At 42.9% G+C, this 109927-nt stretch overlaps 1 protein-coding gene and 1 long non-coding RNA gene across 2 annotated transcripts; both read left to right on the plus strand.

Moving 5' to 3' along the window:
• Positions 1 to 2340: 2340 nt before the first annotated feature.
• Positions 2341 to 13725, plus strand: LOC122733335. Its single transcript, XR_006353816.1, has 4 exons — positions 2341 to 2398; positions 3129 to 3209; positions 5504 to 5567; positions 9829 to 13725. It is a non-coding gene; the product is annotated as an uncharacterized LOC122733335 (long non-coding RNA).
• Positions 13726 to 39782: 26057 nt separating this feature from the next.
• Positions 39783 to 90038, plus strand: LOC122733978 (zinc finger protein 420-like). Its single transcript, XM_043974672.1, is given in 8 exon segments — positions 39783 to 39931; positions 41398 to 41524; positions 47263 to 47364; positions 48453 to 49818; positions 66608 to 66684; positions 73040 to 73052; positions 78382 to 78419; positions 89209 to 90038. Coding segments are annotated over 8 exon segments (2583 nt in total). The 5' UTR covers positions 39783 to 39901.
• The last annotated feature ends 19889 nt before the right edge of the window (positions 90039 to 109927 follow it).

The following is a 109927-nucleotide window of genomic DNA, read 5'->3' on the forward strand; positions in this document are numbered from 1 at the left end:
AAGGTTCATAGGGCCAGCATAACCTGGCCATCTCCTAACTCAATGTCAGTGCCCTTTCACAAGTTGTATCCCTTGTTTGGAATGCTCTCCCTCACCTCAACCTCTTGGAATATGTAGAATCTACATATATATGTAATTTGCATTGGGAGATAGATCCAATGAGAATTAAAGGGGACTTCTGGGCCACTGTACCCATAGTGAGTTTAGCCTGTGTTTCTCTATGTCCCATGCTTCTGGGATCCAGATGTTTATGACTAGTTATTGATTTCCTTTGGTCAACCACAAACTGACTTCCTATGGTCTTAGGATCCAGACTTCACAGAGAGAGACAGAGAGACAGACACTTTTTTCACTATCCCCTTTTTTCCTCTGACTTAAACTCCTTCAACCCATGTTCCCCCAAGCTTTGCACTTGTGTGGCTGAATAGGACTATAATTCATCCCTGGGAACAGATAACCTTGGGCCTGATGGGAATAAAGGGTCAAGTGACTTCCATCTCTTTTGGATCTTGTTTCCCCATTGATAGAAGTTGCTTTCCATCTGTTTCTCTCACTTGGACACTTCATTTTCTGCCTCTGAGCATTTTCTTTTTTCTTTCTTTCTTTTTTTTTTTTTTTTTTGGTGAGGCAATTGCGGTTAAGTGACTTGCCTAGGGTCACACAGCTAGTAAGTATTAAGTGTCAGAGGCTGCATTTGAACTCAGGTCCTCCTGACTTCAGGGCCGGTGCTCTATCCACTGAGCCACCTAGCTGCCCCTTTGAGCATTTTCACTGTGGTATAATCTGACTAAAGGAATTCATAGTAATTTTTGAGTGAAAGTCCCTTTATCCCTTAACCCTCTCTGGGGAATTTATAGCTTTGTGGAATTACAGGCATAGTGACTAAATGGAAAATTTCAAGCAGTCAGGAGTTGTTGATTTGTTTTTTTTCCTCCAGGAAGACCTACGATTTGAGACTCTTAGTTACTTGGCTCCCTGAATAATGGGAATTTTAGCATCTTCACAGGGGCCTCGGCAACTTTCTTCCTTATCCTCTCCCCACCTCTAGTTTCATAAATGGATTACAGTTCATATTTCCTTCAGCACAACTGCTTTCCTCCCTTCACCCCAACTTACTATCTGTTCTTCTAGCATCATCGTAAGGGAGCTGAAAGAGCTTGTTAGGCAGGTGAAGTTGGCCCCAGTTCCCTTAGAATGAGGCCTGGACCTTTATTTGGGATCCAGACTTAGCACAGTGTTTTCTGGCCCCAGCATCACCAGACCAGGGCAATTGTTTCTTGAGAGCTGTGGTGGGATTTGGGATTTGGGATTTGGAGAAGCTGGGCTGTTGGGAACGCTACAGGTGGGATTCTAGCATTTAGGAGGAGATTGGGACTAGATCTCTAGGTTCCCCTCTTAAGATGCTAGGATTTTGTGACATCTTTTACCTGAAGTTTTAAGGATTGAGTCTGGCTGGGGCTATGGTGGGTTGACTTAACACTCTTCCAAAGATCTCATGTTTATTTTTTATTTATTTTTTTTGAGATCTCATGTTTATTAGGAAAGGTGCTAGGTGATAAAGAGAGATACCTCTCAGGCTGGTCCCCCAGTAAGTCAGACCTGAGGCATCCAAAGACATAATTTTTCTTCAAGGAGAGATGCCTTCCTTTTTGGAGAAGATGGAGGCCATCCACTGTGAACTTATCTATGTGACCTTGGGTGGGTCCCTTCTTCTCCTTAGGCCTCAGTTTCCTTCTCTATAAAATAAGAGGGTTAGACTGTGATCTGCTGAAGTCTCTTCCAGCTCTAAATCTATGATCATATGATCTGGTGATCCCGTCATAGTTTTTTTTCCCTCCGCCTCAAAACAGTCTTCCCAGTCTGGTATCCTTGGTTACAGTTCCTTGGAAACTAGAGATGTTGAGGTTGCAAACCATAGAGTGGTACAATGGAAAGAGCCTTGGATCTGGAATCAAAGAATCTGGGTTTGCTGCTCACTAACAGGTATGACCTAAGGCAAGTCACTTAACCTTCCTTGTCCTCAGTTTCCCCATCTGATAATCTCCGAGGTCCCATCCAGCTCTAGATCTTTGAGACTCTACGACTCCTCAGTCGACCTCCCCTCATTTCCAGCGGCTCTGTCCGCTCGCCCCCTTCTTCCTCACCCCATTCCCCTTCCCCCTTCATTTTTGGAGCGCGGTATCCCTCCCCCCTCCCAACAGGTTCCTTTCTCTTCCAGGGCCCCTCCTCCTCCTCGCCCGCAGCTGGTGGGCTCGACCAACGAGAAAGGGAGTCCTCCGGAGCGTCCTAGAGCGGAGCCGGAAGTGTCCTCGGAGAGAAAGAGGGGCGCGACGGAGGACTCAGTAGTCCGCGCCTCGCCCAGCCTCAGCTCAGGTGCCATTGTCCTTTCGCGCCTCAGGTGAGTGGGTTTTGGGGTGCGAGAGCTCCTTCTCCCCTTCCCCCCGGACACGTTCTCCCTTCTTCCCGGGGTGGCCCCCCACCCCCGGAGCCCATGGGGACTCTCGGTCTCTTCCTTTGGCTCTCCGCGCCCCACCTCCCCGCCCCCTCCCTTCCCCTCCCCCACTTTGGCCGCCCTTAGCCCGAGCCATGCGGCTACCCCCGACCCCCCCCACCCGCTTTGCGCTGTTCGATCTCGCCCTCGCCCGCCCTCCTCCTCGGCTTCCCCGGCCTCCGTCTCACACTCCAATTCAAGACCCCGCCCTAACGGCCATGAGAGCCCCAGTTTGGCGGGAGCGGTGTTTCCTGGCATGGCGGTAAGGCTGCAAAAGTAGATCGAGGCCCGGTCTGGGGAGGCCCGGGAATGCCAAGATTCCGGAGGTTAGAGGCTATCTAGCGTACTCATTTTCGCTGCGTGCTTTTGGGTGAGTCACTTCATAGCTCTTAGCCTCATTTTCCCAACTGTAAAATGGCGAGAATAATAATTTGCAATTTTGAAAAATTAGATTGTAAACTAGACGGCCGCATTAAGAGGAGCTCTAATTATTATGTGCCCTTCATCATTTTCCCGTTTAGGTCTATGGCCTACGTGATAGTGCTCCTTACCCAAAGGGGACCTTTCTTCTTCTGTCGTTGCTCAGTAAAGTAATTTTTGAGCGATCAATCTCAGCCTTTGTATTTCCACTATTTAGGGGAGTTTGGGGTCCCGTTCAATTGGTTTGTCCTCTGGGTCCAGTCTTGTATGGCAAAGATTCATCTAATATATCTCTTTGGTAAGTTTGAATTTTGATGTCTTTATAAGTAGTAAAGTCCTATATAAATGTGATTTTTAAAATTATTAACAAATACGGTTTTACCAAGTACTATATAGGGCTACAGAAGAAGTAGCAGAAATTGGTCAATATTTATGATATGGTTTGGTACAGTAGTAATTATATGTGCACCCATATAAAAATATTCAGAGAACTTTAGACTTGGAAGGGAGCCTAAAGTTCGTCATGACCAAACCCCTTATTTTTATCAGTAAATAAAAAGATTTAGAGAAATTATAGTTTTGTCTAAGATCACACAGCAAATATTTCGTAGAAGCTGGGAACAAGGTACCTGTTGTTATAATAATAATAATAAATAATAGTAGTAATAATAATATATCTCTAAATGAAATTTAGTTGCCGTGTATCTTTGTGGAAGTAATGCTATTGAAAGGCATTTATTTGCCTTTGCCTTAAATAGTTGAACAAAGCTTTTTTATGAAAAGATTAGTCTTTGTCCCCACATTGTAAAGCCCGGTGGAATTGGATAATTGCACTGAAGCCCCTTATTAAGATCTTAACTTTGAAAAAAAAATTAAATTTAATTAAAAATATCTTAACTTTGCCTCTTAGTTGGTGTACAAAGGGCTGAGTTCCAGGGACTGTACTGGAGAATCCTTAAATAAAACAATGGTTTTATTTATATATTATTATATAACCTACATTACATTAATATTTTTATATTACATTAGATTAGTTATGTTGGACAAAGCTGGATTCTGTAATTATAACATGTAGCTATAATTTCCTTGTACATGTTTCATATAGTGAGTTTGTTGTCTTCTCAAAAGCTGACTGATATCTATCAGTGGCAAACCATTACTGAGAGCTTATGGGATGCATAAAAGGTAAATTTTGTGGTCCTAAGGTACAGGCAGTCAACATTTATGAAGAATCTACCATGTGCCTAGCAATAGGAGCTGGAAGTATAAATACAAAGGGCATTTGGTCCCTATCCTCAAGCACTTCACTTAGTGTTAATGAGTGTTAATAGTCTCAAAAGAAAATTGGTCCTCTCCCCGTAATGCCCCATTCCTGTGTTGGAAAGGCAAGTGACCTGAGATGAAAGACACAGAGGTCCATTATAGTCCTTGCCGGTTTTTATTTTTTTATTTTGATAGTCGTAGCTGTTAAAGGGCCTTCAGACTGGGACCTCATGTTTATCCAGTTCACTTCATCAGACACTTAGTAAGCTCCTACTACATACAAGGTATTGTGCTAGAGATAAAAAGGACCAGCATTTGTCCAAAGAGTAATTGAGTAAGCTTGAATTGATTTACTTTTCTGAAGGCCTTTTTTTTCCCTATTGCCAATCTTGCCCTGCTAATCCTCAGTCTCAGATTACTTCCCTCATCCTTTGGCTTTGCTCCCATTTTTGGGTGGCTGAAAAAAGACAACTGTGCTGACTGGATCTACTAAAGATTTATATTACATAATTTCAACTGAACCCTCACTGTGACAGTAATCCTTTTACACCTCCCTAATGGAGTCACTATTCTACTCACCACAGCAGCTTTTCCAAAGCTTTTTATTCTTCCTCAATCCTCTCACTGCTCCCTCTCCTTTAACTCTTTCAGCTGAGGATCTTGCCTCATTTCATTGAAAAACTTGAGGCCCTTCACTGAGAGATCCTCCCCTCCCCTCCAGATAGCATTACCCAGATGCCTTCCTCCACTATTTACTCTTCACCCTGTCTCACCTGCCAGTAAAGGACCCCTTTTACATACACCCTTATCCTATCCTGTCCTATCTTTTCCAGCAAAGTTCCCCCTCAGTTATCCCTCCCTCACTAATATTCAATCTCTCCTTGTTTACTGGCTGCTTCCTTGATGCCTACAAACAAACCTGTGTCACCCCCATCCTTAAAAACCCTTCACTTGATCCCTCCATCCCTGCTAGCTATCACCCTATATCTCTCATGTGGCTGAACTCCTTCATTTCCTTTCTAGTCAATCTTTTTATTTATTTGTTTAAAAAAAAATTTTTTTAACCAAATTAGCACTCAACACAAACAGAATATGGAATTATATCCCTTGATAAATCAAAAAAATTAGGAACTAGTTGCGTTTTTATTGAAAAATAATTAATAGTAATTTTTATGTATTGCCTTCCAGCTTGTTTTCTGGCTGTATATTTTTGTCATTCTTTTGTCATTGTGCACATTGTTCTCTTAATTCTGCTATCCTTGCTTTTTATTCATTTATAGGAGTCTGTCCACATTTGTTTGTATTCTTCATAACTGTTATTTTTTACAGTGCAGTCATAGTCCATTACGTTGCTATACCACAGTTTATTCATCCATTCCTGGTCGTTGGACATGTAAGTAGTTTCGAGTTTTTCACTATTACAAATGGGAATTATTAATATATTTGTATAGTTTATTTTCCCTTTAAATAGCATCTTTTAGGTCTATTTTCAGCACTAGGATCACTTGATTGAAGAGTATGACTGATTTTGTAATTCTTACTGTATCAGTCACCTCAGATAAAGCTTGGGTCAGTTTATAAATTCACTAAATAGGGTGCCTATTTTCCCACAACCCCACCAACATGGATTTTGATGGTTGGGGGCCATTTTTGTCAGTTAAATTGGGTATTAAAAGGGAATATCCTAAGCTATTTCATTTATCATTTCTGTGACTTTTGGAGAGTTTGAACAATGTTTCAAGTGGTTATTAATGGAGAAATTGTTTCCCCTTTTAAAAATTCTTTTTCCTCTCCTTTGACCACATCTCCATTGGGATAAGTAGTTCTTTTATTTTTGTATAGTTGGATGTGTCAGTTTTCTCTTTCTTACTTTCTACCATTTGATAGTAGACAAAAAATTTTTTGTCTTATACAATTGAGGTAAATTTGTTACTCCTTTATTTCTGTATCATTTAAAAATCAATAGATCATTGATCCAGATGACGAGTTTACTTTAGTATATGGTGTGAGATTTGCCTCCAAATTAATTTTTTTTTTGCTGTTATCCAATTTTCTGAAAAGTTTTTCATTGAATGATTCCTTTTTTTCTTTTGGGTTTATTAAGCATTTATTACTAGATTCTCTTTCTGAATTTTCTATTTTTTTTCATTCATCTATTTTTTTAATCAAATATCAGTTTTGATTATTTGAAATCTAATAGGGAAAATCCCATTTCAGCCCCTGTACTTTCATGATATTCTTGCTTGAGTTTCTATAGTGAATTTTTAATGGGTTTATTTAATTTTATAAATTAGCTCATTAGTATTTTGATTGGTATTGAATTAAATCTGTGAATTAGTTTGGGAAATAGTGATGCTTCTATTAGCTTTAGCTCTCACCATTTGCAGGTAATACCAGATTTAAGTTAAAATAGTTTCAGGTTTGTCTCTGTAAAGAGTCTTGTGTCTTGGTAAGTCTGTGATCAAATATTTGATATATTTTGTCATTATGAACGATGTTTATTTTCCTGTCACCTTTTCCTAATTTTTATTGGTGATATAAAAATGCAGATCATTTTTTTAGGTTTATCCTATATCCTACTAACTCGTTACAATAATTACCTCAAATTTTTTTGTCTACTCTTGGATTTTTTAGATATATGATTCTGACACTAGCAGATAGAGATATTGTAACTTCTTTTTGGGGAGCCACTTATCCCTTTTATTTTTTCTTATTATTCCTTTCTTTGATCATTACATTTTTAAATGTTTTTTTAAATTGTTACATTTTATCTTTCTGCATCTGTTATAGGGTGTGGGTTTTTTAATATGATTTATTATATTGATTGCTTTTCTTACAATCAACCAATCTTGTATTCCAGGTTTCCTACTTGGTCATAGTATATAATTTTAGCTGGGTGGGGGAGAAATATATTGTTACATTCTGTTTGCCAGTATTTTATTTAATCTTTATGCGTCATTAATGATATTAGACATTAATTTTCTTTTTCAGCCTAATTTTTGCCAGATTTGAGGATCAAAACCATATAAGCCTCATAAAAAGAACTAGGTTGCATGTAGTCCTTTTAATTAGGAGTAGGCTATGTAATATGGGGATGGTTTGGTTTTTGAAGGATTGGGAGGATTCACTGTCACTTGGTTTGGGACTGGTATCTTTTGTGAGGGGATGGAGAAATATAGCTCTTTAATGGTCTGACTAATTTCTCTTTCCAAAATCAATTTATTTAGATTATTTTTTGTTTTGTCAGCTTGGACATTTCATATTTTTGTAGATGCTCATCCATTTCTTCATGGCTCATGAAAGGATTTCTAGTATAATATGTCTATGATAATTTTCTTGATTTCTTTTGCATTTATTGTGATCTTCCCTTTCCCACATCTAATTTTGATAATTTGAGGTTCTTGTCTATTTTTTAAAATTTCTCACTAATTGTTTTTATCAGTTTTGATAATTTTTAAAAGAAAAACAGCCCTTTTTTAATTGATCATTTTATTCATATCACTTTCCATTTTATTTATCTCTGTCCTGATTTTGATTTCTCTTTTCCTTTGGTATGTTCCTTTTGTTCCTTTTCTAAATGCTTTCATCTTCTCTCTATACATACATATTTTTTTCTGTTATAAATTTATATCTGAACACTGACTTGACAACATCCCTTGGATTATGGAATGTTGTCCATAGCTTTTGAGGTTTCTGTTTTATAACTTCCTCCTTCATCCCAGATTTATTTAATAAAGAGGTTGATTCAATGCATTATGGTCAGTAAATGTAATATAGATACAATTTTTGCCTTCTAAAATTTACTTTTATGATTCCTCTTACTAGTAATTTTTAACTTTTCCCACTAAATTTTCTTTGTATAACTATTAAATCCATTGTTCAATTCTATCTTATTTATCTTCTGGTTTCATTGATCAAATTCTAATATCCTAATGTTTTTTGTTTCTTATTACTGCAAGACTGCAAGCTTATCTCTCTAAAAGTCTGTTATATTTAATGCATACATATTTAAAATTGGTATGCTCTGATTTTGAGTAACTACTTTACACAAAATATAATTTCCTTATTTGTTTCTCTTAATGCTTTGTGGTTTGAACTCAACTTTGATGGATGGGAGTCATCAATCTTCTTTTTCTTGATTGAGATGTAGCATGACAAAATTTGGTTTAACTTTTAAAGTTTTGCAAATTTATACTTAATGTCCTTCTTGAAGATCAGACATTGTTGAATTCTCCTTTTTGATCCATTCTGTAGCCCATTTTCTTTTAGCAGAGAGTTCTGTATATGTTAAATATGGCAGTTAAATTTGACTTCTATCATTCTTTGATAGTTATGTTACTTGTTTGTCAGAAAGGAATATTAACTTCTCTTATTTCTGTTATTAGACCAAACAACAAAACAATACCTAATAAGATTCTTCTATTATGCTATTCTTATTCTTCAAGGATTTTAGCTTCACTTTGGGGAGTGCTCTGCTCTTCCCCTTTCCCCCCTTGCCCCTCCTCTTTTTCTATCTGGGTCATAGGGCTCCTTTTTGTAACGTTCAGTAATTTAGGAAACACTAGTTTTATGACTGGTTGAGTAGTTAATCTTGGTTTCAAAATCAATATTCTTAGTACTTGCCACTTTTAGCTTTGAAGGCTTCTGCTCTGGTCAAGGGTCTATTGAAATTCACAAAAAGCCACAATTCTTTAGCATTGCTTTCCTTCTTAAATGGCCATCTCTTGTCTTTAGACTGTTTACTTAGAATTTCTGGGAAATTTAATCTGGGCTGTAGCCCATGATTTTCAGTTTTATATGTGTTGTATACTTTTCTATTCATTCCTGGTTCTTTTAGAAAAATCTAGTGCTTAATTGATGGGTTCTGATAGCTGGTATCTTTTCCTTCTGGTGACTCAAAGTAAAGTTTGGAGGTTAATAAGCCTAGGAGAGTTGAGTTTTCTGCTTTTACTTGATTATATAGATTCTTCCTGTTTCCAGAGTTGCTTGTTTTTCTTGAGCAGAATAGTTACTTGTAAATACATAGGTAAGACTCCTTAATGTTTTATGGGAGCCCAGTAATTCTGAGGTTACTCATTCCTGAATTGTCTTGCTATACAGTTTCCTAATATGTTCCCGGTTCAGTTATTTTCTGGGCTTGTTTTTTCTGCTTTCACCGCTATACATTGTCTGCCATTTGGTCTTCAACTGCATTAATTTTGCTTTAAATTTAAAAAATTGGTGTTTTCAGACCATAATCAGTCTTTATGGGTAGAATTTGAGGGTTTTTTCCTCAATTTTTCAGTTTTTCTAAGTGTTTTTAGTTTTGTTGACATCTTTAATGCCTCTAATTTTCTTAGCAATTCCTTTGAATGTGTCCATTTCAAAGATCTTGGGATTCTTTGCGCTTTTTATATACATTTTTGGTCCATTTATCCTGGCTTCCCTTTTTCTATAATATTTTTTGTGTTATGTTGGAGCTCTTTGGTTCGCTTACTGTCTTTTTGGTATGCTTTAATTTTGTGTGAATTTTTAGTGGTATGCTTTCTTTGGGACATTTCTATTGTTAGTTTTTCAGGGGAATCATGAGGAGCCTGGCTCCCTTGCACTCTTTCACTGCACTGCGCCATCTTCTCAGAAGTCCCCCCATTGGTGTTTTCTATTTATCATTTCAGATGACAGGACTGAAACTGAGAGCATGGAGTCTGTTCCGAAGTGGGAAATTTCTGAAGAAGTCCAATCACAGGGCATATTATCATCAGGATTCCCAAGGAACATTCTCCTGGGTCCCAACTGTGGACAAGCCTCTGGCAGTGATTGTAGGTTAGAGACAAAGCCTAAGATGCCACTGCAACACAGTCTCTCGTTATGTTGCTCAGGAAAAAGGTTTCAGAACTATAACATTTAGCAGAAGAATGTCCTCACTGGGATGAGAGGCTGTGTGTGTGTGTTTTCAAATGTGAGACAATTTAACAAAAGAGAGATCCCGTAGGAGGGAGAGCCCAGGAATATGGTTTAGATGACCACAGCTTCAAGCAGAATGTACAGTTTTTAAGATGACAGAGAGAAGCTCTATGAAACGAATCTGGGGAGAAAACCCCAAACAACCTCCTACAAAAGTTAAATCAGAACTTAACTCATCATCAGAAAAGACATAGGACAGTGTAATGAATGTGAGAAAGGACCAACTCAAACCATATCTGACCCCCAGAAAATGCCTACTAAAAAGAGACCTTATGAATATAAAGACTAGAGAAGAGTCTCCAGCAGGAGCTCATCTGACCTTAAACATCAGAGAATCTACAGTGAAATTAAATCCTAGAAATGTAATGAGTGTGGAGAAACCTTTAGCAGTAGCTTTTTGAATTCCAGAGAATTGACAGTGGAGAGAAGCTCTGTGAAGATAATGGATGTGGGAAAGCCTTCTATTGATTCAAACCTCATTAGATATCAGAATTTACAGTGGAGCCCCGAGAATGTAATTAATGTGGGAAGCTCTTCAAGAGTAGAGTTCAGCATGCCTTGATCAGAGAATTCAAGCTAGATTGACTTTCTGTGTAATGAATATGGGAAAGCCTTCATGGAGCACATCTTGATTGCACTTGAGCTAAGTCATATTTGAGAAATATCCTATGAATGGAAAGAATGTTGGAAAATCTTCAGGTAGATCTTTGATGCTATTAAATGTCAGAGTGGAAAGAAACCCTTGTGAATGTAAACAGTGTGTTTAAGGCCTCAACTAGAGCTTGGACCTCATTCCGCATCAGAAAATTCAAACCTGATATTGGAACCTTTGAATGCAATTAATTTAGGAATGGGACCTACAGATTTGTTGCATCTCAAAGTATCCAGACTAGCACTAGATTTTCTAAAACTTTGACACTAAGGACCCTGATATTCCCAGGGTAAAAGACTAGAACCTGCGAGTTTCTTTCTTGAATCAACTGCTCTCCCTAAGCACTCTTACTACAGTGAGCCCTGTAGAAGCTGCCTTCCCTGAATATTATCAAGTTGATGACCTCGAACATATGAAACAACCCTTTCAAGCCTCTTGAAGAAGTCATACCCCCGTCAGCTTAGCTTTTACCTGTTGACCACCTCTCTTTTTAGTGTGACCTGCCTTGTTCTTTTTCCCAACAACATCAACAGAAACAAAGCACCAGGTTGGGACCTGTGTTCCACCCACATCCACAGAGGCTCCTCCTAGCTCAAGCCAAGGAATTTTGCCTCAACTACTTGACAGGATGGGGAGGGTGTCTCAATGTTGGGAAAACTTTTGATTATCTTTGCTTATCAACTTTGTGCTATTGCTGTCTTGGGTTTGGGGTAGTGCCTATCTATGTGTGCTTTCTGGGATGTTTGGGAAACGGGCAAGTTTTATAAGATTGTTTAGACACCTGTTACTGCAGTTTTATGTTCCATCCTGTGTTTTGGCAAAGGTTTGTGTAGACCTTCCTTATGGTAGAACGAAGCCCTCACCTTTTACTAAGGAAAGAGACTTTATTTTCTTGGGATGTTTTCTTAATGATTAGAAACTAGAGGGCAGGGATCAAGGAAGGGAGGGGAGCTTTGGATTTGGAAAGTTTACTGGCACTGGAATGACAACGTGGATGTATTTAATGCTGGAAGTTCAGGACAATCAGGGCTGAACCCTTGTGCCCTGTACAGGTGGGGCATACCCTAGTTTGACAACCCTAGATTGAGTTAGTAGCTATTTGAGAGATCTGTATCCATATATATGTGTGTATATGGACAGATAGATAGATATCTGTATATGTGTGTGCGTGTGCGTGTGTGTGTGTGTATACATATATATATATATATATATATATCCCCAATCTCTGAACTTTACATTTTTGACCTGTGGGACCAGATAAACTTTTACTACCTGTCTGTATAAAGTCATATATATCTATATGGACCCTGCAGGCTCAGCCTTGTTGGTTGGTGGAAAACGCACCTCTGCAGGACCAAGTCTGCTAACTATCTGGGCAGTGCACCTCGAAAGCACAACTCCAGGACGCATGGACCCTACACACTCACTTGTTTTCGAGGATCGAATGCTGGATCACTACTCTCAAAATTTGACTCTACCTTAAAATTGTTCCCTGGGCTTCTAGCCCCAACCTTACTGTTGATACAGCTATATCTATCCAGTGGTTTTTGAATAGATCCTCTCTGGGTGTGCTGTCATTACCGTGATGTAGGGCTTTTTAATTCTTCTGGGCTGCAGCCTGGTGTTGGACTCCTATGCAGCTGGGGAAGTAGAAGTCAGATAAACTTGCGAAGACCTACAGCACAAGGAAGCTGCTAACTGCTGAGTCCAGCACCCATGCTAAGGCCCTGAAACTGTTCTAGACTTTCAAGCCTCTTCAAGTTATGTGCCCAGGATCTCAATCATAAGAAGTTATGGTAGTCCACCAAGTAGGAGGTCTCAAAAGACCTGAATGGGAATAACCTTGTTCAGGTTTGGGTTTCAGAGACTCATAACCCAGTACCTCCAAATTGAAAGGCAAATACACTCCTTGGGGGAGTTCTCTCCCTAGATTGTATTGGCTCATCACTCTTAGCTTAGTGTTGCATCTAGACAGGGCCAGACTACTGTATCTGGGCTTGACCAACTCCCACCTTACCCAAGCCGAGAAGAAACCCCTGACTGGTCACTTTGTGTCTGTATTGTGACGGCATCTGCCATTATATTTATAGCTTTCTGTAAAAATACCCTATTCCATAAGCAGAGGAAACCCCTATCATGGCAGTCTAAGCTAGCTGAGTCCTCTGTAAGTAAAGCTTCCATATATCACTTGCAATTGTTAGTAAGATTCCATGTGCTAGGCCGGCAGTCCTCATGGCTTTGAGTACTGGTAGACTCAGTGTTACTCAAGGTTTAGGGATTGGCATTACATGGCCCTTGCCTTCAAATGGGGACAAGAAATGGTATGGTTGAATAAAAAAAAACCCTTTGTATCTAAGCACGGGGTCCAGGCTAGGTAGAGAGATAAATGACTTGGGAGGATTGAGTGGATGGGAAGTCAGAGTGAAGGTGAAACTCAGATTCAGAGTCAGCAAATGGGAATGTTAAAAGTTAGGAAGTTCTAAATGGGAATTTTTCAGAAAAGTAAATAACGGGATGGCAGGCAGAAGTATATGAATTGAAGAGATTAAGGAACTTGAAGGTCAGAGTATTAGAGGGCCATCAGTATGGATTCAGCAGTCACTGAGGATGAAGAGGAAGACAGCCATTTGTTGATAACATTAAGCAGGATTGGCAAATATCCTGTAACTCAATAGATCATATTTTCATAGTGCACACTTGAAAAGTTGCTGAGTGTAGTTTTCTTCGACTAATGTATTTGTGTTTGCTTTTTAATTGCTCTTTGGTATTCTTGAAACTTTATTTTAGGGGGGTATAAAATGGTTTTCTGAACATTTCTCTGAACTTAGATTTTTTCATTATATTAAATGTAGGCTTTGACATCTCAGATTTGTCACATGTCTTGTTTATTATTGTGATTTGCTTTCCTAATGTTAGAAAAAATATATAGTTCATTAAACCATGCATTTAAAGATGATACCGCTCTTTTCTTCATTGTGCTGCAAAAATAAATTTGCTGCCAATGTCATTCTTAATGTAATTTGTTTGAATTTTCTGTCTTGAATTTCTTTAGGTCCTGTCCTATGGAACAACTTGGGCCCAGCAGGGGATATGTCTTTTATCACTTTCATTATTTAGGTCTTTTTTTTCCCCCAAGAAAATTGCTAGTTTTACATGTCTACCAGTTAAAACTATTCAACAATATTTGATTCAACAAAATGTATTAATTGCCTAAGGCACTATGGTAGGGAGGTGGTGAAGATACAGAGGTGGGAAATAAATGAGACAGTGCTGTCAAGGAGCATACAATCTATATGGACACAACAAACGAGTGTGATATGAGGTATGATATAATAAAAGCCAAGAATGAGGTTGAGATGCTCTGTTAAATAGGAAGGGGAAAACACTTTACATGGCGGGGGAGTATGGGGAAGAGGTTGTGGCCTCAGGTAAGATCTTTTTATTTTTGTCCCCCTCTCTCTCCTCTGGTGGGGAATCAGGGAAGGCTTCCTATATGAGGTGGCAACTAAGCTGGGCCTTAAAGGAAGAGAAGCACTTCAACAGGCAGAGATATAATGAAAGTAGCCTCTAGGCATGGTGGGTTGCCTTTGAGAAGGCACAGAAACAGGAATGAGCAAGGAGAGACTGAGGAACATCTTGTAACCCAGTTTGGCTGTAAAGGTAAGTTGGTGGCAGATTGTAAAGAGCCTTAAGTGCCAGGCTGAGAAGTATATATTTTTTCCAATAAGCAGTATGGAGATACTGAAAGTGTTTGGGGAGAGGAGTGACATCAGACCTGTGCCTTAGGAAGATTTTGACAACTATATAAAGGATGAATTGAAGAGAAGACATTAAATACAGGAAAAAGAAGAATGAGATTACAATAATGTGGTAGGAGATAAGGTCTGAACTAAGGCAATAGCTTCATAGATACAAAGGGGTAGACTGAAGAGATTTATGGATATAGAATTGACAGGACCAAGCAACTGATGAGCTATACAGAGAAGGAAAACTCAAAACGTTTTGTGCCTTGATGACTTCAAAGGATGGCAGTACATTTCTAGAAATGGGAAAGTCGGGAGCAAGGGAGAGGGTTAAGTGAGATGATGAGTTCAGTTGTCAATTACTTGGATTTGGGTTTCTAGCAGGACACCCAAGTGGTACTGTCTTGCATGTAGGTTGGAATTGTTGCACTCCTATCAGCTTGTTTTGTAGATTTAAGACTATAGATTATTATTATTTTGTGTGTGTGGCAATGAGTGTTAAGTGACTTGCCCAGGGTCATGCAGCTAGTAAGTGTCAAGTGTCTGGGGCTGGATTTGAACTCAGGTCCTCTTGAATCCTGGGCCGGTACTTTATCCACTGCGCCACCTAGCTGCCCCCTAAGACTAGATTATTGAAGCTGGAGGAGCATGTGAGATTAGCAAAGGGAGAATAAAGAACCAACAAGGAGAGTAAAAACCAATGATCATTTGGAAGAACCCAGAAAGAGCATTATTGTGACAACTAGAAGAGAAAATTCCAAGGAGGAGGGAGGTAATTGACATTGGTTATAGAAAGGTTAAGAAGGATTGACTAAGAGAAAACCATTGGATTTAGAAATTGAAGTTTTTGGTGAGTGAGTGAGTGTAGCAGTTAGGGGAGGAGAGAAGTAGACTGGCTTGAGGAGATAGTGTCAAGAAACTTGTTTTAGGATAGAGGTGAAAGTTTGTAATCAGAAGGAAAGGAGTTGTAAAGGGAAAGATCAAACACGGGAGGAAGAAAAAAGTTCAAGCAAGGTCCTGGAAAATGGTGAGTGGGATGGCACGGGATCAAGTGAACCACTTCATCCTGTGACTGGAGGAAATGTGGAAAGGATAAAGGAGGCAGGCGAGGTTTTGAGGTGTGGAGGAATGATGAGAGCTCTGCATCAATAGAAAAAGTGGGCAACTGATAAGATGGAGTAGAGTGAGGCCCCAGAAGACAAATTTGGTCACTGATAGGGAGACAGGCATGAATAAAAGAATTGCCATGGACTGTTGAGTTATTTGAAAAAGTAGAGAAAGGTGGTGAGGTGATGAAATGGGGTTAAGGCTCAGAGGGTTCAAAAGTAGAACCAATGCATTTTTGAAATGGCTAGCTCTAGGGTCAAGACTGAAGGGAGCAGATGGAATTCAGAACAGAAATAAGAGCAAGAAGCTAGAAATCAAGAGAATAGAGAGGACCTCGAGGAGTGAGATAATGAAAGATGGGAATGTCAGAGTTCAGCATCATAGAAGTGAAGCAGTTTCAGTTAATGGGTAAGGGTTAAGCTGTGACCACTTTTATAAGTGACTGAGATGAGTGTGTGTGTGTGTGTGGGGGGGGTGTTAGGAATTGAATTAAGTTGCTTTTGATGAACCAAGAAGTCAGGCTGCTTGCAGTCAACAGAATACTGAAGCCACTGATTATGATGTCAGGTAGGAATGGAAAGAAGTAAGCCAGGAACTGAAGATTTCTAGGAAGGTGAACAAGTATCCTGGAGATCTGAAGATGGTAGCAACAAGGCTTAGGGAAAGGTTAGTAAAGTTAGATGCCTCACTCTAAAGGAGGAGCAGGTGTTGAGTGGAGTTTGAAAAGCAAGGGTGTGAAGGTAGCAGCGTTTTAAAATGCAGGTTAGCAAAGCTTATGCCAACACTTAAACATGCTGATTGATGATGGGTAGAGCCTGTAACAGATCATCATCAAGGAGGATGAAGCCAGGTTTCAGTAGTAGTAGGTGAGAAACGGAGGTGGAGGAGATAGGTTAACAGGAGAGGGTTTTCTAGAGATCACAGTGGAAGAGGGTAGAGAGGTGAGAATCATGACTAGAGGGATGCAAATTTTAGATAAGATAGTCCCTGTACCAGTCTAACCCAGAAATAATTTGAAAAGATTATCACATGAGAAGTGCAAAACAAAATGTTGAATGAAGTCCAAAGGCCACAGATGGATGAGGATGAGAGGGGAGAAAGTAGCATTGAAAGGGATATTTGCAGAGTTAGGTGGGGTTCTGAATGACTTCATAGGGGAGCAGGAGATTAAAATCTGCTAGCTATAGAATAGGGAAGGTTGAATAGCTTCTAGCTGATAATGGGGAGTGAAAATGGAAAGTGGAATTGGGTCTGAGAGTTAAAAGGCTCCAAATAGAATGTAGTCTAAAGAAATGCCCATCTCCTAGGTGACTGGGCCAGCTTAGCTGCAGTGGGAAGAATTGAGTAATCGATGCCAGTGGAGCTGGAGCTGCAGGTAGCAGGAAGCCTTCACAGATTCAGCCTCCCAGCTCGGTGCCCTCTGCTTTTTAAATTGGTTTCTAACCATTGCTATGACTTATAATTGTATGCTGGATTCTCTTTTTAGTAACTTACTTTGCTTCTGCAGATGAGGATTTACATCTAATTCATAATTTTGCTGGGGTTTTTTTTGTCTTGAGTTTTAATTTATTATGCCATTCATCTATACTTTGTATTAATTTTCTTTTAGTATAGACTTTTTTTTAGTGGTATAGACTTTTTAACTTTGCATTTTCTACAAAATTTTCATTACCCTATATCTTTTTTTATATGTCATAATATTATGTACATTTATTATTTGAATAGCTGGGTCAGAGTTGTTTTCTTAGTTTTAAGGCTTCCATCCTCATGATGTGGTAATACGATATCTAGTTTCATTCTAGCAATGTTTATTATATGTGCATTAGTAATATACCTTAGAATGCCTGTTCGTCATTTGGGGCAATTTAGTTTACTTATGTATTAGTAATGTTTTTAAAATGTTTATTTAGGTGATTTCTTTTTTAAATCAAAGATTTTTTTTTTTAAATAATGATTTAGTTCTTTCAGGTTTTTTTCCCCTTTCTTCTTGTATCTTACATTACTTTGTTAGTTGAAATTTTTAAGAGCTGAATTCTTACAGAGTTGTAAGGAACCTCACAGGTCATGTAGTCCACCTTCTTACCATCTGTTGAAGAGAAATCCAGTCTACCACTTCCCTGGCAGGTTGTTCAAAACAATCTTGTTTTGAACATTTCCAGTGACAGCGACCTCGCCATGTGACAGTACAATTTTAGATAACTACAGTTGTTAGTAAGTTCTTCCTATTATTGAGTCAAAATCAGTCTTCCTGAGGATTGCATTTGGTCACAGTTTTGCCCTGTGGAACAATATAGAAAACATTTTCTTTCTTTCATATGACAGCCTCTGGGGTATTTGAAGACTGACATCATGCCTGCCCCATGTCTTCTCTTTTCCAGCCTAAATACCCTTTGTTTCTTCAGCTGTTCTTCACTTGAGGTAGTTACCATGGATTCTTGTTGAATCTGTTTTCTAATAAACATTGCTTTCCCTTCCTACTACTTAGAAATAATATTTTAAAAAATCCATTCTAGACTTTCCCAGGGACTGGCATTAAGCCCACCAGTGGGATTTTAAACAATTCACCATTTTCCAAATTGGAATATGGCCTGTCTCTTCAGTGGCACTTCTATTCACATGACTTCTCTGAGGTTGCCAACAGCAGTTTCATAGTTTTCTCTACAAGTTCTTTCAGTGTCTTAGGATCTGACCCTGGAGACTTGAAATTATTTAAAGTAGTTAGATGATTATAGCTTATTGTTTCCTTACCTATCTCAGGTTTAGATCCCTTTTAACTAATTTTTTTTTCCCCATCCATTGTCTGTCAACCATTGTCTGAAATCCAGAAGACAGTGAAAGACTTGCTCTTTCTGTCCTTTGTTAATATTACTTCATTTGCATCAAACAGTGGGTCTGTCCCTTCCTCCTAATTCTTGATAGAGGTTTAACTCCTCAACTTTTTAGAGTTATTAAAGTACTATCTGCCATGGGGGGGGGGGGAGGGAGAGAGAGACGGGGCTTTCCTTTTTTCCTAATATAATTTGCAGTATTTTCCCCCTTTTGTGATCATATTGAGAAAGTATTATTTTCTTTTGGGACACATCTTTATTCTGATGCTAAGGTCTTCTGGATACTCATGAACTTTTCTAGATCCTAAATTGGTGTAAAAAAATCTTTCTGTTTATCATTAGATTGTTTTAGCTGAAAATAAGAGTTAGGGCTTCTTGTATTTCTGTGATTTTGTTGAAGCATGGGAATATATATGGCTTTTGCAAAATTTGGAGCTATTTTTATGTGATAGTTTTTTTCTATTTAGGTATTTTCTTCAAACTTGAAAATAAAAAATTTTGCCCCTGAATGGATATTGTTTTATTTGGGTTTTTCTTCTCATTTTTCTTTGAATTCATCCATTAAATTTTCAATCATCTGCTTGTTTTATAGAGTGGTTTGACTTTTTAATTTTGGATTTATCTTGCATATTCTTTTCCCCTGTCTTCTAGTATTCTTATAAATTAGAGGTTATTTCTAAGTGAGCTTCTTTTATAATCTTGTTACATTATTGGAAAAGGTACAGAAGTAGTTTTTCTTAATTTTATTGGCTCTCTCACTCCAATTACACGGATATGCTTACTATTTTTATCATTTGGTCACCATTATTTCCAAATTTCTAGCTTACTCTCTTTTAATGTTCTTATATAGTTTCTTTCCAGAGTAGTTGGAACATTGAGGTCTCTGAACCTCCTTATTAGCAAAAGGTCTGCCTTTGAATACTTTTGTAGTATCTATAGTATCTAAATTTTTGTTCTTTTTGTTCTCCCTATGTGCTTATTTTCTTCCTTCTCATAGTAAATGTTCACTTAAGTGAACATTATATTAATAATAATAATGCCCACTGAAGGCATCTTTTTTGATTTTTTTTTTCAGTAGTTCATTTAATTAGTTTACTCTTTCTACCAGTTTGCTAAGCTTGAATTCTTGTTCTGGGATCAGGAGATCTGAGTCTAGGATATTCCAGTATGTTAGGCCCTGGGGGCTTTTGGGCATTGAAGAGGTGATTCATCTGTCCTGTCTGCCAACTGTCAGAAAATGACTTCTAAATGGATGTTTTTTTGTGGTAAGTTTGCCTGTATGGCAGAAATATAAATGACAACTCCCTCCCCCCAAAGTCATATAACCTAATGAGACTAATTGGAAAGTATTTTCTTCCATCAGCTGGGGCCTCTGCTAAGAGGTCAGAGGTCAAAGATACAGGTACTGAGGATTTTTCTTCCAGGCGCTTCTAGAAGGAAGACTGTGTCCTGCTCCAGGTCTGTAGAACGAGTCTCACGACAACCATCTGTGCCACGTAAGCTCCATCGTCCTCAGATCAGTTCGTGAGATACAGCAGCATCAAAAGATGGCTTCCCAACTTTCCCTTGGTGTGCAGACAGGGAAGGTCCCATCTCTGACACGTGTCAGTGATGTTTCACCACTTTCCCTCACTTCTCAGGGATTCTAGGCCAGTGATTGATGGGGTGGGGAGACAAGATTTTACCTTTTGCCCCTGCTCCAGATCTCTGCTTTGGGAGCTTTCAGCAATATGTTGGCTTGGTTGAGAGGGTGAAGGAGGGAAAGAAGGAGGTGGGAGTGGAGTCTGGCTAATTCTAAGGCTGGCTTTGCAAATCTATTTATGATATAGAGTTGAGGGATATGGGGTGAGGGATTATGTGTTCTCATAACCTTGCCCTTTGGTCTATTAAATTTCCCAAAGTACAACAGCTCACTGCTCCAAACATGACATTCAGCTATACAGTTTTAGTTCATTGGGAGTTAAGACTAGAGGCCTTATGGCTCAGGGAAACAAAATTATCAGCAAGTGGCAAAACAACCCACCACTGCCCCCCCCCCCCAACCAAAGATACCATTAAATTAATTTCTGACCTGACCCTGAACCCTCTTCACCTAATCTCCAGACTCTAACGTATCCCAGGCTAATGTCCAGTACTATATAGATCAGGAAATCTTGCATTTGTGAAATGGATCAGCAGGAAACAAGGCTATTTGAAAACACTTCTGCTATATTCTACACATGGCTGTTGAGTCAAGTTACACTGGACTCTCCAGGAGCTCTTTCAGGATGGGAAGAGAGTTCTGCAGTCATCTAGGACCGTCTCGTGTCCTCTAGTATTTTGTGAGTTAAGGTTCACCTGTTTTTCTTCACTGGGTTCTGGACTCCACTCCAGCACCCTTGAGTTGGATCTTACTTTGGTATTTGCACATACTGTGTTGTGGAAGGGCGTTCTGATTTTTATAGGAGATTTTTGAGGGTACATTTCTTCCATATTCTACCCTGCTTCCATCTCTCTGGATCATGGTGTATGTATAGTTACACTGGGGTTTATCATAGAATAGCTGTGGATATGTCCTTTAAGACCAAAGGATGATACCTGGGAGGGGGAGAAAAACACTTATAGTGCTAATAATTACCCTGCTATGTCTGAATCTGAGGATTATGGTATGCCAAGCCTAATTTACTGGTTTTTATTTGCTCCTCTTTTCATGTTTGAATTTAGAATATCCATTTCATGCACTCCAGTGTCACTCTATCTAAAGAATGTAATAGCCAGGCCTGTGTTCAAATGAATGGATCTGTCCCTCTTTTGAGAGAGGGGAAAACAGTGTTGTGAAATAAATCAGAAAGGTTTCTGCTACCACCTTCCCATATCCTTCCTGATGATTCTATCCATCTACCTGCAGCTGATTTACTATTCAGATGTGCCTTCGAAGCATTTCAGTAAACAGCTTGATAGTCTCTCTTTGCATGATGGGTTGGTGATTGGTCAGTATGGTCACCTTTACCCAACAGTATCAAAAAAGATCACAGACAGCTTTAAAAAGCACCTATGGTCCTAATAGGATTTGTAGTAAGTGCTGCTGTTAACACTCATGAGGAGGGTTCTCAAATCACATATAAACATTTTGCAGCTGTTTATTTCCATGATAACATTGTAACACCAAAAGGACAACAATAGCAAATGCAGTTTGTGTGTGTGTGTGTGTTGTGTATAATTGCACTAATCCAGATTAGATAGGAAAACTTTTAAAAAATATGATCTGTCCCATGAGCTCACATTTGCACAATTTCCTATAGAGTTTGGATGATATCCAACCTATATGCAAGTTCTAAGAAGAAAATCCCAAGTTTCAGTGTAATTGATATCTCACCCCTTGTTACAGGCATTTTCTAGCAAGGCTTATTTCTAGATCTGGCTGGGAGAGAGATGTCTGTTGGAGGATATTGAGAATGGTGGGGCTGTGTTTCTTCAAGATAAGAGTGGGCCATATTGAAAATATGAAAAGATGAGGTCAAGCTGGCCAGCTAATTTCTCCTTGCTTCCAGTCCTTTCAGGCACAGAATATAGGCTCAGAACCCTCTGCTTTATGTATTCTTTTTTTGTTTTGTTTGGTTTTGGTTTTTTGTTTTTGGTTTTTTTTAGTGAGGCAATTGGGGTTAAGTGACTTGCCCAGGGTCACACAGCTAGTAAGCGGTAAGTGTCTGAGGCCGGATTTGAACTCAGGTACTCCTGACTCCAGGGCCAGTGCTCTATCCACTGTGCCACTTAGCTGCCCCTTTATGTATTCTTTGATCCATAAGGGAAAGTATTTCCCACACAAGCGTATTAAAACTACTACAGTATTATGGAAACCACAAAGTCCAGAATTGTTTTCCCTTCTAGTACATTCTCATATCAGGTTTTGGGAGGGGTTTCATAGGATTCATAACTGGAAGTGCATTGGCATCCAGGGCTTTGCAAGGTAGTTTGCAAGTATTTGATAGTTACATGACTTAAATGCTCTTATTAATATAGATGTAAATTATCCACTTCCTTAAGGCCTATGGGAATAAGCCTCTCATGAGCAATAGGTGTAGCTTCCCATTTGGGAGTTGGTGTGTCCCTGCTATGAAGGTCACATCCTGGTACTCATTCAATCCCTGTGATGTTAGACCTGGGGTGTAATGTAGGTATTGCCTATTGGGTCTTCATTTTCTTCTGCTTTTAATACTGGAATCTGGGCTCTCAGAGGTCTCCCAGGCAATCAAAAGTCTCCCTACATCAACCTAGTATCATAGGGCTGTCCTTCAGGGAACCCTCCACCAGGGACAGGAATGTCACATTCAAATCACTGTTCAGCAAAATGAGAATTTGCTCAGTTGAATTGCTACTTGACTTAAACAGCTACTGATTGTTGAAGACAGAACAGCAAAAATACCTTTCCCCTTCCACAAACTTGGTCATGGAGCCACAGGAAAATACTGGCTTTGAAGTCAGAAGGCTTGGGTTCAGTTTTTCCCTCTGATGCTATTTGCTTATGTGACCTTGGGCAATTCTGCTTAATCTCCTTGAGTCTCTGTTTTCCTGTTTGCAAAAAAAGAGGTAGTTAGACTTGATGGTCTTTAAATTCTTTTCCAGCCCTAGATCTGTGATCCTATGAGAATCCTAAAAAAGGGAAGCATAGTTCAAGGCACGTGGCAATGTGTGTCAAATGCCTAGATTATAAGCAGAGACAATATATACTTTAAGAGAATTTCTATTCCTTACAATCGCTGTGATAATGGGTATTTTTCCTGTCCAAAAGGGTGGGAGAGTGTTATCAAGAAGGCAGTTTGAGTGCAAATGCACAACCTGAAAATACTTTTTTGGGGGGCCCGGCAATGAGTAAGTGTCTGAGGCCAGATTTTAACTCAGGTCCTCCTGAATCCAGGGTTGGTGCTTTATCTACTGCACCATACTCCTTTTTTTAAAAGTTTTTATTTTTTGGAAAATACTCCGGGAGGGCAGCTAGGTGGCGCAGTGGATAAAGCACCAGCCTTGGATTCAGGAATACCTGAGTTCAAATATGGCCTCAGACATGTGACACTTACTAGCTGTGTGACCCTGGGCAAGTCACTTAACCCCCATTGCCCCGCCCCCCCCCAAATACTCCCAATGAAGTACATCCAGAGAAACGAAAGGAAATTTAGTATAGAAATTATACTACTAATATACCATTAATAATCATATACATTGGGGCAGCTAGATGGTGCAGTGGATAAAGCACTGGCCTTGGATTCAGGAGTTCCTGAGTTCAAATCCAGCCTCAGACACTTGACAGTTACTAGCTGTATGACCCTGGGCAGGTCACTTAACCCTCATTGCCCCTCAAAAAATAATTATATACATTTTCCATTATTATTGGCACCAAACTTATTTAAAATGATTGATTCCTTGATTGATTATGAAAGCTTGGGATTTTAGTGCCACAGATCTTGGGCAGGGATAGAAGTGAGTTCTCTTTTCACTTTCTCTCACTATCTCAGTGAGAGAGCCTTCATTCTCTTTTCACATTTGCTTTCTCTCTTCCTTTTTCCTATACTGATTTGCCAAACCAAGAGGGAAGAAATAGCTGAAATGTAACAAAATAACTGCTCAGATTAGGCCCTAATTCCAATCACATAGCTTAGAACTGCTTACAGAAAAAAAAAACAAAAAAGCTTTCATGTCTTTTTTATAAGTAGAGAACATATTTCCCATTCTCACTGAAGAGGGTTCAGGGTGGGGGCCATCCAAACAGGCATGCATGAATAGTTAATAAAAACGTGCTGCTTCACACTCACCACCCAACCAAAGACAATAGGCACTAGTTAAGTTAATGGTAATTGGATAGTATACCATGTCTTAGGACTTTCTCTACTTTGCCTATCCTTTTAGAGATAAGGAAAGTGAGAAGAGAACTCCCTTCTATCCCTGCATTCTTTTGTCTGATTTATAATCTTTGTTCTCAGCAATCAATTAAGAGTGGTTTGGGTATTGTCAGTGAAATGATTAAACTCTTATATAGCTGGAGGAATTTTTTTTTTCCTTAGCAAGCTCTTCTAGATTCATTAAGACAAGAAAGATGTTGCTAAGGTCCTCTCCTGGGAGAATTTTCTTCAAGGTTCTAAATGAATTTAAAGTTACTCAAGAGAGGAGGATAAGCATTGAACTCCTTGTTTATGGGGGTTTAGCATCCCTTCCAGGCATTTTCCTCTTGTCCTATACATTGTTATTGGGGGAAGGGGAAGGGGAAGGATAAAATTAGGGGGAGGGATTCTGGCATGAAATTAATAAGCATGTTTTTTAGTGTTTCCCTAACATTTGTTAAGTTCAAGAACATTAGAAAGCCTTCACTCTCTTGGTTATCTTTGACTTACAGAAAAATCTCCAGGGTGGGGAGGGCACGTGGCTTATTGAAGAGGTGGATACAGAGTTGGGTCTCTTTTGAAATGATTATAAGGTTCATGAAATTTTTCTCCTAAGGAAGGTTTTTTAATGGAATTTTTTATGGAAGAAAATTAGAAATGCCAACCCAGAGAAAAGAAAGATTTTTTCATTACTGAATACAGAGTTAATTGTCTTTCCCTTGGTTGCAAAAAACCCCCCCAAACAACCCACTCTGCTCCCAATGCTAGGTTCTTTAGGGCTTAGAAGCTTATTTTTAGACATTGGAAGGGGTTGATCAGTCTCTTCCAAATACCCTCTTAACGGATGGTTTATGTGGTAAGTTTTCCATCACACCAAAAATATGAATGGCAGGTGTCCCGCTTCCTCTGCCCTCTCCCCCCATATAACTTAATGAGACTAATTGGAAAGTATTTTCTTCCATCAGCTGGGGCCTCTGCTAAGAGGTCAGAGGTCAAAGATACAGGTACTGAGGATTTTTCTTCCAGGCGCTTCTAGAAGGAAGACTGTGTCCTGCTCCAGGTCTGTAGAACGAGTCTCACGACAACCATCTGTGCCACGTAAGCTCCATCGTCCTCAGATCAGTTCGTGAGATACAGCAGCATCAAAAGATGGCTTCCCAACTTTCCCTTGGTGTGCAGACAGGGAAGGTCCCATCTCTGACACGTGTCAGTGATGTTTCACCACTTTCCCTCACTTCTCAGGGATTCTAGGCCAGTGATTGATGGGGTGGGGAGACAAGATTTTACCTTTTGCCCCTGCTCCAGATCTCTGCTTTGGGAGCTTTCAGCAATATGTTGGCTTGGTTGAGAGGGTGAAGGAGGGAAAGAAGGAGGTGGGAGTGGAGTCTGGCTAAGTCCATGACTGAGTTTTCTTTTTACAAGTTTGCTCATTACTTTTGGTAAGTTTAGCAGCCACATTAGCAAAATGGAAGGAAACCCACACCCATGCCTCTTGTTTTCAAGGCATATTTATTTCTAGGGAGCAAAGGGTGCAGTAAGTTGATCTTCACTTTCTGATTAGCAGGAAGAATGACTCGAGACCCCAGAGCACTTCCAGCTCTTGCCCTGGTGTTGGGAATTGGGGAGGGTGGCCTGTGTAATTGCTAAATTGGGATGCAGACGTGAGTTAATCTTTTCTTACAAGAAAGGAAGGGTTTGGCGCCCCCTGTGGCCTTTTGAAGTTGTTATCATTTTTTTCCTGCTTTGGGGATCTATGCCACGTGAGGTCAGAGACCAAACCTGGCAGTCTTTTAGCCTGCATCTGTGAATTAGACTAGTTAGATGAGAAAGCAAAGAGTGATCTCTAAGAAGACAAGGCAAGAACAGAGACTTTAATATTTTTCTTGTTGGGGGTAGGAGGAGAAAGTATATGACTCCCTCCTGCACCACTCAGTAAAGGAAAAAGACACCTAATACCAACTAAATTACATAGATGTATTTTTATATGTGCATAGGCTTATCTGGGCATATATGGGTGTGTGTGTGTGTACATAGTACAGCTCTATATGCACCAACAAAATGATCATGCAGGTAGACCATTTAAGAAATACCCTTTTTTGGCTTTTAGCTGTTCCCCAAGTAAGAGCAGTTGCTTCCTATAAGGGATTTTCTGAAAGAGGGGGAGAGATCGTTCATAACCCCTTCCTGAGCTAGCTGATCATCTTGGCAGGAAGATTACTGTCAACCACTGCCCTGATGGTCATCAACTGAAATACAATATGCACCCCAGGTGGCATTCATGGTGGCTTGGAAAAGTTTGAGTGTCTCTGAAATGGGAGGGGAAGGCCTTATTTTGTGGACAGTGCAGCATTTGTGCCTTTGCACATAAAATCCAACCTCTCTAGGGTTTAGGACTCAAACCAAGGCCCGTTTGAGTGCTTCATATTGGGTGTCCTGCATTCAGGAGATGGCACAGTGAAAAGAGCACTGGTTATGGAATATGGACCTTAGTTTTGCTACTTCAGTACCTTTGGTTTTGTTTTTTGGGTTTTTGTGGGGCAATGAGGGTTAAGTGACTTGCCCAGGGTCAAGTGTCTGAGGCCACATTTGAACTCGGGTCCTCCTGAATCCAGGGCCGCTGTTTTATCTACTGTGCCACCTAGCTGCCCCTACTTCAGTACCTTTGTGACTGCAAGTCTGTTGTATGGAAAATGAAAGGGTACTACTATATGATTTCAAAGGACCCTTCCAGCTATAAAGTTTACTATATCGTTCTGTGATCTTGGGCGAGTAATGTCATCTCATTGGGCTTCAATATGATCTTTGGATTCAGAGGTGTGTCAGCAAACAAATTCAAAAACATCCCAACAACATTCTCACTGAATAGAAATGACTTCTTGGCTTTCAACTGGACTTGAATCATTTAACATTAACCATCTCCTATGTGTTGGGGACACAAATTGCCTACTATGTTCCAGACACTGCACTTAGTGCTCTACCAATAATGAAGATGCCTCAAGGAGCTTACATTCTAAGGAGAAAGACTATACTATATAGGTAGATGAAAAATACAAAGTCAATAACTGTTGGGGGGTGGAGATGGGAAGGGAAGGTGCTATTTGACTAGAGTTTAAGGAAATAAGGTATTCTGGGAAAGTGTGGAAGTGCATTCTAAGCATTCAGGAAAAGCAGTGCAAAGGCACTGGGATAGAGTGAAGTATGAAAATAATGGGAAAATTAGATAGGACCAAGTTTTGAAGGGTTTTAAATGCCAAATGGAGGAATGTGTATTTTATACAGATGGTAGGAAGCCATGGGAGTTTATTGAGCAAGGCAAGTGACAGACCTATACTTTGGGAAAATCACTTTAATAGCTCTGTCAGGATGGATTGGTATGGGGAATGATGAGCGGAAAACAACAGAGACCATTATTGCAAAGGTCGATGTAAAGAGGGATGAGAGCCTGAATTTGAGTGGTAGGTAGTAGAGAAAAGAGCACATATGTGAGAGATGTTCAGGTGCAAACAAGATTTGGCAACTGGTTACATTTCATTAACAGATTAAGAAACTGAAGACACCAAAGTTGTTAGCCTGAGTGCCTGGAAGGATGGTGGGGTCCTCAATAGAAATAGGGAAATTTGGGGGGCAGCTAGGTGGTACAATGGATAAAGCACCAGCCCTGGGTTCAGGAGGCCTCAGACACTTGACACTTACTAGCTGTGTGACCTTGGGCAAGTCACTTAACCCTCATTCCCCTGCGCAAAAAAAAAACAAAACCCAAAACAAAAAAACCTACAGCATCACACTTTAAGGGGCAGCTAGGTGGCGCAGTGGATAGAGCACCGGCCCTGGATTCAGTAGGACCTGAGTTCAAATCCGGCCTCAGACACTTAACACTTATTAGCTGTGTGACCCTGGGCAAGTCACTTAACCCCAATTTCCTCAACACCCCCCCAAAAAAAAATATTGGAAGAGGGAGGGTGTGTGTGTGTGTGTGGTCAATTTTAGATAAGTTGTGTTTGAGATGCCTACAGGGTGTCTTTTCAAATGTCCAGTACTTGATGTGGGACTAAAGGTCAGGAGGGATAATAGGGCTGGGTATTTATGTCAGTGCTTACTATATGCCAGTCACTACTAAATGTTGGTTATACAAGGAAAGGCAAAAAGAGCCCCCCCCCCCAAAAAAAAATTAATGGGGGAATCAACAGGCAAAGGAGTGTACAAATAAACATACAGAATAAAATGGAAATCAGCAACAGAGGGGGGCAATTGAAATAAGGCAGACCAGGAAAGGCTTTTTTAGAAGGTGGCATTTTAGCTGGAACTTGGGAAAGAAGCCAGGCAAGCCATAAGATGGAAGTGAGCAGGGAGACAACTCCAGGCATAGGAGGCTGGTAGTGAAAATGCCTAGAGGTGCCTTGTTCAGCAATAATCAGAGAGATTATTATTATTATTATTGGTCAGAGAGTGGAGGGGGTGGGGCTATCAAAACCAACATGATTTTGTGTTCCAGAGGTAATGGAGCCATTAGCACTGGATGAATAGAAGAAAAGGCTCAGACCTGCTTTTTAGGTAAATAAAGGAGGACTGAAGTGAGGAGAGACTTGAGGCAGCAAGAGCAATGAGCCAGTGAGAGGGCTGGCACCAACATGGTGGCAGTGTCAGGAGAGAAGGAGGCCTGTTGGGAGAGATGTTAAGAAGGTAGAATTGGCAGGATTTGGCAAACACTGAAGATGGGGAGTGAGAAAAGATTTAGGATGACACCTAAAGGGTGAGCCGGGGTGACAGGATAGCGTTGCCTTCAGTAGGGAAGTTAGGAAGAGGAGGGGTTTGCAAGAAAGATAATGAGTTCAGTTTTAGATCTGTGCAGTTTATCTTGAGGATACTGGGTTCAGGTTGTCTAATGGATAGTTGCTGATGTGAGACTTGAGGCCAGGAAAGGTTAGGACTGGATAAATCCATCTGAAATTCATCTGCATAGAGATAATTGAATCCATGTGACATGGTGAGATCACCCTCTGGTGGTGATTAGCATAGAAGACGACCCACGAAAGAGCCTTGGAAGACACTCATGCTTACTAGGTGTGACGTGGATGAAGATCTACCAGAGGGGTCTCAGGATGGGTCAGACAAGCAGGAGGACAAGCAAAAGAGAGCAATGTCCCACAAATCTAGGGAGAAGAGGTGATATGTAGTGGCAAAGGTTAAAAAGATGAGAAGGGCTAAGACAGGAGATGCCATTAGGTTTTACAGTTAAATCATTAGTAACTTTGTAGAGACATATGGGAGTCATTTGCATAGAGCAGCTGTTGAACCCAGGAGAGCTGTGTGAGGAGAAGAGAGTCAGGGGCAAAGTGGCGGGGTCAGCCGTGACATGGATAATAATGCAGCAAAGGAGACTCTGAAAGAACTGTGAGACAGGTCCCTCAATATTCCCGAATATGACCTGAACCAGATTAAAATGTAACTGGGGAATACTGAACTCTTAGACTTTAAAACTGTCAATATGTGGCCTGCAGGGAGTTTTGTATCTGCACTGGTGGCCCACATTTCTATTTGAATTTGCTAAGACTCCTCTAGAGCTTGATGCCTGCAGTTTACAGGTGCAACAAGCAGATTACTCACTTCACTCAGGACTTGAGGCAGGTAGATTAACCAGAAAGCTATTGCAGCACATTATGTGTATGGTGATGAGGACCTGTACTAGCATAGTGACAGTCAGATGAGAGAAGGCAAATGTGTGTATACACAGACACACATATATACATACGTGTATGTATATAATGTAAAGGTAGAAACAATTGAGCAAGTGTAAAGATTTTGAGTATGACATCAAGGTTGGAAGCAGAGATAACCAGGAAGATGGTTCTGCCCTCAGCAGTAGTAGGGTAGCTCAGTAGAGGGGAGGATTTGGGGGAAAGACGAGTTTTGTCTCGGACAGGTTGAATTTGAGATATCTTTAAGATGACATCCCGTGTGATATGCCAAAGAGGCAACTGGAGATCAGGAGAGAGGTTCATGTTAGCTAAATACATTTGAGAATTATCAGCATAGAGAAATCCGTGGGAGTTGTTGGGATCACTAAGTGCAATAGGATAGACAAGGAGAAGCCAAGGAGAGAGCTTTGGGGACACCCACAGCTAGTAGGCATGACTTGGATCCAGCAAAGAAGCCTTGGGAAGGAGCAGTCAGGTAGGAGGATAACCAGGAGAGAGAAATGTTTGCTGAAAACTTAAGTGTCAAGCAAAAGAGGGTTTGGGGCAGTGACAGGCACAGAAAGCTTCAAAAGAATGAGGATTGGGAAAAGGGCCATTTAGATCTGGTGATTTCTGAATCATTACTAACTTTGGAGTGAGCACTCTCTATTGGATGGTAAGGTCAGAAGCCAGACTGCAGAGGGTTGAGGAGAGGAGAGGTACTAACGGTAGCTAGCTTTCCCAAGGAATTTAGTCACGAAAGCGAGGAGAGAGATATGGAGATGGTAGCATCAAATGAGGGTTTTTTTCAGGATGGGGGAAGACATGGCTTTGCTTCTTGACAGCAAGAAAGCATCTAGTAGATTGGGAGATATTGAAGATTGAGAAAGTGGGCAGTTTGCTGGAGAAGATGGGATGGAATGGATTGAGGGTACATAACATCTTTTACAGCTGACCCATTTTCTTCACTAATATCAGAAACACCTAAGTTTGAACCCTCACCACCTCTCAGTTGGGTATTTGGATAATTTTCCAATAATTCAATTCCTAATATGGGTAGTTGGATAATTCATTACCTGCTTGAAGCTGATCAACAAGTATTTTTTTTTTTTAGTGAGGCAATTGGGGTTAAGTGACTTGCCCAGGGTCACACAGCTAGTAAGTGTTAAGTGTCTGAAGCCGGATTTGAACTCAGGTCCTCCTGAATCCAGGGCCGGTGCTCTATCCACTGTGCCACCTAGCTGCCCCTGATCAACAAGTATTAAGTATTGGCCTACTATATGCCAGCGCCTGGGAATACAAGGACAAAGAATGGTCTAATCCCTGCTTGGAATGAGCTATTATTTTCTCACATTCCCCAGAGAGACTGCCTCCTCTAATTGGGAAGTCAGGTCTATATCAAATAAATACAGCAACACAGTATAAAGTTGATAAATGTGTCTATACACCAAGAACTTAAATACTAGGTGGTGCAGTGGATAGAGCGTTGACCCTGAACTTGGGAGGACCAGGGTTCAAATCTCACCTCAGACACTGTGACCTTCAGCAAGTCACTTAACTCTGATTACCTTAAAACATAGGGGACCATCTCCAGTCGTCCTGATGTACATCTTGCCACTGGACCCAGATGGCTCTGGAGGACAGAGTGAGGCTGGTGACCTTGCACAGCCCTCTTTCACTTAAATCCAATTCACTGCAAGTCATGACATCACCTGAGGTCATGGTCCCCTTTGAGAACAAAGGACAAGCAACAACAACAGATACAAGGTAGTTTGGGAGCAAGGGCACTAGTAGTTGGGGAAGGAGTGGGGATCAGGAAAAACTTCATGCCAAATATGATGCCCGAGCTTCATCTTAAATCCAGAGAGGAACTCTGGCAGAGGCCCATCCTAGACTTGGGACTGGCCCACACAAAGGCACAAAAAGGAGCAGGATGTACGCACAGGTCACTAATGTCCAATGAGGCTGGAAGAGTTAGAGCCATGTTGTGTAGGGCTTTAAAAGCTAAGTAGGTGGTGCAGTGGCTAGAGCACCGGCCCTGGATTCAGGAGGAGCTGAATTCAAATTCGGCCTCAGACACTTACCACTTACTAGCTGTGTGACCCTGGGCAAGTCACTTAACCTCCATTGCCTCACAAAACAAAATTAAAAACAAAAAGCTAAGTAGGCGAGTTCATATGTGAATCTAGAGATCTTCAAAGAGCTTTTGTTTCTATAAGTTATGTCTATCAATATTTACTGTTCGAAGAATTAAAACATCTTCATATTAAGAAAATAGTTTTGACCTCATGGACCCTCAGGGCTTCCTGGAACACATTTATGCTATTGCCCTAATACAGGTCGTCAAGCCCATTGCTGATCTAAGTGATGAAGGCCTCTCAATATATGCGAAATTTAAAGCTATCTAATCTAACTTTCTAGGCTTATTACTTAATATTCCCCTTTATGCAAATAGCACAAGCAAATTTTGCATGGGAGTAGAAAAGCACCGGGTTTCTTTCAAGAATAGTCCATTCTGGGGCAGCTAGGTGGCGCAGTGGATAGAGCACCGGCCCTGGATTCAGGAGGACCTGAGTTCAAATTCAGCCTCAGACACTTGACACTTAGTAGCTGTGTGACCCTGAGCAAGTCACTTAACCCCCATTGCCCTGCCAAAAAAAAAAAAAAGAGTAGTCCATTTTGAATGAACCTAAAATTGATTGTAGTCATATTGGATAAGGCTGGAAAGGGTGGGGGGAGGAAGGAAGGAAGCCTTAAATGTCTTGCAAAGTTGTTTGACCTTTATTTACTAGGAAACCACTGCAGACTTTTGGACCTGGCCAGGCACTGTGTCAAGCATGGGGGGGGGGGGGGAGGTTTGCAAAAAAAGATAGAAGATAGTCCCTGCTCTCAAGCTCACAATCTAAAAAGAGAGACAAGATGGAAATAACTTACAAACAAGCTGCCTACAAGATAGATTAGAGAAACTCAACACAGAGACAGCACTAGAAGTAAGGGAGATCAGGAAAGGCTTCCTGTAGAAGGTGGGATCTTAGCTGGGGCTTCAGGGAAGTCAGGATGCAAAGGTGAAGGAGCGCATTCCATGCATGGGGGGCAGCCAGTGAAAATGGTTAGAGCCAAGATGAGGGTCTTGTTCAAGGACCAGTCAAGAGGCTCATGGTACCAGATCAGGGGATGGGATGTGGGGTGAGGTGGAATGTAAGGTCTGGGAAGACCTGGGGGGGGGTGTCCTGGTTTTTAAGGGCTTTGAATGCCAATCAGGATTTGAAATTTGATCCTCAAGGAGATAAGGAGCCACTGGAGTTTCTGGGGTAGGGGATAGGAGGTAATGTGGTCAGCTCTGCACTTTAGGAAGATCAATTTGACAGCTGAGTCGGGGATGGACTCTGAGAACCGGGAGAGACTAGACAGGGTAACCAATGAACAGGCTATTACAATAGTCTAGATGGGAGGTGATGAGAGCTTACACCAGAGTGGTGGCAGTGTCAGAAGAGAGCTAAGTGAAATAGTATATAGAGAGGAGGGCCCATCCAGAGCTCTGTGGGACATCCACCTTTCCTGGAAGATTCAGCAATGGTGACTGAGAAGGAGCAGGTCAGATAGGAAACCAGGATAGAGTAGTGTCAGGAAAACCTAGGGGGATTTGTTGTTGAATCATTTTAGTCATGTCTGACTCTGTGACCTCATTTGGGGTTTTCTTGGCAAAGATACTGGAGTGATTTGCCATTTCCTTCTCTAATGGATTAGGGCAAACAGAGGTTAAGTGACTTGCCCAGGGTTGCATAGCTAGTGAAATGTCTAAGGCCAGATTTGAACTTAGGTCTTCCTTACTCTGGGTCCAGCGCTCTATCCACTGACCTACCCAGCTGCTTTCCCCAAAAGGAGCAATTTGTTGTTTTTCAGTCATGTTCCATTCTTCATGACCCCATTTGGGGTTTTCTTGGCAAAGATACTGGAGTGGTTTGCCATGTCCTCCAGCTCATTTTACAGATGAGGAAACTGAGGCAAACAGGGTGAAGTGACTTGCCCAGGGTCACACAGTAAGTATCTGAAGCTGGATTTGGGCTCAAGAAGATGAGTCTTCCTGATTTATCTGGTGCTCTATCCACTGTGCCACCTAGCTGCCCCTAGAGAGAAGAGGTAATCAAAGATGATGGTAGACAATGTCAAAGCTGCAGAGATGAAGATTGAGGATAAAAAAAAGAGTTAGAGGAAAGGAAGGACATGGAATGATAACTAGTAGTGATGAATGGATTGTGAAGGGGGTTTTGAGGGTGTAGGTGACATGGGCATGTTTGAAGACAATAGAGAAGTAACCAGTACACAGAGAATGAAATGAGAGTTGGGATGATAGAGGGGACAGTCCCCTAGAGAACATGAGATAGAATGGCATCGTCTGTGCATACAGAAGAGTGTGTGATGGTAAGGACAAGGGCCACCTTATGTGAGACAGGTGAAGGAGAAGATAGTGGCAGAAGGCATCTGGATGATGTGAGATGAGAAGGCTCTCTTGGGGAAGGCCCCCTTTTTAGGCTATTGCCCTAATGCAGGTCATCAAGACCATTGCAGTAACCTCCTTTACGTTTCTGCAGTCTTCCCTTCATGCTGCTCCCAGAGTAATGCTGGATCCTGTCACAAAATTCCTTTGCAAAATCTCAAGTGATTTCCTGTTGCTTTCTAAGTCAAGTGGAAACTGACTATAGCTTAAGGCTCCCCATGATCTGGTACGAATTGCCCTTTCCAACTTTATCTCCTACTTCCATATATGTATTGGACATTCCAGCCAAAGTCTATCCTCTGCCACCCAAACGTGTACTGCTTGTCCATTTCCATGCTTTTGCTCAGACTTCCCTATACCTGGCCTGCTCTTCCCTACTATATTTGCTTGTTGATATGCTTCCCTACCCAATGGCTCCTTCCAGTAGCCTTCCCTGAGCCTCCCTTCAGACTATACAAGGACTATTTTAAAAATCCATAATGCTTATGTTTAATAATATGTTATAGCTGTTTGGGTTAGTGTCTTTTCTCCTGAACCCTTAAGTTCCTCCTTGATAGAAGGGAACTATTTCTTTCTTTTTTTTTAAACGTTCTTTTTTTGTTTTGTTTTGTTTTTGCTGGGCATTGAGGGTTAAGTGACTTGCCCAGGGTCACACAGCTAGTAAATGTCAAGTGTCTGAGGCCGCCTTTGAACTCAGGTCCTCCTGATTCCAGGGCCAGTGCTTTATCCACTGCGCCACCTGGCTGCCCCGGAAGGGAACTATTTCTTAGCTAAATTTTACCATATCATAATTCTTTGTACAAGATAGCACTTAAATGCCTGTTTTTTTTTCTGATATAAATGCTGGTTATCTTTTGGATCCCAGCTGGTTTGGTACCATCAAGTTCTTTGGAACATTATAAAGGATCTTAAGGTTACTGTTCATTAAGATTTGAGGTTGGGGCAGCTAGATGGCGCAGTGGATAAAGCAGTGGCCCTGGAGTCAGGAATACCTGAGTTCAAATCCGGCCTCAGACACTTAACACTTACTAGCTGTGTGACCCTGGGCAAGTCACTTGACCCCAATTGCCCCACTAAAAAAAAACAAAACAAAAAATAAGATATGAGGTTCTACTGAAAACTTGGATTGCAGGAGTAGATATCCAGACCAGGAGAGTTAGCATCAGATCAGTAAAGCAAGCGAACGGCATGGAGCTGACTTTCTTACTCCCTCTGTCCTCCCAAAATTTGGCCCTTTCTCCTCATGACCCAGCCGTGCCACGAAGGCCCACCAAACATGTAAAACCTTGAGAGTGTAGATTAGGGGAAGACTGTGCTCATTAGAGCTTCCATGTTCTCTCCAGTGTAAGCCCCACACTTGTCTGCCAGGTGCTGGATGTGGCCCTCACTGAGTTGCAAATCTATTGAAGAATATCTTTTTCCTGCCCACCCACCGTGGCTGCTATGTGTAGGGCATTTCCCAAGACCTAGAGCTGGAAAGAGCCTTGGAAATCACTTCAATCCTTCCTATTTTTCAGGTAAGGAATCTGAGACCCAGTGAGGTTAAGTGATTGCTCACCTTCGCCCATGTGAGTGACATAAGACTTGTGGAACATGAATGTGGTTGAAGCATGGGGAGAATAATCCTAGCTAGCAGGTCATAAGCCTTCCTAGCTGAGTGACTAAGGGCAGATCTAGTCTACTTTCTGTCAATTCCTAGGCAGCTAAGCTGGTATGGATCTTACGGGAGGATAGCCAATACTGGTTCCCAATCAGAATGTGCTCCCTAGGGGTACAATGTTCACCACTTTGACTACATGAAGATTTGGCTGCAAGCCAGTAGTTTCCAATGTGTGTGGATCTCTGTGAATTCCCCGGCATTCTTGGGCCACAGACTCAGGAGGGCTTGGGTTCAAATCCTACCCTTGAAATGAGCTAGATGACCATGGGCAAAGTCAGTGCTCTAAATATCAGTTTGCTCATCTCTCAAGTGGGCGTAAGAATATCTGTAGGGCCATCAAGCACTACAGGGCCGTTCCCTATTCACTGAGGTTCAAATGAGGTAATGTGTAGAACATGCTTTGGAAACTTGAAAGCAGTCAAGCATTCAAGCCTTACCCTGTGCCAAGAACACATGGGAAATAAAGCTGGAAAAACAAAGAAAGGCAAAAGCAGCCTGTGCTTTAATAGAGGAGACCACTAATAAATAGGTATATCTGAGACATGGCACATATCACAGATGGTATCACTTTGGGGATTTGCCTCAGGATCATGATTTCCTCCTCCAACGGCCATTTCTGCAAGTAGCAGTGCTGGCCTGGGTATTCAAGGACAACTTGGATCGATTCAGATACTAGATGACTAGTATCTGGGGAGCAGATGTCTTTGAGACATGCCACTTTCTTATGGTCTGGCTGGTAGCTGGGGGCAGAACATGGCACTTCTTCAAACTGCACTTATGCCCCCTGTCAATCAAAGTAAAAACCAGCACATGAAGTTGATTCCTAGGGAGTGGGATGAAAGAAAATGGGAGGGTTTATTAAAACTTTGGCTACAGTCAAGGACATGACTCGGAACTCTTAAATTGCTGAACAAACTCAGGTAGGTTGAATGGCTACAGTTGCCTGGACTATTTCACAAACAGGCATGGATCCACGGCACTGAAAGCCAATGGAAATCCTGCCCTCCTGGAGTTCAGAAGGAGGTAACATCTTCCATTATTCCTTGCCATTTGGAGTTGGTTCCTTGGACTAAAGGGGTTTTGTGTAAATATTGAATAAACTAGTGAATGCTGAAAGCAACTGATGCATTTAAGGGAAGAATCTGTGATTCCAAGGAAACATGGAAAGGGAGTTAGGGGCAACAGGACAATGGTACTTGGGGGAGAGATAGGTGTCTCAAATATGATCTTTGTGAAGAGGGATTAGTCTTTTTTTGTTTGTTTTTTGGTGAGGCAATTGGGGTTAAGTGACTTGCCCAGGGCCACAGCTAGTAAGTGTCAAGGTCTGAGGCCAGATTTGAACCCAGGTCCTCTTGAATCCAGGGCCAGTGCTCTATCCACTGTGCCACCTAGCTGCCCCAGGACAATGGTACTTGGATACCTAAGGGGTCTGGATGAACAGGGCTGGTTGGTTTCCCATGTCCAAGGTCACATACAACAAAGTGTTAGTCAACTGGGAAACTGGGACCTTCCAGGTATAGAATATCCAAAGAAATGGGGTTACAGGGCAGAAGTAAGGGTGGCAGCAGACTAAGAAGAAACATCTAGGATCTAGACAACTTTTTGGATGGGGGAAAGGTAGGCCAGAAACAGCTGAGCTTTGGGGTTTGGTTTTGTCTTCCAAACTGTGACACACACCCCTGCTTGCGAGTCTCTTAGTAATCTTTGCTTTAGAGAGGCAGGGTTGGGTTGATGAGTGAGGTGTAGAATTGAGCTCAGAAGTTTCTCTGGGTTCCCCAAATTGTCTAATACAGGGCTCTTTTCTGTGTAATAGGATGGGGTTGTCCATTCAGAACCCTAATTAGTATCACCAGGCAGAACAGAATGAAGGTAGTCTAGGATCCCTGGATAGGAAGGTCTATGATTTTCACTGGAGCAGGAGCCCTAAGAGATTTCTGTTAGCCATTGAAACAATCCAGAGGACTCTAGAACCCTGATTGCCATCAGAGTTCAGAGCAACTGGCTGACATCCTTCAAGTGTAGAAGATCTCGTGGTGAAGCTTCTTTGCAACTGTCATTCTAGCATCATGGGGGAACCAAGGTGGTAAAGCATTGTCAGTTGACTTTCATTTGCCAGTGATTAGAGAAGCACTGAGTCCAAGGGGAGAAGGAGGGTGGGAATGGAATCTTTATCCAATCAACCCCAAATCACTTTCTTCAAAGCAGTGAAATAGAGGTTGCGATGGAGAGCAGACATTTGTGAGAGAAGGGTGGTCACTCCTGGTTAGGAGGTAAGATAGTGAGAGTGTGTTGGGGAACTGTATGCTTACGTGTTTGAACCTGCCTCTAAAGCTTTAGCCTTTTCTGGTGACTGCACCGATTCTCTGTTTCTGTCATACCCTGATGTGTCAGCATTATCATGGGTCAAGTCAACTTTAGGCTCAGATAGCTTGAAGAAAAGGGGAAATAGTGGCAAAAAGACATGTAAGGCAGGTGATATAATAGTTTTGGTGGGCAATGGTGAGAATCTATAGCAGAAAATGGGACTAGAAAGGCCAAGATAAGTCCTAGAGATATTGAAGATAATAAAACTGGCACCCATTGGCTATGAGAGAGCCAAAGGGAACTCCACAGTTTTAAATGGGTGTTTGGGTAAATGGTGGTACCACTAAGCTAGTGAAGTCAGAAGGATGAGAAGGTTTAAATGGAGGAAACGATAAGCCCAGTTTTATATATGTTGATTTGGGGGCATCTCTCGGACATCCAAGTGAAGCTGCTCTTACACATAGTTGTAGATAAAAGATTGGAGCTCAGAAGGGAGGCCTTGGAATCCGTGCTCGGGGAGTAAATGAGCTTGTCCTGGGAAAGAGTATATATAGAGAAAAGAGTATATTTAGAATCAATAGACAAAAGCTTGGGAAATAGCAACGGTAAGGAGTTCAGATGATAGGAGCCAGTGAAAAAGACCTAGAAGCAGTGGTTAGAGAGCTAGGAAAGCACCCCATGAGCATATGTGATGCCAAGGAGGAGAAAATACTAGTAGGGAGGTGGTCAATGTTATGCTACAGAGAAGTCTGGGAGGGTGAGAACTAGAAAACAAACCTTTGGAATTATGTAACCTCAGAACAATTTCATTAGAGTGGTAGGTGTTGAAGTCTGATCACAATAGCTTGAGTTGAGAGTGGATAATGAAGAAGTTTGACAGTGAAGGAAAGGGAATGGCCAAGTGGAATAGTAGTTTGATGGGGAAGCAGGGTCAAGAGAAGGCTTTTAGGGTGAAATAGACATGGACGTGTTTTAGGTAGATGGGAAAGATGAAAGATTCAGGAGAGGTGATGATTACAAGATCCCAGGAGAGGCAGGAGTGAGTGGGATCGAGGGCATATGATAGAGAAATTAACATTAGTGATGGATGCTAATGTTGAAGGACAGATTGGGCTATGAAGCTGATTTTAAAAAGAGGTGGGTAGTTAAGGGACTTCAGGTCAGATGGTCTCAGTCTTCTGAATGAATCCGGAGGGTGTAACTGTAGGAAATGGGGGCATGTTTAAGTGTGAGAGGGGAGGAAAAAAAGATTGGAATGATTGCTTTGGGGAATGAGAATTGATAAGGAAGAATAAAAGGAATGTCAAGCAGTAATGCATTGTAATGGGCCACAGAATCAGCTCAGTTTAAATAGGTTTTAATAATCCAGGCAGGATGAGGCTATAGGGCAAGACTGATCTTACTCATTACTCTTTGCACTTTCCTTAGCTCCATCTAACTGCGCAGAAGCAAAGGAGACAAGCTGATGACAGGTGCTCTGACAGCCAGATCCCAGGTGAGCTGTGGCTCCCTCTAGTGTTCCCAAGTTGTCATCACCACCAGCTGAGTTTATTCTCAACATCTTTCAGAGATGTACCCTCCTAGAACCAGAACCCTGCTTCTAATCATTAGGAGTTGCTAGGTGATGGGTGTTGGCTACTATTATTATCTCCATTTTATGGGTGGAGAAAATCAATGTATGAAGAAAGCATTTACTACTACCGGTCCGATTAGTGTGAATAATGAATCCCCCAAATAATTGCATTATTTGAATTTATGCTGCATGTTTCCATTGGCTTGGAGCTAGTTACCATATTTTACATAATCATAACTTCAAGTAGTGCAAATTTGAATACATGTGGCCACTTCCATGCTGGGCATTGGGGATCCAAATAGAAAAGTAAGAGAATTCCTGATCTCAAACTCAGATTCTAATGGAGACAACATATTTGGGCAGTTTCAGCTGCAAGTCAGATGCAAAGGTGCCATGGTCTTTTGCGTGCAGTGGCAAAGTAGATGGCAGTATTTCTTCTAATGTCATTTCCACAGAGAAGATCATGTCGGTTTCTGATGTGGAAGTATTTGACAGTGCCAAGGACTCTGGTGACAAGAACTTGCCTTTGTGGGTGTTCAGTAACTGTGTCCATAGCACCTACAGGAGCAACGGCCAAGCTACATCTCCAAAAGGGGTCACTTCCTAGGATGATAGCTCTGGATTCTGGGTTGTAAGCATTGCTATTCCTGGGGCAGCTAGGTGGCACAGTAGATAGAGCACTGGCCCTGGATTCAGGAGGACCTGAGTTCAAATCCGGCCTCAGACAGTTGACACTTACTAGCTGTGTGACCCTGGGCAAGTCACTTAACCCCCCATTGCCCAGCAAAAAAACCAACCAAACAAACAAATATTAGTTAAGCATTGCTATTCCTGAGGCTCTTGGGTATAGGACCCTGGAGTGTCTCCATCAGAATCTGAAGGGAGATGGTGGTTGTGGTGGTGGTTGTGGTGGTGGTTGTGGTGGTGGTTTAGCCTGTCTGGCACATGTTACCTCTAGTCTCTCAGGATAGCCTCTGGCCTGCCTGCCTTGTGAGTGACATTTGGTTGGCACTTGGTGGGGATGGATGAACCTTTCTCTATAGGAATTGTCTCCCTGGATGTGAGGGTTGGGCTAGAAGCAAGGTTAGTGGTCTAAAAGGTGCTGCCATTCCCAGGGCTCTTCTGCTTATATGCCTGTTGGTGGCAACTGCTTAACAGTTGTTGCTGGTAGTGATGAGTTGACATGCAGTTAAATGGGCAATCTATAGAACCTGTTTATTTATATTTTGAGCCAGGCATTGGAACTTAGGTTCCCTGACAGCTAATTAGATGTTTCCCACTCTCCCTTGTATCCACCTTTTCTTTAATATATTCTGCTACCCCCACATCCCTGGCCAGTTAGCCACGTAAAGTTGAGAGATCTTAGCTCTCTATTCTGGTGCTTTTAGGAGCTGGTGACATTTGAGGATGTGGCCATCTATCTCACAGAGGAGGAATGGGCACTACTGGACCCTGCACAGAGGAGGCTCTACAGGGACGTGATGCTGGAGAATTATGGGAATGTGCTTTTAGTAGGTAAGTGTTCTCTGCCATCCCACTCAGTACATAAGACTCTAATTTTTAGTTTTCTCATTTTTTTTTTTTTTGCGGGGCAATGAGGGTTAAGTGACTTGTCCAGGGTCACACAGCTAGTAAGTGTCAAGTGTCTGAGGTCGGATTTGAACCCAGGTCCTCCTGAATCCAGGACTGGTGAATCCACTGTGCCACCTAGCTGTCCTTCCTCATTTTTTTTTTTTTTTCAGTGAGGCAATTGGGGTTAGGGTCACACAGCTAGTAAGTGTTAAATGTCTGAGGCCGGATTTGAACTCAGGTACTCCTGACTCCAGGGCCGGTGCTCTATCCACTGCGCCACCTAGCTGCCCCCCCTCCTACCTGCCCCCCCTCATTTGTTAATAACACAATGATATGAAAAATTCTATAATCAATTAACAGGCATTTAAGTGGTTACTATGTGCCCTAGGGCAGCTGGGTGGTGCTGAAGTAGATAGAAGTTTGGGGCCTGGAGCCAGGAAGATTCATCTTCCTGAGTTCAAATCCAACCTCAGACACTCACTGGCTGTGTGACCCGAGGCAAGCCACTTCACCCTGTTTTCTTCAGTTTCTTCATCTGTAAAATGAGCTGGAGAAGGAAATGGCAAAGCACTGCAGTATTTCTGCCAAAAAAAAACCACCCAAATGGAGCCACAAAAGGTCAGATATGGCTGAAATAATACAACAACAACAACAACATGCCTTATGCTATGCTAAGTGCGGGGACAAAAAGAAAGTGATAGTTACCCTGTCTGATGTGCACTTACAAACGTCATAAAAATTAGAAGCGTTTTAAAAAACAGTGAATAATGTGGTTCTTTGGCAAATCTATGATTTCATTTGTATAGATCTCCCTCCACAGACTGCAACTTTTCCACACATTAGGCCCCAGAATATCACACAGCCTCCCAGATAAGATCCATAACCACACAAAGGGTTTGACCTAACCACCTTCATTAGAAAAACCAAATGAATGAAGAATGCTTAGTGAAGTTAGATGGGCAATTTATAGAACTTATACATGCATGCATGCATACATACACACACACATACATATACACATATATGTACATATATATGTATAATGTATATGTTGTTGCTAAATCATTTAGTCGTGTTCGACTCTTTAGGATCCTGTGTACCATTTTGAGCGAGGATACTGGAGTGGTTTGCCATTTCCTTCTCCAGTGAATTAAAGCAAACAGGTTAAATGACTTGCCCAGGGTCACACAGCTAGTAAGTGCCTGAAGCCAGTTTTGAACTCAGGTATTTCTGACTCCAGGCACAGTACTTTATTCACTGTTCCACCTTGATGCCTCATAATGGATAGATAGATAGAGATAAAAATATAGATACACACAGATATAATATATTGAACAGATACTGCAAATAGACAGTGAGTTGGACTCAGAATTAAAAGAGGAGAAAGAGAACAGGGAAATTCTTTTGGAAATGATAAAGCTGCATTAATGACCCTCCAACACTCGGAAGTAAAGGCCCACTTGCCATACCTTCTTTTTTTTTTTTTTTTTTTTTTTCAGGCAATGGGGGTTAAGTGACTTGCCTAGAGTCACACAGCTGGTAAGTTTCAAGTGTCTGAGGCCGGATTTGAACTCAGGTACTCCTGAATCCAGGGCCGGTGCTTTAACCACTGCGCCACCTAGCTGCCCCCTTGCCATACCTTCTTAGCCTTTGTAATTCTTGTCCATATTTGGCCAGAAATCCTTTCTAAGTGATTACAAGGGGCAAATTTATATTCAGTAAATTTTCATTTTTTTTTTCATTTTAGAAGGCTATCAATACTCTCCTGTCCTTATACCTGACTACTAAGAGTGATTCCGTGGAGTATTTAGCATGTACTGCTTGGTCACCACACCTAAAGAAGGACATTAATGACCTGGAGGGAATGTCTAGAAAGAGACATCTGAAATGATCAAAGGGGTGAAGGTTAGGGAGAGTCTTCATACAAGGGAAGAACATTAAATGAGAACTTTTAAGTACAGGGTGTCCCAAAAGTCTTAGTGAAATTTTAAGCTTTAGTATCTTTAATGCTTTAAAACTTGACTAAGACTTTTGGGACACCCTATATTGAGAAACAAAGGCCAAGACACGGGACATAATTCAAGGTTTGAAAATCTTGAAGCATATAAAAAGGATGTCCATGGCCCCGTGGAGCAAGGTGCCACCCCTAAGCAATTGAAACAGAATTCCAAGACAAATGAAAGTAAATAGGACTTTACATGGCAGCAAAATAACACATTTAACAGAATTATAAAGACTCTTTCTGTGTAATCCATAAAGTTTGAATGGGAGTTTTTTATGTGATGCTATCCCAAATTAGACTTGATTTGCTTCATTCAGAAGCTGTTTCCTTGGCAGATTATTAGAAAATATTAGGAACCTCTCTGGCTTGTGACACACCAGATTACTTGGACTGAGGTGGGGATTAGTCATATTTCTGGACTGTGAGGATATCCCTTCTCCACTTTGTAGACTTGAAAACCAAACTTTTTTTTTTTTTTTTTTGTGAGGCAATTGGGGTTAAGTGACTTGCCCAGGGTCACACAGCTAGTAAGTGTTAAGTGTCTGAGGCTGGACTTGAACTCAGGTACTCCTGAATCCAGGGCCGGTGCTCTATCCACTGCGCCACCTAGCTGCCATCAAACTTCTTTTTAAAGAAATTCATTCTCTAGAAATCTCTTAATGTTAGAACTGCAATGATATATTCATTTTATATATCGGGATGGTAGCGATTAAATGACATGGCTAAATCATGAAGTTGATTAGTGGCAGAGCTGAAATTTGAACCTGAGTCTCCTAAAACCTAAACCAGTGCTCTTTTCATTCACTGGACTGCATTGCCACACTTTTCATTTAGCGCCCATCCCTTGCAATCTGGCTTCCATGATCAACCCTGTACTGAAACTGTCAGTCAACAAGCATTTATTAATCATTTATCATGTTCCAGACACTGTGTCAAGTGCTAGGGTTACAAAGAAAGGCAAGAATAGTCCCTGCCCTCAAGAAGCTTATATTCTAATAGGGAAGACAATATGTACATACAAGAAATATATAGGTTATATGTGTATGTGTGTGTGTGTATAGGTAGTATGTATATAGGTAATTTGGGAAAAAAGCACTAGCATGGGTGAGAAAGAATGACAGTTGGGACAGACTAGGAAAGGCCTCCTGTAGAAAGTGAGATTTGAGCTGAGTGTTGAAGGAAGCCATGGAAAGTAAGAGGCAGAGAAGGGTGAAGGAGCAGAGACATTCTGGGCATAGGAGATGACAGCCGGTGTAGAGCCATGGAGTCAGGAGATGGAATCATGTTGATCAGGGAACAGCAAGGAGGTCGGTGTAGTGGTATCATAGACTCTGTGGAGGGGAAGAAAGGGTAAAAAGATCAGGAAAGTGGGAAGAGGCCAGTATTTAAATGCCAAATAGAGGAACTTATATCTTACCTTAGAGGTAATAGGGAGTCACTGGAGTTTACTGAGCAGAATGAGAACATGGTTAAGCCTGTTTTGCTTGTTCTTTCCAAGATCACTAATGACTTCATCAGTCAATTCAATGGCTGTGTGTGTGTGTGTGTGTGTGTGTGTGTGTGTGTGTGATTCTTAATTTGACCCTACTGTCCACCCTTTCTTGAAATCCTCTCCTCTCTCTGCTTGTCTGTTGCTTTGCAATGTCCCGGTTCTTCTCCTACCTCTCTGATCATTCTCTAGAATCCCAGACTCCGAATTGGAAGAGGCCTCAGAGGCTCACCTAGAATTCCTTATAGAGCACATAATAGATATATGGCCATCCAGACTTTGCTGGAAGAATTCCATTGAGGAGGAGGCCCATTTCCATTCTAGAGAGCTCTAATTGTTAGGACATTTTCCCTGACATCGACATTTTGCATCTTAGCCACTTGTACCCATTATTCCTGGTTCTCTCCTTTGGGGCCATGCGACTGCCCTCCAGATAACTGAAGGTTGCTAATTTGTCCTCCTGAAATAGTCACTTCACAGGTTCCCCAGTTGGACTTCCGATGAAGCAGTTCTGCATCCAAATCTTGTCCTGGACGCTTATTAGCTGTGTGACTTATTAGCTGATTAGATACTTGACATCTCAGTGCCTCGGTTTTCCTCATCTGTAAGATGAAGGGGTTGAAAGTTGGAGGCCGGGGAAAGCTAGGTGGCGCTGTAGATAGAGCACTGGCCCTGGATTCAGGAGGACCTGAGTTCAAATCTGGTCTCAGACACTTAACACTTACTAGCTGTGTGACCCTGGGCAAGTCACTTAACCCCAATTGCCTCACCAAAAAAAAAAAAAAAGAAAGAAAAAAGAAAGTTGGAGGCCTCTAAGTCTCTGTTCCCATAATCCCTTCTCTGGATTCTGTCCAGTTTATCTGTGTCCTATCCGAAGTGGGGCACCTAGAACTGAGCTAATACTTCAGATGCAGTCTACCTAGGCCAGCTGCACACAGCTCTGCCGCCATCTGCCTGATCCTGGGTATTCTATTCTGTTTCTGAAAATGACCTAAAATTGCATTAGCTCCTTGCTGCTAATTGATATTGAGCCACATCTCCAGATCTTCTAAGACAAGCTGCTATCTCACCATTCCTGCCCTGCAAAGGGATTTGGAGTCCCAGGTCCTATTGACCTCAAGCTAGTCACTTTATCTCCACTGGATCTCCTTCATCTGTAACATGAGGACGTTGGACTCGAAGCCTTCATTCTATGATCCTTTGATTCCTGTCACCTCTCTGAAGTTTCTGCCTTATTTCTGTGATGTGTTAAACCCTCAGTGAACTTGAGCTCAGGGATGAACATTCCCAATTCTTGTATCCTAAAACAGGGCATTTTTCTGTTCCCTAGTCTCAGGTCATTGGTTTGGTCTTTATAGAGGAGGGGAAGGAATAAGCATTTATGTAGTGCCTACTATTTGCCAGGCACTAATTAAGTGCTTTATAAATATTATTTCATTTGATATAGAGGTGAAGACGGGGATTCCTGCAACTATCTCTGGATTTGTCTCTTCCCATCTCCAGTGAGTCCCTATAGGAAAGTTTTCTATATTCTGTGGAAGTCTCAAAGTCCATATCTCAGGACCCAAGAGTTCTTTTCTGCCCAGATCATGTGCTCCTTGAGATTGACCCATGCCTACCACTGGCCCCTCTAGCTAGAACATTGCTGAAGCCCCTGTAGAGAGGTCTAGCTTCTTCCTTACAGTTTGTATGATATTCCTATGTATATTTCTTATACCCAATCCCTGAACATCCAGTTTCTGTCAAGTCACAAGAATTTATTAAGTGCCTACTATGTGCCAGGCATCATGCTCAACATTGGGAATATAAAGAAAGGGAAAAGAAAAAATAGAGAAAAGATGAAAAAGTCTGTTCTCAAAGAGCTCCTATTCTCTTTTCTTTTTTCCTTTTTTTTCTTTTTGGTGAGGCAATTGGGGTTAAGTGACTTGCCCAGGGTCACACAGCTAGTAAGTGTCAATCATCTGAGGCTGGATTTGAACTCAGGTACTCCTGACTCCAGGGCCAGTGTTCTATCTACTGTGCCACCTAGCTGCTCCAAAGAGCTCCTATTCTAATGGGGGAGACAACATGAAAACAACTATATATTGGAGGTGATTTTCCGAGGGAAGGTGCCTGGGCTTGAGCTCTGCCCTGCAGGGCTCTGGGTCCTCAAATCAAACAGCAATCATCTGCTTCCTTTCTCATGATCAGGCTTTCCAGTTTCCAAACCGGACCTAATCTCTCAGCTGGAGCAAGGGCAAATTCCATGCGTGCCATTTCCACCCAGAATGAAGATTCCAATGATTCATGTTGGTGAGTAAGGGAACCGCATGAACATCTATGGGAATCAAGAGGCATAAGAACTGGTGGATGAAGGTAGGGACAGTCTTAAGTTACTGGACGGTGAGGAATCCCCAATACCACTTGAGCTCCCCAGGTATTTGGATGCTATAAGTTCCATGACCTCCTTTCTCACTCTTGGATTCCAGGGCTACTTTTTTCTACCCAGATGTCCACAAGGGAATACTCATCCCCTTGTTAAGCCAAAGCAGTGGTACAACTCTTAGTTCCACTCACTTATTTGGACTATAAAGTGACTGGCCCAAGGTCACTTAGCTGATGAGTGATAGTGCCAGGATTCAAAACCAGGTCTTCTAACCCCCAATTCAGTGCTCTTTCAGCTACACCAACAGTTTCTCATGGAAGAAAATAGTTGCTCCCATCATTGCCCTTCCTCCATGCTCAGAGTTATGTCTTTGTACTTCTGTTGACCATCATTCCCACATTCCTTCAAATTTCATCTTCAACTAATTCACCTTCTCTTTTCCCTTTCCTACCCCTTTTTACTCCTTTAATCCATTTTATCTTTACCACCCCTGTCAATCACAAGATTCTTTTTCATCCTTTGGGGTTATTTTTTTCCTTTGTCATTCATTCCTGAATATTTTTATTCTGTGGGCTTGCTTGTTTTCTTCTCATTCCTTAGCTAGCTATTGCCTTGTTTATATTTATTTGGTTTGGGTGATTGTATGGAATGCAACATGGCTTAGCAGATAGAGAGCTGGCTTGGGTCCAAAGCCTACCTTGACCACATTAGCTGTGTGTGATTCTAGGTGAGTCACTTTAACCTCTGAGTAAATTCTGAGTTTATGAATTAAATAGTTGTTGCTGATTTGCATTTGTTGTGAGAGCTTCCTTATTCCAATGAAATCACAGGTCCCAATCCCTCTCTACTCCTAACACTACCACTTCCTTCCTCCCATGGAATATAGTCAAAAATGTAAAGATCCATTAAGTATTACTTCATTCAGTGATTTTCTTGTCCCTTATTTCAGATGACCTCTTTCCTTTCTCCCAACATAAAGAAAAGTGAATTTGCTGTCCTCTTTGTATTATTTCAGGTTATGGGATTGAGTCTGAAAATAAAGTGTCTATTCCAAAGCAAGACATTGCTGAAGAAGGCAAAGCGCAGAGTATGTTATTGACCAAACCTCCCAGGGCCAGTTGCCATAACATTGAAGAAAATTCTGACCATGACTCTAGACTGGACCAACATTCTGTAAACACACTGAAGGAGGAACCAAGGTGCCCTCTTTGCCAGGAGACAGATTTCAAGCAGGTGACTGGTATTTATAGCAGTGGCCTTAAAGTAAGAAGAGGGCATGAATGCATTAAGAGTGATGTTAGCTCAAACTCTGTTACACAACAGAGATATCCCATCCGAAAGAAATCCAAGGTCTGTGATTCATTTCACCGCTGCTTTATGAGACGTCAGAGTAAGCACAAGGGAGAGCAAAACCATGAATGTGCTACATGTGGGAAAGCCTTCAGCAGGAACTCAAGCCTTCTGGAGCATCAGAGAATTCACAGTGGAGAGAAACCCCACAAATGTCGTGAATGTGGGAAAGCCTTCAGCAGGAACTCAAGCCTTCTGGAGCATCAAAGAATTCACAGTGGGGAGAGACCCTATAAATGTAATGAATGTGGGAAAGCTTTCAACAGGAACTCCAGCCTTCTGGAACATCAGAAAATTCACAGTGGTGAGAAACCCTACAAATGTAAGGAATGTGGCAAAACCATCAGTAGAAAATCAAGCCTCATTGAACACCAGAGAATTCATAGTGGGGAGAAACCCTATAGATGCAGCAAATGTGGGAAGGCCTTCCGGGGACACTCAGACCTTTCTAAGCATAAGAGAATTCATACTGGAGAGAAACCCTATCAATGTAAAGAATGTGGTAAAGCTTTCAGAATTAGGTCAGGCCTTACGAGCCACCATCGGATTCATACAGGAGAAAAACCATATACATGTAACATATGTGGCAAAGGCTTTAGGGCACAGTCAGACCTTATTAAGCATCAGAGCATTCATACAGGAGCAAAACCCTATGAATGTAGGCAGTGTGGGAAAGCCTTCAGGGTGAATTCAGATTTTGTTAAACACCTGAGAATTCATACAGGAGAGAAACCTTACGAATGTAATGAATGTGGGAAAGCCTTTCGGGTCAGTTCAGGTCTTATTAGCCACCAGAGAATTCATACAGGAGAAAAACCCTATCATTGTAATGAATGTGCTAAAAGTTTTAGGGGGCACTCAGACCTTATTGAACACCAGAGAATTCACACTGGAGAGAAACCCTATGTATGTCATAAGTGTGGGAAAGCCTTCAGGGGGAACTCGGACCTTAGTAAACATCAGAGAATTCATACAGGAGCAAAACCCTACGGGTATAAGAAATGTGGGAAAGCTTTTCGAATTGGCCATCAGAGAACTCATGGAAGAAAAACCCTATAATTGTAACAGATATGAGTAAGGCTCATGGGGACATTCAGACCTTATTAAAAAATAACAGTGTTCAATGGTAAGTGTATAGAAATAAAGGTGTAAAAACTTTCAGGGGTCCTTGAGACCTATGAAAAATCAAAGAATGCATTTGGAGAAAAACCCACATGTGGGAAGGCCTTGAGAATGATCTCAGGCCTTAATATTTGTCAAACAATTCTATAAAGAAAAAAAACCCATAAAGAAAAGCTAAAGATGTCAAGGGAGCAATCAGAACTTGCTATATAAGTTGGAGTATGCACACAGAAAGGGAAAAAATGTAACAAATTTGGGGAAACCAGAACTCACAACTTATTGAAGATCAAATAACCTAGAAAATTCATAGTGGAGAAAAATGCTATGACTGAAAGCCTTAAATGGTCAGAATTTCTTAAACACTGGAAATGCAAGGCCTTAGACTTATCCTACTAATATGACTTTATTAACTATCAGGATTTATGTTGGAGAGAAACTCTGGAATGTAATGAATTAGAAATCTACAAAAAGAGTTAAGTCACCAGACAGTACAGACAAAAATACTGTATATATGTAATTAATGAGGAAAGCTTTCAGGAGCTCCTTAGATCTTATTAAGCAACAATAATTAAATGCAGCAGCAAAAGAAAACCACTCTGAATGTAATAGTCACAGTAAAGTAAAGTCCAGGGAAATAAAAACCTAATCAAACATTATTCATAGAGGAAAGAAGTCCTCTAAAAGTGATCAATAAAAGAAATATTCAAGTGATTTTACTTTAACAACCATCAAGTTTCAAAAAGGAGTACAACCTTATGAATGGGGCAGCTAGGTGATGTAGTGGATAAAGCACTGGCCCTGGAATCAGGAGGACCTGAGTTCAAATGCGGCCTCAGACACTTGACACTTACTAGCTGTGTGACCCTGGGCAAGTCACTTAACCTTCATTGCCCTGGCCAAAACAAAACAAAACAAAAAAACCAACACTCCAAAGACCTTATGAATGAGGGAGTGAGGTGAGAGAAAGTTTACACCTCATGCATTATCAGCTAGTGGACAGAGAATAACAGTTTCAAAAAAAAAGATTTTTTAAAATGTTGCCAAGAGTCAGGTAGAGCCCTGACACGTAAGTTGGCTTAAAACTAGCTATGATGAAACTAGATGCAGTCAATGTGGGGAAACTTTCCATACTAGCAAGGATGTACCCAGTGTGGATGGGGATGAGGTTGCAGCTTCCCCCAAAGTTCCCTCCTAGTAGTACCTGTCTATAGTCATTGTGATGTAGTCTGCTTTCTTTATCACCCATATATTTCCAGTAAATTGAGCTTTGCTTCAACCACCAATAGGCCAGGGATTAACCAGCAACATATCAAAATGTAAAGGGCCAACCTGTGTCTAAACGGTAGGAATTTCCCTAATTGAGAGGTTTGGAGAGATTATGATTGAACTCTTACTTTTCATCTAAAATCAACTTTCTGAAGCCAAAGAGGAGGAAACCTCAGGGAGCATCAGATTGTCCCCATAGATGAGCTAATAGAACTGGGTAACACTACGTATAGGAAAATTTCCCAAGAACATCCCACCCTTCAGTACAACTTGGAGATGATTTGCTGTTGAAATCAAGATGCTTCCAAATACATCGTTAATAAGCAGTAAATTGAAAGTTTGCTTTATCACTCTTGGGTTGGGAATTAATGAATCTGCTATCAATAGTCTTAGCAGAGGGTAATGGTATATCAGCCTGTCAACCCAAAGATAGTGGCCCCTAAGATCATCTAGTTTCTTTTGCCATGATAAAACAAACCAACAATTTGGTTTCCTAAGTAGGTTTCTTTTTGACATTTTTTTTTAAGTGAGGCAATGAGGGTTAAGTGACAATGGATAAAGCACCAGCCCTGGATTCAGGAGGACCTGAGTTCAAATTTGGCCTCAGACACTTGACACTTACTAGCTGTGTGACCCCGGGCAAGTCACTTAACCCTCATTGCCCCGCAAAAAAACCCCCAAAAAACCAAACAAACAGACATTTGTACTTCTAACTTGGATTTCAAGCCCAGGCATGACTCCTGATATGGTGGAGAGAAGCAGACAAGACTCTGCATGTCTGACTGACTGACTGACTGGTTATGAGATGGCTCAATAGCTTTAGAGAGGAGAGACATCATTCTTGTTTTGAGAGGCAGGCATATATGGTTCTAAACTCTCTTTGGGACCAACTCCAAGGAGAAGAAAGTGAGACTTTCTTGTAGACATGTAAAGAGAAGCTGGTTACTTAACATGGCTAATTTTCAGCTTGCCTCCTTCGAGACTTCAGTGCACTTCCCATTGGGTGAGATAGGTTGCTCTCTTGGTTGAACAAAGTCTCAAGTGGCTCTCATCTAAAGAGCTCATTCGCTCCTGTGTATTTGTTATAGTCTACTCTGTATAATTCTGATTTCTGTTTGCTCTTTGGATAAATGGATTTACTCGAATCATTATATGTGATGGTCTTTTGTGTAATTAGCATTTGATGGGAAGAGGTGAAGCTTGGAAAAAGGTAGTCTTGGGTGATACCCCTTTAAGGGATGGTGATCAGGGAAGCTAGTAGCTTTTACTTTTTAACAACAACTACAAATTGTTCTGATAGACCAGAAATATTTGAGGGGGCAGTTGTAATTCTAATCCAGTACCACCTCTCAACAGAGAACAACAGAAGGTAGACCTGAAGAAGCCATGTGCTCACTTCTCTTCACCTCCAGAGAGAGGCAGAGGGTTGGGCCAGATTCCAGAGATATCTGTCCATGCCTTCCTCTGATCCACGTTTAGACAAACCATGTTTGGGGCAGTTTACACCTTCTTTTTTTAAATTTAAATTTATTTTTTTCAATTAGCAAAAAAATATGTTCTCTCCTCATTGGAAAAAAAAGGAAGGAAAAATAAAACCCTTATGACAAGTATGGATAGTTAAGCAAATCAAATTTTCACATTGGTCATGTCTAAAAAGTATATCTCATTTTGTACCCCGAATCCACCAACCATTTTATTAGGTAAGGAGTATATCACTGATTCTCTGGAATTGTGGTCGATCCTTACATTAATCAGAGTTAAATCTTTCCAAATTGTTTCTACGATGTTGTGTTACATGCTTATCACAAGCTGCCAAATGGGCATCCTAGTTTAATTAGTTTCTTATATTTGGTTAATGGGAAGCAATTTACCAGGGCCCTGCTTGGTCTTGAGAGAAATAGCAAAATCTGGTTTCTGGATCTGTGAAACTGAGAAAGAATGGGAAACCAAATGGTGGTGCTTCCACCAAGGTATAGAACCCCAGGAGGCCTGAGATGAGATAGCCAGATCATTTTTTTATATTTACATTACTACAGGGGCAGCTAGGTGGTGAGGTGGCTAAAGCAGTGGCCCTGGATGTAGGAGGACCTGAGTTCAAATTGTGACCTCAGACACTTGACACTTACTAGCTGTGTGACCCTGGGCAAGTCACTTAACTCTCATTGCCCTGCCTCCCCCCCCCCATTTACATTAATATGTGTTTTATATCACCTAATTTCCTAATTAAGTCCCTTTGCCCTTCCCTTTCCCCAGTCCCATCCCTTATTGCATATGTGTATATATATATATATATATTTTTTTTTTTTTTTTGCAGGGCAATGGGGGTTAAGTGACTTGCCCAGGGTCACACAGCTAGTAAGTGTCAAGTGTCTGAGGTCACATTTGAACTCAGGTCCTCCTGAATCCAGGGCTGGTGCTTTATCCATTGTGCCACCTAGCTGCCCTGCAAACATTTTAAAAGGGGAAAAAAACGGTTGAACAAAACTAATCAATACATTAAGTCCACCATTAAACATGCATCCTGCATTCATAGTTCCCCACTTCTGTGAAGAAGAAAAGGAGGTCTAATTATAAATTTTGTGGGCATTCTTTACACCATTCATTTTTTTCTTTCTTTTTTTTTCAGTGAGGCAATTGGGGTTAAGTGACTTGCCCAGGGTCACACAGCTAGTAAGTGTTAAGTGTCTGAGACCAGATTTGAACCTAGGTCCTCCTCACTCCAGGGCCAGTGCTCTATTCACTGTGCCATCTAGCTGCCCCCTACACCATTAATTTTTAAAATTGTTTCTATGTGCAATTTTGTCTTTATATTTCATTTTTACCACCTCCCCATCTATTTCATCCTCTGCCACCCTCCCACCAGTTTCATCTCTCTCGGCCCACTCAGCTCACCCATCATTTTCCTCTCCTCACCAAATGAGGTAACGTGTGTGAAAGTGCTTTGCAAGTTTCAAAACGCTATAGGTGTTGTTGGTATCCCATCTCCCTGACCTTGCTGACCTTTTTCAACTTTTCTCAGTCTCTCTCTTCATCTTTCACCCTCTCGCCTGACTCCCTCATTTTCTTCTTCTTCTTCTTTTTTTTTTTTTTTTTGCGGGGCAACAAGGGTTAAGTGACTTGTCCAGGGCCACACAGCTAGTAAGTGTCAAGTGTCTGAGGCTTTCTCTTTTTTTTAATCATAAAAGTATTTTATTATTTTCCATTTACATGTAAAACTAGTTTTCAACATCTGTTTTCATAAGATTTTTAGTTCCAGACTGCAGCTTTCCCTTTCCAACCGGTCACCCCTCTCTCTCCAGACCCTGTTGCCCTTTTCTCGATAGTCTTGTCTTCCCGCCGACCACAGAGACGCCGAGACCTCCACTGTTTCCTAGAGTGGCAATGGAAAAATCCACACGGCCGCCCGCGACCCCACGCGAGACGCTCTCGAGGACGTCGCGCATGGCCGTCCTTTGCGGCTGCGCCCTAGGCCCCCTCCCGCCTCGGGGTGGGGGGGGGAGCTTCGGGCCTGGCCTCGATGGCTCTGGCCTGACGTCAGCTTCCCCTAACGGACCGAGAGCGGAGCGGGGCCTCGGTGTCCTTAGGCGGGGGTGGCCCACCCTCTGTTTTACCAGAGCGGGACGGGGGAGTGAAGCCACGTGGGTGGCAAACTTTACTAGGCCATTGGGTAGGCTAGGTTAGGCACCGAAGCGTATGTGACGTCATTTCACGATTGTGATCGCGACCTCTTTTAGGCCAGGGACGCTCTGAGTTCCGCTTTATCCCGAGCACGGTGCCCAACACAGCTCGCGATTGAAGCTTGTTCCTCGATTGGTAGACGTGCCATCAGTCAAAGATCTATGATAGAGGAATATTCAGGGTGGACCTGGGGGAGTCCTCTTTCCAAACACAGACGCAATCTGTCTCTTCAATTTGAGTAGCAGATTAACCAGCATGCTGTAGTGTCAGGGACCTAGGTTTGCATCCTGGCTACCCCTTAGGACGTGTGTAATTGTGAGCACGTTCCTTCCTCTCCTTGACCCCCAGATTCCTTTCTCTGAGGAGTTTGGACCATTTGACCTCCAAGGCCCATTCCAGTTTTAAGTCTCTGATCCTGATGTGGGATGGAATTTGGGGGCAAACTGATCGTGAGCCGTCCCAAAAGAATTACAAGACTCAGTGACTCAGTTCCCCAAGTTTTATTGCAATACTGTGAGTGACCACAGGGAGAGAACCAGAAAAGTGGAAAGGTATCTCTGGAATAGGGAAAGGAAAGACAATTATATTTATAGTATAGATAAATTGATTTATCAGTCTCATTATAATAATCTCCACTTTAGGGAGGTATAGGGGAGAACTTATCCTAATTTGGAGTTCCTGGGGTCCTAACCAAGGCGCACACCTTTTTCAGTGGAGGTGTGTTTTGGGGGTTTACACATCATAAGGTGTACCTGGAAACAAATCTGGCCTTTTCTGTGCATGTCTCTTTTTGTTTCCCATGGCTAGTTTCACATTTTTCATTAGAATTTCTATAGCCTGTCATTTTATTTAAGGTCTTATTGTTATATGACCTGACCCTTTATGGCCCCATTATGGGTACTGATCACTGTGGGTAAGAGAACCTAGCATCCTGACTTGTAAATTATCCATTAACTGGGGTCTGACTCAGTTTTGGAGCTAATATCTGAATTAAAGCTTGGATCTTAGGTTTTTCTGTTAACCCCTTTTTGCCTCCTACATCAATCCTATGATCCCAACTCTTAAGAGCCTCAAAAAAATGAAGTGAGTTGACTAAGGTCACACAAGCAGTAACAGGTGGGACTTGAACCCAAGTCTTCCTGTCTTCAAATCCTGCATGCCACTCTAAAATACTTCCTTTTGTGTCTGCTGTATTAAATGTAAAAGCCAGTTAGGAATAATTGAGGCAAATTGGGATATGGGGCTGGACTAGGAAACAGAAAGAAGTACCTATTAGAGACATGAAGGCAGATTATGGAGAAATGAGAAGAGAATGAACTGATTTATTTAAAACATTTTCTAAGTGAATTATGTAAATATCGCTTAGCATCCTATAAAATCTCCTTTCTCGAGGTGAGCACCTTTTTTTTTCTACTAATAGAAAAACATTGGGAGAAAACTCAAGGGCCATATGGAAGTAAAAAGTAATTTATCTTAATTTCTTTTTTGAGAAACACATATAAAAGACTAGACTTACCTGCTCTCCCACTGGTATTGGGAGATCCCAGACAAGGAAACTCTTCTCTATCAATCCAAGTTGGCACTTTCTCTGTATCTTCAAAAGTTTTTGAGAAGTTAAGTGACTTGGCCAGGATCACACAGGTGTCCATGACAAGGCTGACTCTCCACTACGCTACGGAGTTTCTTGCTCTTTAAAATAAGAACAGAAAAGAAAACTTTATTAAATGAACACAATCAATATTTTGTTGCCATATTTTTACTTTAATTCTCTATTATAGAAAAATTTGGGGGGGGATAAAGAAGTGGCGGAGGGAGGAAGGAAAGTGACAAGTAGTCACAGAGAAGAAAGGGGAGGAGAGAAAACAGTAAAGTTGAAAATATAGAAGGGACTCTGTGGCCATTTAGTTCAGTTTCCCTGCTATAATATTCCTGATGGGTATTTATTTGTCTAGCCTTTCAGATACTTCTAGTGACAGGGAACTCACTTCCGAACAGGTCCTTTGCATTGTTGTACAGATCTAATTGCTCTTATATTGAGCCCTAATGGGGCAGTGTGGAGGAATTGAAAAAAGGGCTGAGTTTGAAGTCAAGAGGACCTGGGTTGGAATTTTCTTTTACTATTTGCTACATAAATAAAGGCTCTTGTCTTTTATGGGCTTCAATTTCTCGTTTGTAAAATGAAAGAATTAGATTAGGGGATACCTACAGTTTCCTGCAGCTATAAATCCTGTTATGCTAAGAGATGTACCTCCCTGGAAGTTTCACTCACTGACACCAAAGCCCTCTTTCAGAGATCTCATGAGTTCACATGGGCTCGATAATCATTCTTCTTCTTCTTCTTCTTCTTCTTCTTCTTCTTCTTCTTCTTCTTCTTCTTCTTCTTCTTCTTCTTCTTCTTCTTCTTCTTCTCTCTCTCTCTTTTTTTTTTTTGGTGAGACAATTGGGGTTAAGTGACTTGCCCAAGGTCACACAGCTAGTACGTGTTAAGTGTCTGAGGCCCGATTTGAACTCAGGTCCTTCTGAATCCAGGGCCGGTGCTCTATCCACTGCGCCACCTAACTGCCCCTTCTTCTCTTCTTTTTTTCTTTCTTTTCCTTCCTTCCTTCCTTCCTTCCTTCCTTCCTTCCTTCCTTCCTTCCTTCCTTCCTTCCTTCCTTCCTTCCTTCCTTCCTTCCTTCCTTCCTTTCTTTCTTTCTTTCTTTCTTTCTTTCTTTCTTTCTTTCTTTCTTTCTTTCTTTCTTTCTTTCTTTCTTTCTTCCTTCCTTCCTTCCTTCCTTCCTTCCTTCCTTCCTTGCTTTCTTTCTTGCTTTCTTTCTTGCTTTCTTCTTTTTTGCTGGGCAATGAGGGTTAAGTGACTTGCCCAGGGTCACACAGCTAGTAAGTGTCAAGTGTCTGAGGCTGGATTTGCACTCAGGTACTCCTGAATCCAGGGCCGGTGCTCTATCCACTGTGCCACCTAGCTGCCCCCTTCTCTTAATAGTTTTTTTTCCCCAATTACATGTGAAGATAGTTTGTGACATTCATTTTTATAAGATTTTGAGTTCCTCAAATTGTTCTCCTTCCCTCCCTTCCCTGCCCCCTCCCCAAGACTGCAAGCAATCTGATATAGGTTATACCCGTACAATCATGTTAAACATATTTCCACATCAGTCTCAAAGATCATTTCTGCACAGATGATTCCCAGATCTATGTACTTAGCTCTAATCTCTCCTGAGCTCTGGCCTTGAATCACCAGCTGCCATTCCAGTGAGGCATTTCAACCTTAACGGGCCCCAAATGGAATTCATTATCTTTCTCCTTCAAACCTACCACTCTTCTTAACTTCCCTATTTCTGTCAATAAGACATCTTTCCAGTCACTCAAATTGGCAGCCTTATAATCCTCTTTGAGCCTTTACTCTCCCTCACCCTCTTAGCTAGTTGACAACTGGTCTTGACTTTACCTGCACATCTTTTTGTTTTTGTTAAATCCACTTTTTTTTTTTTTGGCGGGGCAATGGGGGTTAAGTGACTTGCCCAGGGTCACACAGCTAGTGAGTGTCAAGTGTCTAAGGCCGGATTTGAACTCAGGAAATCCTGAATCCAGGGCCGGTGCTTTATCCACTGCACCACCTAGCCGCCCCCTAAATCCACTTTTATTTTACTTTATTTTGTTTCTTTTTTCCCAATCTTAATAGTATGTTATTTTTTCCAGTTAAACATAGTTTTCAACATTTGCTTTTATAAGATTTCGAGTTCCAAATTTTTCTCCCTCCCTCCTTTCCCTCCCCCCTCCCCAAGACAACAAGCAATCTGATATAGGTTATACATGCACAATCATATATTTCCGCATTAGTCATGTTGTGAAAAAGAATCAGAACAAAAGGGAAAAACCTCAAAAAAGTAGAAATAGTATGGTTCAATCTACATTAAGAATCCACAGCTCTTTTTTCTGGATGTGGAGAGCATTTTCCATCATGAGTCCCTTGGAACTATCTTGGACCATTGTATTGCTGAGAAGAGCTTAGTCTATCACAGCTGATCATCACACAATGTTGCTGTTACTGTGTGCAATGTTCTCTTGATTCTGCTCACTTCACTGATACCTGCATATCTCCTGTATCCATCCCTTTCTCTCCATTCACATGGTCACTGTCCTAGTTCAGGGCCTCATCTCTCACTGGGACCTTTGCAATAGCCTCCTACTGGGTCTCCCTCCCTTTTCTCAGTCTTCCTCTAATCCATCCTACAGAGAGTCGCCAAAGTAACATTTTTAAGACCCAGGTATGAGCACGTCACTCCTGAGTACAAGTAGCACTTTTATTGCTATCTATCTACCCATCTCCCTTCCTTGCTTCCTTCCTTCCTTTCTTTCCTTTTTTTTTTTTAGTGAGGCAATGAGGGTTAAGTGACTTGCCCAGGGTCACACAGCTAGTAAGTGTTAAGTGTCTGAGGCCGGATTTGAACTCAGGTACTTCTGACTCCAGGGCCGGTGCTCTATCCACTGCGCCACCTAGCTGCCCCTCTTTCTTTCTATCTATCATCTATCTATCACCTCCTTTTTCTTCCTGAACTCTAGTTCCCCATCTCCAGCTGGATGCCTAAACTCAGCATTTTCCAGACTGAACTTATCTTCCCCACAAAGATTGCTATCTTTTGTTTGTTTGTTTTTTTAAATTAGTGAGGCAATTGGGGTTAAGTGACTTGCCCAGGGTCACACAGCTAGCAAGTGTCAAGTGTCTGAGGCCAGATTTGAACTCAGGTACTTCTGACTCCAGGGCCGGTGCTCTATCCACTGTGCCACCTAGCTGCCCCGATTGCTATCTTTTTAACTTGGCATTTCAAACCTCTCAAGATCTTCCTCCCACCAACCTCCCAGAGTTGTTGTGAGGATCAAAGTCCTTAGCACAATAGGTGCTTAACAGGTACTTAATAAATGTTGGTTCCCTTCCTTTCTCTATTTCCACCTTTTCGGACTTCTTTCACTTTTTAGCTAAGCTTGGCTACTTGCAGTTTCCAACTCTGGGCAAAACATTTACAGCCACGTGAAAAACTGTCCTAAATCACTAATAAGAGAAAAGCAAATCAACATAACTGAGGTTTCACTGCATACCCTGCAAGTTGGCAAAAACAACAAAAAATCACAGCAGTCAATGTTGGAGGCGTCGTGGAAAAGATAAGCATGCTAAAAATTGTTGGTGGACCTATGCAATGGTATAACAGCTTTGGGAAGCAATTTTAAATTATGCAAATAGTGACTAAAATATCCATATCCTTTAAACTAGAGACTAGTTTGTCATGCGGGGGTGGGAGTGGGGATAAGCTCCCACTCTCTATAAAATGCTCCAATGGCATGGGTCTCAAATAGCCTCTGACAACCGAAGCCCGACTCCTGGCCTTCTCGTGGCGGAACTGTTTCCACTAACAGGAGAAGGGGCGAAGGCGAGTCACTGGTGCCTTAAAACCAGTCGCTTCGGGCAGGTGGGGCTCGTTAGCCTTGGCAGGCAACACGCCTAGGGGAAGGAAACCCTGATGTTAAACCTCTGCTGCCTTGTGGCTATACCCATATATGGGAAAGGCTTCGGGAGTTAACCCCGAGGAAAAATCAGGAGTCGGAGTCCCTTAGGCAGTTGGATGTTGGACACCACATCCCTCTGGCAACTCCTGTACTGGCTCTGCCTCTCCTTTGGATCCACCAATGTCGCGGAGAGGGAAAATCTGCTGCATGGGCAACAGCTTGTTTTCCATATTGATCCGCCCAGGCCAGCGCCCTGGAGAGGACACTCCAGCTACTCCTCACGGGGTAGATACAACACAGGATGCGGCAGTTACCGGTTATAAGTCACTTAGGAGCTGCGGCTCCCACATTGGACTGCACAGCCACACTGTGGCCTTCGGCTCTTCAAGGCGCTGATCTATGGTCGTCTGTGACTGGTGGAGGCCTACTACATTACTGGGTCTGTACCCCTCAAAGGAAGCCATCAATAAGAAAAAAGTCCCCATATTCTCCAAAATATTGATAGCCACTCTTTGTGATAGCTAAGAATTGGAAACAAAGGAGATGCCAGTAAAATGGAGAACTGGCTAAACGAATCGTGGTACAAGAATGTAATAGAATAGAGTAATATTCTGCTGTAAAAAATGACGTATGTGATGGATACAGAAAAACATGGAAAGATCAAACGTGAACTGATGCAGCGTGAAGTAAGCAGAGCCAAGAAAACAACATACACAATGACTATAACGATGTAAATGGGAAGAACAACTACACACTCCCCAAAATCAAAAGTGAATGGAGGGGCAGCTAGGTGGCGCAATGGATGGAGCACTGGCCCTGGAGTCAGGAGGACCCGAGTTCAAATTCGGCCTCAGACACTTGACACTTACTAGCTGTGTGACCCTGGGCAAGTCACTTAACTCCAATTGCCTCACCAAAAACAAGTGAATGGAGATTTATGAGAAGACACCTTCAACCCATTCTTTTGTAGAAGTCGGAGGTCCATGTTTCTGGACTTTTTCAATGTATTGACCAATTGTGCTGATTTTTTTTTCTTCTGCAAAAAATACTGTTTGTCATATGGGATGGTTCTCTGCAAGGGGTAGGGGGAAGAATACCTAGGATACTATGGTAATGTTAGAAACAGAAAATATCAATAAAACATAGAAATTAATAACTAGCATTTATATCGTGCTTTAAGGTTCACAAAGAGCTGTATAACTGTTATCTCACTTGAATACATTCCCTCCTCACTTTCACCTCTTAGCAACCAACAATTTTACTTTCTACAGGACACCTTTCCTGATACCCACCTCCCCAAGTTTTTGTTGCTGCCTTCTTCAGATTATCTTGCACTCCCATTTCTTGTTTGAAAAATGTATTTCCATTGTGAACTTAACTGACACCAAAAAGTGGACATTTCCATATATGTAGCAGAACTGAACAAGAGGACTGCAGATTTCTATTACGTGCAAGTTTGCTTTTCTTTTTAGGTGTATTTAACCTGTAGCTTTCACAGCTTTCCTGCATTATCGATGCTGATTTCTGGCTTGTCTTCTGTTTGTTGCATTTTATTTTATTTTATTTTAATTTAAAAAAATTTTTTTTTTGGTGAGACAATTGGGGTTAAGTGACTTGCCCAGGGTCACACAGCTAGTAAGTGTGTAAAGTGTCTGAGGCCGAATTTGAACTCAGGTCCTCCTGAATCCGGGGCCGGTGCTCTATCCACTGCGCCACCTGCCTGCCCCTGTTTGCTGCATTTTAAACAAAGATGCCTCAGTGACCCTTGTTTTCTTTCTTTTTTTTCTTTCCTTTTCTCTCTCAATTAAAATTCAATTGGGGGGCAGCTAGGTGGCAGTGGTTAAAGCACCGTCCCTGGATTCAGGAGGACCTGAGTTCAAATCCGACCTCAGACACTTGACACTTACTAGCTGTGTGACCCTGGGCAAGTCACTTAACCCTCATTGCCCCGCAAAAAAAAAAATTCAATTAGAATAAAATAGTCTTTTATTTGGACGTTTAGAGAAAGTGACCAAGAGAGAAGTCAAAGAGACACCTCAAGGGGAGAAAATGGCTCAGAGACATGATTCTCTGAGACACGTTTCTTCTCAAACAGAAGAAAGACAAAAGCTTTTATGATTGGTAGATGGGGTGACCGGACGGTGGTGACCACCTGACAATGGAAAGTTCCCTTTGGGGGTGGGGAAAGGCTTGAGTGAAGGGTGGTGGTCCTGACTTCTGGAGTTTTCTGTGTCCCTTGGCGGGATCAGGCAGCAGCCCTGCCTTATCTCCCTTACTTCTTAGGTATGTCCATCCTGATAGCTAGTTGACCGGTTTCCCAACCCCCATGTCACTTCTATTCCACATGGTGTTCCTCAAACTATTGCAAGTAGATTGTCAAGACTCTTCTAAGACGTCTCGAGGTTCACCACCCCTGATTTCTTCAACCATTCCTTCTGTGATAGGGCTTCTAGTCTTTTCAGTGTCATAGTCGCCTTTTGATTAAGTTTCACTTTCAAAAATCCTTTCAGTTTCTGAGTAAAATGTGGTATTCAGAACTGAATGGAATTCCACTCCAGATGGGCTCTGACCAGGGTGGAATGCAGTGGGACTGCTGTCTTCCCTCTCCTTGACAAGATAAATCTACTAATGTAACCTAAGAGAAAACAAGGTGGTTTTTTTTTGTTGTTGTTTGTTTTGTTTTGTTTTGTGTTTTTTTGTTTGTTTGTTTGTTTTGCAGCCAGGTCATATTATTGAGTTTCCAGTCTAGTAAAGCCCATAGGTTACTTTCACCTGTATCATTGATAAGCAAGATCTTTCCCATCCTGTGCTTTGGAATAGTGAGGTTTTTTGTTTTTGTTTTTTACATAGATGAGGTGGGGGTTTTTTTTGTTTGTTTTTTGGGGGTCATCTAGACCTGTGGTTTCATCTGTATAGGGACCTCCTGGGTGAGAAAATTCACTCTGCCAATGCAGATCTGGAGCTTGTCTGCAGTTTATAATATTAGAGAGTTGCACTGTGTACCAAAGGTCACACAGCAAGGTTGTATCTGAGGCAAGCAAGGCCCTACTCTTGATTTTGAGGCTAGCTCTCTATCCACTACATTAAGCCTCTTAAGTCATGCTGATCCCTACTAAATGAAATATTGGTACTTCTGGTATATTTTACTGGCCTTTCAGAATTTGTTTTTGAATCAGTATTTTATCACCCAATGTTTTGTAGCTGCTCCTTCCAGCTTTGTGCTCTTCTTACATTTGATAAACACATTACATCCAAGCCAATGATGAAATTGAATAAATAGGATGGAATTGAAAAGAGATCTAGGTGCTAAGACCTTCGTCTAGTTGACATAAACCCACAAATCCACACATTGCTTGTGGCTATGAATCCATTTTCTCATATAAGTTTAGATTCTATGTTTTTCTATTTCCATGTTGTCTACCAGGATAGAAGAGCATTTGTGAATGTCAAATACTAGGCATTTTACTGTCTTTTCCAGAGTAGTTACTATTACAAAAGGAGATACAATTAATTTGGTATGGCTTGTTCCTAGTAACCCCATCCTAACTTCTAAAAGTTGGGGATATCTTTGGGCCGTTTTTCTTCTTTCTTTACCTTCTCAGCCTCGGTGATCTCATCCACTCAGATCCCAAATCAGTCTATCCATCTACTCACCTATCTATCTATCTATCTATCTATCTATCTATCTATCTATCTATCTATCTATCTATCTATCTATCTATCTACCTATTTACCTTTCTACCCACCTTTCTTTTTCTCTATCTTTTCTTTCTATCTATCTACCTACCTATCTATTTATCTACCTATTTACCTATCTACCCACTTTTCTTTCTTTCTCTCTCTTTTCTATCATCTGTCTATCTATCTATCTACCTATCTACCCACCTTTCTTTCTTTCTCTCTCTTTTCTATCTTTCTATCTATCTATTTATCTATCTATGTACCCACCTTTCTTTCTTTCTCTCTCTTTTCTTTCTATCTATCTATCACCTATCTAACACCTCCCTTTTCTTCCTGAACTCTAATTCCATATCTCCATCTGGATGCCTAAACTCAGCATTCCCCAGACTGAACTTATCTTCCCCACAAAGATTGCCTGTACTCCCAAGTTCCCTATTTCGATGTCTTTATGGGACACAGGTACACACAATGCTTTACCACCACCATCCCACCACTAGGTAAGATTGTAGCACTCTAAGTTAGATAGCACACCAGGGATCATTTAGTCCAATCTGCACTTTACATATAGAGAAAACTGGAAGTTCCCACAACATTTTTACCCTGGCACATTTGTCTACCCCATAGTCCCCCTCTCCCATTGATGAGTTCTTCCCAGAACCTACATTTCAATAAAGAGCCTAGGCCATCCAGCTATCTTTGTGTGTGTGTGTGTGTGTGTGTGTGTGTGTGTGTGAGGCAATTGGGGTTTAAGTGACTTGCCCACACAGCTAGTAAGTGTCAAGTGTCTGAGGCCAGATTTGAACTCAGGTCCTCCTGAATCCAGGGCTGGTGCTCTATCCAGTGCACCACCTAGCTGGCCCCACTATCTTTTTCTATTGTACTTCCCACTCACCCAGACTTGAAGTCCTTCAATCTCAGCCAGCCACCAGGGTAAGACATCGGCCACGTGCTCATGGTCATCTCCCCCTGATGGGCAATAGAGGGCTGCCAGGGGATAGAGGAGCACCAAAAACAGCTGGTGGACTTTCTATGGGATTGAGTCACCTCCCCCACGATGGGCTCAGTCATCGTGACAAGGACAAACAAGGGGGGAGGGCCTTCCTATGACTGAGCAAGTGAATTTACAATCTGTAGCTCAAAGCTCCAAAACTCATAATCACTCCCCTTATGGAATCATATCAAACCGATTCATAGTGATTGGAATATGAATGTCTGCCGCTCTGCTCTCCTCCGGTTAGCATTCACTTGGTGGTTGTTACTTATATGCAGCTTCATAACATTCACTAATTTTGCATATCTACACGTCTAATCTTCCCAGCTCTTTCATACTGTAAGGTTCATACTGAGGGTAAGAACTAACTGTTCTGTTTTCCATTATCTCCCCATCAGTGGCTAAGTGTGACGTCTTGTACACAGTAGGTACATATAGAAAAGCTCAGAAGTGTTTGACCATGGCTTAATGTACAATTCCTTTCTCCCGAAGCAGGATTTCTAGGTTCCAAAGGTGACTTGTACTCTGCTGAGGAAGGAAGAAAAAAGTGCCAGGAGCGTCAGATGTTCTGGGAGCTGAGGCTGGAGGTATGCCTTGGTGTGAGTGAGGTGGGGGACACGGCTGGCCACTTCCCATACTCAACCATCCTCTTCTCTGCCTTTACTGGCCAATCTGTCCAGACTCCCCAAAATCCCACCTGCAGGTGACTCCGTTAGGTTCTCGTCTTCTCCCAACCACCGTTCGTCCCGTGCTGTTCTGGATTATCCCAGTCTTCTTTGCCCCGTTTATGCTCCATGCTCGACTCCCCTTATTGCCTTTGTTCATCTTTTTCTCTTCTCATCTCTCCTCATCCAGTAGGCACTCTTCTGGATGGTCTTGTTCCCTTACTTTCACAAGAGGTATTTCCTTTCTGTCAGCACTGGAAACAAATGATGCTGGTGTTTTCTACTTATCATTTCAGATGATTGTACTGGGACTGAGAGTAAGGAAGCTATTCCGAAGCAGGAGAATCCTGAAGAAGCCGAATCACAGGGCATCTTAGTGGAAGGATCGCCAAGCTCCATTTTCAAGGGGGAAGCCTTTGAGAATGAGGGCAGGTCATCTCAGCAGGGAGCCGTGTAACCCCTTTCTCCAGAGATAGGTTTTAGACATGTTTTTTCGAAAGCAGAAAGCTCATGAATGGAATGAGTGTGAGAAATGTTCAAGTTCTATTATAGGCAAGAGGATACTATAAGAGAGAATGACTATTTGGCTATATGAGTCATATGACTCAGGTAGAATTAAAAATGTATACAACAGTGGATAAAGCACTGGCCCTGTGTTCAGGTGGACCTGAGTTCAAATTCATCCTAAGACAGTTGGCACTAGCTGTGTGACCCAGGGCAAATCACTTAACCTTCATTGCCCCCCCCCCAAAAAAATATACAAAACCTGAAAACAAAGAAGGGGCAAAAATCCCATGAATGTAATGACTTCAGTAAAATCTTCAGTCAGAGGTTATCCCTTATTCATCATTGGTGAATAGATAGTGAAGACAATCCCCGTGAATGCAATGAACCTGGGAAGTCTTTGAGGCAGAACCCAAGCCTTAGTCAATATTAGAGAATTCACAGGATCGAGAAACCCTATGAATGGAAGAAATGTGGGGAAGCCTTCATCCTATGTCAGCAATCCAGGAAGCCTGTCAGTTAAACCAAGGGTCACCAAAAGGGGATTAGTGGCAGGGGAACGTTAATGAGAGGGTTATTGTTTATTAATTCAACCGTTTTTAGCTGTTTAATAAAGTAATGAAAAAATTAAAATCTCAGAATGTAGTGATTCTCCGTTGCTCCGATAGCAAAAAGTACATATTACGGGGGAAGATCAGTCCCAGAGAGGTGAGGAGGGGGAGCTCCTGGAAAGCAACACCTCAGAGGGGGCTTAAAATTGGTGGCAGTGAGAAAGTGAGTGTTGGGTGGCATGCTGGACCATTCTGGAATGAAGGAGAACTGACTTCAAACCGTGCCTCAGACACTTCCTAGCTATATGACCTGGGTAAATCACTTAAGCACTGCCTGCCTCAGTTTCCTCATCTGTCAAATGGGCATAATATTAGCACCTTTCTCCCAGAGTTGTCGTGCAGATCAAATAAGATATTTGTCAAGTACTATATAAATGCTAGCTGGAACTCAAAATCGCTTTTCGGAATTATCTGTAAAGTCCATTGCTCATTATATCTGAAGTTTATGAAATGCATATGACAGGAACGTGACTTTGCTTGTTCCCTATCTTGGCTTTTAGTGTCTCCCTTCCTCTACATCATGGTTTGAAAGCACCCTCGGACACTCTGCAGCACCCAACACAGGCTTCCTTTTTCCTATTTCGGTCTTGTTTAAAAGAGCCTCTTAACAGTCCTTGGATAGATGGTTTGTACTGCCTTGTCCCTACTCAAACGCCCATCCCTCTTCAGTGGTGACCTGATATTCTGTCACTCTCTTCCCCACCCCGAAGGAGCAGAAGAAAGGGTTTTTGCTTTTAACAAGGCTGCGGTTCCAGACACATCTGGTGAATTTGGGAGCCACTCAGTAAATGTTTATTGGACGGTTTGGGGGGCATTTTGTGGTGTGTATATATACACGCAAGTTGAGAATATATTTGTTGCATATCGGACCTGGTGGTCCTTTTTCTTTTTTCCCATAAAAGTATTTTATTATTTTTCAGTTACATGAAAAGATAGTTTTCAACATTCGTTTTTATGAGATTTCTACTTTCAGATTTTTCTCCCTGCCCTCCCTTCCCTCTTCCCAAGACAGCAAGTAATTTGATATAGGTTCTATATGCACAATCACATTAAACATATTTCTGCATTAGTCATGCTGTGAAAGAAGAATCAGAGCAAAAAGGAAAAACCTCACAAAAGAAAAACAACAACAAAAACCATAGAAATAGAATGGTTCAATCTGCATCTAGATTCCGCAGTCCTTTTTTCTGGATTTGGAGAGCATTTTCCATCATGAGTCCTTTGGAACTCTCTTGGACCATTGTATTGCTGAGAAGAGTCAAGTCTATCACAGGTGATCAACACATAATGTTGTTGATACTGTGTACAATGCTCTCCTGGTTCTTGGTGCTCCTTTTTCTATGAGCGATATTAAAAATTCAAGATCATCCTGATTTGTCTAATTTTTTTTAATAGGTTCTCCACTAATTTCATAAACATTTCTCGAGCATCTGTCACGGGGAAAGCACCGTGGGAAGTATTCCCGCAGAGTACAAAGAATTTTCCGCCCCTTTTAGCCCTGACGTGGGATATTGAATATTTCCAGGCACACGCGATGAGGAGCAGAAAAGGTAGGAGTTATGACAAGCTGGTCACTAGCATAGTTTGAGAACTTTACAAACTTGGACCTCGCGATGGGTAAATGTAAAGCAAAGTAAGAAAGGGCATGCAGAATTTCAAATGAATTTAGAAAAAAATCTCGCTCAGAATGGTCAAGACAGGGCAGCCCATTCAATTGTTGTCTGTCTCAGGGTCACATACCACCAGCATGAAATGATTGGGACTCTAGCGTTCTTCCTACGTCAAACTGAGGCTTCCAAGTTATGCAGTTTCCAAATTGGGGGGGGGCGTTTCGGGGTGGGGGAAACTGCGGGTGATGTCAAGGTGTCCTAAGTGGCAACGATGGTCTTAGATACATATTCCTACGATAGAAAAAACTAGGTGCAGGGAGCCCCTAGTTGGCTCAGTGGATAAAGCACCAGCCCTGGATTCAGGAGGACCTGAGTTCAAATTCGACCTCAGACACTTGACATGGACTAGCTGTGTGACCCTGGGCAAGTCACTTAACCCTCATTGCCCACGAAAAAACAAAACAAAAAACAACAAAAAAAAACCTAGGTGCACACCTTTTCTGGATCAAGAATAATGGCAGTTTATACCCTTTGACCCAGCAATACCACTTTTGGGTCTTTCCCCCAAAGAGATCATGGAAAAGGGAAAACGACCCACATGTACAAAAATATTTATAGCTGCTCTTTTTGTGGTGGCAGGGAATTGGAAATTGAGGGGATGCCCATCAATTGGGGAATGGCTGAACAAGTTGTGGTATATGAATGTAATGGAATACTATTGTGCTGTAAGAAACGATGAGCAGGAGGAGTTCAGTGAAACCTGGAAGGACTTCCATGAACTGATGATAAGTGAGATGAGGAGAACCAGGTGAACACTGTACACAGTATCATCAGCATTATGTGTTGATCAACTGTGATGGACTGGATTCTTTTCACCAATCCAACGGTATAAGAAATTTCCAAAGGACTCATTATAGAAAAGGCTCTCCAAATCCAGAAAAAAAAAAAAGGAACTGTGGAATATGGACGCTGATTGGACCATACTATTTCTTTCGGTTTTGGTGCTGTTGTTTTTCTTTTTCGAGGTTTTTCCTTTTTGCTCTGACTCTTCTCCTATAACATGACTAATGCAGAAATGTTTAATGTTATTTTGTATATATATATAAAACATCTATCAGATTACCTGCTGTCTAGGGGAGGGACGGAGGGAGGGGAGGGAGGGAGAAAATTTTGAAATTGGAAATCTTATCTAAACAAATGTTGAAAACCAAAATAAATAAATTAATTTAAAAAAAAGGAATAATGGCAGTTTAAAAAAGGTATTGTTCCTTTTTTCTGCATGCTTTTCCATTAGGAACCGTAGCTGCTAAGGCCGTGTTGAGGAAGTGGACCTTAATGGGACTGAGGAAATGAAGGGGAAGTTTTAGAGGTGGCAAAACCACTGCAGGAAAAGTTTAGATCTTTTAACACTTTTATACGCATCATTTTGTAGATCTGGATTTTTCTGAAGAGTCGCTGATGTCAAAACTAGGTAGGGAAGGGAGAGGGGTCCAAGAGGGATGGAGATACAGGGGAAAGGCAGAGAGTACGAAATAGACCTGTGGTTCATTGGTGGTATGATTTCCCTTCGCCTACAGGCAAAGACACGTGGCCATAGGACAAAGTCCTATGCGTTTTCGTTTTGTTTTTGTTTTTTGGCAGGGCAATGAGCGTTAAGTGACTTACCCAGGGTCACACAGCTAGTTTAATGTCAAGTGTCTGAGGCTCTATTTGAACTCAGGTCCTCCTGAATCCAAGGCCAGTGCTCTTATCCACTACGCCACCTAGCTGCCCAGTCCTATGCATTTTCAACTCACTGCCCGGTGCACGCCCCCTCTGTTTTTGGCAGTGAAATTACTGCTGACACGGATTGGTGGGGAAAGAGGTCCAGGTGGCAGTGAGGCAGTGAGGCAGTGAATGGAGTCAGCCAAGTATACTATTTGGCAAGGGAGATGGGAACTGGCATCGGCACCAACGAAGAACGGGAGATCCAACCAAATAAGATTATTTAATTCGAGAGGGGGACCCCTCCTGGCAGAGCTAGGATCTTTTTCGGAGCGCAGGGCAAAAATAACGCCTTTGGGAAGGGAATAGAGTTGAGCACCTATGTGGCAGAACCGTACTAAGTGCCTAACTTCACTAAAGTGCTTAATTATTCTCTCCTTTGAGCCTCAGCAAATGCTATTATTCCTATTTGACACATGGCCCGGGGCTATCCAACTATTGAGAGGTGGAATTTGAACTCAGGTCTCCCCGAATCCAGGACTAGCGCCCTACCCATTGGGCCACCTCGTCCCCCCCCCCCCCCCCCCCCCCGCGCAGCATGCGCTCCTCCCTCTCCCCGGCCCTGCCTAGGTTCCGCAGCTATTCTGCCAGGCGATGCTCGCGTGCCTCCCAAAAGTTCTAGGGGGCCGGATCCAGGGATGCAGGGTCAGGCGGCTACGCCCTGGCGATCTGGCGCCCCCGGGGCCAGGGGCTTCTCAGGGAGGGTACACTTGGCCACCTCCCTCCCTCCCCTCGCCCTCCGCTGTTTTTGTCTTTTCTTTTTCTGTCCGGGCGGGGGAGGGGGGGAATCCAAGCTCGGGGCTAGAGGGGAGGGGGTTGGCGGGAGGGAGCCGCCGAAAGAAGCGGCCAAGGGAGGCGGGAAGCCAGCGAGCGGAATCCGATTCTGATCTGGAGCCCCGCCCCTGCACCCAGATCCGTGCACCGCGCGAGGGCCCCGCCTTCCGTGCCACGCGAGGTTCCTGCACCCGTTGTGCCACGCGAAGCGCCCCCAACCTGTTGCATCCCGCGAGGCCCCGCCCACTGCACCGGTCGAGGCCCCAGCCCCACCCCCACCCCCGTTCCTCAGCGACAGACGAGGCCCCGCCCTCGAGACACACTAGACCCCGGCTTTGCGTCGCGCACCAGTTCCGTCCCTGCACTCGGCCACGCCAACTTCGGGCCGGCGGGAGGAGGGGCCGGTCATTCGGGAGGAGGGGCCGGTCATTCGGGAGGAGGGGCCGGTCATTCGGGAGGAGGAGTTGGTCAGTCGGAGGAGGGGCCGGTCATTCGGGAGGAGGGGCCGGTCATTCGGGAGGAGGGGCCGGTCAGTCGGGAGGAGGGGCCGGTCATTCGGGAGGAGGGGCCGGTCATTCGGGAGGAGGGGCCGGTCAGTCGGGAGGAGGAGTTGGTCAGTCGGAGGAGGGGCCGGTCATTCGGGAGGAGGGGCCGGTCATTCGGGAGGAGGGGCCGGTCATTCGGGAGGAGGGGCCGGTCATTCGGGAGGAGGGGCCGGTCATTCGGGAGGAGGAGTTGGTCAGTCGGTCTCTGGGGATGACGGCTCGCCTTTTATTCGGGATTCGGGCTACTTCTCCTTATCTTAATCCTGCCCTTCCCTTCCCTTTCCTCTTCCCGCTTTTCCTCTAGCTCCTTTTCGCCCCCTTTCGACCCCGAGGGAAAGGCCTTAATCAGGAACTCGAGGTCTAACTCTCCCGCCCAGGATCAGCCCCTCTCCCGCCTAGCTTCAGTTTGCGCTTCTGTGAAATGGGAGCGTCAGGGGCAGGAGCAGTTTCCACTGTATGCCAAATGGCCCTTCCGGATTTAAACCGCCCAAACGTCTAGACCTTGGGGTTTAGAACTGGAAGGAAAGAGTCTTTTAGTGCACCTAGGCCAGTCCCGCGTGACCCCACCCCCCACCCCCCACCCCCGAAAGGCCCCGAAAAGGAAAAAAGCTTTGCCTAAGATCCCACAGGTATCAAACGGCAAAGATGGGAGTCGCACCTAGTCCCTCTGACTCCGAATCCACAGCTCTTTGCATTACAACCTGCTACACCTGGTTGGTAATCGGAACAACAAGTGTGTCTGGGGTCTACTAAGGCACGGAACCAGGGGCCACGAATCTTTAGAGAAGTCTCACTTGGGGCTTATTGATTTAGGGTTTTTTTTCCGGTTTTTGTTTTGTTTTTTTTTTTTGCGGGGCAATGAGGCTTAAGTGACTTGCCCAAGGTCACACAACTAGTGTCAAGTGTGTGAGGCCGCATTTGAACTCAGGTCCTCCTGAATCCAGGGCCGGTGCTTTATCCACTGCGCCACCTAGCTGCCCCTTGGCCATCCATTATTGTTGAAGACCATCGGGAGAACAGGTGGTTGAGGGGACAGAAGGAGATATCCTGAATTCCAAACACAGGGGGCGCATTGGGCCCTTCCAATTTCATTAACTCCCAAGTCCTTCTATCTCCACAGTGCCTGCCTCCCTCTCTCCTTGGAGGCGGAGAACACCGCGTTTACGAAATATATATTTATTAGTTAGTAAACGCTCACTGATATTTGACATAGGAGAGAGGAAGCGTTCCGAGGTTCCTCTGGAGCCATGTGCCGCTGGCAAAGGGAGAGCCCAGCGATGAAGCTCCGAGCCCTGCCTGAGCTCCCTCGGGGCTTGCTCTTCCTTCCCCACTTTATCATTAGGTTGCTATTCTTCCCACCTCCCAGAGGAGACATGGCAGAAGAAGCGACAGCCGCTAAGGACGGGACAGTCGAGTCTCAGGTGAGCTCTAGGTGACTTTGTCCTTACCGAGTGAGAGCCGGATCCCTGATGCTAGAATGTGGTCTTTCTCTTTCGCTAAGAATTGCTGTCCCGCCCCTTCTCCAGCAGGATCCTTGAACCCTAGCTTCTTTCCTCCAGTCGGTTTCCTTTCTCCCAAGCGTCTAGCTAAGCGATAGGAAAAACACCTTGCTTTAAAAATCGGACTTTGCAGATTTTTTCTCAGCTATTATTTCCGATATCCCTACTCCCACTTTGTCACAGGGAGATGGATGTGAGGCGTTCATGATGTGCCCAAAGTTACATAGCGAGGAGGCTTGTGACGGGCCGGACCAGCACTCAGGCTTCCCGCTCCTCCTGTGGTGGCAACGCCCCGGTGTGTTGACTGCTGTGCGGGTGCTGAAAGCGCTTCTCCAGGCTTTCTGGCACAAACCAACTCTCCCTCTCCTCCGGGAACAAGACGCCCGATTTTGAAAAAACCAACGCCTATACTGTTTTAGGATCTTGTGAAGTTTGGGGATGTGGCGGTGTATTTCTCGAAGAAGGAATGGAAGCTGCTGAGTCCGGCTCAGAAGGAACTGCACAGGAAGGTGATGCTGGAGAATTACGAGAATTCGGTCTCCGTGGGTAAGCATACCACTCTGCTCTTTCTCCCACCTCCCTCCCCGCAAGACTTCAGTCTGTACTTGCTTCCATTTGTTAGCCGTGGCGACTAATAAATAACAAGAGCAGCGTTTAGATAGCGCTTTGAAGTTTGCAAAGCATTTTTACAATCATGAGATCATTTGATCCTCACTACAACCCTGGGAGGTAGGAGCTGTCATTCTCATTCGACACATTTGGAAACTGAGGCCTGAGTACCCTGGACAGGCAGGGATCTCTGGGATGGCTCTGTATCCTTCAGCTAAACTACACTGTGCTGTTTACTTCCCTATGAACAGGAATCCTTTCTACCAAGCCAGCAATGATTGAGCATCTGGAACGAGGGGACATGACATGGAGCTCAGCTCTGAAGAGACCTAAGAAGAAAAAGAGACGACTGAGCGGCTCCTGTCACCAGGGTGAGTGAGGACTAGGCCGGCCCTCGTGGGTCACGTCAGAGGCAGGGGAAGAAGTTCTGCCTCTAGGTGGATGGGAAGGTGGCAGATAGCTTGGGCATTTGGAAGGGGACGCTCTTGTGAGCAGCAGGCCTCTTGCACAGCATGTGTGTGCTTGGGGTGGATCCCCTTTTGTTGAGCAGGAGGCTGATTTCTGTGCATCTTTGTGGAAGCAAATATATTTGTGAAAGTTGATTTGCAAATGCTGAACCAGGGTCCTAAGGCTAAACCATGGACAGAATCGTAGATGGACAAAGCTCTGTGGAAGGGGGGGGGGAATGCTTAGACCCCAGTGAAGGGAAGAGAAGCAGCATGAACAGAACATGTGCATAAGCCCAGGGCTTGGTGCTAGCCCTGTCACTACTCTGGGGAAGCAGGCCTTTCACTCCCTTTTTACAAAGGTGACTTGGTGTCATCTCTCTCTCTCTCTCTCTCTCTCTCTCTCTCTCTCTCTCTCTCTCTCTCTCTCTCTCTCTCTCGTGAAATTCATAGCAAAGTGCCCTGTGCTGTGCTCAGCTTGGGCTAGCAACCCACTTACTTACGTGCCCTTGACTTCACTTTTGTTCAGTGACACGAGGGTATGTGCCAACAGCTAGTTGGTCTGTTTGCCATGAAGCCTACCTGCCTCTGGTGCCCCAATTTGTGCCAGTCATAGTTCCCCAAGGGACGTGTCCTGGGATAGGTGACTAACCATTTGGCTGCATCCTTGGCACTGGCTCAGCCTTTGGTTTTATCCCTGAGCTTAGGGCCAGGTTGTGAAAGGTTTGTGCAAGGTGCTAGACAAGACCTGGGGAGACAAAACCAAAAATGAACCAGAGAGACGAGCAGGCAGATTCTATGCACCTAAATGCAAAGTAAGGTCCCTGCTTAGGGCTGTGGGTGGGGAAGAGCTCTGAGGTCCTAGAAGAATTGGGAAAGGCCTCCTTCCTGTGGCAGATGGCACGTGACTGAGTGGTGACTGGAAGGAAGCCCAGGCAATGAGGGACAGCCCGTGAATGATATCAAGGGTGTCCTTCAGCATGGAGGCCAGTTTGGCTGGAATGTAAACTCCTTGGGAGTTGGGATGGCTTTAGGATTTCCATTTCTGTCACATAGTAAGTGCTTGATAAATGATTATTGTTTGATTGCTATCAGGTATGTGGTGCAGGGTGGGTAATGGGCAACCAAGCTGGAAAGAGAGGCTGGAGAGAGATTGGGAAGGGCTTTAAGTGCTGGACAGAGGAGTTTGCATTTCCTCCTTCCAGGAGCAGGGAGCTACTTACCTTTCTTGGGCAGGGGAGTGACATGGGCAGACCTGTGTTTTAGGAATATCAAGCTGGCAATTCTGTGGAGGATGGAATGGATGCTGGGAGACCCATTTAGGGTTAGAGGGGGAAGATTTTGGGGACAGGACTTGAGCTTGAATGAGAGTGGGAGCTAGGTGACTGCAGAGAAGAGGAAGGATGCAAGAGATGTTGTTGAGCTCAATGAAGGCTTTCTAAGGTGCAGGGCTCATCCTAATATCCACACTAAGGAACTGTTGCCAGCTTCAATTCTAGTGAAGGGTACTTCCTTCTTTTTCTTCAAAAAGACCCTTTCTGACCTTTTCCCAAAGCCAGGAATAAATGAAGACAAAAAAGAATCCCAATTACATCCTTCATCTTTACTCAAAGGTTTACTACAAGGGAGACAGTGCGAATATCATCTTCATTTTCTAGATGCTTAGAGTGATGTCAAGCAAATGACTGGTTCAGGGTAACACAGTATTTAGCTTTGGGAACAGAATTTGCCCCTTGGGGCTCCACTGCACCACATGCCTTCCCCCTGTTCAGTCATTTTTCCATTGTGTCTGATTCTCTGCAACCCCATTTGGGGTCTTGGCAAAGATATTAGAGTGGTCTGCCATTTTTTTTTGTGCAGGGCAATGGGGGTTAAGTGACTTGCCCAGGGTCACACAGCTAGTAAGTGTCAAGTGTCTGAGGCTGGATTTGAACTCAGGTACTCCTGAATCCAGGGCCAGTGCTTTATCCACTGTGCCACCCAGCTGCCCCGGTCTGCCATTTCTTTCTCCAGCTCATTTGACTGATGAGGAAACTGAGGCAAACAGGGTTAAGTGGTTTGCCCAGGGTCACACACAGCTAGTAAGTGTCTTACCACGGTGTACCATGTTTTATCACAGTCAGTGACAGGGATTCTTTAATTTTTGTGGCAGGGACTACATTTCACCACTCACAAGGTAAATACCAGGGGTGGGATGGCATCCTGAATAGAGAGCTGGCTTTGGAGTCAGGGAGCCCTAGAATCAAGGCCTGCTTCTAACACTGAGCAGCCTTGTAACCTTGGACAAGTCACTTAATCTCTCAGTATCCATGGCAACTGGAACTTACACATGATCTGCATTGGAGTCTCCATGTCAATGAAATCACAGATCTGGACCAATAAGTAAAAGAATACATTAATGAATGGAAATTAACCTAAATTCACCTCACCTCCTCACCAAAGAGAAATCCTTTCCCTCAGCTCTTGTGCTATCTGAGGGCCATACTGACCTTGCTGCCATTCACTCTCCTGCCTCTAAAAACAGATCTCCTTGGCCAAACTCTCAGAGCCTTAGATGATGTTGTTTGTGGTAACAAGAACTGGTTGGTTGGTTGTCATCTTTTGTCCTCAAAGAGAACCAGAAGGACATGGGGGGGTCAAGGTGCACTGTGTCTGTGGCTGATCAGCCCAATAGGAGCTCAGAAGGCTCTATCAGAGGTTGGGCACAAATAGTCCATGTAACAGGAACTGATATCATATAGGGAACAGGTTATTATTTTCTCTTTGTCATTTCAGGTGATGAGACAGAGGCTAAAAATAAGGCCTGTGATCCAGAGCAGGAAATTAATGAAGATATAGGATCACAGAGGATGGGTTCAGAAGAAGTCTCGAGGGCTATGGTCCAGGGCCCAAAGTTTCCAGAAGGTCCTGACTTTGAAGGTAGGTTGGAGCTGCAGCAGGCAACAAACTCAGGCATGTGACTGTTACCCAGATGAGTGGCACTGTAGAGGAGAGAGGCTGTGAGTGCAAGGAGTGGGAGGGTTGCCAGGATCTGAACGTGGAGACTGGTACACAGCAAAGAAATCTTGCAGGAGAAAGAGCTCAGAGCCGGGATTCTGATAACCATGATCCCAAACAAAAGGCAGTGGCTCCCAGACATCAGGTAACTAGTGTGACATCTTGTATACAGTACGTACATATAGCAAAGCTCAGAAGCGTTTGAACGTGGCTTAATGTACAATTTCTTTCTCCCGAAGCAGGATTCCTAGGTTCCAAAGGTGACTTGTACTCTGCTGAGGAAGGAAGCAAAGTGCCAGGAGTGTCAGATATTCTGGGAGCTGAGGCTGGAGGTATGCCTTGGTGTGAGTGAGGTGGGGGACACGGCTGGCCACTTCCCATACTCAACCATCCTCTTCTCTGCCTTTACTGGCCATCCTGTCCAGACTCCCCAAAATCCCACCTGCAGGTGACTCCGTTAGGTTCTCGTCTTCTCCCAACCACCGTTCGTCCCGTGCTGTTCTGGATTATCCCAGTCTTCTTTGCCCCGTTTATGCTCCATGCTCGACTCCCCTTATTGCCTTTGTTCATCTTTTTCTCTTCTCATCTCTCCTCATCCAGTAGGCACTCTTCTGGATGGTCTTGTTCCCTTACTTTCACAAGAGGTATTTCCTTTCTGTCAGCACTGGAAACAAATGATGCTGGTGTTTTCTACTTATCATTTCAGATGATTGTACTGGGACTGAGAGTAAGGAAGCTATTCCGAAGCAGGAGAATCCTGAAGAAGCCGAATCACAGGGCATCTTAGTGGAAGGATCGCCAAGCTCCATTTTCAAGGGGGAAGCCTTTGAGAATGAGGGCGGGTCATCTCAGCAGGGAGCCGTGTAACCCCTTTCTCCAGAGATAGGTTTTAGACATGTTTTTTTCGAAAGCAGAAAGCTCATGAATGGAATGAGTGTGAGAAATGTTCAAGTTCTATTATAGGCAAGAGGATACTATAAGAGAGAATGACTATTTGGCTATATGAGTCATATGACTCAGGTAGAATTAAAAATGTATACAACAGTGGATAAAGCACTGGCCCTGCGTTCAGGTGGACCTGAGTTCAAATTCATCCTAAGACAGTTGGCACTAGCTGTGTGACCCAGGGCAAATCACTTAACCTTCATTGCCCCCCCCCCAAAAATATACAAAACCTGAAAACAAAGAAGGGGCAAAAATCCCATGAATGTAATGACTTCAGTAAAATCTTCAGTCAGAGGTTATCCCTTATTCATCATTGGTGAATAGATAGTGAAGACAATCCCCGTGAATGCAATGAACCTGGGAAGTCTTTGAGGCAGAACCCAAGCCTTAGTCAATATTAGAGAATTCACAGGATCGAGAAACCCTATGAATGGAAGAAATGTGGGGAAGCCTTCATCCTATGTCAGCAATCCAGGAAGCCTGTCAGTTAAACCAAGGGTCACCAAAAGGGGATTAGTGGCAGGGGAACGTTAATGAGAGGGTTATTGTTTATTAATTCAACCGTTTTTAGCTGTTTAATAAAGTAATGAAAAAATTAAAATCTCAGAATGTAGTGATTCTCCGTTGCTCCGATAGCAAAAAGTACATATTACGGGGGAAGATCAGTCCCAGAGAGGTGAGGAGGGGGAGCTCCTGGAAAGCAACACCTCAGAGGGGGCTTAAAATTGGTGGCAGTGAGAATTTTTTGAAATACGTATGACACGAACGTGACTTTGCTTGTTCCCTATCTTGGCTTTTAGTGTCTCCCTCTACATCATGGTTTCAAAGCACCCTCGGACACTCTGCAGCACCCAACACTGGCTTCCTTTTTCCTATTTCGGTCTTGTTTAAAAGAGCCTCTTAACAGTCCTTGGATAGATGGTTTGTACTGCCTTGTCCCTACTCAAACGCCCATCCCTCTTCAATGGTGACCTGATATTCTGTCACTCTCTTCCCCACCCCGAAGGAGCAGAAGAAAGGGTTTTTGCTTTTAACAAGGCTGCGGTTCCAGACACATCTGTTGAATTTGGGAGCCACTCAGTAAATGTTTATTGGACGGTTTGGGGGGCATTTTGTGGTGTGTGTATATATATATATATATATACATGCAAGTTGAGAATATATTTATTGCATATCGGACCTGGTGCTCCTTTTTCTTTTTTTCCCATAAAAGTGTTTTATTATTTTCCAGTTATATGTAGAGATAGTTTTAAACTTTTTTTGGGGGGTGTATAAAGAAAACCGTTATTATTTTTTCATGAATTTGCATTTTATTTTTTTGTTTTTTTTAAATAAAACTATTTTATTTTTTCCAATTACATGCAGAGATAATTTTCAACATTTGTTTCCATAAGATTTTTAATTTCAAATTTTTCTCCCTCCCTCCCCTGTCCCCAAGACAGCAGGCAATCTGATATAGGTTATATATGTACAATAACATTAAACATATTTCTTTATTAGTCATGTCATAACAGAAGAATCAGAGCAAAAAGGAAAAGCCAAAAAAAAAAACCCAACAGCACCAAAAACAAAAGGAATAGTATGGTTCAATCAGCATCCATATTCCACATAAACGATTGTTTATATAAGATTTCTAGTTTCAAAATTTTCTCCCTCCCCTCCCTTGCCCCTCCACAAGACAGCAAGTAATTTGATATAGGTTCTATATGCACAATCACATTAAATATATTTCTTCATTAGTCATGCTGTGAAAGAAAAATCAGAGCAAAAAGGAAAAACCTCACAAAAGAAAAACAACAACAAAAACAATAGAAATAGAATGGTTCAATCTGCCTCTAGATTCCACAGTCCTTTTTTTCTGGATTTGGAGAGTATTTTCCATCATGAGTCCTTTGGAACTCTCTTGGGCCATTGTATGGCTGAGAAGAGTCAAGTCTATCACAGGTGATCAACACATAATGTTGTTGATACTGTGTACAATGCTTTCCTGGTTCTTGGTGCTCCTTTTTCTATGAGCGATATTCTATGAGCGATTCTGATTTGTCTAGTCTTTGTGGTTTAAAAAAAATAGGTTCTCCACTAATTTCACAAACATTTCTCGAGCATCTGTCACGGGGAAAGCACCGTGGGAGGTATTCTCGCAGAGTACAAAGAATTTTCCGAGCCTTTTAGCCCTGACATGGGATATTGAATATTTCTAGGCACACGCGATGAGGATCAGAAAAGGTAGGAGTTATGACAAGCTGGTCACTAGCATAGTTTGAGAACTTTACAAACTTGGACCTCGCGATGGGTAAATGTAAAGCAAGGCAAGAAAGGCTCCGCAGCTATTCTGCCAGGCGATGCTCGAGTGCCTCCCAAAAGTTCTAGGGGGCCGGCCCCAGGGATGCAGGGTCAGGCGGCTGCCCCTGGCGATCTGGCGCCCCCGGGGCCAGGGGCCTCTCAGGGACGGCACACTTGGCCACTCTCCCCTCGCCCTCTGCTGTTTTTGTCTTTTCTTTTTCTGTCTGGGGTATCCAAGGTTGGAGCTAGAGGGGAGCGGGGTTGGCGGGAGGGAGCAGCCGAAAGAAGCGCCCAACGGAGGCGGGAAGCCAGAGAGCGGAATCCGATTCTGATCTGGATCCCCGCCCCTGCACCCAGATCCTTGCGCCACGCGAGGTTTCTGCACCCGTTGTGCCACGCGAAGCTCCCCCAACCCGTTGCATCCCGCGAGGCCCCGCCCCCTGACACACTAGACCCCGCCCTTGCGTCGCGCGCCAGTTGCGCTCCTGCGCACGGTCCCACCAGCTCCAGGCCGGCGGGAGGAGGGGCCGGTCATTCGGGAGGAGGAGTTGGTCAGTCGGTCTCTGGGGATGACGGCTCGCCTTTTATTCGGGATTCGGGCTACTTCTCCTTATCTTAATCCTGCCCTTCCCTTCCCTTTCCTCTTCCCGCTTTTCCTCTAGCTCCTTTTCGCCCCCTTTCGACCCCGAGGGAAAGGCCTTAATCAGGAACTCGAGGTCTAACTCTCCCGCCCAGGATCAGCCCCTCTCCCGCCTAGCTTCAGTTTGCGCTTCTGTGAAATGGGAGCGTCAGGGGCAGGAGCAGTTTCCACTGTATGCCAAATGGCCCTTCCGGATTTAAACCGCCCAAACGTCTAGACCTTGGGGTTTAGAACTGGAAGGAAAGAGTCTTTTAGTCCACCTAGGCCAGCCCCCCACCCCTGCCTTTAAAAAAATTTTATTTTTAATAAAGGAGTAAAGAAAGGTCCCGAAAGGGAAAAAAGCTTTGCCTAAGATCCCACAGGTATCAAACGGCAAAGACGGGAGTCGCACCTAGTCCCTCTGACTCCGAATCCACAGCTCTTTTCATTACAACCTGCTACACCTGGTTGGGAATCGGAACAAGTAGTGTGTCTGGGGTCTACTAAGGCAGTAGGGCCAAATTCACATGGAACCAGGGGCCACGAATCTTTAGAGTAGTCTCCCTAGGGGCTTATTGACAGGGTTTTTTTTGTTTTTGTGGGATTTTTTTTTTTTTGCGGGGCAATGAGTGTTAAAAGTGACGTGCCCAGGGTCACGCAGCTAGTAAATTGACTTCGTTTTAAAATGTAGCATTCTCTGTTTTATTGTATTTTCCGTTATTTTGTTAAGGACTTCCCAGTTACATTTTTCTATTCTGGTTTAGGCCAAACTATCAGACCCCGCCCCTCCCGATTCCATTACAATTACAGGGTTATTTCACCCCAGCGGTGTACGGAACTTTCACAAGGGTCAGTCTATTGATCCTGGGCTCGAAGGTTTATTGAGGTGGTAGGGCCCACGGGACATCCATTATTGTTGAAGACAATCTGGAGAACAGGTGGTTCAGGGGGCAGAAGGAGATATCCTCAATTGCAAACACATGGGGCGCATTGGGCCCTTCCAATTTCATTAACTCCCAAGTCCTTCTATCTCCACAGTGCCTGCCTCCCTCTCTCCTTGGAGGCGGAGAACACCGCGTTTACGAAATATATATTTATTAGTTAGTAAACGCTCACTGATATTTGACATAGGAGAGAGGAAGCGTTCCGAGGTTCCTCTGGAGCCATGTGCCGCTGGCAAAGGGAGAGCCCAGCGATGAAGCTCCGAGCCCTGCCTGAGCTCCCTCGGGGCTTGCTCTTCCTTCCCCACTTTATCATTAGGTTGCTATTCTTCCCACCTCCCAGAGGAGACATGGCAGAAGAAGCGACAGCCGCTAAGGACGGGACAGTCGAGTCTCAGGTGAGCTCTAGGTGACTTTGTCCTTACCGAGTGAGAGCCGGATCCCTGATGCTAGAATGTGGTCTTTCTCTTTCGCTAAGAATTGCTGTCCCGCCCCTTCTCCAGCAGGATCCTTGAACCCTAGCTTCTTTCCTCCAGTCGGTTTCCTTTCTCTCAAGCGTCTAGCTAAGCGATAGGAAAAACACCTTGCTTTAAAAATCGGACTTTGCAGATTTTTTCTCAGCTATTATTTCCGATATCCCTACTCCCACTTTGTCACAGGGAGATGGATGTGAGGCGTTCATGATGTGCCCAAAGTTACATAGCGAGGAGGCTTGTGACGGGCCGGACCAGCACTCAGGCTTCCCGCTCCTCCTGTGGTGGCAACGCCCCGGTGTGTTGACTGCTGTGCGGGTGCTGAAAGCGCTTCTCCAGGCTTTCTGGCACAAACCAACTCTCCCTCTCCTCCGGGAACAAGACGCCCGATTTTGAAAAAACCAACGCCTATACTGTTTTAGGATCTTGTGAAGTTTGGGGATGTGGCGGTGTATTTCTCGAAGAAGGAATGGAAGCTGCTGAGTCCGGCTCAGAAGGAACTGCACAGGAAGGTGATGCTGGAGAATTACGAGAATTCGGTCTCCGTGGGTAAGCATACCACTCTGCTCTTTCTCCCACCTCCCTCCCCGCAAGACTTCAGTCTGTACTTGCTTCCATTTGTTAACCGTGGCGACTAATAAATAACAAGAGCAGCGTTTAGATAGCGCTTTGAAGTTTGCAAAGCATTTTTACAATCATGAGATCATTTGATCCTCACTACAACCCTGGGAGGGTAGGAGCTGTCATTCTCATTCGACATATTTGGAAACTGAGGCACACAGCGGTGAAAAGGACTGGTCCAGAGGCACGCAGCTAGTAAGACTGTGAGATGAGATCTGAACAAGTCTTTCCCGACTCATTTCTATCCATCACGTCTGATGCTGCGTCAGACAATTAAGTTTTTTTTAAAACTCTCAATTGTATTTTAAGATATTTTTATCTTTAAAGGCAAGGTCTTATCTCGGTTTATAATAATAACTGGACTTAATAATATCAACAACAGTTCACAAATAATGTACCTTTAAAAACACACCACATCCTTTTGCCTTTAGGGTAAATAAATCCCCAGTATTCAAACAAGCTCCCAAGCTACTCAGTAAGTTTGTGTATCTCCGCACAACCGTATGGGCATATTATGGAGACGAGGGGCTCCTTATTTTCTTAGATGACGACAAATAAAAAATCTTAGTGGTCTGGCTCTTTTAGGAGCACCTCGGGTTTGCTGGAGGGTGAGCGTGGCAGCTGCCCTCACTTACCTGTCTCAAAAAGTTAGGGATGTACTTTCTGTTGGGAGGTGGGCAACAGTCCCTCATTGCCAGCTACAAGACTTCTGTGGGACGTTTATTATATTTTTATAAAAAGAAATCATAAAAAGTAAATGCACTTGTTAGAGAATTACAAATTATTACAATTTCGTGTTATTTTTACTTTTTAGTTCTTGCATAGACCGTCTGATACAAGGATATGATAGAACTTTAGAAAATCCGCAGGGGCATGAAGAGAGTGAACATTTGTTTCTCCCTGATAGATACAAACTAGGGACTTGAAAGGGCATTTCAGAACAAAGCAAAGCAGCCCAGAAAGCTGAAGAAGGGAGCAGATGCCCTGTGGAAATGGCTTTCCTCAGTTCGTTCTACCCAGTGCTACAGAATTTGTGGCCCAGACTCCCAGGACCTCAGAACTGGAAGGCCCCTCAGCCACCCCTGCAGACCAGCTCTCCTCGATAACAAGTTGTTCCTTATGTTGGTGGTTTCCAAGTGCTATGTGGCCATACCCCATCCCTTTCTAATAGCGCTGTGGAGTGTATGCCCACTTTCCATAGAACAATCGACCTAAGTCATTTTTCAGATGACATTTTCTTCTCATAAAATGAAGAACTGATTACAATTTGTTTAAAGTAATAAACATTTTTATTTGTAGTTTGGGGTTCCAATTTTTAACCTTCCTTGCCTCCCTCTTCTCCCCCCTCCCAGAGGGGAGATATATCAGATGTGGGTCATACATTGGTTACAATTTTTCTAACAAGCCCTCCCCCCCATCTCAAACATGTGAGGATCGCTGTTCTGCATTCACCTCCAGAAGATCATGCATAGCTTTATCAAGTGGCAGTCGTTGCTTCCGCACCGACTCTGGGTCAGGACCCCAGTACAAAGAATGAAACAACCCTCACTCATAGGGAGCGTATGGTAGCCAGCAACTACAGACGTATTTACAGAGTAAGCGTAAAATAACCACAGTTGGGGGGCCATCAGGAAAGGCTTTGTGGAGAGGAAAATGATGCCCAAGCTGTGTCTTAAGGGGAGTAGGGGACTCCGGGGTAGATTCGAGGAGGGAGTGCATATCCAGCTTGGAGCATGGCCACTGCCAAGGCCCAAAGATGGGTGAGGAAGGCAGAGAAGGCCAATCTGAGTGGTTCACAGAGTGGGAGAGGGGGGATAACATCCAGTGAAGCTACAAAGGGTGATTAGAGCTTGACAAGCAAAATGGGAGTTTTTCCCAGAGACCCTTGGAAGCCTCTGGATTTAGACCTCAGAGGAGACCAGTGGGGTCATCTGGGCCCAGTACTTTGTTTTATATTTGAGGGAGCCAAGGCCCAGAGAGGTGGTGTGCTTGGCCCAAGTCAGTAGGTAGTAGGTGGCAAGGCCACATTTGGAATTCAAGTTCTTTGACCCCAAATCTAGCATTCCTTTTGTGGTATTTACTGCATCCCAAAGGCACAGGGAATGGATGAGAATTTTCTCTATGTGTTTTTCTAAGTTTAGTGGCAGTTATATCCTAAATGCTCACGGCGCTCTAGAAAACGACTGCAATGACCGAGGTGACCCTTAACATAATTCTTGAAAACAGGGAGACTTCTTGGCAGTTTAGGACTCTAAAGGCAGGACAGCAGCAAGCCCGAAGCCTGCAGAGTGACCAGTTTAGGAGAACAAGTCATTGGCATGAAATCCTCACAGAGAGGTAGCAGACCACAGCAGAGTATAGCAGAAAGAGCACAGGCTTTGAAACAGAAGGAAGGTGTTCAGATCCTGCCACTGATAGCTGTCTGACCTTTGGCCAGTCGCTTAACATCTCTGTGCCTCAGTTTCTTCCAGTGTAAAAATGAAGAGTTCCTTCTAGCCCTATATCTATGCTTTGTGAATTGGGATGCTTTGATGCTTCCAAATAGTTTGACCACAGCCAAGCAAAATGGCTGGAAGGCTTTTCCTTCAAGGAAAGGCCAATGGAACCTTTGCCTTTAAGGAGTGAACACATCTTGGCCAAGAGATTTCTTCATTGGAATGCCAGCTTGGATTCTGGGAGAGAGAAATCCCGCCTCCCTTCCCTCAGCTCCTGAATTCCCCTGGGCTTTCCTGTAAGAACCATTCTGGACGTCCCCCCCCCCCCCTTTTGCTCCCTGGACAGGCAGGGATCTCTGGGATGGCTCTGTATCCTTCAGCTAAACTACACTGTGCTGTTTACTTCCCTATGAACAGGAATCCTTTCTACCAAGCCAGCAATGATTGAGCATCTGGAACGAGGGGACATGACATGGAGCTCAGCTCTGAAGAGACCTAAGAAGAAAAAGAGACGACTGAGCGGCTCCTGTCACCAGGGTGAGTGAGGACTAGGCCGGCCCTCGTGGGTCACGTCAGAGGCAGGGGAAGAAGTTCTGCCTCTAGGTGGATGGGAAGGTGGCAGATAGCTTGGGCATTTGGAAGGGGACGCTCTTGTGAGCAGCAGGCCTCTTGCACAGCATGTGTGTGCTTGGGGTGGATCCCCTTTTGTTGAGCAGGAGGCTGATTTCTGTGCATCTTTGTGGAAGCGAATATATTTGTGAAAGTTGATTTGCAAATGCTGAACCAGGGTCCTAAGGCTAAACCATGGACAGAATCGTAGATGGACAAAGCTCTGTGGAAGGGGGGGGGGAGAATGCTTAGACCCCAGTGAAGGGAAGAGAAGCAGCATGAACAGAACATGTGCATAAGCCCAGGGCTTGGTGCTAGCCCTGTCACTACTCTGGGGAAGCAGGCCTTTCACTCCCTTTTTACAAAGGTGACTTGGTGTCATCTCTCTCTCTCTCTCTCTCTCTCTCTCTCTCTCTCTCTCTCTCTCTCTCTCTCTCTCTCTCGTGAAATTCATAGCAAAGTGCCCTGTGCTGTGCTCAGCTTGGGCTAGCAACCCACTTACTTACGTGCCCTTGACTTCACTTTTATTCAGTGACACGAGGGTATGTGCCAACAGCTAGTTGGTCTGTTTGCCATGAAGCCTACCTGCCTCTGGTGCCCCAATTTGTGCCAGTCATAGTTCCCCAAGGGACGTGTCCTGGGATAGGTGACTAACCATTTGGCTGCATCCTTGGCACTGGCTCAGCCTTTGGTTTTATCCCTGAGCTTAGGGCCAGGTTGTGAAAGGTTTGTGCAAGGTGCTAGACAAGACCTGGGGAGACAAAACCAAAAATGAACCAGAGAGACGAGCAGGCAGATTCTATGCACCTAAATGCAAAATAAGGTCCCTGCTTAGGGCTGTGGGTGGGGAAGAGCTCTGAGGTCCTAGAAGAATTGGGAAAGGCCTCCTTCCTGTGGCAGATGGCACGTGACTGAGTGGTGACTGGAAGGAAGCCCAGGCAATGAGGGACAGCCCGTGAATGATATCAAGGGTGTCCTTCAGCATGGAGGCCAGTTTGGCTGGAATGTAAACTCCTTGGGAGTTGGGATGGCTTTAGGATTTCCATTTCTGTCACATAGTAAGTGCTTGATAAATGATTATTGTTTGATTGCTATCAGGTATGTGGTGCAGGGTGGGTAATGGGCAACCAAGCTGGAAAGAGAGGCTGGAGAGAGATTGGGAAGGGCTTTAAGTGCTGGACAGAGGAGTTTGCATTTCCTCCTTCCAGGAGCAGGGAGCTACTTACCTTTCTTGGGCAGGGGAGTGACATGGGCAGACCTATGTTTTAGGAATATCAAGCTGGCAATTCTGTGGAGGATGGAATGGATGCTGGGAGACCCATTTAGGGTTAGAGGGGGAAGATTTTGGAGACAGGACTTGAGCTTGAATGAGAGTGGGAGCTAGGTGACTGCAGAGAAGAGGAAGGATGCAAGAGATGTTGTTGAGCTCAATGAAGGCTTTCTAAGGTGCAGGGCTCATCCTAATATCCACACTAAGGAACTGTTGCCAGCTTCAATTCTAGTGAAGGGTACTTCCTTCTTTTTCTTCAAAAAGACCCTTTCTGACCTTTTCCCAAAGCCAGGAATAAATGAAGACAAAAAAGAATCCCAATTACATCCTTCATCTTTACTCAAAGGTTTACTACAAGGGAGACAGTGCGAATATCATCTTCATTTTCTAGATGCTTAGAGTGATGTCAAGCAAATGACTGGTTCAGGGTAACACAGTATTTAGCTTTGGGAACAGAATTTGCCCCTTGGGGCTCCACTGCACCACATGCCTTCCCCCTGTTCAGTCATTTTTCCATTGTGTCTGATTCTCTGCAACCCCATTTGGGGTCTTGGCAAAGATATTAGAGTGGTCTGCCATTTTTTTTTTGCAGGGCAATGGGGGTTAAGTGACTTGCCCAGGGTCACACAGCTAGTAAGTGTCAAGTGTCTGAGGCCGGATTTGAACTCAGGTACTCCTGAATCCAGGGCCAGTGCTTTATCCACTGTGCCACCCAGCTGCCCCCGTCTGCCATTTCTTTCTCCAGCTCATTTGACTGATGAGGAAACTGAGGCAAACAGGGTTAAGTGGTTTGCCCAGGGTCACACACAGCTAGTAAGTGTCTTACCACGGTGTACCATGTTTTATCACAGTCAGTGACAGGGATTCTTTAATTTTTGTGGCAGGGACTACATTTCACCACTCACAAGGTAAATACCAGGGGTGGGATGGCATCCTGAATAGAGAGCTGGCTTTGGAGTCAGGGAGCCCTAGAATCAAGGCCTGCTTCTAACACTGAGCAGCCTTGTAACCTTGGACAAGTCACTTAATCTCTCAGTATCCATGGCAACTGGAACTTACACATGATCTGCATTGGAGTCTCCATGTCAATGAAATCACAGATCTGGACCAATAAGTAAAAGAATACATTAATGAATGGAAATTAACCTAAATTCACCTCACCTCCTCACCAAAGAGAAATCCTTTCCCTCAGCTCTTGTGCTATCTGAGGGCCATACTGACCTTGCTGCCATTCACTCTCCTGCCTCTAAAAACAGATCTCCTTGGCCAAACTCTCAGAGCCTTAGATGATGTTGTTTGTGGTAACAAGAACTGGTTGGTTGGTTGTCATCTTTTGTCCTCAAAGAGAACCAGAAGGACATCGGGGGGGTCAAGGTGCACTGTGTCTGTGGCTGATCAGCCCAATAGGAGCTCAGAAGGCTCTATCAGAGGTTGGGCACAAATAGTCCATGTAACAGGAACTGATATCATATAGGGAACAGGTTATTATTTTCTCTTTGTCATTTCAGGTGATGAGACAGAGGCTAAAAATAAGGCCTGTGATCCAGAGCAGGAAATTAATGAAGATATAGGATCACAGAGGATGGGTTCAGAAGAAGTCTCGAGGGCTATGGTCCAGGGCCCAAAGTTTCCAGAAGGTCCTGACTGTGAAGGCAGGTTAGAGCTTCACCAGGGAAGCCCAGCAGGCAACGAACTCAGGCATGTGACTGTTACCCAGAGGAGTGGCACTGTAGAGGAGAGAGGCTGTGAGTGCAAGGAGTGGGAGGGTTGCCAGGATCTGAACGTGGAGACTGGTACACAGCAAAGAAATCTTGCAGGAGAAAGAGCTCAGAGCCGGGATTCTGATAACCATGATCCCAAACAAAAGGCAGTGGCTCCCAGACATCAGGTAACTAGTAATGAAGAGGAACCTAGTACCTGTGGGACAGCTGACAATGGGCATTCAGGTTTTAATGACAAGCCATATAAATGTAATGAGTGTGGGAAAGTCTTTGGAGGGCACTCACACCTTGTCCGACACCAAAGAATTCATACCGGAGAGAAGCCCTATGAATGCAATCAATGTGGGAAAGCCTTTAGTCAGAACTCAGTGCTAACTAAACACCAAAGAATTCACACTGGGGAAAAGCCTTTTGAATGTAAGGAATGTGGGAAAGCCTTCAGGGGTAGCTCAGCACTTATTGTACATCTCAGGGTTCACACGGGACAGAAACCCTATGATTGTAATGAATGTGGAAAAAAGTTCAGAGGGAGATCAGACTTGATTCATCATCAGAGAATTCATAGTGGAATAAAGCCCTATGAATGCAAAGAGTGTGGGAAAGCCTTCTCAGCAAGCTCAGGCCTTATTCAGCACCAGAGGATTCACAGTGGAGAGAAACCCTATAAATGTGATGAATGTGGGAGAGCCTTCACAGGGAGCTCAGGCCTTATTCAGCACCAGAGGATCCACAGTGGAGAGAAACCCTATGTATGTGATGAATGTGGGAGAGCTTTCCGGGTGAGCTCAGATCTTATTAGACACAAGAGAATCCATAGTGGAGCAAAGCCCTATCAGTGTGAGAACTGTGAGAGTACCTTCAGGTGGTGGTCAGGTCTTAATAGCCATCAGAGTATTCACACTGGCGAGAAGCCTTACACTTGTATTAAGTGTGGAGAAGCCTTCAAAGGGCACTCAGATCTTACTAAACACTTGAGTATCCATGGTGAAGAGAAACCCTCTGAATGTAGTGATTGAGGGAAAGGCTTCAATCAGAACACAGGCCTCTTTCAGCAGAGAAAATTTCACAAAGAGTAACCGAGTCCAGTAAATACCAGAGAAGTTTGTCAGACTTGTTTTGTTGGGTCCCAGAGAATACGGAGTAGGGCCAGGTTCCATAAAAATTCAAACTTTTTTGTTTCATTTTTCTTTTTTTTGGTGAGGCAATTGGGGTTAAGTGACTTGGCCAGGGTCACACAGCTAGTAAGTGTTAAGTGTCTGAGGCCGAATTTGAACTCAGAGCACTGGCCCTGGGGTCAGGAGTACCTATCTACTGTGCCACCTAGCTGCCCCTAAATTCAAACTTTTTTAAAGGCAGAGCTTATGTCTCTGATTTGTTTCATATGGCAAGTTAAGTGCCATTTCAGATTAGTCCCTAGTAAAGATGTTTTGCCATTGCTGCATCAAAATCCCCACTCTTGCCTTCAGTCCACTTTGGTATGGCCTTTGCTTGTGATTAGTCTGTTGCGAGTTGCTTATTGTCTCTCTGCCTCTAAGCCTGAATGCTCCAAACCTAGATAATGATTTTATGCTCACGTGCATGTGTGGGGGTCAAATTTAATATATGGAGAGTTAACTGGGTGACTTGCCGAAATATCGGGGTCCCGGAAATAATGAGGGACCTCTAGGTTCAAAGTTCTCTTTCCTCTGAACTGCCCTTTTAGATATTTCTCCCAGGCCAATAAAAAAGGAGCCTTACAGCTTCTTAGTAGTGGGGGCCGAAAGTTGTTGAATGGTCTGGACTCGTTTAGGAGAGACAGAACGAGTTCCAGCAGCCAGAATAAAGCCTAAGTATTCTACCTGGGGCAAACACCATGGCAGACATGCTTCCATCCCAGTGTCCTCAACTTCATCAACGCCAGCCCTATCCTGCCAGCCTGAAGTCATCTCCATTTCAAACAATTTTCACTGCTTTTATCTGCTTATGTGGCTATGTGTTATTTCTCTAGATAAAATGTAAGTTCCATAGGGCAGGGCTCAGTCATTTTGATTCACTTGCCTGGTTTGTTTTGTGTCTGGCTTCCCAGTCTGATTTCTAATCCTATTCAAGGTCAACAAACACTTATTAAGCACCTACTGTGTGTCAGGTACTGGGAGTACAAAGATGAAAACTCTAAATCAGGGGACTGCCCTCTACTAGAGAAAGACAAATAAGCACAATACAAGGAGAGGGAGGTGGGAGAGAAGATCAAGGAGGCTTCACAGAGGAGGCAGGATGAGGATAGAAGTCAGCCCAAGCATGGGGTCAATACACGGAAGGAGGAAGAAAAGGAGTATTGGGTTGAGGGGGCAGCTGGTTGGTAAGTTTGACCTTAGTGTAGAGAGTTCGTGACGGGGAAGCATAAGGTTGGAAAGGTGAGTGGGAATTGGCATGCAGAGGGCCCTAAATGCCCTATGTGTTTCTGGAATGCTTGCCAACAGCCCACATAGAGTTCTACTTCCTCCCAAGCTTTTCTCAACTGTTAAAGCAAATCCACTGATTGTTCCCTGGAACGTTTTAGACATGTTTTTGTTGTTACCTAAAAAATTCTTTGAGATCAACTCAGTTATCTTTGTTATTATTTTATCTCCTAACAAAATGGGTAAAAACTTCAGTCATATCTCCCCTTTGAAAGTCCACATTACAGGAAAATGCAGAGATAAGAATGGAAGCAAATGAGACTGTAACCTCCTGGGTCAGTCACAAAATGGTATTTATTGGACAGACTAGATCAAGCTGTGTTCCTCCACGTTCTCTCCACGTAGAACATGGATTCTAGGAACGAATGCCCCATTGTCCCATGACGGTCATTCCTGAGACGGTACCAGGCGGACATCCATGGGCCAGAGGAGGTCCAGGCTAGCCCCGGGCTTGCTGCTTAAAGGAAAGGTAGTTCGTTTTTCCAAACTGTAGGACGTCTGCCCTGAGGAGGATAAATGCTGAGAAGGGTTCTCATCCCAGGCCTCCTCAGAAGAAGGAGACCCAAATGTAAGGAGATAGAAATAAGACAGAAGGAGATCAGAAGCTAAACCTCAGAAGGCTTGTGAAGGCTCAGCTTCTTATGTATGAGACTGCATGGTTGTCTCTACCCTCAATCTAATTTGTCTTCATCTCTTCACAAACACAAATTAGTATGCTGAGCTGAGAGTGGAGCAGCCAAACTCTAGCTTCTTCAGCCATTCCTGGTTAGCTCTCTCTATCCCTGATCCTGGAATTTGCACAAGACATTGGCTGGCCTGGGGCTCCCAAAGGTCTACAGTGGGCCTGGCGAAATCCAGAGCACACAGCGCCTGGGCATGGAATGGCATGGCATACCCATTAAGCACACCCCTTCCTCAGTCTTCTCCCTTAACAAACCCATCTGTCTGTGTGCATGTACATCTGTTGGCCACCAGTTGTGTCAGCTCTGGGGCTTCACACATTCTGGCCTCATTGTCTTCTCCCTGGGATGGTTCTGCCTGCTTAGAGGTCCTGTGGGTGACAGTGGAAGGAGCACCACAGTTGGTGTCAGAGAGCCTGGATTCAAATCCTGACTCTAACTCTGCTACTACTTATGCAACTTAATTTCCCCAGGCCTCTGTTTCCACATCAATAAAATAATCTGTAACATCTCTTCTAGCTTTGAATTTAGGACACTAAGTTCCACTGTTACTGTAAATCCCAGCCACTTCCCACAGGTTACCACACTAGCTTTTAACTTGAGGGCAAGAACAAGTAAAGAAGAAACACCAAAGATTCACAATTTTGCTGCAGATTCTGTTCTTGGGTGGAGTCTGTATACATAAGCTGCTTACAAACACTTGGCCCAAATGGTTCCAAGGTTCTGATTTAAAGGGACCAACTTCTTTTCATTCTTTAGGGAGTGGTTTGGGGAGAGGGACAGGGATTGATCACTGTTGTTTTAATTATTTAGGTTTTCCAATTGTTTACGGATTGTGTGCATCACTTTTGGTGAAAGACAGGGACCACCTTATGTTTGTTCAGGGTGAATGTGGATAGTCAAATATTTTCATTTGGGGTGAATTGTAGCATCAGGTAAGATGCAAGACAGACTGCACAGAGAGCAAGAGGAGAACTGTGGGTGATACCACAATAAATATAATAAATCAGGAAGAAAAACAAAGGAAGAAAAAGCAACGTAGGTAAGGCCGGAAGGAAGAGGCAAGATGGTAAGGAAGTCAAATAACACTGGAAATGCGAGGAGAACCAACTTCAGGCAAGTCTCAGTATAAATGGGTAATGAGGGTAGCTGAGAATATGTGGGCTGCTCTGGAGTTATGGTCTGCTTCAAAGGTAAGATCTACAAATCCTTGAAAACAAACCCTAACAATAACCAGCCTGCGGAGTGGGGCTGGGGGAGGCTCTAACTGGGTCAGGGTAGAACTAGAAAGAGGTGGCCCTAGGTAGCCAGCCAGCAATCACTCAGCTGGACAAAGCAAGACTACAGCATGCTTATGGTTCATCTGCCTTGGGTGGCAGTGCATGTGACCTGCAGCAAAAGGCGAAATCTCCTAGCCAAGTCATGGTAGCAGTCTACCCAACTCCTGCAATTGGCACTATGATTCTGTCCATCACTGTCGCCGGTTCTTTCTGTTTATGCAGTGGAAAATGCTGGATTTGGAGTCAGAGAACCTCTGTTCAGTTTTTGAATAGCTACTAACTACCTGTGTACCTTAGGGCAAATCACTTAACCTCTTTGGGCCTCAGTTTCCTTCTCTGTAAAATGAGGGGATGGGACTAGATGACCTCAGGTCCTTTCCAGCACTGTATCTCTGATCCATAGGCTAGTCTCTGTTCAGTGTTGGGTTTTTTATTGCTTTGTATTGATTGTAGAGAGGCTAAAACAGGGACAACCTCCCACCCCCACCCTGACCAAGTGCAGGGATGTCAGGCACCTAAGGACTCGAGCTTAGATCTATTTCATGGATTCTCTGGTAGAGAATAATATCCTGGTTTCATTCCCCACTTTGTCCTTGACATTAGCTCAGAAGCCACATGTTGCCACATGTTCCCACATTGCAATGGGTAGAAATTGCCTTTGACAAATAGCAAATTCAGGTGAAAAGTTGGATTGGTCTGTCGATGTATGCAGGTACTGCACCTGTAGGGGGCTATAAAAGTCAGTTTCCAACCTGGGGGTACCTTCTCTTTGCTGAAGATTCAGTGGCTATTGGCAATGTCTTTTGTTTTGTTTTGCTTTTGTTGCGGGGCAATGAAGGTTAAGTGACTTGCCCAGGGTCACACAGCTATTAAGTGTCAAGTGTCTGAGGCTGGATTTGAACTCAGGTGCTCCTGAATCCCAGAGCCAGTGCTCTATCCATTGTGCCACCTAGCTGCCCCCAGCTATTGGCAATGTCAATGTCATTCCCAACCCATGTGCCAACAACTTACACTCCTTCCATCAGGGGCGGCCCATTGCCCCTCACATCTAATGCTTTAATCACTTTGTAACTCTCCCTCCATCTACTTATCCAACCTCTGGAACTCTTTTCTCCCAGTGTTGTAGTTGATGCATGCAGAAGTGAGGGGGGAACACACACACTCAGAATCTTTGGGCAAGCAACCTGGGTCCTAGAGAGAGGCTCTACTTATCCCGAACTGCAGATTCTCAAAGAGCAGCCAAAGTGTCACTGAGTCTTTTCCCTCATTGGCCTCATGGAACTTAGGTGTTTTTTTCTTTACCATTACTCCCATTATATGTGCTTTACATGCGTTATCTCAGTCTATTTTCTATTTTGTGGATGAGGATATGGGCTCAGAGAGAATCATATGGCCGAGCTTGGACCCAAGTCTCCTAAGTTCTTTCCACTACATCCCAACCCCCCTGTTCATACTTCATTAATTCTCATGTATCTCCCACACCCAACTCTCCAAAATAGTCATACCTGCTCCCCACCCTCTTTCCAGAGGGAAAGTTAAGATTTCATACTCTTGAAGATGCAAAAGGTGGGGGAAGGAGGTAATAGAGGTTTGTTCTCTCTCTCTCTCTCTCTCTGCCCCTCCTTTTCTCCCTCCCTCCCCCTTCTGCTAAGCAGTTTACTGAGAGATGATTAGACATTAGCAACGGTGACTTCAACATCAGTTCAATGCAAAAAGAAATGATCTGTTTAACAATCTCAGAAGGACAATGACACATTTGAGGAAGTGAGCCCTAGTCTTGAATCTTTGCCAGCCATGATCTAAAGTTTCTTAGTGGTCATGCACACAAGCCCCGTTCACTTTCGAGTTCTTTTCATCTAAATCAGTGTATACGTTCTCCAACGATTTAGTATTGTAACTCGTGAGGGTGGTTCTATACTGGTGCCTTGCTGATGTCTGGGAATGCCATGGCTGCAGTGTGGCCTTCAGATTGCCTTATTCACTTATTGATCAATGAGAGAAAACAGCAGTGAGTATGGAAGTTGAGCAGCAGGAACTGTAAAGCTTCAGTGATAGTAACTTTCCCAAAGAGTTGCAGTTATAGGCCCCTCCCCCATCCTCCTCCACCTCCTCCTGCAGGTTTGTGTTGGTGACCTTGGGCAAGGGTTGGAATTCAGTGATCTCTAAGATCTCTGTCATCTGAAAATCTGTGATCCTATTTAATTTACCATTATTAAGGAACCTTCTCTGGCTAAGATCCACCGAATACTGACCAATTCTTCATTTTTCCTTTGCTATCCAATGGTCCTGCCAGACACACATTAAAAACTGATTGATCATTTACCTATGTGCCTAGTAACACACCAGGTACCATGGGCAGTTGTTGTTCAATTGTGTCCAACTCTTTGTGACCCCATGGACCATAGTATCAGGCCCTTCTATCCTCCACTCTCTCTCAAAAGTCTGTCCAAGTTCAACTAAAACAGAAGAAAACGTGCCCTTTCCCCCACAAAGAGCTTAAATCTAATTTAAGGGACAAAGGTCTCATTTTCTAGTCTTCCATCATGAATGTTGATGTAGGATAATGCATCTTACGGTTCAGTTAACATGAAGTAGGTCACTGTAGCATTATAGTTATTTTTGCTGGATAAGTTATTCTTGGCTGTAAGCCAATATCCTTTGCTTTCTGGAATATCGTATTTGAAGTTCTACTGCTTTATAGTGATAGCTACTAAATTGTGTGTGATCCTGAGTGTGGCTCCTGCGTACTTGGACTCTTTCTTTTTGGCTACTCGCAGTAATTCTTCTTTGACCTGGAAGCTCTGGATTTTTGTTGTTTTGGGGAATCTTCATTTTAGGGTTTCTTTCAGGAAGTGACTGGTGAATTATTTCTGTTTCCACTTTGCCCTCTGAGATCTGGGCGGTTTTAAGATTTCTTTAAATAGGATATCGAAACACTTTTTTGGGTCACAGTCTTCAGATAGTCCAGTGATTTTTTTCCTCCCTGATCTGTTTTCTGGGCCAGTTGTTTTTGTTATGAGTGTCAACCAGATCAGAACCAGTCTCTAACCCGTGAATGGCTGGAGCTGAACAGAGCAGGCCAGAGACAGGAAAGTCAGGAATTAAAGAAATTAAAGAAATTAAATAAATTAAATAAATAAATTAATTAATTAAATTAAATAAATTAAATAAATTAAAGAATTAAAGAAAGCTTTCTTTTCAAAGTGAGGAAAAAGGCTTGCAAGCAAGGAGGAGCTATAGACACCTAAGTGGGGGAGGCCCTAGGTAGTGTGAGGAGATCTCAATACTTATACTAGTGACTGCTCAGTGAGCTGTAGCCCTGACAATGAGGGAACAGCAAGCATGTGTGACAAGCTTGATTCACTGCAGGACCTTCCAACTTTGTCCAGTGCTTGTCTTTGATCAGAGAATACCTGGTGAACTGTGTGACTAGCCCAGAGGGTGATTGTAAAGGATTATTGTCCTGCCAAGCTCAGGGCACAGCTTGCTTGCTGGGCCTTAGCACTGTAAAACAGGGTCTAAGTTTTATTTTGTCACGAGATACCTTATTATTATTTGATATTTTCAGTCTTTTGATTTTGTTTTAATATTTCTTGTTGTCTCATGAAATCATTGGCTTCTGTCTGGTCCATTCTAATTTTTTCAGGGAGTTCAAGGTATTGAACTTCTTCTTTTTTTTTTTGGTGAGGCAATTGGGGTTAAGTGACTTGCCCAGGGTCACACAGCTAGTGTTAAGTGTCTAAGTCTGGATTTGAACTCAGGTCCTCCTGAATCCAGGGCCAGTGCTCTATCCACTGTACCACCTAGCTGCCCAGTATTGAACTTCTTGTGCCAAGTCTCTTCCCTTTCTAATTCTTTCCTCTAGAACTTTAATTTCTTTTCTGATTTTCTTCCTCAAGCACTCTCATTTCATTTATGAAAACATTTAAAACTCTTTTTAGAAAACTTTTGCTTCATCTATTCCAGGAAGTCTAATTTAATTTTTGTCCAAACTGTGTTTTTTCTCGGAGGCTTTGCTTGTACGTGTTTTGGAGTAATTTTCTTCTTTTTTGTTTGTGTCTTGAGCTTTTCTACCATCATAATACCTCTTTATGGTAGAGTTCTTTTGTTTGTTTATTTGCTCATTTTTTCAGCCTTCTTCCTGACTTTGGTCTTGATGTCAGGGCTAGGCTTCGCAACACTTTTGGAGGTGAGAGTTAGGCTGGGTCTATTGTTGCTTTCATGGGGTACTGGGTGTTGTCCTATTTCAAGGTCTCAGGTATAGGCTGGGGACCTGCAGACTTTCAGTGCTCCTGAAGTGGTCTGATTCAGGGCAAATTCTGATCACTACTCCCCTGCTCTGAGCTCTACAAGTTCTTGTTTGGGATTTGGGTTGAGTAGATTCCCACTGGATTCAGTTTCAGCCAGCTGGAGGGAGAGCTTTGTTGATTCAGTGGCAAAACTATAGGCTCCCTTTTGCTTTGGCATTTTGGCCCTGGTTATTTTTCTGCAAGCTGGGTTAAATGCTGGGGTCTGAGCCATGCAGCTTCTCCTTGTTTCTGAACTTCCTTTTTCAGTATACCACTCAAGGCCTTTAAACTGGGATAGACAAAAGACCCACTGTGACTTTTTCTGGATTTCCCATCAAGATTCAGTCAAGTGCACTGTCTAGATCTGTTTGGAGTTTTGTGAAGGGGAGCTCAACTGGACTTCTTCCTACCACTCTGCCATCTTGCCTCCACCTCTATCACCCTGTACAATTTAACAGTTTTATCTGTGACTGGGATGCTTATCAAACTTGGAGATGGTACCAAACCAAGAGGGTTAGCCAACACTGGATGACAGTCAAGATCTCTAAAGGTCTTGGCAGGCTAAGCTTTGGGACGAATCTTATGAGAATCAGATGACAGTCAACCAGAAATAAATGTAAATGTCTTATACTTGGGTTCAAAAATTGCCTTCACAAATGCAAAGTGTAGAGAGCATGGTAAGATAACTTTGAAAATGATCTGGAGGTTTAATGGATTGTGAGTTCAATGTCAACAATGTGATATGGGAGCCAAGAAAGCTGAACCACAAGAGCTGTGTAGCTTCTAGGAATAAAGAGGTGATAGTATTAGACACATCTAGAGTCATATGTTGATTGTTGAACATCACAATTTAAAGAGGACCTTGATACACTAGAAAATATCCAGAGCAAGCTGACTAAGACAAGTCTCCATAGCATATGATTGCTGATCAAAGGAACTGGCAATGTTCACCTTGGAGAGAAGACTCCAGGGACCATGATGACTACATTCAAGTATTTGTAAGATTAGCATATGAAAGAGGGACTATATTTAGTTCTATTTGGCCCTAGAGGGAAGAACCAGGAACAGTTGGTTGAAATTGAAATGAGGTAAGTTTGGGCTCCAAGCAGGGGGACTGGCTTTCTAATAAATGGGCGCGATCCCAAAACAGAATGGAGTACTTGGAATGGCAATGTGTTCTTCCTCATTGGAGGCCAAAGACTGGATGACCATTTATCTGGTATGCTGTAGTAGGAACTTTTGGGATGATTTGGACCAGATGACCTTTGAATTTCCTTAAAACTCTAAACTGTTGTGACTCTGGTTATCAAAATCACTGCCACAAAGAACCCCTAGTTTTGGACTCTGGGGTTCAAGTGGCAGTTAAGGACCAACTGAGAACACCAGGCATCTGAGTGGTTGGCCAAGGCATTCAGTGATTGTCCACCCTCCCTAATGGTTATTTCTAAACTTCCCTTAAGTCTTCACTCCCAAGTCCTCGGTATGGGGCTTGGAGAAGGGGTAGAGGATGCATGGGTGAGGAAGCGAACAATGGGGCCTTTTGTGATTTTAGCCTCTTTTAACTACATTTTTTTTCCTTCTTCCAGTAAGAACGTACCTCTGGCTATGTGACCCTGAGCAAGTCACTTAATTTCTCAGCACTTTAGGAAACTGAGACTCTATGCAGAGAAGGGGCAGGCCTCCATTGGTAGAGTTTCCTTACTTGGTAGTCCCAGTCCCTAGCCTTAAGTGTCTTTGAAGGGCTGGTGGAAGGAGCTGGGTTAATCAGAATATTTGACTATAATTTCTTGCAAGAAGACTGCAAAGAGGTTTCCTCCCAATAATTCTATGAGGCAGGTAGGAAGAGAATATAAGGCTGTATATCAGTGCATGTATAATGTTAAGCACTATCTATGAAAACTTCAAATTCAGCTTATTGACCACCCCGCATACATGGCTTTCACAATCCTTGAGAAGGTCACCTGTGCTTGTTATCTCCATTTCTTTCCTCTCAATGTCCTCTTCCCTCTGCAATCTGGCTCCTGACCTCATTCAATGGAAACTTCTCTCTCTAGAGCTGCCAATGGCAAATCTACTGGCCTTTTCTCTCTCTCTCTCTCTCTCTCTCTCTCTCTCTCTCTTTTTTTTTTTTAGTGAGGCAATTGGGGTTAAGTGACTTGCCCAGGGTCACACAGCTAGTCTGAGGCCGGATTTGAACTCAGGTACTCCTGACTCCAGGGCCAGTGCTCCACCCATTGCGCCATCTAGCTGCCCCCTAATGGCCTTTTTTCAATCCTCATCCTCTGAGGCAATCTTCCCCCTCTGTAGCCTTTGATACTATCTTCTGGATACTCTTGCCTCTCTAGTTTTTTGTGACACTGCCCTCTCGCTTCATTCTCCTGATCTGTTCGATCATTCTTTGGTCTCCTTTGCTGGATTTTCATCCAAGTCCTGCCCACTAGCTATGGGTTGTTGTCTTTTTTACAAGGTTCTGTTCTTATTCTCTTCCCTTTTCTCCCTGTAGTATTTCTCTTGGTGTGTTCATCAACTCCTATGGGTTTACTTATCCTCTCTATGCAGAAGATGCTCGGATCTACTTGTTTAGTCCTAACTTCTCTACTGACCTCCAGTCTTGAATATCACAATGCCTACTGATATCAGTCCATCAATCAATCACTTATTAAGTGTCTACTATGTGCCAGGTACTATGCCAAATGCTGGGGATACAAAAAGAGGCAAAGGACAGTCCCTACCCTCAAGGAGCTTACAATCTAATGGGAGAGACAACATGCCAACAGATATATACAAGGCAAGCTATATACAGGATAAATAGGAAATAATTAAAAGTAGGAAAGCATTGGAATTAAGAGGGGTTGGGAAAGACTTCTCGGAGAAGGTAGGATTTAAATTGGGACACTTTTTGAGGGGGGGGCAGGGCAATGAGGGTTAAGTGACTTGCCCAGGGTCACACAGGTAGTAAGTGTCAAGTGTCTGAATCAGGATTTGAACTCAGGTCCTCCTGAATCCAGGGCTGATGCTCTATCCACTGTGCCACCTAGCTGCCTCCTAAGGTGGGACTTAAAGAAAGCCAGGGATGTCAGTAGTTAGAATGGAGGAGGGAGAGGTTTTAAGGCATGGGGACAGCCAGAAAGAATGCCCAGAGCCAAGAGGTGGAGTTGTCACTGGATTGAAGAATACATGTTGAGGAGTAAGGTGCAAGAGGACTGGAAATGTAGGAGGGACCTAGGTTATAAAGGGCTTTGAATACAAAATAGAGCATTTTGTATTTGCTCCTGGAGGCGACAGGAAAGCTCTGGAGGTGCAACATGATCAGACCTGGGCTTCAGGAAAATCACTTTAGTGGCTGAGTGGAGAAAGGACTGGAATGGGGAGAGACTTGAGGCAGGACAACCCACCAGCAGCTATTGCAATAATCTAGGCATGAGGTGATGAGAGCCTGCACCAGAGTGGTGCCAGTGTCAGGAGAGAGGGGGCATATTGAAAAGATGTTGCAAAGATGCAGTCAATGGACCCTGGCAACAGATTGGATATGGAGGGGGAAAGTGAGAGTGAGGAATCCAGGATGATTCCTAGATTACAAGTCTGAAGGACTGGGAGGATGGTGCTGCCCTCTACAGTAACAGAAAGTGGGAGTGGGGAGTGTTTAGGGGGTGTGAGAATTGGAGTGACACCCCCTGCTGGAGAGATACTGTAGGAAAGCTCCGCCATGAGGAGAAGGCATCTGAGAACAAGCCACGTGACTTGGAAGGTCAGTTCCTTGGTGTCAGGAAGTGACATTTGCTCGTGGGTACTGTCGATCAAAACTACCAGCCAATTAGCTTGAAGCTGTGTGTGTGTGTGTGGGGGGTGGGGGGTGGGGGGGGACGGGCTGTTTCCTTTTTCGAGAGAGGCTTCTGGGACAAAGAAGGGGCGAGAGGCTCTCTCTTTGGCCAGGCCTCGTGTGGAGTGGAGCAGAAATGCCGGCTCCCTTAGATAGATAGATGAAGGCACCTTGGCCTCTTTCTCTCTCCTCATCAAATTCTTATGCTCCTTAATAAATGCTTAAAGTCTAAACTCTTGCTAAAGCTTCTAATTTATTGGTGACCACTCATTAGATTTGTCTAGCTAAAAATCTAATGAGTGGTGGCCAATAAATTTATCGGCGGCCACTCATTAGATTTGTCTAGCTAAAAATCTAATGAGTGGTGGCCAATAAATTTATCGGTGGCCACTCATTAGATTTGTCTAGCTAAAAATCTAATGAGTGGTGGCCAATAAATTTATCGGTGGCCACTCATTAGATTTGTCTAGCTAAAAATCTAATGAGTGGTGGCCAAAAACTTAGAAGCTTTAGTAAGAGTTTAGACTTTAAGCATTTATTAAGGAGCATAAGAATTTGATGAGGAGAGAGAAAGAGGCCAAGGTGCCTTCATCTATCTATCTAAGGGAGCCGGCATTTCTGCTCCACTCCACACGAGGCCTGGCCAAAGATAGAGTCTCTCGCCCCTTCTTTGTCCCAGAAGCCTCTCTCGAAAAAGGAAACAGCCCGTCCCCCCCCCCCCACACAGCTTCAAGCTAATTGGCTGGTAGTTTTGATCGACAGTACCCACGAGCAAATGTCACTTCCTGACACCAAGGAACTGACCTTCCAAGTCACGTGGCTTGTCCTCAGATGCCTGCTCCTCATGGCGGAGCTTTCCTATAGTATCTCTCCAGCAGGGGGTGTCACTCCAATTCTCACAGTGGACAGATAATGAGTTCTGGTCTGGACACACTGAATTTAAGATGTGTATGGGATATCTAGTACCAGATGTCTGAAAGGCAGTTGGAGATTTGAGAATGCAGATCAGCAGAGAGATTGGGGCAGGAAAGGTAGATTTGGGATAGAGCATAAAGATGGTACACCCATGGGAGCTGATGAAATGATCAACAGAAGTAGGATGGGGGGCAGGAAGAGGGCCTAGGTCAGAATCTGTTTTTTAACTAGATCTATTTTTGCTTTTGCTTTGTCTGAAATCACAATTGGTACCCCTGTTTTCTTTGCTTCAGCTGAAGCATACCAGATTCTATTCCAGCCCCTTATGTGTGTACCCTGTGTGCATCTCTCTGCTTCAAATGTGTTGCTTGTGAACAGCATATTGTAGGATTTTGGTTTTTAATCCATTCTGCTATTCACTTCTGTTTAATGGGTGAGTTCATCCCATTCACATTTATAGTTATGATGACTGTTTATTTCCCTCCATGCTATTTTTCACCTGTTTGTCCCCCCACACTTCCCCCCACCCTTTCCCTTCTCACAAGTGTTTTCCTTATGATTACTGCTTTCCTCAATATCTCCTGCCTTGTATCAGTCCTCCCTTCCCCTTCTATTTCCCTGTCCCTTTTAAACTTCCTTATAGGAGCCTTTTCAAGTTAGTTACAAGGGGCAGAAGAGAAATAGAACCATAGTTAGCAGGGATGGAAGGGTGAAGTGAGAGTTTTTTCAGGATGGAGGGAGGGGCATGGGTATGTTTGTAGGCCACAGGGAAGGAGGCAGTCGAGAGGAAGATGTTAAAAATAAGTGAAAGAGTGGGAATGACAGAGTGGCCATCTGTTGGAAGAGGTGGGATAAGAGGGGATCCCCTGAACAAGTAGAGGGGTTAACCCTGGTAAAGAGCAAGATCACCTCATCATGTGAAACAGGGGTGGAGGAGGAGACAGTGGCAGAAGGTGTCTAAATGATAGGAGATGAGGAAGAGCGGAGAAGAGTTAAGAGGCCATATGGAATGGACTCAATTTTTCCTATAAACTATTAAGCAAAGGGAAGCCATGAGGCTTGAGGCTTGAGGAAGGATGAAAACACCTGGAAGAGCTGCTGTAGAGAGTGAGCTGATAAGAAAAGTATGGTAGGATTGCCTAGGAGCAGTGAGCGCCCAGTTGACATTATGTAATATATAATTGTAGTGGACCTATTCAACAGAGTTGCAGGGTTTTTTCACCTTCAGCAGTACATGCGTAGGCACAAAGGTGCCAAATGGTTGGAGAGATCCAAGGCTGAGGGTTGGCTGGGTGTAATCAGCAACAGGATAAGGGGGCTAGGGATTCAAGAGAGGAGAGCAGTGTAGGTATGAATTGGTTCACCAAGGGGTCAAGATGGGGAGAAGAGGAGAAAGTGGCTAGTGCAGAACAGAGATCCTGGGAGAGAATTGAGGGGTCAAGGGATTGGAGATCATGGTGATAATGAAGAGTAGTATTATATAAGGGAAGGGAGAGGGGGAGAGGGGGAGAGGGGGAGAAGGGGAGAGGGGGAGAAGGGGAGAGGGGGAGAGGGGGAGAGGGGGAGGTGAAAAGCCAATAGATTATGGTCAGCTAAAGGGATTTTAGAATTTTTCAACGTGGAGATGGTACACTTGTGGATGATAGCAAGATCAAGAGTACGACCATCTTTGTGTATGGCTGAGGTGGGGTGGAGGTATAGCTCATGGGAGGTCAGTAGGTTGAGGAACTAAGTGGCTAGGGTATTTGAGGGAGAATTAATATGTATGTTGAAGCTCCCTGGTATAAGGGCAGGAACTGGGGAGGAGAGAGAAATCTCAAACTGGATGTCTCACAGACATATCAAAATTAACTTGTCCAAAACAGAATTCATTATCTTTACCCCCTAAACCTTTCCATCTTCTGAACTTTCCTCTTAGTATTGGGGATACCATAATCCTCCCAATTCACCATCTTCACTCAAACTTGTTGCCAAGTTTTTTCATTTCTATCACTGTAACCTCTCTCAACCCCCCTCTCTCTTTTAAATTTAAAACAATTTTTATTTCCAGTTCTGAATTCTCTCTTTCCTTCCACTCTCTCCCCATCCGTTGACAAGGCAAGAAATAGGCTAGCAATTATACATATGAAGTCATGCAAAATATATTTCCACATTAGCCATGTTGTGAAAGGGGAAAAAAGCAAGAAAAATGAAGTGAATAATATGCTTCAAGCTGCACTCAAAGTTTACCAGTCCTCTCCATGAAGGTGGATATGACTTTTCATCATGAATCCTTTGGAACTATCATGGATCACTGTATTGATCAGAGTAGCTGAGTCTTTCACAGTGGATTGTCATTTCAATATGTAAATTGTTTTACTGTTTCTGCTCACTTTCCTTTTCATCTGTTCCTTTAAGTCTTTCCAGGTTTTTCTGAAACTGTCCCTTTCATCATTTCTTATAGTACAATTATATTCCATTATAATTCCTTACTATAACTTGTTCAGCCACTCCGAATTTGATGGATATCCCCTAAGTTTCTAATTCTTTCCACCACAAAAAGAGCTGCTATAAATATTATTGTACTTTTGGTTTCTTTTCCATTTTCTTTGATTTCTTTAAGATATAGGGCTAGTAGTGGTACTGTTGGGTCAAATGGTATAGAGAGTTTGGACATACTTCTAAATTGTTCTCCACAATGAGTATATCTTGCATACATAGTTATATTTTCTTTTTATCCTGAGGACTTAACACAGTTCCTGGCACAAAATAAGTGTGCATAAATGCTTACCAATTTGATATGATGAAGATGTTTAAAGATTATCTAGTCTAATCCCTTCATTTTACAGAGAAGAAAGGTGAGGCACGGAGCGTTAAATAATTGCCCCAAGAATGGAGAACTAGGATTTGTATTCAAGTCCTCTGACTCTGGGCAACTAGGTGAAGCTGCAGTGATAGAGTGCCAGGCCTGGAGTCAGGAAGACTCTTCCTGAGTTCAAGTCTGGCCTCAGACATGTACTAGCTGTGTGACCCTGGGTAAGTTGCTTAACTCTGTTTGCCTCAGTTTCCTCAACTGTAAAATGAGCTGGAGAAGGAAATGGCAAACTGATCCAGTATTTTTACCAAGAAAGCTCCAAATGGAGTCATAAAGAGTTGGACACAACTGAAAACAACTGAACCTCTGATTCCAGGTTCAGCACTGGATATCACTTATCAAAGACTGAGTAGGGAGTGATGGAAAAATAAGTAGAGGCAATAAGTATAGAAAGCATTTTTTATTTTTAAAAATACATTTTTGATATATTTTATATTTACATAATCCAGATTTCTCTTATTACAAATTAAAAAATTTGCTTTTTTAGCTTTGTTTTTAAATTAAAATTTTAACTTTAATTTTTAATTTCCTTTTTTGCATTCATTTTTATTTATTTATGTATTTATTTTTTGCGGGACAATGAGGGTTAAGAAGACTTGGCCAGGATCACACAGCTAGTAAGTGTCAAATGTCTGAGGCCGGATTTGAACTCAGGTCCTCCTGAATCCAGGGCCAGTGCTTTATCCACTGTGCCACCTAGCTGCCCCCCTCTATTCACTTCTTTTTTTATTGTTTGTTTTTTGGGGTTTTTTGGCAGGGCAATGGGGGTTAAGTGACTTGCCCCGGGTCACACAGCTAGTAAGTTTCAAGTGTCTGAGGCCTGATTTGAACTCAGGTACTCCTGAATCCAGGGCCAGCACTTTAACCACTGCACCATCTAGCTGCCCCCCTACTCACTTCTTATAAGTCTTCTCAGGTCTTTCTGAAACCTTTTTGTAATTTTTCACACCACAATAGTATTCCATCATAATACTTTTTTAAAAAATAAATTATTTTTTCTGAACTTAAGAAATGAAATAAGCATTTCTGTAGCAAAGTGAGATAGAAAGAGAGCATTCCTCTGAGACTGTCAATTCACTATGTACAACTTGATATTCCTTTCAAATATACCACCCAGTTATCATGCAGTTTTTTCTTCCTCCCACCCCCAAACTTCAAGACGGCTACTTATTAGACATAAATCTGTATGTTCGTGTGCATACACAGTGTACATATGTGTTTGTTTGTGTGTGTGTGTGTGTTCTTTTTTCTATATTTGAGTAGCTTCTTCCTTCATAGAATCTTTATGGTAAATTTGGGTATTTGTAATAGAATAGCTTGGAGGCACAAAGTTGTTCTTAATACTGATGTTACTGTATAGAATGTTGTCTTGGTTCTGCTCATTTCGTTCTTCATCACTCCATGGAGGTCTCTCCATGCTTTTCTAAAATCATTGAGCTCATAATTTCTTATAGAAGAATAATATTCCATCAAGAACATGTACCACAATTTGTTCATCCATTCCCCAATTGATGGGTATCCCCATGATTTCCAGTTCTTTGCCACCACAAAAGAGTGGCTATAAATATTTTAGAACATGTAGGTTCTTTTCCTTTTTCTCTAATCATCTTGGGAAACAATCCTAAGAGGGGTATTGCAGGGTCAATGGGTATAGGTAATTTAATAACTCTTTGGGCATAATTCCATATCTCTCCAAAATAGATCAGCTCACAGATCCACCAACAACGAATTAAGGTCCCAATTTTTCCACATCCCTTTCAATATGTGTCACTTCTCCCTTCTATCATTTTAGCTAATCTGATAGGTATAAAATGTCATCCCAAGAATATAAAAGGAACTAATGGGAAAAATGTAAAGGTAGGAGGTTTTAGCAGTACCAGATCTTAAACTATATTATAAGGCAGTAATTATCAAAACTATCTGGTACTGGGGCAACTAGGTGGCACAGTGGATAGAGCACTGGCCCGGAATTTAGGAGGACCTGAGTTCAAATGCAGCCTCAAACACTTGACATTTACTAGCTGTGTGACCCGGGTAAGTCACTTAACCCTCATTGCCCCACAAAAACCCCAAACAAAACAAAAACAAATAAATAAAAACTATCTGGTACTGGATAAGAAAAAGAAAGGTACACCAGTGGAACAGAGTAGACATACAATCTACAGCAGAAAACGAATATAGTAACATAGTGTTTAATAAGTGTAAAGACTTAAGTTTTGGTGATAAGAATTCATTATTTTATGAAAATTGTTGGGAAAGCTGCAAATAAGTCTGGCTGAAATTGGACATAGATCAGTATCTTACACCATTCATCAAGATCAGGTCCAAAAGATATAAAGGGAGATGTTACGAGACAATTTGAAGAACATGGGACATATTACCTATCAGACTTATGGATAGGTGAGCAGCTTATGAACAGAGGTAGAGAGCATTGTGAAATATAAAATGGATAATTTTGATTACATTAAATTAAAAAGGTTTTGGACAAATAAAACAAATGTAGGCAAGATCAGAAGGAACACAGAAAACGGGGGGGGGATTTTTATAGACAGTTCCTCAGATAAAGGTCTCATATCTCAAATATATAAAGAATTATGTCAAATATATAAGAATGTGAGTCATTCCCCAACTGACAAATGATCAAAGGATAAAGAGTTTTCCAATGAAGAAATGAAAACTATTTATAGCCATATGAAAAATACTCTGAATCATGACTAATCAGAGAAATGCAAATTAAAACAACCTTGAGATAACAATTAACACCTATCAAATTGGCTAAAATGATAGAAGGGGGAAATGATGTGTTGGAGGAGATGTGGAAAAATTGGGATCTTAATTTGTTGTTGTTCTGTGAGCTGCATCTATTGGCATTATATAATTTTTGTTACTTTTAAAATATTGATATCAGGGGGTGGCTAGGTGGCGCAGTGGATAAAGCACCAGCCCTGGATAAAGCACCAGCCCTGGATTCAGGAGTATCTGAGTTCAAATCCGGCCTCAGACACTTGACACTTAACTAGCTGTGTGACCCTGGGCAAGTCACTTAACCCCCATTGCCCCGCAAAAACAAACAAACAAAATATTGATATCAATTATGTTAATAGTTTTCCTTATGTTGAACCGTCTCTGCATTCCTAGTATGAATCCTACTTAGTCACAATGAATAATCTTTGTAATATATTGTTGTAATCTTTTTGCTAGTATTTTATTTAGAATTTTTACATCCATATTCATTAATGAAATTGGTCTATATTTTTCTTTCTCTGTTTTTACTTTTCCTGGTTTAGGTATCAGCATCATATTTGTTTCATAAAAGGAGTTTTGTAGGACTCCTTATTTGCCTATTATTCCAAATAATTTATTTAATATTGGAATTAATTGGTATTTAAATGTTTAATAGAGTTCACTCGTAAATTCGTCTGGTCCTGGTGCTTTTTTCTTGGGAAGTTCCTTTATGGTCTCTTTAATGTTTTTTTCTAAAATAGGTCTATTTAGATATGCTATTTCCTCTTCTGCTTATTTAGGCAGTTTGTATTTTTGTAAATATTCTTCCATTTCACTTAAATTTATTGGCACATAATAGGGCAAAATAACTCTTTATAACTGCTTTGATTTCATCTTCTTGAGTGGTATATCCACACTTTTCATTTTTGATACTAGTAATTTGGTTTTATTTTCTTTTTAAAATCATATTAACCAATGGTTTATCTACTTTGTTGATTTTTTCACAATACCAGCTCCTAGTTTTACTTATTCAATGATTTTTTACATTCAATTTTATTAATTTCACCTTTAATTTTTAGGACTTCCAATTTAGTGTTAAATTGGGGATTTTATATTTGCTTTTTTTCTAGTTTTTTTAAATTGCATACCCAATTCATTGGTCTGCTCTTTCTCTTTTTTTTATTGATATAAATTTATATCTCTAAGATAAATTTTCCTCCAATTACTGCTTTTGCTGTATCCCATAGATATTGTTTCATTATTGACATATTATTGATAGTTTCTATTATTTGTCCTTTAACCCATCACAATCATATACCATGGCTTGTTCAGCCATTCCCCAATTGATGGGCATCCCCTCAATTTCCAGTTCTTTGCCACTACAAAAAGAGCTGCTTGCCATAAATATTGTACATATAGGTCCTTTTCCTTTTTTTTTTTTTTTTGATCAAGATCTTTGGAATACTGACTTAGTAATGGTATTGCTGGGTCAAAGGGTATGCACAGTTTTATAGCCCTTTGACATACTTCCAAATTATTTTCCAGAATGATTGGATTGGTTCACAGCTCCACCAAGTGCATAAGTATGCCTATTTTTCCATATTTCCAGCATTTCTCAGAGTTTCCTTTCCTGTCATGTTAGCCAATCTAATGGCTATGGGGTTACTTTGATTTATATTTTCATTTTAAATTAAAGTTATTTTCAGTTATTTTAATTTGCATTTCTCTAACCAAGTCTTTATCATAAAAGTATTTTATTATTTTCTAGTTACATGTAGAGATAGTTTTCAACATTTGTTTTTATAAGATTTCTAGTTCCAAATTTTTCTCCCTCTCTCCCTTCCCTCCCCGCCCCTCCCCTCTCCCCAAGACAGCAAGCAATCTGATATAGGTTATATATGTACAATCACATTAAACATATTTCTGCATTAGTCATGTTGTGAAGAAGAATAAGAACAAAAGGGG

The sequence above is a fragment of the Dromiciops gliroides genome, chromosome X (assembly GCF_019393635.1).
Source record: "Dromiciops gliroides isolate mDroGli1 chromosome X, mDroGli1.pri, whole genome shotgun sequence".
In the NCBI taxonomy this organism is placed as follows: domain Eukaryota; kingdom Metazoa; phylum Chordata; class Mammalia; order Microbiotheria; family Microbiotheriidae; genus Dromiciops; species Dromiciops gliroides.